Genomic DNA, 144,179 nt, shown 5'->3' with positions numbered 1-144,179 from the left:
TAGCTTCTACGTCTTTCTTTAAACCATCCATCTTAGCTTCTGTTACTTTTTGTGTGAGTGAAATTTATTGCACTTGGTCTCGCAATTTTGATATATCATGTTGCATTTCTTCTTCTTCTTCTTGAGTCATGCTAGAGCTTTCAAGTTGCTTACTAGGTGTTTCCATTTTCTTTCTTCGAGGCATTAATTACTGGTAATAATGCCTCACTATGCCCTTTGAATTTCTTCAAACTAATTTTTCAAACCAAACTTATGCAAAAATTTTAAAAGTACACACCATTTTTTCACTTTGTAGGAGCTCAATATTTAATCTGTTGTATCTGTGTAATTTTGGATCTCCAAGGTCTAAAATTGCTTCCTATGTTAACCCTCTGAGTACTCTTTCTAACCCCACAAGTATGATCAAGATTCCATTCTCCAATCAAGAGTTAGGTCAAATCTCCCATGGTGACCTTATTATAGACGGGTTTGGTAGAGTGAGCTTGTACAAAGTTCCATGTGTCACGATTTTAACCCTAGGATTTGAAATTGATACAAAGAAAACTATATTTCGTCCTCTTTCTATAACTTGTTACGCAATTTCAATTGGATGCTCAGAAGCAAAGTTATGACGATTTTCCCTAGGTCACCTATTTGAGATATAATTTAGGACCCTGTAAAAACCCTAACTTCCTTGGATCATATCTCCAAAAATATAGCAATACAAGATCTGAAATTAGGATCTGAAGTTCAGAGAGATTTAGGCTCAAATGTTTTTTTTTTGCTTTTGAAACGTTGCAAAAAAAAAGTTATAGCGAAAATTCCACGATGACCTGTTTGGAGCAGGGAAACCCTAGAATCCAAGCTCTAATACTAAATGTTATGAAACCAACTCACAAAAAGATAGAAAAGAAATATCAACGCCTTATAAATCAACCTCTTTGAGGGGGCAACCTCCTTTACATTTCACAAATTAACAATTCTTGGATGATACAAATGATAAAACGTCCTTTCTACATATAGGAGTCTAAGGGGTCACAATATAACCAAATTCGACCTAACAATAATAATATGAAGGGCAAAAAAATAAAAATAGTATGCTTTTATGGGGCACAATAATAAAAATATGGGGAAAATAGGGGCACAACAATAACAATAAGGTATAAAATGACAATAGTAATGGGGCAATCACTAGTATTTTAGGGACCTAACAAAAATTATGATATTATAATATAATATTTAATAGAGGAGAAATATCCTTACAAAAGTAGGAAGTAGGTTACTCAAGAGTGCATGGAGTCTTGGTGATTGAGTTAGTGAGTCCTAGGGATTTGACTATGAAAATAACTAGTTAGGATGCATCTGATTTTCTATGGGCCCTAGTGACATTGAGATCTTGGTATTTATGAGAGCTTGGTGGATCTGGTTATGGCTTGGTGTCCATGGAGTTATGGGAAGTTGGTTTTGAGATAGTAAGTCCTGGGCTTTGACTCTGTAACTGATTGACCAGTTGGTGAACCTTGTGCTTGGACTGTTTAACTAATTGTAGCATGGTTATTCAGTTAATCATGCCATAGAGGATACATCCTTATGTGAGAGCCTTGGTGGGTTTCTTTATGGCCCGAGAAGCCATGGATTCAAAGCCCAAACAACAGGGTGACCAGCTGTCAAAAGAAAATGAACATCATGGTCTATGGTTGGGTGGAATTTCAAACATTCACAATCAGCCGACAATGTTCACAGACAAGTATATGATAACTTGTTATTGTTCATCCTGCTAAATTTACATATGGTTTTGTAATCTTCTGGTTGGCTATGCTCAATATCGTACAGTATGGTTAAGTTAAGCATATAGTTTTAGTTATACTAGGGAAAAATATAATTGATTAGATGAATCTGGTCAATTCACACAAACATATATTTCTGGTTTAATTTCTCCTAGGGTTGTGTATTTATGGTCCGCCTGTGAGTGGAACTATTGTCATGGTTAATTATATGTATGTGTAGTCTTGGTTATGTTGGAAATTTATATGTATTTTGTGCATTAGGGTTTGGTAGTGTGCTGGAATTATATGATGTGGTTAAATTATGCTTCTGCTTTTGGTAAATTTTGCAGAAATTTTGGCATTTGTCTGAGTGGCGTCACCCAGAGGTGGCTAGGGATGGTACTGTGGTATTAGAGCACCCAAATTTCAATATTAGGAATGCATGGGATGAAGACTTATAATAGAATAAAAATTACCGAGTATGGTTGTAAGCCATTTGACATAATTTTAAAGCTTTATTATAGAAGGCTTATAAATGCCAACACATAAGAGGATCCACTTTGAAAAGTTTTGTTGAGGATACTCTTGTATGGTAGGTGCCAGAACTTAGTTTGAATACCTATGGCTTGATATAATTCTTGCGCAAAATGAATGACATCTTGGATGGTTGTATTTAGAGGTATTTATTGCGGTTTCACTATGCATTCTATATGCTTGTTGATTGGATTCAGACACTAAACCATCAAACCATTCACTACACCAACAATTACAACGATGAACATTTCCATGGTTAAGAGGATACCGTATTCTAATATAAAGGTAAAGTTTCGGGTTGTCAATGAAACATATGACATTGACTTAGGCATATATTACTTCTTGTTGTAGGAATGTGACAACAAGAAAACCCCATTAGAAGGCCATAAATTTGATGCCCAGATTCTTGTCGCGAGAGTGTTAGCCCAGAGTGTTTTCCAGGTAACTAAGCTTGTTGGCATGTATGCTTATGGAGATCCCAAGCCAAAATAAAGGTAGGTTTAACTAGACATATCTAGATATTATGGTTCTCAACTTAATATGCAAAGTAAAGATGCTTTGGACAAGAAACAACTCTTACACCGTCCAAAGAGAAATACAATGGACACTTCATTTAATAACTCCTATAATTGAAGGTATGGGTCTTCAAGAGAGGAGGATAATGGTAGGGATGAGAAGGATGATAGAACCAAAACTGTCATTGAGCCTACATTTAGATTTCCAGGTAAAGATGCACATGATTTGGCAATCCATGTAGCAGAGGAAGTGAAGTAAGAAATGGAAGAGAAACATATTTTAGAGATAGAGACAAGCGATCAAAGCATGGTCATATCAAAATATAATGCATAGTCTCAAGTTTCTACAGAAAGGAAACTTAAGCTCATATATTTCTTGAAGGATGTTGGCGAGCCTGATATGGGTATGCATAACTAGCTTGATGGAAACTTGATAAAAATGAATGCAATGAATTGTAAGATGGGATAAAGGAACATTGAAATGTGTGATTACAAAGCGGTAGAGAACCCATAGCATGTTGTCTTTGCAAAGAAATAAAATGTTCAGCTGGAAGCTCTGAAGGTTTTGATGATTGGCCACACAAGCCAAATAAGCTCAAACATATTTTTAATGAAGCCAAACATGGGATTCCATCTTCATCCACGCTATTTCAAAGCACAATATGCAATATTTTTCCTAAAGTTTTGGTAGTCCCAAATAGTACCAGCAATAGGACAAACACTCTAGATGAGATAATGAAGGTTGCATCCTCTACTGATATTGAAGCACTAGAAATGCATGACTTTGATTTGAATGAATGAATCATGTTAGATGAAGGCCCACAAGAGCCAACTGTAATTTTTTATCTTGTTTCTTCTATTATGAGATTCTCAGTTGTTTCTCATTTTGTAGTTTCTTCTTCAAGTTGAAGTGTTTCAATTGTAGTTGTAGATTCTACAAAAGGATCATTTATACCTCTAGTGAGTCCTCTTAAAAGTAAAGGTCATTTGGGCTAGAGAGGCTCTGCACCAACAAGTGAATTTCGCCCTGCTGAACATGGAAGAACTCTAGATACGAATCTTGATAAGCGCCAAAATGCAACTAAAATAGATGGAAAAATAACATATAGGTGTGAATGTACAAATCAACAAGAAGAATTTTAGATAGGTGCCAAGATGAAACTGAAATAGATATACCATTGGCTCCGAGCAAAAGAGAATCTCATCCTCTTTTTTATGTTGATCTCAATGTTGTCGATGAGGGTCTACTGGAAGAAGAGACAACAATTACTATAAAATTTCCTCTACATAATTCATTACCAGCCACCCCAAGCAATATACATAAGTGATAATTGATTTGGATCTGAAATGTGCAGTTGAGAGTGAAGAAAATGGACCAAGATTAAATTCATATCAGGCAAAGATTGAAGTAGTTGACATCTCTAACAAAAAAAATGGTTCTTCCGATGAAAAAAAACATATTAAGCATAATTTGCACTTGAATGATGGCCCCTATATGGACAACACAATAGCTGTAAATGATTCTACTGCTTCTTAGGGAAGTGCACGAGTTGTGGGAAATCAATATTCCTCCCTTGTGGACCTTAAAATGGCTGGTGAAATAATAAATCTACATCCTTCATCTCACACCGAAGGACCAGGACCAATTCTTGTAGTTGAAATTCCAACATATGCACCTCTGAGGCCAGAATCACCATTTTTTGTGGTTGTTCCCCCTACATTATTCAGTATAGGAAAAGTGCAAGGCATTCTACATTCCAAGAAGATATATAAGCCCTTTGTTGGGTTCTCATAATCTATAGCTACAACATTTTCATATCCAATGCAATCACTTGGTTTTCCATACACTGGGTACCCCTTTGGATTCAACTCTGCCTATTTTCCTACTAAGCATGCATCTTTCTTGGAATCCTCCAATTCAATCACCTGGTTTTCCATACATTGGGTACCCCTTTGGATTCAACTCTGCCTATTTTCCTACTAAGCTTGCATCTTTCTTGGAATCCTCCATTTCTCACCCATTCACTCTGGGTTCTTCTTAGATTTTCACCTCTAGTGAAATTCTTCCACCCCATTTCCAACATCCTTACTTAATGGGATTGACAAAAATTCTAGCTCTCAATAATGATAGAATCTTGTCCAAGCCAAACTTCCATCTGCATTCTGGACCAGAGACATCTGAGAAAGAGGTTAAAGAAGAAAGAGAGGGATCAAAATATGTAGCAGTTTTGGAAGGTCCTTTTATAACAGATGGGAAAACTAGAGTCATGTGCCAATCATTAGCATCAATGGACTCTTTTAAGAGAAGGGAAGAAAAACTAGGGTGGGATTTAAATAGATTTGAACTCACACAAGAGATACGAAGATAGCTAGTTCTAGAGGGGTTGGTGGCTTCTTTTTCATGGGTCTATATCACCCAAAGGGTGTTGGTTATTGGGCGCATTAAGTTATAATTGAATCCCAATGTGATGTTGATAGAGCTGTTTAAGCCCAAATGGCTTAAGCTGGAGATAAATCTGTACTAGCTTGAATCTGATATCGATTGAAGGCCAGAATTGATCATGTAGATTGAGGTGCCCATATCACTAATTTTCCTCTTTTTCAGTGATTTGGTTGAACGTCCTACATGTATGCTTATTGTGGAAGTATGAAGGGCACACGCCAGGTGTTTCAGAAACTTCCCAACCGAAATGTGTCCTCATGGAATGTTATTATTAGAGGTTGTGTGAGGGATGGACACTACCAAGAAGCCCTCAAGTTGTATTCCCAAATGCAACAGGGAGGACTAAATGGAGACATACATTTCGAATTGGCCTTAAGGCATGCACTGAGATTGAAATGTTGGAGTGGGGAAGGGAAATCCATGGTTACATGGAACACCATGAATACAGGATATTTCAAAATTAGAAATTGTGAAGAGGAAAGAAAGTTACTTGATGAAATGCAGCTGGGAAGGTTGAAACCTGATGTGATAATTTGGATCATGATGATATTCAAGTATCAGTAGAATGTTCATGGAAAACGTGTAGTGAGACATTTTCTAAAATGTATCTGGATGGAGACAAAGACAATTCAATCACTATTGCCAGTGCTCTCACTTCCTATGCAAAATTAGCAACGATGTAGCAAAAAAAAAATGGATGATGCATATGAAGTGTTTGTCAATATGCCAAAGAGCGATCTGATCTCTTGGAATCTAATAATTTCTTTTTATGCATTGAATGGATATTGTGATGAGGTGCTAGGAATATTTTTTCAACTTCAAAATGACAGTAATGAACTCAGATCTAATTACATGGAGTGAGATCATTGGAGATAAAATCATTTTGTTCATAGTGTTGAATCCTTGAAACTCTTCAGTTGAACGAAAGTTGCAAAGGTGAAGCCTAACTCTGTTATCAAGGAAATTATTTTTCATTCATGTGTTAACTTAGTGGCTCTGTAGCATGGGTATGGAATGCATGAGGATAGGCCATATAATCTTCATTGTTATTTTATCTACCCATAGCCATGAAGGGCTAGTATATGAAGGTTAGCATCACTTTGATTCAATTAATAGAAATTTTTATGGGAACCCTAGAGTGAAGCATCAGGCGTGCATGGTTGACCTCCTCGTCCACTCGAGACACTTCAATGAAGCATATGTGATATTGTTCAACGTCTATGCTACTTCTATGGGATGGTGTATTCAATGTGAGAAAGCTAATGTTAGATAAGAGAAATTGAAAAGAATAGGCCAACATATCATTTTCACACACAATTCTAGTTATTGCTAATATAGGATGTTTTGAAATATATCACAAAAAATATTCAACAGTGGTCTTTAATTTCAATGATCATAAACCCTCTTCATTTGATTTTTGCCTCTTTGAAACGATGTAAAGGAGAGACATGGAGTGGCTACAACCATGAATCCTTCCTCAACAATTGTCAAGGTGGCTGGAAATAGATAATCTTAACAATCTCCAAGCATTGGACATGTCTTGGTTGAAGCTTTATGTTGTAAAAGATGAATCGATCACGCAAGTCCTGGGCCAAGTTTATGACTTCATTAAGGAGATTTGGGGAATTTCAAAATTATCTCAAGTTTTTCTACAGTGTTTAGCGGAGCCAAAAAAAGTCATTTTCTTGGAAAGAAACCTACCTAACAAAGGTCAAAGGTTGGGTTATTGTTAAGAAAACAAGAATTTCATTGTCAACAAAATTGGATGGAGGGGCCATAAAGGGAACATGCAACGTTCTTGCCTCAAGATTGCATATTTTTGTGGGCTTATTTGTCTGTATTCAAGACTCAGCTGAGAAGACAATGAAATGGATGGATTTTATAGGGATTTGACCAGAGGCTTGAATGTTCTGTGAGACTATGGAAGTGAAAATATGATTTTTATTGATACTTTAAAAACGACCAAGCTTGAAAATCAAGATAGTTTCCGGTGCAAAAAGGAAAAAAATAAAAACAACAAAAAAAATGGAGACCTCGTGCACCTCTTGAAAGAAATTCTACGTTGCCTCACATCTATGTAGCTATTGCAAAACTCTCATATATGCATGAACATGGTAGGAACACGATCACAAATTATTTTCCCTCCCTTTATTTCCTTCCTCTACAAATTTCATGCAAATAATAATCATCACTTTCTTCTGTTATTTGAGCATTACATCAAAGGTTTCATGTAGTTGTTTCACAAGGTACCATAATTTCTTTTCAAGAGCCAATTGTTCAACAAGCATTGATTAATGATTCTTATTGGATCATGTTACAAGTAATACTTGAATATGTCATCCCAGAAATTGACCTCCTTCTAGGTTGTAAATAATCATATATTTTCCCAAGACAAGGAGTGATTTTGTAAGAAAGGCATTTGAGATGCTACTTGGAGCATCTAGAAAGCTTCAAGTATTAGAAAGGTGCTGCCACAACTGAAACAAGGTGGACAGGGATGCTTTCTATACTAAAAGACTTCTTGAACTTCTTAGAATTTGTATAATGTCAAATGGACGGTAGAAATCCAACATTAGAAAAGAAAAATTGAATAAATAACTTTAGTAGCCCATATAATGAAAATTTCATTTTCCTTATTTCAACTCAGGCAGGAGGGGGGAAGGCATGTTAAGAGTTGGAATAAATTTTCGAAGTGCAAATACAATTGATATTTATGATCTATATTTCAGTCTCTTTTGTTTTATTTATGATCTCATTCATGATCTCACAAGATAGGTGAAGACAAACAGGTGTTTGTACATCAGTGGTAATAAAGTGTTCTATTAAGAACACAATATTGCAATGGTCACAGACAAAGATGGATTTGGAGAATATGGTGATGAATATTTGTAAAACTAAAAGTTAAAGAATTATACAAATCACAACGAATCTTTGTGTTTGTGGAGATTGCCACAATACCACCAATTTCATCTCCAGAATTGTCAAGTGAAAAATTATTGTCAGTGATTATGTTCTTGTGAAATTACTAATAATGACAGACTGTGTAGAAATGTTTTTAATGTCGTGAGTATAGTTCATTCTAAAAATATCAATGGTTCAAGATTTTTGGTAATACAAGATCCCAATTAGGTTTCATTAGTGTACTCTATTGACAAAATCAATTTTCGTAAGTCTACGAAGTACAAATGACATTCTAATAGCTCACTTCGTGTGTTTGTACTATTTTTTTCTTCTAATCAAGGGAAAAGGTCTAGAAAATCTAAATCTGATAAGAGATCATAGAAGTAGGTGGTTGGCCCTCTTAGAAATGAGAAGTATTTTGTAGATAGACACTCCTTTACAATAGACAAGCTCTAGGTGTCCATTTCCAAAAATGGGAAATAATGCTCTAGCAGGTGCATTGGCCAAAATGTTTGTAAGTATTGCTAAAACATGTGTTTATACTCCTAGTGAGTGTGTTAAACAATAGATGAAAATTGGTTTACAGTGTTGGAACAACTAGTATGTCTATTGGAAGTGGAGTTTACATATCTAGAAATAGATCTCCAACAACAAGAAAGTAATGTCAAGACGACATCTACCACCTGAGTAGAGTAGATTGGACCAAAAATGAATAAAATTCAATGAAAAGTTCCAGAAGTTGTTAAGGGGTAAGCAATATAATAGGAGGCACTTGGCATTTTCGTTTCATTCCTCGATCATGTAGACATTACCAAATTGTCAACATCCACAGAAAGGAGTGGAAATCCAAAAAAATACATGGGTACCTAAGTGTTGCATCTACCAACCCACTAAGATATCCTTCAAGTACATGGGTCATTCATATTCTCAATGAAATCCACCTAAATCTATAGATACTTCAAGTTTTTAGGCCTATCATGCCCCATTGTTTACAACCAACACAATCCAGTCACAGAGGATTCAACTGACACATGGCCCATACTCTATCAGAGGTTGAGCACTATATTAAACAAGCTATGTAGATCATCAATGACACATGGATAATGGGCATGAATTCTTAGAAGACTCATACAATGATATTAGCTTTATATAATACATAGACATGCTTACATACTATTTATTTTCTCCATATAAGGGAGGCTATAAGTACAAGATTTTATAATATCACATGCTCTTACAATACTCCTCCCAAGTGCTAACTCTAGGTAAAGGTCAAGCTCAAAAATATCAATGACCAATATAAATAATCTACACACACCATGATAGACTTCCTCCAAATATAAGATGTGATTCATCTTTCCATATGGTACTAGTTTTGATTCAATATAATAAAATGTGTAGTTTGTTTGTCCATCTCCAACCAATCTCAATTTCTACCACAAGGAATATCATTTCCATACTTTTGGGTGAAATTCGAAAAACTCTCTATTATGCTAGAGCATCATTATGGCCTCCTTGCTGCAAAATCATAATTCCAACTAAGAAATATATACCATTAACATTGGGTGTCAAACACTATTTCTTCAATTAATCTTTCATTACTATAACAACCAACCACTACTAGTTATTCATTGTAGAAACATTCTAGCATTTATAATGCAAATTCTTCATATATGCTCCTCCATTATGATTTACATATAGGATTTTCATCTCAAACAACATACACATTTGAGACCAATCATACATTTTGACCAAACATTGATACCACACACAATATTCAAGAACTTATTACACTCTAGGGCCTTACATCAACCTAACTATAAACATTGAGCAATAGGGCATTTTATGAACATGCTTCAATCTATATAGACACCTATGTACCCAAATAATGTTCCCACTAATTCTCTAGGAAAATGTTATAGATACAGAATGCATCCAAATTGGCCTTGCATTCTATACCTACTAATATAAGGACTTATGACACCAATTCATTGAAAATCCTTTCATCAATGAACAACTACAGGAGATACAACCTCTTGTTATATTTCCCTTTAGGATACAACATGCCATATCAAGCAAACCAAAGATTTCCCTTTACATCAACTTTTTTTTCATTAGAATGCTACAATAATCGGAAAAAGAAAATGGTACATGTGACTAAATAATTTTCCATACATATTTCTTTAGGGTTATGAACGTACTTGGTGTCTTCATATACATATTCAAATTATGGATTGAAAATCCATCTTGGATATTCATATGTTTCATTTTATTTGTTAGAATCATGAAATTTAACAAAATGATTGCACTCCCATATTAGGTTAACACACTTTTAAGTTTTGACTGCAAGGCATTTTTATCGCCACCATCAAAGTTCTACATCAACATGTACAACTAGAATTTGATCTAAGGATCTAATGAAGTCATCAAAAAATAATAAGGATTTCCTACAATACCGTTTTACTTATCAAGCTAACCATGGCCAATTATTAGCCACACTGGAAAGTAGATTCTATTTATTCTTTAAGTCGCCCAGCTAAGGGATTTGACTTCTAGGAATCATTGAAGAAGTTGATATCTACCACATGACCCTAGCCACACAAGCGTATAATTAATTTCAATAACATATATACAAGGAATGCATGATCTGTTGTATTCCAATCTTCCTCCAAATCTAAAATATAATTGACAATAGAAGATAAAGAAATATATGAACAGAGAGTACCCAAGGGTGGCACCGTCAAAGAAAAAGGCTAAGTGGAGTTGTGGATGAAAATATTTGTGCTCCATAGAAGCCCCATCAATGATCATAGCAACAATCACATTGAGCTCTGGAGTTATAGTCATCGAGATAGCAAGGGGAATGGAGACAGTTGAAAAAAGGGTGAAAGAGTCATTGTCATTGTTGGGACAAAGTCTTTCTCGTTCATCTTGTGAGACAAGGGATGGTACTTGCCTTTGCTTCCATCGAACCCTAGTGGAAAATCCTTAGCATTGTGGTCATTCTTGTGACATCTGTGACATCTAAAGGGGATGCACTTGTAGTGTAAAGTATGAAGAGAAGTGATTCCTTGATGCTATAGTTTCATTTCACCCAATAAGCCACCTTTGATATCTATATTTTCCAATACCCTCGCCAACCTACTTCTCCAATGAGTATTCGAAGGTGAGGTCAAACTACAAGAATTCCCCCAGCTTTTTTCCAATTTCCCTAAGAGCCTGCTCCAACTAGAATTATATTTTTAGTGCTAGAAGCCAAATCGAAATAGTGGCCTTGTCTACTCTCTCCCAAGTGCGATAAAAAATAGTGGTCTAATGCTTAAACATGAAGGCGGTGGAGTCAATACACCAAAACTGATTCAAAGCCCAGTGAACCTCTTCAAACTTATTGAAAAAGAAAATGAGCCAACGTCTGACCAGTATCTTGAAAGTTGACAGTAGGTTGATGTGAGGCCCCAACTCCTTTGTCATCCATTCTAATATTGTCTTCCCTTTAAAGCAAAAACCACGCAAAAACAGCCACCAACACAAACTCAAACATCTGAATATCTTCATGAATCTCGATCCTATCACCGAAAATGAAGGAGAATCCGCCCTTATTTTCTTTCACAGAGGGGTTCTTTTGTTTCCTAGTAGCAAATTGGGGGCTAAGGTTGGGGGAGCGAGTGGGATCCAACGAAGTATTTTTCTTGGGGGGCGGGGGGTGTGCTCAAGGGAGGAGGTGTCGATGAGATAGGTGGGGGAGAAGAAAAAGGAATGAAGGCAAGACTATCGGGTGGAGGGGAAATTTCTAGAGAATTGGAAGGAATAAATCCTTCAAAATAGACATTTGAGACAGAGAGAAGCAGAGGCGAGGAGGGAGAAGGGAGCCCATGGGCATAAAGGGTAGTCAAATATGTCAAAAACAAGAATAGAATATTGTTGCAAACGTAGGGTTCCGTAATGAAAATTAGTAACCGATGAGGATCAATACACAAGGAAGGTAACCCCAAGGATAAAACCTTGGTGGGTGGCCGATAAGCAAGTTAATCAACTAAATCAGACAAGAATCAGGGGGGAACGGTGGAAATGAGAAACTCTCTGAGGAAGGAAAACTCTAGCTGACGGAAGAGTCCATAACATTAATGATGCTAGTGTGAGGACCTGAATCTCAAGTTATACCATGTTGCATCTTTGAATAGAAGCCCGGCAATGAAAAAACTTCGTAAGGAAATCTCCAGAAAGAGGTAAGGCCCCATGAGCAAGTGGACCCACAAAACCTTTTACCATGCTTCCTTCAACCCCAAATGTACCTAGTGGAGCCACAAAACCCTGTGTCATGCTTCATTCAACCCCGAATCAGTCAGGTGGAGCCACAAAACCCTATACCATGCTTCCTTCAAGCCCCAATATACCAAGTAGAGCCACAAAATGCTATGCCATGCTTCCTTCAAGACCCAATTTTCTAGGTGGAGACACAAAACCATACGCCACGCTCCATTCAAGCCCTGATCTGCCAACTAACATCACAAAAATGGTAGATTCTAGCATTGACTCCTCCGAATAATCAACCACCTAGATATCTTCCAATATAGTGACCCAATCCAAAGAAAACACATTTAAAAAACTAGAAACGAGTTACAACCAAAGGGGGTTAAGTTGAACCATGAGCTTATAGAGTGCCTGAAGGGATGTGCAACCTTGATGTGTGAGTTACGCTAGTGTGCACAAGGACAAATGTGACCTAGTTATTTATTTTTGTAGCTTGGGAGGTACTTCAATCTCTAAGGTTCAGAGTTTGGATGACAAAGTAGCACAAGAGTCATTTGTGAGCTTGGAACCCAAGCATCTGGTTTTGCACCCATTTGGATTTGGGTCGCAACCATGATGAATTTGAGCTTGAGAAAATTTTAGGCGATAGAGCTTGGCGTGCCAAATTATATGATCCAACGATCACTCAAATTGGAGCTGTAGAAACCAAGTTATGAATTTGTGAGGTTGACAAGTAATTATTCATTTTAACGCCATGTAGGCTTGATGTAAAATTTAACCAATACATGTGTCCCTTCATGAATTCATGGAGACCTCATGATGTGTATAAATATGAGGTGAATTGGATTCATTTGAAGCATCTAAAATGTGTAATACATACCTAAGGAGAACTCAGATACCTCTGATTGGAGGACACATCAAGGAAAGGCATACAACGATGAGGAAAATGATTATTCTGGGGTCCGAAATCTTCTAAAATAGGTCGAGTTTACTGTGTGGGTTGCGGATTGTTTCAAGGAAAATACAGGACCATCAAAAGGATATTTTGGAGGGCTGTAGTCTTGTTTGTGAAGGTTGCAGCCCAGGGAGGAGAAACTAGATTATTTCAGGGTACTTTGGGGGGTGGATAGTCCTCCCAAGAGGCTGTAGCAGCCCTACCTTGGGTGCTGAAGGGTGTTGCGGTACTCTTAGTCAAACAATCCCATGTCTTGGGTTATAAACTACCCTAGGCGAGAAACATAAGGGGCAACAACCACTTGGAGGACAACTACAACAAAGGAGAAAATTCTTGGCTAGTTCGTTGGGTGGTTAAGGGACTGTGGTTAGTGCCTTGACCGGTCCTAGAATTGCAACGTTGTAGCAAGTCGTAAAAACAATGTTTCGGTATATGTTGGGTCAGAGTTTGGTAACTGGATTTGGATCATTGTAACAGTCTGTTGTGTCCATGTGGATGGTCTCTGAGGAGGGGAAGGGTCTTCCTAGGAGAAGAATTGATAGTGACATTATTGGGTGCCATTGATCTAATTGGAGGGAAGTTTCTTGGCTACCCAATGTAGCCCTAGAGAAGCAAACAAGAAGGAAATTTTTGGTACATGGTTGGGGGAAGTATTGTAGCCTTAGGAGTAGCTCTTCGACGGAAAGAATAAACTACTAGAAGGCAGATTGGAGCTCGGGTATTGGCCAGCCTAGAGAGTAGTTTGATGAGCACATGTACCTGTAGCATAAGTGACTTGTAACATTGTTAGGAGGAAGCCCTCTTGGAGTCTCGATGTGTAGTGGCCTTGATAGATTAAGGCACTACTAATGAGAGGTGCGGGAGAAAAAATATCAAATCAGGGTATTTGGATGACCAATTAAAGAAAGATGCAAATTTATTTAAATATGTTTCAATCACACATCTTTGCGGAGCACAATGTGATCAGATATTATCTTTCTAGACAAGGGTTACTGGTAGTAGGGGTTGAAACTATGTGAAGATGACAAGGATGGAGTAATCCCTAGCTCTAAATTCATTGTTTAACGTCATGTGCAATAACGCTCAATTTTTTTTATTGTTGATCAGAGTACCTTGTCATTGTATCTTCTAAATTTGGTGAAAAGCCTGAGAGGCTCTAATGTGTGTTTAGAGTTTTAATGATGTGAATTTTAGAATATGGTTCCAGATGATTTATTGTCATGAAAATTTAAATGATCTATTGTCATGAAAAGTATTTCTCTAAAGGGTAAGAAGTTTGGCTTTTTCTGATTTTCAAAAAAGAGTATTCTTTCTTTTAACCTCTGGGAGTGCAAGTGCAGATGAGGAGTGTAATTTATCTTCTAGATAAAATGAAATAGAATTTTATTCATGCATGGAATGAAAGAAACATTTGTTTTTACAATAACAATTTTTCACTCAGAGAGAAGATAGAGAAGAAGGACTGCGGCTCAAACCTCCTAGAAAAAGCAGATCCAAACAACTTGTAGAAAGATGTGAAATAACAAGAGAACCATCCATGAGACAACTATAGGTTCAAGTTCACCCACTATTATTGATAATTTTTGTTGAATAAGAAATTTTTATCAAGAACCTTCTCGTGAGAGGGTCCTGAAAGTCTAACTCTTCTCTTTTTCCCTGTTGTCCTAAACAGATACGAAAGGAGACTACCCCTATATCAGTTGGATGAACTCTCTACCATGTAACCATGGTTTCACAAGTAAAACCCTCTCTTCCATGAATAAAACCTGAAATTTAATATTTTTCAATTATTTTAGAAAGTCCTTACATTGTTTTTCCATAACATGATAACAATGAATTACCTACGATTGGCAAAACACAACCAGTATAACTCAGATTTCCTTGCGAGAGCTCTACCTTGAATCCATTCACAAAAACCTTGCCTGCTTCAATGACATTGATAATAATTGAAATCCAAACCTCAAAATGTGTCAAATGTGTAGAGAAACCTAACAAGAGGGGAATATATAACAATTAAAAATCATAAATCTAACTTCCTTAAGTTTTCAAAATCAAAGCATGCTTCCTTTTATGCAAGGAGAAAATGTTAACCTAAAGTGGAGCCTTGAGTAAGGAATAAGAGATGGAGAGGAGGAATGGATTGCCTGAATGATTATGGGTAAGATCATTGAATAATTGAAACCTTTCCTGCTTTTATTCTTTTTGTATGATTGTCCCTTCTTTTTGCAGATGCAGGAAGCGAGTGAACTCTCACTCTCTTTGGCAGTAAAAGGTAAATGTTAGTGTTTTAACTTTGGAAGGTACTCACCCTCTCTAGCGATAAAAGAAAAATGTTATTGTTTGAAGTTTGGAAGATACTCGCATGATGTGTATATTATTTATTATTATATAACCATATTTCAAGGAAAATTATTTGAACATGGTCTTTTTTGGCTAATTTATTTGTATCCTCACTATATAATAATGTCGGCTAATTCGTTAATACAAATGTGGGTTAATTCATTAATTTTATTCACTATATATTAATGTGGGCTAATTCATTAATCCTATTCAAGGAAACTTATATTATTTGAAATGATTTACTGTAAGTTCATTAGGGAGTGGAATTTCACTATTGCGAGATATTTTTTTATTGCGTCGTTGACCTATTTCCTTGTGTGCAAGGAAAATAAGCTCTTCTTGTTTCTTTTCTCCTTATCTTTCTTATTTTTGATGAACTAAAAGTTCAATTCATTATTTTAGCAATGCATTTTTGTTGTTTTGGAGCATGTGATTTTGGATATGGAGAGAATTTCGTTGGGTTGGATAACGGGTTGCTCGTATTAGCACATCATGATTTTAAGATCATACAAAATGTTTATTATCATATATGTGTCCTCTGATGTTTATTTTTACATATATATATTGCACTTTACCTATAATAATAAAGCCAATCTCTTTTTCATCTAAAAATAATAAGGAAAACAAGCTCTTAGCCAATCAGAAATAATTTTAGATCTTATTTAATGACCAAATACATTTTTTTATTGTGTAAACATGTTTTCAAAGAGGTTTCAATATTTTTATTCTTAATGTCAATTCAATTTATATATTTTAAATACAGCACACGCTATGCAAATTTAAATGGAGCTTGAGGTATAGTTTTTATAAATGGAAAAAGACATCCATCTAAAATTCATATATATGAACCATTATAACGGGATCAAAAAGAAATTAGAATGTCAATTAGGTTTAGCTTGGGTGGGTAAGAGGAGTTGGTATCCTCTTTTTCTAAAGTCAATCTTACTTGTGATTTGTTTATTCCTCTAGGGTTTTGACCAGGTTTCTTAATTCTATAAAATCCCCTAACCCTAATTAACATTATTTTCAAGCATAGACTGACCTTAGCTTCCGTGTATGGGTAACCTATAAGATGCTTGGGTATGTTATGTAGCATACAAAGAATGAACTAAATGTTAATGTCTTGGACCTAATCATTGGTAGCCTAATATTATAGTTGCACAAATGGATGAATCTCAATACTATGTTAAGGACAATGCAGGCTAGCATGCCTCATAGTGCCCTAGATTCATTTGAAGACTTTTGGTTGATTTCTCTATTTCCTTTATGCTGAATGAATTTCTGAGTGCAACTCCTTTTCTCACTATTATTTAGATAGCATGTGAGGATGTTTTGTTTGTTCGCTGGAAATTCCAAGACATATGTGAGTAGTGGGAAAAATTCAATTTTTGTTCTGTTGTTACCAAATTGGGATGAAAATTGTTGCGCTATATGTTGTTCTAACGAAGCCTTATTAAATAATTTTTTTCAATGTTTGTCAAAGAGCTCATACCTAGATCCCATCCCATAGGAAGCATGATGAGTGAATTCAATTATGTGTGATGTTCGATTGTAAAAAAATGGGCTGGAAAGAAATCAATTTTTGGCACCTTCGAACTTTAGAGATTGAAATTATCTTTTAAGTAATTATGAATTCTACACGGGCTTAAGGATGATAAACATGTATGAAATAAGGGAAGACAATCACCCAAAGCCTCCAATGTAGATATCATATCTCCTTGTCCTATTGGAGGAATGTTATGTGACATTTCTGCTTGACAAACTTTCAGTGATGATTATCTTAAAAAATAAACTTCAATGGTGTTTAAATATTTGCAATGCAATTAACAAAATAAAATATTTTTGTATTGTGACCAAAGGAATAATTTTATTGGACTATAAATGGACGTTGACCAAAGAGACATTGTCTAATTGGGAAAATATTGACTTTGTCAAACTTCACTATTCCAATAAATAGATAATTGACCTAGTCAAACATTGGATATCTAATAAACATTCAATTGTTATCGCATATCTGACGAACAAAATTATCGTTGGATATATGACTAACATGTAATAAAATATCCAATGATAATTGTGTTTCTTGGATATCCGACAAATGTCGGGCCTTTTTAAAAAAAAATGCAAAAAATATTTGTTATTAAAATCTAACAATATAACCAAAGCATCGGAGTACAACGTCAGATTTTCTGTCGATATGTACCAGTGGGGGTTATAATTTAGGGGTTAAGGGTTGTAGGTTAAGAGGATAAGGGGTTAGGGCTTGTTTCCATAGCTTCCAAGGTGTCCTCTAGCATGGTCTCCTTCTTCATCTCCTTCATCATCATCCTGTCATAACACGATAGAATACCTACAACTAAAATCCACTCATCACAAGATGCCATCAGTCAGATAGTCCCCTAGTCTAACATGCTTCCTGAACACCATTATTGAGATAGAAAAATATGATAGGTTGGGATATAGGTTCAGGGATTCTGCAGTTGTGCAACTTAGGAGTTTATGCGCCAAGATTGATGCTTGAGACTATGTAGTCCACTCTTCAGCCCATCTAGGGCATACTAGAGTGTTAGGGAAGTATACCAAGATGTGCCGAGTGCCAAGGTGTGCCAATGCATTCTTAGTGTTACTGAGTGATAGGGAAACACAAAGGAGCAATATGTCAAAATGCATGGAAATTAACGAATAAGGGTGTGTGACAGGGAGTTTCAACCAGTTAGAGGTGTGGTAAGGGGGGACTCACATCACATGCTAAGAAGTGCTAATTCATACTAGTGTACTAGAACGACATGCAATAGAGATGTGATAACGGCCATGTTGTGCCAACACATGCTAAGAAGTGTTAAGGAAACACACAAGAGCATTATGTGAAAATAATGCGTGAAAATGAATGATTAAGAGTTTGTTGCAGTAAGTGTCAGTGAGTTCCAGGTGTGCTAAGGAGGGAATGAGAAGGTATGCTAGAGGTGAGGGAAGCATGCCAAGATGTGTCAGGTGGTAGTGTATACCAATCCATGCCAGGGATAGTTATGGAGTGCCAGGGAAAAATGAGGGAGCACTAGTTTCAAATGCATGGAAATGAATGAATGAGAGTGTGCGAGATGAATTGTCAACAAGTTCTAGGTTTGCTAAGGAGGGAGTGACAAGTTATGCTAGGCAGTGCTAAGGAATGCTAGATTTCTAGGGTGACATGCCAAGATGTGCCTAGTCATAGGGTGTGCCAATGTGTTCTAGGGAGTGATAGGGAGTGACATGTGAACACAAGGGAGAACTAGTTAAAAATGCATGGAAATGAACATATAAGAGTGTGTGATAGGGACTGTCAGTGAGTTTCAAATGTGCTAAGGAGGGATGTGCTAAGGAGGGAGTGAAAAGGTTATATGCTAGGTAGTGCCAAGGCATTCTTGTGTGCTAAGGAATGTGAGGGAGTGGTAGGGTGTGCTTGAGAGTGCCAAAGCATTACAATAAATGCAAGGGATTCTAATATGTGCCACGTAGTGCCAAGGGATTGTTAAACATGTCAGGTGTTATGGCATTTCAAGATGTAAACTATGTTTCTTAGCTATTTTATGGCCACGGTTGTATGTGAGGTTGGACATGGTAACATGTTAAGTGGGATGAGTCAATATTGTACATGAGATGCCCAAGATGTGTTATAGTCCATTCTTAGCTAAACAAGGCATAGTCTAGTTGTAGTAAGTGTAACTTCGTCAACTTGTTGTAGTCGAGGAAAGACTTAGTTCAATACCAAAATATAAAAAAAAAATAAGGTTAGCTATGAGGGAATTATAGCTAAGGAATGTCGGGGCATCTCAAGGAAAGAAAAGGCATGCTAACACATGCTAAACAATGTCAATGTATGTCAAGGAGTGATTGCTAGTGTTAGGGAATAACAAGGGAGAACTAGGTCAAAGTCCACGGAAATGAACGAATAAGAGATTCGAGGGAGTGTCAATGAATTCAAAGCGTCCCATGGATGAAGTGTGTTAGGAGAATTTCAAAATAGGAATTGCAAGATGAAATGCTATGATTGTGATAAGGGGATGGAAAAAGCCGCTTCAGACAAAGGGACACTTTGGGCTAGGCAAAACACTATTTTTTCAATGAATATGTTGGGTTCCCAAGTGACAAAAAAAATAAGGCTATCTATGAGGGCATCACAACTAGGGAGTGTTAAATATGCATGGAATGTCAGGAAGTTCTAACACATGTTAGAAAGTTCCAAGGAATGGTATGCATGACAAGACATGCCAAGTGCTAAGGAATGCCAAGATGTGCTAGTTTCTAGGATGTGGTGCCAACACATGTTAGGGATTGCCACAAAAACACAAGGGAGGACTAATTTGAATTGCATGGAAATGAATGAATAAGAATGTGTGATAGGGAGTGATAAAAATCTATAGGTATGCTAAGGAGGGAGTGACAAGGCATGTTAGGAAATTCCATGGACTGATAGAGTGTTAAGAAAGCATGCTAAGATGTGCCAAGTGCCAAGGTGTGCCAATGTGTGCTAAGGAGTGTTAGAGATTTATAGGGAAACACAAGGGAGAACTAGGTCATAATGTATGGAAATGAATGAATAAGAGTGTGTTATAGGGAGTGTCAGTGAGTTCCAAGTGTGGTAAGGAGGGGTGACAAGGCATTCTTGGCAATGGTAAGGAATGATAGAGTATTCGGGTGACATGCAGCTAAGATGTGCCAATGCGTGCAAGGAAGTGTTAGCTAGGAGTTTCAAGGAAACAAAAGTGAGAACTATGTCAAAATGCATGGAAATGAATAAATAAGATTTTTTGATTGGAAGTGTTAGTGAGTTGTAGCTGTGCTAAGGAGGGAGTGAAAGGGTATGCTAGGTAGTGTTAAGGCATGCTAGAGGTTAGGGAAACATGCAAATATGTTATAGGTGCTATCGTGTACCAACAAATGCCAAGGAGTGTTAAGGAGTGCTAGGGAAACACAAGGGAGCACTAGGTAAAAAAGCATGGAAATGAATGAATAAGAGTTTGTGACTAGGAGAGTCAATGAGCTCTAAGTGTGCTAAGGAGAGAGTTACAAGGTATGTTAGGTAGTGCTAAGGAATGCTAGACTACTAGGGTGACATACTAAGATGTGTCAAGTGATAGGTGTGCTAATGCATGAAAGGGAGTGTTAGGGAGTGTTAGGGAAACATAAGTAAGAACTAGGACAAAATGCGTGGAAATGAATGAATAAGAGTGTGTGACATGGAGTTTCAATGAGTTTTAGGTGTGTTAAGGAGGAAGTGCCAAGCTATGCTAAAATACCAAGGTGTGTCAGGAAGTACTACAGTGTGCTAGGCAGTGTGAAAACATGCCAAGGAGTGTAGGGGATGTTAACACATGCCACATAGTGCCAAGGGATTCTAAGACATGCCAAGTGTTATGGCATGTCAAGATGTAAACTATGTTGCTTAGTTGTTTTACGACCATGGTTGGATGTGATGAACCTTGTCTTGGTAACTTGTTAAGTGGGATGAGTTGAGATTAGGCATGAGTATTCTAACATGAGTTACACGTTGTTCTAGTGAACAAGGCATACGTTAAATTTCCATGATACGAGAGAATTTGGGTTTGGTCTTAGAATATTTGATGCGAACACACTCAAGTTCCACAACACATCTACCTTGGAGAATGAAATTTAAACACACCAAGGAATCAACTAGTGCACATGAAAAATATTCACTTTTTCAAACTCTTCTTAGTTATATTACAAACTATAATAGAATAGGCTATAGATCCCATAAAAGGGATCAAGGCCCTTTCCAATCACACTGATACAAGGAATACAACTAGGATATGGCGTTAGTCCTTGGACAACCAATCTACCTTGAATAAGAAAAAAATTGACCTACTTGTTGATGGTGCCCACACACGACCCTTTTTGTCCACATTCCCTAAACACATACTGAAAGTACTCATGCCTCCCATTATGCAACTACTCAATCTTCCTCTAAGAATAAATTCAACTCCTTTAGGTTACTGAACTCTACTCAACGCAATTTTCCCTCTAGCTACCTCCTTTGATCTTCAAGGTCTATAATAATTATGATCTTTGATAAGATTCCAAAACTCTGCTTGTGAATAACTCTTTGGTTTTCCCACTTTTTCCATAGTGCTACTCCAAGATGACAAGTGTAGGGCTATGGTGGTTTCCCTTCTTCTCACCAACACAATCCTATACAATATGGTTAAATAGGGCTAGTTTTTTAGCCCACTTGAATTTTACTTTAGTCCTTCAAATTATGCACATCCTTAGGCCCAATACACATATGCTTCTCCCAATCTTGTTGTCCTTAACAAGTACAACACATAAGGATCTTATTTCATAGACACGAAACAAACCTCCAACTGTACTTGGATTTCCATCAATTTTACCAACCACAGTGAATTCTTTTACTGATCTAGGGCTCACATTACTGCCCTCATCTAGGGCTCTTCAAATATGCCACCTAATAGTGATCTAAGTCCTCCCAAAATCACTATTATTGTGTATAGATGTATTTGTTGTCTTTTTTATGAAAAACTCTTAACTAATCCTCATATCATCCTCCTAACAATCTATAGATGACTGAACTAGGGTCACAAATCGTCAAGTAATAGTCCATTGACTAACAGTTTATAGGCTGCTTTAGATATTTGTCCAAAACTGTATGGACAATCCACTAAAATCAACTCCTCTTAATGTCAATCCATTCCTCACATGGGACATTTATTCTACTCAGTATTCTACTCAAGTTCCACGCTAATTTTGATCTTCTATATCCACACATACTTCGACAAACCATATTCCATATTTGTGGTCTATATTACAGAGATAAACCTTTCTCTAAGGATCACAAACTACCTTCTTCTATGTAGATTTGTCATCGTCTTAAGTACATACCTTATGGACTGAACATGCTAGTAAACCACCCTATCTAGGTCATTATACTTATGTCCTAATTACTTTAGAGCAAACCATATCCACCCATTTAAAAAACAGCAACTCTTGCCTCCATAAGAGACTCGGCCTAGCTCATATGGATCCATCGATTTCGGGAATTTCTTTGACTAAATATTTACCTAAACTTTAGATCTCTATGGCCCTCAATCTACGATTCCCTTAGTCAATATTACACCTACAATTACTTTTTTTTTGGCCCTAAATTCCAGTGCAAGCCCTCCTCCATTTGTGTTGGTCTTTATTAAAAAAATTGTGGCCTAATAATCGCCACAAGGTAGGGTCTCAACCCTATTTTCTATTTCATAATTTGGTATGGAATTCACACAAAAACACCATTGAAATAACATGCCCAAATTCTCATGATCCGCATCTCTTAAGCTCGATCTGTGAAAAGAGAACCAACACTATGCCATCCTACTTCCTAGCTTCAACTCATTAAGGTATGCTACATTATTTTAAGCCCTCACATGATGATATTTCTCTTGGTGGATGCTGATGGACTCCCTTTAGCAACCCTTACTCAACCCTCTAACTCAACCTACTTCAACAATGCATCTCTCCTCGCCTCCTTGATGAAATGAGGTCCTTCTCACTTGATGTTATTGCCTTCATACTAAGGCCTCCATAAACATATTCTCCTAGGTAGGCCTCTTAGGAACCCTCTAGAACTTACGGGTTTTATCCACTTAGACCTTAGGAAATATTAATTTTCCTTTTTATTTTTATTTTATATTTTACATTCCATCGTGGGTCAAAAACCCCTTCACTTTGGTTATTTTCACACAAATCTTTTTGTGATCCAAATGCTAAACCCATCTCACTAGACTTGTGGAGTACCTCCAAAGCTACACAATTCAACAACATAGTCTAGTTGTAGTAACTGTAACTTGGTCAAGCTCTTGTAGTCAAGCGAGGACCTCGTTGGGTTCCCAAGTTGCAAATTAAGGGTAGTTGTGAGGTCATGATATCTAGGGAGGGTCAAGGCATGCCAAGGAATGAAAAGGCATGCTAACACATTCCAGAGAATGTTAATGCATGATGAGGAATGTTAGGGAGTGTCGAGGCATCACAAGGGAGAGCTAGGTAAAAATGCATGGAAATGAACAAATAAGAGTGTATTCCAGGGAGTGTGAGTGAATTCAAGTGTCCAAAGGATGAAGTGAGTTAGAAGAAGTTAATAATAGGATTTGCAGGAGGCAAGCCTACAATTCTGATAAGGGGCTTGACAAAGAATTTTTAGAGAAAGGGAGACTTTTTGTTGGGCACACCATTGTTTTTTGTTAGACCAAAAAATGTGCAGCAGAAATAAAAATAAACATACATACACAACACGTACAAAATCACAAAACCATAACACAAAGATTTTAACATGGTTCACCCAACCAATCTGGGTTACATCCACCAGAACAGAGGCATCGGCAATCTTATTATTCAACAGGAGATTACAAAAATTTTAATTCTTCACACATACTCTCAGCTCACCCTATTTTCTCTACACACACTCACGATCTTCTACAGGATTACATTTCTTATAGCTGGAGTATAAAACTGAATCATAAATTCCCTCACAAAAAATATAGGATGCCTTAACTCGTCCTCAAAAATACTGGAGCTAATATAGCAACTAATCCTATTGTTGTCACATACATGAGATTTTTTCCAAAAATAATTAAAATAGAAAATCTCAACAATCTCCACCTTGACAACAATTAGCCTGATACCATGTTCATTTATTATTTTTATCTTTTCTGCAAGCCAAGAGAAGCCAGACACCAACATACCTTCTCTAACAAAACTGGTTTCGTGAACATGTCTGCACAGTTTTCCTTCATATGCACTTTTTCAAGAGAAACACCCCTTTCAGTGATAACCTGTCTTACAAAATGGTACTTGATAGGTATATGCTTAGATTTACTATGATAGGCCGGATTCTTAGCCTAATGAATTGCACTTTTACTATCACAAAATAACTTGATGTTGTCCTGTAACCTACCAAACTCACCAATCAAACCTTTCAACCAAACTGCTTCTTTGCAAGCATGCGAAGCAGCTATGTATTCTGCTTCAGTAGTGGATAAAGTAGCAATATTTTGTAGCTTTGACATCCAGCTAATAGTTCCACCTGCAAGAGTAAAGGCATACCCTGAAGTTGACCTTCTCTTATCCAAATCACCTGCAAAATCGGAATCAACATATCTGCAAACAAATTCACTACTTCTATTATAAGTGATACAATAATCACTTGTGCCACTCAAATACCGAAACACCCATTTCACAGCTGACCAGTGTTCTTTTCCTGGATTTGCCATATACCTGCTGACAACGCCAACAACATGTGAAATATCTGGTCGAGTGCAAACCATCGCATACATTAGACAACCTACTACATTGGCATATGGAATTCGAGACATATATTCCTTTTCTTCATTTGTATTAGGACATAAACTTGAAGAAAGCTTAAAATGGGAAGCTAAAGGGACTGAAACAGGCTTCACATTGTTCATACCAAAACTCAAGAGTATTTTCTCAATATACTTCTATTGTGATAGCCATAGCTTACCATTGCTCCTGTCTCTGAAAATCTCCATGCCCAAAATATGTCTTGCTGCTCCTAGATCTTTCATATCAAATGTCCTAGCCATCTGAGCCTTTAACCTGTTGATCTCTATTCTGATTTTGCTTGCTAAAAGCATATCGTCAACATATAACACTAAGATAATGAACATGCCATTAGTTAATTTCTTAAAGTAAACACAATGATCATATTCACTTCTTATATAATTTTGACTCAACATGAAAGAATCAAATTTCTTGTACCATTGTCGAGGTGATTGCTTTAGACCATACAATGATTTCTTGAGCCTGCAGACAGATTTCTTGTTGCGATCTTGAACAAACCCTTCCGGTTGTTCCATTTAAATCTCCTCATCTAAGTCTCCATGTAAAAATGCAGTTTTAACATCTAGTTGCTGTAATTCTAAATCAAGTAAGGCAACTAATGCTAATACAATTTGAATTGAAACAATTTTTACAACTGGTGAAAATATCTCATGAAAATCAATGTTGCTTTCTGAGAAAAACCTTTCGCAACCAGCCTTGCTTTGTACTTGTCCTTTGAACCAACAACACCTCTTTTCAATTGTACACCCATTTACATCCCACATTTTTTTTGTCTTTAGGAAGTTCTACCAAACCCCATGTGTCATTCTTGTCTAATGCCATCATCTCGTCCTTCATAGCTTCTTTCCACTTTTCACTTTTAGAATCTTCTACAGCTTCCTGATAGCACAAAGGTTCATCATCGTTAGCGATTAAAGCAGCTGAAGTAACATAATCATCGTACCTTCTAGGAGGACGTTTAATTCTCGTGGACCTCCTTAAATATGTTTTTGGTACTTCCACAATTTGCTGATTATTATCTGTAGGAACTTCTTCATGATCTACATCTGAAACTTATTCATGACTAGCATCTGAACCATGTTCATCTTGATCATCATCAGTATTTTAAATGGTTTCAAATTGAATGTGTTGAAGCTTAGATACATTATCCTGTTTCAATTTATCATCTACATCTGAAATTTCAAGTGAGGATTCATTAAATTTAACATCTCTATTAATGATGATCTTGTGAGTAGTAGGATCCCACAATCTATATCCCTTAGTCCCATCACCATATCCAACAAAGATATATCTTTTTGATTTAGGATCTAATTTAGAATGCTGATGTTTTAGAACTAGATAATATGCATCACAATCAAAAACTTTCAGTTTAGAATAATCACAAGCATGACCTTTCCAGACATCTTGAGGAATTTTGCATCCTATTGCAGTTGATGGTGATCGATTTGTCAAATAGCAAGATGTAGCAACCGCTTCTGTCCACAATTCCTTCTGCAAATTGGCGTTACTCAGCATACTTTTTGCTCTCTTTAAAAGAGTCTTGTTCATGCATTCAGCAACTCCATTTTGCTGAGGAGTATACACAGCGGTTTTATTTCTTTCGATTCCAGCTGCCTTGCAATAATTATCAAATTCCTTTGAAGTAAACTCACCACCATTGTCAGTTCTTAGACATTTAATAGTTCCTCCAGTGATGTTTTCAACTAATTCTCTAAACTGTTTGAAAACTGTAAACACATCAGACTTCTTCTTTAACATGTAGACCCACACTTTTCTAGAGAAATCATCAATAAAAGATACAAAATATGATGAACCTCCATATGAGGTTATAGGAGACGGACCCCAAACATCAGAATGGATATAATCAACGATTCCCTTACTAGTATGTTTTCCAGTTTTAAACTTTTGCTTGCTTTGTTTCCCAAATAGACAATGTTTGTAGAAATCTAACTTATCATATTTTAAATTAGGAAGTAACTTATGATTAGATAAAATATTTAAACCTCTTTCTCTCATATGACCCAACCTTTGATGCCATAAATGAATAGAATTACTGTCATTTTCAGACACCGTAGAAACATGATCTGACTCTGTTCTTCCTTCTAACTGAAAAAGATTTCCAACCTTCTTTGCTCTCATTAGTAGTAAAATCCATTTATAAACTATCATTACTCCACCTTGAATAAAGGTTTCATATCCATTAGTGTCTAGTACCCCTAATGAAATGAGGTTTTTCCTTAGTTCAGGTACATGTCTTACATCAGTTAAAATTTTATTTGTCCCATCAAACATTTTAAGTTGAATGCTTCCAATGCCCACAATGTTACATGTGACATCATTTCCCATGTAAACTACTCCATCATTGATTGGTTTATAAGTTTTAAACCATTCCCTATGAATACACATGTGATTTGATGCACCAGAATCTAACAGCCAATGTTGATCATGACTAGACAAATCAACTGATAACACTTCATCACTTATACCTGTCTTCGATGCCGAACCTGTATTTGTCATGTTTGCTTCTTTCTTCTATATTGAATAGTCTTCTTTGGATGCTTGCTTTCTCTTCCAACAGTCCTTCTTCAAATGTCCCGATTTGCCACAAAACCAACACTTTACCTTACTCTTCTTCCCTTTCGATTTTGAACGCGAGTTGTTGTGCTTACCAGAGCGTCTTTCTCTAGAACGACCTCTAGCCACCATTGCTTCTGATGTAGAGGTTTTGGAATTTGACCTCTTCCTTGTCTCTTCGGACAACAAAGCTCCAACAACATCATCAAATTCAAGGGTTTCTGACATAGTTAGACTTATAGAAGTAACAAAATGATCCCATGACTCACGCAACGAGCATAATAAATATATAGCTTTATCTTCTGATTCAAATTTTACTTCTATAATTTCTAATTGCACCAGGAGAGTATTAAAGACATTCAAATGATCAGTAATAGTCATACCTTCCTTCATGTGCAGACTGTACAATTTTTTCTTCAAAAGAATCTTATTGGTTAAGGATTTTGTCATGTACAGCTTCTCAAGCTTTGTCCACAAACCAGTGATAGTCGCCAAACACAGTCGAATACCGCTCAGAGCTCTTCCATCCAATTCATTCCATTCATCATCTATCATGGTGTAAGGCTGTTTGGATTTTCCAAAAAGCGCCTTCGCCATGCCTTGTTGCACAAGTAGATCATGCATCTTCACTTTCCAGATTTCAAAGTTATTTTTTCGATCGAACTTCTCGATCTCAAAATGAGCACTTTGAGTTTTTGCCCTATTGTAACAAACAAAATCTCCAATTCCAAATTAAAAATGTCTTCTATTTATACTATAAAATGCCTCTGTCGTACCGTGTAATTACAATTTGAAAAGAAAAACAAAAATTGCAGGTTTACCAGAAGGAAAAACTGCCTGGCGCTCCTCGACAGTGGGAAACCCGCGCTTGAAACAAAATAAACTGCCTGGCGCTCCTCGACGGTGGAAGACCTACGCCCGAAACAAAATCCATGTAAGGTAGGAAATTGGTGCAATTAACCCTTTCGTTTCCGCGCCAATAGCCCTTTCTAGCGTGCTGGCGCGACTATTCCTGGAACTTCCACGCCAATTGGCGCGACTGTTACTGAATAAACTGTGCCAGCCCCTTCTTTAGCTCAAAATTGGCACTGCTGCTCCAGCCAAAACCGCGCCAACCAAAAAGCTTCACTTTCTGCGTCTCTATCACACATACCAACTCCACAACTAGAGTCCTGTAGGTTATGGTCCCTCCATGCTTCCGTTGTGCCGCTCTGATACCGATTGTTAGACCAAACAATGCGCAGCGGAAATAAAAATAAACATACATACACAGCACACACAAAATCACAAAACCATAACACAAAGATTTTAACGTGGTTCACCCAACCAATCTGGGCTACATCCACCAGAATAGAGGCATCGGCAATCTTATTATTCAACAGGAGATTACAACGATTTTAATTCTTCAAAGATACTCTCAGCTCACCCTATTTTCTCTACACGCACTCAAAATCCTCTACGGGATTACATTTCTTATAGCTGGAGTATAAAACTGAATCATAAATTCCCTCACAACAAATATAGGATGCATTAACTCGTCCTCAAAAATACTGGATCTAATATAGCAACTAATCCTATTGTTGTCACATACATGAGATTTTTTCCAAAAATAATTAAAACAGAAAATCTCAACATTTTTATTATTTTATATGACACGTGGAACACTTTGGGTGAATTCTCATGTTTTAAACTATTTTAGACAATTAAATATTGTACATTGATGTGTATACGTTTTTGGGCACTCGACTTGTATCAACTTATATCTTCTGTGTCTTTCGCATCTTGTGGTTCTTGTAAACTCTCAGTTAATGCTCTATTGTTTAGATGAACTCGACATACATGTCAAATATTACGTATGTAAGCTATGTTACTTAGTTGTTTTATGGACATGGCTAGATGTGATCCTTGTCTTGGTAATTTGTTAAGTGGGACAAGTTGAGCTTGGACATCAGTGGGCTAAGATTAGTTATAGGTAGCTGTGAGGTGAACAAGGTATGATCTACCTGTAATAGGTGCAATTGGTTAAGTTTTTGTAGTTAAAGTAGGCCAATGTCACATGAACTATAGTAGCTAAGGAGTTGATTTAGTTCTCATGTCGTGAAAAAATATAAGGCTAGTTGTGAGGGTATGAGTGCGAAGGCATACTAGGGAATGCTAACATGTGCCAGATAGTTCAAAGGCATGTCAAATATTCTAAGTTGTGTCAAGTGCTAAGGAATTCCAAGATGTGAAAAAGTGTTAAAATACGTGTCAGGGATTCTTAAGGTAACAAAAGGGAGAAACAAGTTAAACTACATTGAAATGAACACATACGAGGTTTAATAGGTCATCAATTTACCTTTTCCAAGAGGGGCATGCGAGGCACACCAACACTAGGTCCCAATAGGTGTCAGGTTCCAAGTGCTAGTGCATTCTAAGTGCTAAGTATTCCTCTATTACTTCTCATCTACTTTCCAAAAATTGACCTCAAATAAATTTAATAGTAAACCATGCCAAAGCATACCAAGGAATCTCAATGAATCTTATACATGCTAAGACTTTCCATGTTCCAACACGTGGCAAGTGCTAATGTGCGTTAGGGATTGATATACATGTTATGAAGAGGAACGGAATTTTGAATACTGTTAAGGTGTGCCAAATAATGCTAATGCATGTTGAGGAGTGCAACTGAGTACTAGGGAAACAGAAAGGAGCACTAGGTCAAAATGCATGGAAGTGGATGAATATAAGGATGTGCTAGGGAGTGTTAATGAGGGAGTGTTAATGAGTGTTAGCTAAGATGACAAGGAGGGAGTGACATGTTATGTTAAGCATTAATAAGGCATCGTAGGGAATATCAAGGCATGTCATGAAGTAGCATAGTGTGCTAAGGGGTTATAGTGAGTGTTAACATGTGTCCAATAGTTCCAAGGCATGCCAACACATGACAACTGCTAAGGCATTCTTGGATGTGCAAGGTGTGAGGGTATGCCAATGTCTTTAAGGAATGTCAAGGAAAAAAAATAAGAACCAAGCTAAAATGAAAGGAAATGAACACATAATATGGTTAATAAGTGACAACTTTATCTTTTTCAAAAGGGGCATCCTAGGAACGCTAATAATAGGTTCTAATATATGTCCAACACTAATGTATGTCAAACACTAATGTATGTTAATGCATGCCAAAGTGTTCCACAACATGCTAGGGACTATAGGACATGCTAACACATGCTAGGAGAGTGTTATGCTATGCTAGGGCCTACCAACATGTGCTTGGGTGTCCTAGTCAAGGCAAGATGTTCTATCTATAATGATGTTCTAAGACATGAGAGGTGCCAAGGAATGTTAGTGTATTCCAAATCATGTTAAAGTGTGCCAAGAGTGTTGAGGAGTGTTAGGTCTCTCACATTAATAGAATTGAAAGCGCTTGATTATCTATTAAACAATATAGTCACTACACACACTAGTGGAACTTTATCTAAAGGGAATTTGTTAGATAATAAACCTAATAGAGATGAATCATGTATTGGCGAATAGGAAAAATATATTATTATTACTTAAGGGAAATGATATAGAGTAATTACTTCTTAACAAATTGACTAACTCCAACCATTATGGCATTGGGCATATAATGAAAAGAACTCCACAAAAATGGTCTTAAATTGTTCTCATTTGACAAAAAATATAGTAACATGCACACAACATCATCAAAAGATCATTAGAATGATCAATGATGACAAACATTTTTTGACTGTCACAAGAAGTAACCAAAAAGAGCATTGGTGAGGGTCAATAAAATATCATCACTAGAAGTGTCAACAAAGAGATAATTAGTGACAGGCCTTTAACAACCGTCACCAAAAGTGTCGTTGAAAATGGATTTGGTGACAAACCTTAAAGGACCATCAATATATGCACTTACAACAACGTTTTTTTAAGTACCGTCACCATATGTGACATTGGAGGCAAACCTTAAAGGTCTGTCGCAGGCATGAACCTCACCAATGACCTTTTTCGTTGTAGTGGTTGTGATATAAATTTGTTACTCCTCATTACGTAAAAGAAAAGAATCTAATTTTTTTTTCAATTAACTTTTTTACATATCTAAAAAATATATATTTATGTCCTTCATCATGAATTTTCTTCACCTAATGATTCCTCACGAATCGATAGTACCTCAAGCCGATTTAAATGGCTACACATAAATAATCTCATTCATAATTGTTACACATATCGATATGCATCATATGCAGAACAAAGCTAGTTCCCTACGAAAGATTTTTTAACCTATATTACGAATAGTGTAATAGAGTAATGATCCTCTATCATTCAAAAATGAATAGAATCACCATATTGTAGTTTAAAATGCATTACCATTCAAAGAATATAACCATAATCCTAACTGAAATTCTTGCTTGGGAAATCACTAAGGACCTAAGCACATTCCTTTGGACCACAAACTAACTCCACGAGTTCTCCAAAGTTGAGATATCCTTTACAATGGAATCAACAACCTCATTGATTCATGGATAGTGTATTTTATAAATTTTTCCTTCCCCAAGAGATTTTAGTAGTGTCTCACTTTTGGGTTTACAAACCCATTTGACTAAGGGATTTTGTTTTATTTTTTTCTTTTTTGAAAATGGTTCTTTCCTTCAACCTTAAAGCCTATCTTCTTCTCCCGTAACATTTTGTTTCACGCATAATTAGTATTTTTCTCCAAATAAGTGATTTTGTATGATATTTCTCTCCTTTCATATTAAATCTTTTATACTTCCTCCTAGGGAGTTTTAGGAGATATTTAGGGGAGGATTTATGTTGAATTTAACCACCAACAATTATTTCCAACTTGGCAAAAATCTTCTAAGTCTAGTGCTTCTTCTTTAAGTAATTTCCAATATTTTCACTTATTAATATTAACTAATTACATAACAATAATTTTATTGATCACATCAGTTCACAAGTATAACATGGCTTCCCTAGCCATCTAGTGTTATAATAGTCCATGTCTAAAACTAGTCAATCATTAGCATAAAAAACAAAGAGATGTTACAATATAATTATATATTAGAATAATTTTCCAATTTAAAGTCCTTCGAAAGCACTTGGTTAATCAAAAGATGAAAAGATAATGAGACACATATAATAATAGCCAATCTTAAACACTAGAGGAATGAGAGTCTTTTTACTTCTTATCAATGTTAGTCTCTCTTCGAGGTTTTAACTGAGTATTATATTAATAATAGTTATAATTTAATAGAAATTTTTGGAGATAAAGTATTTGTTGGACACATAATCCTTTAAGAGTTATGGTGTGGAAGTTAAATAGTCAAAGGAGTCCAAGATACATTGAAAAATGAATCCAATAGTCATGTACAGAGTATTATAAATGAACATCTTGTGGATAGTAAAGGAAATTTCATGCTTATCCTTCATATTATTCTCTTCGCAATGTATGTGTTTGACATGGTATCAGAGGGGGCGAACTTCCTCTTCTAATTGGATCCACTTGTTTTTTGAAATCTCTAAATGTTAGCTTTGCCTAACTTGTTTGTCAAGTTGCAGACTTGCACTAGACCATTTCAAAATTTGTCAGATTCTACACCTACACCACCATAAGGAATCGGTCAATTCTTCCTCTCTCGAATATGTCACTTCAGTATTGCATTCATTCAACAATTACTTCTCTGTCATGCTACTGGATATCTCTAACATTCACATTGTTTGTCGGTTTCCTGCCCGGAATAGTTGTTTGTCTCTGCAACATTCGCTAATTGTACTGTGCATAAAAATGCCCCTCGTCTGAGCTGTGATAATGTGTTATTATTTACTTATGGCCATTTCCTTAATGCACTATATTAGATTGACCATCCCTCCATTTGGAATTTGTTGGTTCGCTTGCTTTCCAAGGCTCACTATAGTAACTCTGGACTCAAATTGTTAATGTTTCTAGGCTCCAATGATTGGCAGCTAGTCCTACCTGCCTCTCTCAGCTCCCTCCTTTTGGAACAATGTTAATCTCCATTGCCAGGAAGGACAGAAGGGCTCTTGGTTTGACTGTTCAGATATTTGGGACAATAATTTTCCCAAGCGTTTCATGGAATTGTGGGAACGCAACTGGATGGCTTCAATTCAACAATCTGCAAGGATTAACCATTTAGGGTGGAGGCGTTATCGATGGGGTAGGTGAGAAATGGTGGGAAGAGTCTTCCTTTGATCACCCAATCGAGAGTTTCGTGAGAGCACCCGATTCGGTGCTCGTTACCCTTTCTGAAAGCTCTGCGTTTGCGTTCCTGAGACTGATGGGGTGAGAGAGGAACCATAGTTCGCATGCCACCGTGCATTATTTCATACATTTTATATGGAGGGCCCAACAAATTTTGAGGTACGCTTATTCTTTTGTAAGTTAGTGTGGAATTGTTGCAACGCTGATCAAAATGCCGTGAAAGGAAACCTGCAATTCGAAGGGACAACAGAAAACCCCTTAATCTAAGAAGAATTCACACTCACAATAGTGGGTCTATAAATCACACTAGATTATTGCATAGAGGAGGTGAAAAGCATCTGCAGTTTGTAGCTTCTTAAGCAAGAACTTGTGAAGCGGACATGCAAACTGTGAGAATAATGAAGAAATAGGATTAGTTAGTTATAGTTAGTTATGAGTTGAACAGGAATCGGTTGTGAGTAGTTAGGAATTAGTTAGCTTTATTCCTATATAAATGAAATGTAATTGAGTAAATTATGAATAAAGTTAGTGAGTTTTATATTTTTATATGGTATCGGAGCTCAGGGTTTGAGCTGGGGTGAGAGCGCAGGTGAGGAGGGCCGAGTTTGTGAGGAGGAGAGACTTGCCTCACTGAGGAGACGCCCTGCCGTTGCTGGTGTGCCGTTGAGAATGACCAGAGCCTGTGTATGTCTGAAGAAGACTCTGCTGTTTGTGCCACCTGCAAACCCGTGAGAACGTTCCTGGTGCTGTCCGCCGTTGTCCAGAACCGTCAGTCAAGAAGTGAAGACCAGGGTGTTGTGCGTTGGAGTTTTGTCCTGCACGCGGAGAGGAATAGAGCCGTGAAGAAAGACCCTGCCGCAGTTGTCATAATCGATTGGAGTTTTGAGTGACTGGAGCGTTTTTGTGCGGCTGTGCCATTAGTTTGGGTGGGCAGTGTGTCGTTCTTGAGCAGTCGACGCAGAGTTCAGACAGCCCGTGAAGAGGAGAGAGGCGTAGTGACCAAGGACGACGCTGTGCGTGCTGGAAGGAGAAGCCGTGAGGTATTGTAAGCTGTGAGGTAAAGTTTGGTATAGCACAGCCAATTGCCAGAAGCCGACGGCGTTCATTAAAGGTGTTTTGCAAGTTTTGTTTGAAGTTTTTTTTTGGAATAGGCCTGTAGCGAAGGCGTGAGTCCGAGTTGGTATGCGTGAGGCGACCTGCTATGTGTGAAACGTAGTGTCAAGGAGAATCACTAGGCTGCGTGTGAAGGCGAGCCACTCTGCCATTAGACTGTGCGCAGTGACACTATTTTGTGTGAATCGGCCTTGTTGGTTGATTGTTCTCCGAATCCCTCTGCAAGATTGCAGTATGGGGCGGCTACCGAAACTCGTTTAAGGAAGGCCGTGAGCCTGTTATGTTGTTGTTTTCAGTTTTCTGTTTTATAAATCATAATCTATTTGAACAAGAATGATTACCCCTGAATTTATATGATATCTCTGTAATAGATAGCGGGTTGAGTTTCCAGTGGGGTTTTCAAATATCCTTTGATGAACTGAAGTTGATTTGATTGGGGACAAATTGAATTTCTCTCCGGAGTTTGTGAGTTTTCTGTTTAAGAAAGGCTGCGTGTTACTGTCTGGCTGTTGTTGGAGACGCTGAACCATTGTGGTGTGCTGTCGAGACTGTCCAGAACCATTGACTCGGAACCGTATTGTGAGCAGTTGCTGGTGTGCTGTCGAAGACCGTCGAGCCGTTTGCTGGTGTGTTTTGCAAGCTTCCACCGTTTCTATTACCGTGGTCATATTCTTTTTCAGTCGGCCCGGTTTTCTTTGCAGAGAGAGGCTGTAGAAAAGGCATTTTGTTTGAACTGTGATAAAGCTCACTGATATGTCTATTATTTTAGACTTTTTTGACGATGATCCTTTTAATGATCATTTTCTCATGAACCCATTTGGGATTAGCAGTATTTTTGAGTCCATTGACAAAGAGTTTCAAGTTGTTGAAGATCATGTCCCTGAAGAAATCACTCATGTTGTTGAGAATCAAGCTGTTGAAGAAATCACTGAGATTAAAGCTGTTGAAGAAATCACTGAGATTAAAACTTGCCCGGTTGTTAGAAGTTTTATTGGATCTACTTTGGAGGATACTAGCCCGGTTGTTAGAAGTTTTATTGGATCTACTTTGGAGGATACTACCATGGATGTTCTTCGAAGGCCGCTCATGTTCAAAGATGACTGCATTTTGGTGACTCCTTCGTTGGTTCCTCATGGAAAGTGGGGAGAACATGAATTAAATTACCTCGTTCGAGATCTTGCATTGCCTCTCAATCCAAAAGAGGTTGTTGACGTTAAGTATGTAAGCAAGGAGCAAAGGAATTTCATCAGGAAACCCAAAAAGGTGAAGATGAAACTGCATCAGCAATGGAAAAGGAGGAAACCCAAAAAGGTGAAGATGAAACTGCATCAGCAATGGAAAAGGAGGAAACCCAAAAAGGTGAAGATGAAACTGCATGAGCAATGGAAAAGGAACAAGCATGGACCTTTTCATAAGAAGACAAAAATGAAATGTTTTGTTGTAAGCCTAGCTGAGACTTAGACCAGCAGGCAAGTTAAAGTTTAAGTCGTCATCATTAAGAATATATAGTTTGTTATATAGTTGGAATTAAGGGGGAGTGGTAGAAAGGTATTAATCCCAACTACCCTCTGTTAATGCAGTAGTTAGATCAATCTAGAGAATACAGCAGCAGATGTATCAGAGCTCGGGGTTTGAGCTGGGGCGAGAGGGCAGGTGAGGAAGGCCGAGGTTTGTGCCACCTGCGTGGAGCCCAGCAGAGGAATAGAGCCGTAAAGAAAACAGCAGAGGAGTAGAAGGCGTGAGAGGCTGGGTACGTGGTTTCAAACTTGAGTGTGTGAGTTTGCTGTTTTATTGAGCAGAGGCTGTGTGAAGCGTGCGCTGGAGAGTGAGCCGTGAAGGCTGTGTGAAGCTGTGTGAAGCCGGTTGCTGAAGGCTGTGTGAAGCCGGTTCGTTTTTTTGAACTGTTGGAATCGTTGACCCTGTCCAGAACTTGGATTTTTGGTGCTGTGGTGTTGGTACCCGTGTTGGCGTGGTAAACCCGATGTGAAGAGTGCAGTTCCGGAGGCGTTTCAAATTTCTGTTTTTAAAGTTCCGGAGGCTTTTCAAACTTCTGTTGAGACCAGCAAGACCTCCTTGCGTGGAAGGCGACCTCAGCCTGAGGCGTAAGTGCTGTAACTGTTCTCCGTGACCTGCGTATCACTAAGACCTGTGTGAGTTTTCTAGAGGCGTGGCGTAAGTGCTGTAACTGTTCTTCGTGACCTGCGTATCACTAAGACCTGTGTGAGTTTTCTAGAGGCGTGTTTTTTTGTTGCGTGAAGGAGCCACCTGCCGCTGTTTTCTGTTCGCCCAGATTCATCTGAACTGCCTTTAAAAACATCTTATTTGTTTGTTGCCGCTTTGTTTTGTGGAGTCTGTTTGTTGTATGGGCAGAGAACTACCGCTTTGTATTGCACAGTCAATTGCTAGAAGCCGTGAGGTATTGTAAGCTGTGAGGTAAAGTTTGGATGCATTTTTTTTTGCTGTGTGTTCGCTTGTGGAAGCGTGAGAGCCGCGTGAGGCGGAGTCGTGTTGCTTGCTGTGTGTTCCCTTGTGGAAGATCCTGCGTGAGGCGGAACAAAAGGTTGCTGCGTGTGGACAAAAGGCTGAGGTGGACCTCCCTGTGTGGACAGAAGGTTGATATTTTTTAGTTGTTTTACAGCGTCTGATTTTGAACATTTGTGAGCGGAAACATGAAGTAAAAAATATTAACCAAATTTTTTTTAAAGAGCTGATTTTATCATTGAGATGTGGGGTACTTACAAGCTAATCTGTAATCTTTTACACCTATAAATTCGGCTGTCATCTTTTGATAAGTAATAAGAGCAAGTTGTTCTGGGTATTTTTAACAAAGCTTGCGATTTTTTGTTTGAATTTAGTCATTGGTGGAGAAGTGGGTCTTGTTGAAGAGAGTCCTGTTAGTGAGCACCGTTTGTGACAGCGGGTCTGATTGGAGGAGCCCGGAGGGCCAAGGAGAGCAGAGAGAGGCAGTAGAAAAGGCGTTTTGTTTGAAGTGTGATAAAGCTAACTGATATGTCTATTATTTTAGACTTGTTTGACAATGATCTTTTTAATGATCATTTTTTCATGAACCCGTTTGGGATTAGCAGTGTTTTTGAGTCCATTGACAAAGAGTTTCATGTTGTTGAAGATCATGTCCCTGAAGAAATCACTCATGTTGTTTTGGATAACGCTGTTGAAGAAATCACTGAGATTAAAGCTGTTGAAGAAATCACTGAGATTAAAACTTGCCCGGTTGTTAGAAGTTTTATTGGATCTACTTTCAAAGATGACTGCATTTTGGTGACTCCTTCGTTGGTTCCTCATGGAAAGTGGGGAGAACATGAATTAAATTACCTCGTTCGAGATCTTGCATTGCCTCTCAATCCAAAAGAGGTTGTTGACCTTAAGTATGTGAGCAAGGAGCAAAGGAATTTCATAAGGAAACCCAAAAAGGTGAAGATGAAACTGCACCAGCAATGGAAAAGGAACAAGCATGGACCTTTTAATAAGAAGACAAAAATGAAATGTTTTGTTGTAAGCCTAGCTGAGACTTAGACCAGCAGGCAAGTTAAAGTTTAAGTCGTCATCATTAAGAATATATAGTTTGTTATATAGTTGGAATTAAGGGGGAGTGGTAGAAAGGTATTAATCCCAACTACCCTCTGTTAATGCAGTAGTTAGATCAATCTAGAGAATACAGCAGATGTTCAAAGTACAAGTTCTAGAAGTCAGTTAGGTATGGTAGAAAATCCATTTCTCCATTAAGGGAGGATGTTAGAATAATGCTAATGCAGAAATGGTTAGTTATGAAGCAGTTGAAATAGTAGTTATGAGCAGTTGAACAGGAATCGGTTGTGAGTAGTTAGGAATTAGTTAGGTGTTATTCCTATATAAGCATGATGTAATTGAGTAAAGGAATGAATAAAATTTGTGGTTTTCTTAAAATAAATACACAGACAAATAAATGGATAGAAAACCAGCAAAAGTGAGACAAGGCTCACACACAACTTCCTTAGATCATTTGCTCAATTACATCATACTTATATAGGAAATATCTAAAACCAATTCCTAACCACACAAACTAATTCTGATCAACTGCTCATAACTAATTTTGTTCAACTGCTTCATAACTAAATTCTATTTCTACATTATTCTCACATCCTCCCTTAATGAAGAAATGGATTCTCTACAATACCTAACTGACTTCTAAAAACTTCAAATTTGATTTTACCAAGGGGCTTAGTAAATATATCAGCCACATTATCCTTGGTGTTACAAAATATCAACCCAATTTCTTTGGACTCAATTTTCTCACGTACAAAGTGGTACTGTAACTCAACGTGTTTTGTTCTAGCATGGTAAACTGGATTATGTGCTAATTTGATAGCACTCTGATTATCACAATTGATACATGTTGCACCACTTTGCGCTTCTTCAAGATCAGCAAGAACTCTCCGCAACCAAATAGCTTCACAGGTGGCATTGGTTAAAGCTTTGTACTCTGATTCTGTTGATGATAAAGAAACAGTTGGCTGTTTCTTACTGCTCCAAGATACGACCCCTGATCCAATATGGAATGCATAGCCAGAGGTAGATCGTCTGTCATCTGGATTTCCTGCCCAATCTGAATCAGAAAAACCTGTCAGTACAACATCAGATACATCAGTATACAGAATACCAAGATTCACTGTTCCCTTTAAGTATCGGAGAACTTTCTTTGCAGCATTCCAGTGATTTCCTGAAGGCTTAGCCATGAACTGACTAAGAATACTGACTGAGTATGCAATGTCTGGTCTGGTAGTGGTGAGATAGTTCAAACTTCCCACTAACTGACGATATAATGTTCCATCTGCCTCTTTCGAACCATCTTCTTTGTACAACTTTGCATTCTGTTCTAATGGAGTTGACATAGCTTTACAATCTATCATATTGAACTTTTTAAGAATCTCCTTTGTATAGTTGCTTTGAGTGATCAATGTTTTACCAGTTTCTCTCCATACCTCAATGCCTAAACAGTAATGCATTTCACCCAAATCTTTCATTTCAAAAACCTGTGACAACTGAACTTTAATTTCTTCAATTAACCTGTGAGCACTGCCTGTTATAATGAGATCATCCACATATAAAAATATTAAAGCAACATGTCCTTTTTCATCTTTCTTAACATACAAGTTAGGATCATTTTTGCTTTTCACAAACCCATTCTGAAGAAAGAAGGTATCAATCTTTACATACCATGATCTTGGTGCCTGTTTCAAACCATACAAGGCCTTTCTTAACCTGCAAACCAGATGCTCCTGTCCCTGTTTGACAAACCCTTCAGGTTGAACCAAATAAACTTCTTCCTGTAAATCACCATTTAGAAAAGCAGATTTGACATCCATTTGATGTATATTCCAGTTATGTTTTGTGGCTAAGGCAATCAGTAATCTAATTGTATTCAACTTAGCTACTGGTGCAAAAGTGTCTTCATAATCAATGCCCTCCTGTTGAGCATATCCTTTTGCTACTAATCTAGCCTTAAATTTATCAATTGTACCATCTGCTTTAAATTTTGTTTTATACAACCATTTGCTTCCAATTGGAACTTTATTTGCAGGAAGTTCCACTAATTCCCATGTTTGATTTTTCATAATAGAAGCATACTCATCATTCATAGCATTAATCCATGGTTCATGTTGTTTAGCCTGCTCATAATCAATTGGTTCTTCAACATTCATTATATTAGACATTAAGGCATAGTCTCTATACCTTGCAGGAGGCCGAGTCTGTCGGGAAGACCTTCTTGGTGTGGGTGATTCATCCATGATACGTCGGCTTTGAGGTGTATCACCTCCTTGTGATGACTCACTGCTGCTAGATGTGCTCGTACTGCTGCTATCATCCTGATCCTGTACCTGTACCTGGACCTGTTCCTGTTCCTGTTTAATCATAGTATCAAGTTTGATATGTGCATCATCATTAGAAATATGCCATGTATCATTCTTTGTATTACTTTTATCAGTCTGCTCATGAAACAATACATCACGACTTGCAAATAGTTTATGGGAACTTGGATCAAACAATTTATAGGCTTTCTGATCCGTACAATATCCAATGAAAATACACTTGATGGACTTGGCATCAAGTTTTCTTCTGTTAGCTTCAGGAATATGAGCAAAAGCAGTACATCCAAAGACTTTGAAATGACTCACATCAGGTTTATAACCATAAAGAACCTCAAAAGGAGTTTGAAAAACTAATTGCTTAGTGGGACATCGATTCTTTAGATAAACAGCAGTGTTAATGGCTTCTGCACAGAAACCATTAGAGATGTTCTTACCTTGCAGCATACTACGAGCAGATTCCACCAAGGTTCTATTCCATCGCTCAGCAACACCATTTTGCTGAGGGGTATGTGGCACTGTGAACTGTTGTTGAATTCCATTAGATTTACAATAGGTGTTAAATGCCTTTGATTTATATTCACCCCCTTGATCAGATCTGAGTATTTTAATGCACTTTCCTGTTTGTTTTTCAACCATATTTCTAAACTCTTTAAAATACTCAAATATATCACTTTTTCTTCTAACAAAATAGACCCAGGTATATCTAGATCTATCATCAATAAAAATAACAAAGTATAAAGCACCACCAAGAGACCTAGTTTGCATAGGTCCGCATACATCAGTGTGAATTAATCCAAGAATATCATACTTCCGTTTCACAGTATGAACAGGAAACTCTTCTCTATGCTGCTTACCAAGTGCACAAGCTTCACATGGTAAATGTTCACACTTCATCTCAGGAAGACCTTCAACCATTGATTTCCTTTGTAACAACGATAAATCATTGTAATTTAGGTGCCCATACCTGTGATGCCATAATTCTGTTGTCGATGTCTCTTGAGATGTCAATGCAACATGGCGCTTAACTGTCACATCTAATCTGTACAATCCTCCAACCCTGGTACCTGTAGAAACAACCTTGTAGTGGTCCTGAACATCTTTCACTATACACCCCAATTTACCAAATTCGACTTTTAAATGATTATCAGTGATAGCAGAAACAGATAGCAGATTCTTTTTAAGAGCAGGTACATACATCACATTATGAATCTGTCTCATTTGTCCATTAGGTAAGTACACATTTACTATGCCATAGCTTTGAACTTTAAGTGACCTATCATCTCCTAAGTAAATGTGTGTACCATCAGATTTCTCAAAATATTTATTAAACCATTCTTTATTACAAGTCATGTGTGCCGATGCACCAGAATCTATAAACCAAGTATTCTCATCATCAGTTTCAGCAAACAATGCAGCATCAGAAAGAAATAACTTAAGATTTTTAAATCCATCATTCACTGAGGTGTCTCTGTTTATGTAGTTTCCATTATGCCTGTTATGTCTTTGATTTGATTCATTATTCTTTCTCCTATAGCAATCTTTTGCCAGATGTCTAGGTTTTCTACAATAATGACATACAATGTTCCTTTTAACATAAGAATCAGGAGGTGCCTTACCTTTCTGCTTTGCTTGAAAATGGCCTCTGTTTCTGTCCCATGATCTCCCTCGGAATGGTTTTTGGCCTCTGGCAGTCAAAGCCAAATCAGAACCATTTGACTCCAGTTCAAATGTTTTCATGCGCTCTTCGTCTTGAAGAAGAATTCCAGCCAATTCTTCAAATGTAGGAGGTGTCGGTCTAGCTGAGAGAGCTGAAATAAAGACTTTATAGTCGGGGACTAACCCCTTTAAAGTAACAGTTACCAAGTCTGTACTAGAAACCTTTTCACCAATATCACCAAGCTTATCACTAAAGTCTTTAATTCGGGAAACAAAGTTACTAATGCTTTCATTGGCATCCATTTTGATAGATAGCAGCTTTGTTTTTAAAAATAAAATACGATTAGCATTAGAAGTCTCATACAAACTTTTAAGAGTGTCCCATGTCGCCTTTGAAGTTTCACAGTCCCGAATGTGAGGAATAATATTGTCCTTCACTGACATACGGAGAAGCACCCTTGCTCTCACTTCACGCTTCTCCCAATCTTGAGTGTTAGTAGGAGGTTGAGGCTTGGTCTCGTCACCTTTTACAATCGGCCAGAGATTGTGTGCCTCCAGTACTGTGGTGATCTTAAATTTCCAATTTACATAGTTTTCTCCATCAAGTTTTGAAGACTCATTTAAATATGAATCTGCAAGGGAATTAGCCATCTCTCCACCAATGTCCAAATTCAAACAAAAATCGCAAGCTTCTTAAAGTTGAAAACTGGTTAATAAATAAAACTCTGCAAATTATGAGAATATCGCAGGCCTCACTGCCTGAGAAATTTAATAAATACAACTCTGCAAATATACTTCAATTGGCTGAGCAGAAAACTCTGCGTATACACGTCAATTGGCTGAGCAGAAAACTCTATAATGCCCAAAACAGGGGTAGCACAAAACAGTTACCAAATTAAAACAGTTACCACGTTTGCTGCTGACGGGGACTGCGTTCTCTCGGCTACAACAGAGTCTACGTTCGCTGCTGACAGGGACTGCGTTCTCCCGGCCACAACAGAGTTTCAATACGGGGACTGCGTTCTCTCAAGGACACGCAGATGCTATGCACGCCTCCTCCGACATATACAAAAACAATGCCACGGCGGTCTCACAAACTACAGCAGCAGCAGCGTTGGCGACCTCAAATGCCGCGTCGGCAACTTAATCCGCAGCTTCAGGGGGCACGAAGGGGTTGTTGCCACAGTTCACAACAGAGGAAATCGACTCAGTCCTCACGCGGCAATCCTTGTCCTCACGCGGCAATCGTCTTGCATTGCTTCTCAATCCAAAAGAGGTTGTTGACGTTATGTATGTAAGCAAGGAGCAAAAGAATTTCCTCAGGAAATCCAAAAAGGTGAAGATGAAACTGCATCAGCAATGGAAAAGGAACAAGCATGGACCTTTTCATAAGAAGGCAAAAATGAAATGTTTTGTTGTAAGCCTAGCTGAGACTTAGACCAGCAGGCAAGATAAAGTTTAAGTCGTCATCATTAAGAATATATATAGTTTGTTATATAGTTGGAATTAAGGGGGAGTGGTAGAAAGGTATTAATCCCAACTACCCTCTGTTAATGCAGTAGTTAGATAGAGAATACAGCAGATGTTGAGAATACAGCAAATGTTCAAAGTACAAGTTCTAGAAGTCAGTTTGGTATGGTAGAAAATCCATTTCTCCATTAAGGGAGGATGTGAGAATAATGAAGAAATAGGATTAGTTAGTTATAGTTAGTTATGAGTTGAACAGGAATCGGTTGTGAGTAGTTAGGAATTAGTTAGCTTTATTCCTATATAAATGAAATGTAATTGAGTAAATTATGAATAAAGTTAGTGAGTTTTATATTTTTATACAAACAGTCATTGAGACAGTCGTAGCATGGTGTCCATAATTTTTTATGCATCGAAACCTGGAACAACTTCAAAGCGTAGTTGTTCAAAGCTTCAATCCGTTGAATCTGTAGAAACCTACATCAAGTTTGGAAGCCTTGAACGGTGTGCTATCACTGTTTCATTATGCTGCGAGGTTTTTTTTAATCAAAATGTGTTGAATTGAATACTATGTTAATACTAGTGTTGAATGGCCTGAGTGACTTGCATATGCGTTGGTGAGTGTTTTAATGGTTTTATTGCAATTCGTGAATAATACAAATTATGTGTTGGTGAATTGGTATATGCGATGCGTGATATTCTCCATAAAATTCATTGAGCTGAATTGGTATTGGTATCTGTTTGTTTAATTAACCGTGATATTTATGAAAGGACCTGGTAGTTCTACAATTCTATGTGTGGTGTATAAACACATCTCTCCTCACTTTGCTCTGTCTACTTTAAGATCTGACCTTCTCTCTATCCATTGGAGACAACTAGAAGCGGTTGTTAAGTGATATAAACCACATAGCAAGACCACAATATAACAGATTCATAGTCCTTTGTTATACAGTTTTTGTAATAGCGTTGGTCGAATAGGCATGTGACTTCGGGCTAACAACAATACACTACAAATTGCAGATAAGATGAACCTAAATCCCAACAGCGCCGAGATAGGGCCTTGAAATCTGGAGCTGGGTATCTTAGTTTGTCTTTGAAATTCCGAAAATATCAGGATTTGGTTAGCATATATTTTGAATTTGGGTTAATTCACACAATATTATGTTGAAAAATATGGCAAGATAAGACCTGTTGGACCTCCTTTCAAGTAACTAAAAGAAAAGGAAAGGTTGAGTATCCAAAAAGAGGCAATGGTCCATATTTATAGATGGACTAGGGTCATATAAAACCTTTACGGGATTGAACTTGGTAACATGATTATGCATTGACTATCACTCAACATTTTTATATAGCAGACCTGCCACAAATTATTATTAGAAGTTTATTGCCATTGTTTGTATAATACATAAGTTGGTGTTTATGTTTTCCTCATTATTTTACCATTAGTTAAGATTTATTTACTTGAAAATGGATCAAATATCTGAAATATGAGAGTTCCTGAAAACTCTAATACATTCTAGTAATCATGTTACAACAAAAATAAGTAAGAACACTCTTTGTGATATTAAAACATGTCTGCAGAATACATACGAGAAAATAGAATTTTTGGAGCTCGAATGTCAGATTCAGCGAGCATAATTACAACAGTGGAGTCATCATTCTCAACTTGTCTCTGTTCAAAAAACTGAAACAGACTCCTATAAACAAAAATTTGATAATGTTACAGTTGATTTAGATCGAGTGCCCAATGAAACAACAAAGTTACATAGAGATGAAAAGGTTCAGTCTGCACTTTCCAAGCCCATAATTAGACCCTGGGAAGATCTTGTCCATAACAAGCACAAAACTATTCTTGAATATGACAAGGATGTGTCCTTTCATATTCTAGATTACTCAAAGCCCGTCAAATTTCAGAGTGTCAGATTTCTTCATGACAACTCACCTTCACCTGTTTCATATTCTTCTCCTCGACATTCGCAGACAAAAGTTGTCAAATGCCAACATTGTGATAGAGTTGGCCATGTGAAATGTCATTGGCTTGATCTTCACCCATGAAAGCATTGTGGTCAGCACAATCATTCTTCAAAGAAATGCTTCCAAAACAAGCCTCGTGCGAGAGAAAATATTCATCTCGGATGGATTGCTTCTGGGCAATGGGATTCCACACACAAGAAGATATTGCATTCATATGTTGGAATTTATTTTAGAATACTAAAAGGTCTTAGAGTTGATTTTTCTCCATCATCTTACATTGTATGTGAGAGGGGTAGAAGTGATGGTCATCTACAAGCTTCAAAGCCACATCAAGCAAGCCTAAGTGACAACCTGCCATGCCATACTCATAGTTGTAGCCAGAGAAAAATATTCCCGTCAGCTTGCCTTTGGTTGATGATCATCCTTAAAAAATCTATGTGGGGTTGAGACATCTATTCGAAGAATTGGGGACGCTTCCTCTAGTAGAAGACTTTAGTTTCTTTCCAGTTTTGGAAGAGTTGGACGAATTGCATTAAGCATTCCAGAGTTGGTGGTCATCCTTAAACCATCATACGTTGACTTTTTAGGTTGAGGTTCTCCCTTTTATGTGGAGTAAGACCTCCCTTTCAAGGTTGAAGGTTTCCATCATCAAAACATTAGGAGCACTTCCTGTAGGATAAGAGCTCAACTTCATGGCAGACTTGGAAGAATTTTTGGAACTGCACTAAGCGTTCTAGTGTTGGTGGTCATCCTTAAACCATTACCTTATACCAATATTTTAGAGAGAACATTCAGCACATTCAGCCTAGTGCTGCCATGCATTTTTGCACACTTTGTATTACAACTCTCTTCTTGGACTCATACATACCCCTTAACATTAAGTAGGGAAATGTTGGACACTCAATTCTCTAAGGGTTATGGTGTGGAAGTTAAATAGTCAAAGGAGTGCAAGAGAAGTTGGAAGATGAATCCAACAATCATGTACAATGTATTATAAATGAACATCTTATGAATAGTAAAAGTAATCATGTTTATCCTTCATATTCTTCTCTTAGCCATGTATGTGTTCAATAATATTAAGAATAACATGGCTACATTAAAGAAGCAATAAGATATAGAGTTCCTAGAAATTTTTCTATTACTATGATCTAGAACTTTGCACTTATCAAATTAATATCAACAAATGTAAACCATCACCTCAAGCTTGTATATAAATATTATATGAGGGTTGAGTATGGAAAGAGCATCAAATTTACACAAGGAAGGTCAATGAATACCAATAAAAGGAAAGAAACAAAAAAAAATCCAAAACAAAATTGTAAATGTTATTGTGAAATTGAAGCTAAGTAAACTAACAAGACACAATAAATTATGAGGCAACGGACAATTATCATCTTGAAAGGAAGAAACTATTTTATGTTTTATAGTTTTATGTGCCATTAAATAGTTAGTTATAAGTAATATTATACATCAAATCCTCACTCAATAGGACTATATTTAATTAACAGTATGCTATAGTCGAAAGGTCTAAATAACAACGCAGGCTCATAACTCATTATACAAATCACATTTCGGTTTAAATAGGAAAATTAAATAGAACTATTATCAATTATATCCCTAGGTTGAATTGAAGCATATCAAGATTTTCCGACCTGTAGTAGGAAGAAATAATGCATTAATTCTTTTAGCTCTCACAACCGTATCCATTCGGTAGCAAAAACACATACAATGCACGACCTTGATACATACCTACAAATAAACTATAACATGGAGTGAGAAATAAAAAAAGAAACAATGTAATGATACAATGAAGAGACAAAGAAATAAGGATTCACGCAAGGGATATACCTGTAGAAGCCATGTACTTTTTCAACCATTGTAACCTTCCAGATATCCCAATTGTAATTAAATTTAAAATGCGAGACTATGATTTTAATTAAATAACGTATAGAGTAATGACAAAAACTAAAAGACATCTTACTAGAAAGGAAAATATTTTTAGCCATAATTAAAGGCATCAAAGATACTAACCATAAGCCATAAGTGTAAAAAAACAAAAAAAGGTAAATGCTATCAAGATGTCACTCAGAATTAGCCATGGGTCATTGTGGGTTAAAAACAACACTAGAACCCTCACTATCAAATTTTTGAAATACAACAAAAGGGAAAGCCCAATTTCCAAAAGGAAAATAACTCTTCTTTTAATTAGATATGAACCACATAAAATAACAGAAATCTAGGGAAACCACAAATAAATATGTCAAGAGGAATATTAGAGAATTACGTCTTGATGAAAGTCTGGCATCTTTCCAACTGTATACAATAAAGACACAAATCATTCTCTCCCCGATAACTAATTCCACTGGACTTAAATCCCTATAGTATTACTTCAATGATAAATGGGAGTGTTAGTACTTATTATACTGGTGGATGTGAACTGAACACTAGGGTTCCAGTGAATTCTTCATTTTTTGAAAACGTTCCTATGAAATTCATAGTGTCACGCCCCTACACCTGCGGTAGTCTTTCAACAGCTTATAGTGAGGTGGAGCACTACCAATCGTTTTCTTTTCACCAATACTTATGATTGTAGAATACACCTAACATTCTACTTATCCTACTTAGTTTGTGTTTCGCAAGCAAGTATTATTAATGTGTTCCTTTATACAAGTGAAAGCCCATAACATTCACATAAACAACATTATACAAAAGAAATGCACAACAGTATAAGGGGGAGCAACTCCCTGAAATATGAGTCTTCGTGAATCAAAAATATAATCTTCTTTTACAAGTACAAGTTAAATCTTGGGAAACCCAAAATTTACACTTCGCCAATTTTCAACTTCGGCAAACTCGGTTGCCTAGCTCATCGATGCCTCTACACGGTCGACGCACGACTCATCAACCCTTTGTTCACCTCGTTGTACAATCGAGTTGTTTTCCCAACTTGGGCTTACCTCATTGTAACCAAGTCGCCACACACGGGCGACTCCGCACGAGTCACACCTCCGTTCACAATCTCAACACTTCATCATTTCCACCATGCACATCTTCCACGTTTGCCTCTGCACGACGGGCGGGCACTCACCCAAGCTACCCAAGAACCCGTGCATAACCACCCTACTGCACAACTGCACACAACCTGGTGTTCACACCTTCACCCATGTGCCTTCGCACAACTGAGCGCCCTAGCCTTCACCCATGCATGCCTTGCATGACCGGGCGCCCACGCTTTACCCGTGCATGCCTTACTTCGACCAGCCTTCATTTAGACTTGTGCATTCGAGAGACCTACCCAAGACTTGGGCGCATATCCATCTGCGCCTTCCTCTTTTTTGCGCCCTCTTCTCCACGCACTTCTCCTTGAAGACTTGCTTGTCGAATGATGATCTTTCGTTCCAAACTCATCGCATATATATAAGGTGCGTTGGGCAAGTCTTGGCTGCCCAGCCGACTTGCCAACGCCCTATACCTCCATCGCAAAATGCCCTCCAACCATGTCGGCCTTCGTTCTAACGCGTTGTAAGCATAGGTCGGCCCGTGGGTGTACTCCATCCATGCTCCCACGCCTATAAACATGTCTCGCCCTTCCTCCATGCGTTATTATCACATAACCTTCGCGCACTTCGGTTAGGACTCGCACTTCACGCACTTCGGTTAAGACTCGCACTGATAACATTTGGTATCAGAGCCGACATAACAATAATAATGTAAGGGCAAAATAATAACAATAGTGGGCTTCTATGGGGCACAATAGTAACAATATGGGCACTACATGGGTACATCAATATAATAAGTGGGTTATTCTAATAACAATAAGGGGTTACACCAGTAGTATAGGGGCCATAACATTTGGTATCAGAGCCTTGGATTCTAGGGTTTCGCTGCTCCAAACAGGTCTTCGTGGCATTTTAACTATAATGTTTTTCTGCAACGTTTCAGAAGTTGCAAAAAAAACCCATTTTAGAAGAAATTGCGCTGAACCTCAGGTCCGAATTTTAGAGATTTTCGCGCTATATTTGCGTAGATATGATCTAAGGATGTTGGTCTTTGTGCAGACTCCTGAATTACATTCCAAAAAGGTGACGTGGGGAAAATTGTCATAACTTTCTCTCTGGGGATCGGATTGAAATTTCGTCAAAAGGTAGAGAAAGAGGATGGATTGTAGTTTCTTGTATGCATTTTTCAGATCCAGAGGTCGAAACAGTGACACGTGGTACTTCATACAATTTCGCTCTTCTGGAAAGGTCTATAATCAGGTCATCTTGGGAGATTGTGCATAACTCTTTCTTAGAGAATCCAATTTGGATCAGACTAGTGGAATTGGAAAGAGGACACAGAGGGCTACTAGAAGTCACAATTTCAGAACTTAAAGATATGAAAGTACAAAGTTACAGTCGTTTCAACGTCGAGCTCCTAAAATCAAGAAAAAGCAAGATGAGGAAGTTTGATGGCAAGGATCTAGTAAATTGGAGACCTCAGATGGAGCAATAATTTGATCTACATGGTGTACAATTGTTACAAAAGGTATGTACTGCATCTTCATATTTAGAACCAGATCAATTTTTATGGTACGAAGGGCTTTGTTCTTGTAAACAACTTGTTACATGGTCAATTTTCATGGAGGAAATGATAACACATTATGAGGATACAAAGAGCAACACCTTCTTTAGAGAAACACCACAACAATTGGAAAGAGTAAAAGGGCTTTATGACATAGTGGAAAGCAAAATTATGGAAACCAGGTAGCGTACCCCTCACAACTATAAATATGGAAGTGTTGTTTCTCCTAACCTTCCACAACCTACAAGAGTTACACCACAAAAATTGGAAGAAAAAAGAGAAAAAGGGCTTTGTTACAATTGTGATAGAAAATGAACTAAAGGTCATAAGTGCGCTGAGAAGAAATTATTTTACATAGAATATGAAGAGGAGGAAGAAAAGGATCAAGAAACATCGAAAGAAGAAGATATGCGGCAAGACCCCACCCCTGAGAAAGAAGAAATGAATCAGACCATATCTTGTAATTCATTGTTCGAAATTACCACTCCTCAAACTATCAAGATAAAAGGATGTATCAAGAAGAAAAATGTTCAAGAAGTGAAAGGTCACATCGAGCATCAAGAAATTAATCCGACCATATATTGGAAAGGATTGGAAGAAATTACCACTCCTCAAACTCTAGAGGTAGAAGGACATATCAAGAAGAAAAAGGTTCAAGCAGTGAAAGATCACATCGAGCATCAATAGCAAGTTCTCCAACTTTTAAAGGATAACGCCACTTCGGTGCAAAATCAAACGAAACAACAGGTAGATCAACATCATAGTGAAAAATGTTTTGATGTAGGTGATTGGGTATACCCACATGGGATTCTTATGCCCCTAACCCTCGAGATATTGACGTGGTCATCAAGTGGGCTACAAAAAATGGTCCGAGAACATCCATTTTTTTTCCATTTTTCTTTTGGTTAGTATATTTGCACCCCATTTACTCCCATTATTGTAATTTTATAGATTTTGTTCTTTTGATTGAACAAATTTCTTAATATTAGATGAATGTAGCCTTCCATTGGCTATTTTGATTTTGAGCCTATTTTCATTTACAAAACATAATAACATTACAAAACAAGAGATTGATGGATTTGACACCAAAGGGAGATCTTAAGGACATTAAATAAATGATAAATTACAACTATGGACAGCTAAAGCTGGGTAAAATGTTATAGAAAGTGAAAGCTTTCATCTATAATGATAATGTTTCGGGGGAAAGGAGCTTGACTAGCTTTTACCAAAGGACATTAATAAAGAAATGAAGGTTAGTCTCCTTCTTACTGAACGTGATAAAAATGACTGTAACCCATCCATAGTTAAAAGGGGGGAGGTCTATTATATGAAACACCTTCCCCGTACTGAAGCCATGACTCTTTCAAAGAAATAAATGGACAAGAGGGATGATAGAAAGAGACAAAGATTCTAGTGCATTGAGTGAAAGAGAGTTGGATGAGATAGTAAACTTGTCCGATGGTATTCCATCAATTTTAAAAGTGGTGGCAGGATTAATAGTAGTGGCAGATAACTAGAAGAGATCTTTTCAAATAATGAAAGAAGAAAATATGAAATTGAAGGGAAAAAATAGTTGGAGAGTATACAATGCTAGTTTTTTTCTTATGACAACTTTCCTAAAAAATGCAAGGGTCCATTTCCTGATATTTGCTTATTTTTCAAAGGAAAAAATTGGGAAATCATGGAAGATATTGTGGGAATGTCTGAACTAGATACTCTAGAAAAATGTGCACTTGTAAAGAAAGACGAAAATGGCCTTGTAAGTGTGCACGATGTCATTTTGGGACTTGGTCACCACAAGGCGAAGGAAACTAGGCTCAAATTCACGAGTGCATATGAAATTAAGAAGTTCCTAAATCACAAAGTAGACAAGGTAGGTACCAAATGTATGAATTTAAAAAAAAATATATATACATTTTGTTTCATATAATGTCTATACCTCTATATTTACTCAATTATGTTTAACTTGGGACATTCAAAACATAAAGGGCCTTTGGTTGAGTGGAAATAAGGATCGATTGTCTATATCTTTAGAAAAAATAGACTTAATGTCTAAGTCATTGAGAATTCTTCACCTTGGAAATTTAATACAAGTGGAAGGGACATGTAAATGACCATTGGAAAAATTGATTTTTTTCCAAGGAGAAGTTCCTTGTCTTCCATTTGATGTGAAGGAGGTCACAGACTTGAAATATTTGAGCTATCAACCCAAGGATCTGAAACTGTCTAAGGCAAGTCTCCGTCTTCTATTTTCCACCCTTTGAATCATGATAAAATGTGGTGTGTTATTATTTCTAAATCACTTGAGTATGGTTCACTTATACATATAATAATTTGCAGATGTCATTTGATCGTTGACACTAGGAGTTTGATGGAAGCCTTTCCCATGCCTGTGAAATCTATTCGAGGGATTTGGAGCAGCTTAATAGGTTGTGAATATTGACATTGACAAGATTTGAAAAGTTGAAAAGGTTGTCTAAAGAACTAGGTGATGAACTGAATGGCTTGCAAGAATTAACTCTTTCATGTTGTGAATCGATAGAAGAACTACCACTCTCTATTTCAAGCCTTAAGTTAAGAATACTGAGAGTAAATCATTGTTCAAATTATAGAAATTTTATTTAGAGATTATAGATCCAAATCAGCTCATGTCTTTCTTTGTTCTGAGCTTTTAGTTGAGTGAATTTTCTATGCAACCTCCTCCTACCATAACATCATAATGCACTTGTGAGTTAGGCTTCATCCTTTTTCTTCATTGCTTCTCTATTGTGCTATATTTCTACTTGTACAATATATGAGTTGCATTAAATAATAACCTCCCTTACAGTGAACAAGGATTTTTTGGGGCTCCATTTTAAACATTAATAGAATTTATATGCTCTTAATTTTGTTGGTGAAACATGTTGTTGTTTCACTACGAGAGAGGTTTGGTGAGCCTCACTGCGTTGTCAAATACTCTGAATTTTTCATTATGAATGTCAACTTAGAGTAGTTATTTGGAAATTTTCTTTTTACATTTGAAGTTTCTATAAGCTATAACAAGGAAACTAAGTTTTCAAAGCCTACATTTATGATTTTATATATTCTCTGATATCTGGCAGAATTGCTTTATATTTTTCAAATATAGATTAAAAGCTTTGTGACTTGTTTTCTTGTATGGCCATTAATAGAAACCCTCCTATATTGACATCAGCTCTTGCAAGTACCCCTTTATTTACAATTATTGGTCTTATGAATATAGATTAAAAGAAAGCATAGGCTTGCAACACCTAAACACCAAAACCCCATGAACCTTTCTCGAGATATACTTCTATGGTAAGTCTTATAGTTTTGTTATAATAAATCATTTTACATACTCTTGTTGTCTTTTTGCGTAGTTATACTCCTACTCCTTGTCTTAAAGGTTACCCTGATATTGGGGTCATATTATCCATGGATTCTCTTCTCCATGGTTCATATCATATTGTTGATTTCTTTATCATGCACCTTTTGGTCAGAATTTTGTGTATTGTATTTTGAGAGACAAACTATTTTCCAATTTGCATACAAGGAATTAACTTTTGTAAACTCTATTTCAAAATTTCCACAGGAGGATGGTTTATCCTTAGATGGTGACAAATGGAATTGGGTGGTTGGAATTATGGTTTCAGTTACTTTTGTGAAGATGTTCCTCATAATGTATTGTCGAAGTTTTACTAATGCGATTGTGAAGGCACATGCCCTTGATCATTTACTTGATGTGATCACCAACACAATTGGTATAATTGCTACTATTCTTGCAAGTACTCTATACTCGTGGATAGAGCTTGCTGTATAAATTGTGGTAAGTAGTTCATTCACCTTTTTCTTTACGGTTCATATTTTGCAACTTTTCACATGTTATGCTTATCTATTTTTTTGACTGTGTGCCATGGTTTCTTGGCACCGGTTACTGAAGAGTAGTTTGTCTTCTATTATGTCATCCTTTCCTTTTCATAATCAACGTCCACTTGTTTAATAAGAAACTTGCTATTGTTTTTTCATTATCGTGATATATATTTGCATTTAGCAAAAACATAGATGACATTTTTAGCACATGTTCTCAGTCATCAGTACTCTTCACTGTCATAAATAATGGCTGGTGTGGAACTCCCAAGGCATAGAGGGCCCAAAATAATTGTGGAGCTAAGATGGAGCCATGAACCTATCCATCTTAAAATTCAAAGGAAAAACATATTCCAGGTGTATTAAATTTTAAGTAGCGACAATTGATATCAAAGGTCCAAGAGAACATATCCACTACATTTCATTTATTTTTCTTTGATAATGAGTCAATCATAGATTGTGTATTCACAAAGCATAGTTATGTTTGTTTTACGTTTGAAAATCAAGACATTTTGTTGTAGAATTTTATAGGGATGCAGATATAAAATAATACACATACATGCGTGGAGAAGAAGATGAAGAAAAATAAGTCTTAACATGGAATGCAATCCAAAGATAGGGATATGCCACTGTAGCAAGATAGCTTGTATACATGAACATTTAACTGTATACTAATATAAGATTTTGAATTTTTTTGTTAGAGATATAATCCGACTCTCTTTGTACCTTTTGGGTTAATTGCTAATTTTAGTAAGTTAGAAATATAGTGTGGGTGATTATAGTTTTTATAAATATTATAGATCATGTATGAGATTTTTTTTTTAAATCAATGTCTAAAATCTAGTTTTCACGATTGCCAAAGCTCTTCACATAATTCTTTAAAGTATGCTAGTTCAATGGAAGAGTGTATGCCTTACAAGCAGGAGGTTGGTGGTTCGATTCCCTATGTGCTAACATGAAACAATGATTTTGTAGCTTATTTTTAATTAATGTTTTTTATATTGGTTTATTTCAATGATGAGATATTTCTGGATTCATTGTTTTATATTGTCTCTAGAGAGACAAAAGTGATCTTTAAAGAAAAATTGCATTGTCTCTAGATAGATAATAGCTAGTATTAAAGACATATTGTCTCTAATACGAGTGTTGCCTCTAGAGAGACAAAAATGAAATTGTCTCAAGAGAGACAAAAATGAAATTGTCTCCTAAGAGACAATAATTCTTGAGTTATATATTCTCTTTATAAAGACAAATTTTTAAGACAATAATCTTTAAGACAATATTTTTTTAAGAAAATAATATTTAAGACATTAATTTTTGAGACAACTTAAACGCAATATTTAAGACAATACACAAGTTTTTTTTTTTGTCTCAAGTTAAGACAATTTACCCAAAAATTGTCTCAAATATTGTCTTAAAACCCCTCTTTATGTAGTAGTGTTTCCAGTGTTTTTGTTATATGTAACCTCTTTTAATAAGTTTTTTTGGAAACATAATCCGCTAAGGGTTGGTGTGGAATGTGAGAGTCAATGGAGTCCAAGACACCAGTTAGAATATGGAAACCAAGGGTCATTAGAACTTATTATAAATGTATATCATTTGTATAGTAAATGCAAATTGTGTTATATATTATATTTTGTCCTTTCCATGTCTTTGTTCAACATGATATTAGAGAAAGCTTACTCTAGCCTTGATTATATTGAGCCACTTATTTTGTGGCTATTTATGTCTTTATGTGGTACTTACTTCCTTGTATCTATTTTCATATGATGGTTTCTCTCTCTAGTTGATCACAATCTGACATATTAGGTATCTAAATCTGTTTTATGTCATAAATCCTATCTGATCCCTTCAAGAACTCAAATTCTGACATTTTTGTTACCCTTACCAGTCCTACACTTTGTGCATTCCCCGTGCAAGTAACACTTAAATCATATCTTTTCTTGATGTTGTCCTCTTAGTGTTTTTAGTAAACTTATTGGTGCTCTTTGGATAGAAACAATACTAAGGCAAAGTTGGGAGCAACTATAGCGATATAGTCATTATTGAGATAGTTTTATTCCAAGATATAATGCTTGCAATTGACATTATCGTTTTTAAAGCTATTGGTAGCAAATTTTGTATTTTTAAGGCTCGAAGATGATTATTTTATTGCATGGTTCAGGTGTAACAGAAATGATTCATCTTGGCGTTAACAAATAGCTTGCATGTTGTAGTGAATTTAATAATGATGCAATTATGCATATAGAGAAGCATAGTTATGTATTCCCTCCTCAGTATAGACTATAACACCCTATCCACTTTCTGATTGATTCCCTTTGAAGTGGGTAATCAAAATTGCTTCTTGTCTCCAGTTTTATTGTGCCAGATTGTTGTCTTTAGAAATACTATTTTTGGGTGTTTCTCTACGATATAATTGGCTGTGTAGAGATTCTTGGCATCAAATTCTCACATAGTACATAAGCACTTTCACATCTGCTCGTCTGGAATTTCATACTCCCAGTCTACTCGTTGTCTGATATTTTCATTCTCAAACTCATTCCTGTTGAACCTTTATCATTTCGGTATACACTCATCTAGGAATACAGATTTTTACATTGGTTGTGAATGTGTTGAACGTTATTGTGAAATTTGTTGAATCAGTGCACTAAATATCTAGTCTATGGGATCATTTCCTTTCTTTTCATTAGTGTAACTATGTTGAAGTTTGTTAATCCGTTCAAATTCTCTATGTATTAACGGTATTGAATCAAGGATAATGCACATTGTGCCTATAGAAAAAGAATCATCATAATCCCTTGATACTAACTTTATCTAGAAAAATTGATGGCCCGTGAAATCAATACTTAGTCCTTTCCTGTTATTAGTGACCTATGAGAGTAAAATTAAATGACTTTGTCTCTTTGCGCACATGTGATGAATGGAGCTATATTGGAAGGGTCATTTGGTTGTTTGTTGCATTGAAAAGAGGATTTGGTTCGTTCTTTGAAGGGTCGTCCCATTTATGGTCATTGATGCCTTATTATACGGTTATCGTTCATATACCTTGGGTTGATTATAGCTTGAAACCGTGATACTAGCTTGATTTGCGTATATTGTTTCGTTCGAGTGATTCATTTTAATTATACTGTAATGGAATGTTAAAGGTTGGTGTATGTATGGTCCTTGAACTCGAAAAAAATGAAATATCGAATTTGATATTGTATGATGCGATGACTGGTATTAAATTGCTTGGTACGTTATATTGACTACTATGGTGACTATTATGTTATATTAACTACTGCATAAATTAAATGGTATGTCTTAATGGCATATTATGCATTTTGAAAACTTCGTATCACTGGTGACGGGCATATAATATATATGGTTTGTCGAATTTTATATGTATAGGTTCAACCTTATATACGTGTAGAATTAAGTGTTGTGCTTTGAAATGGAGCCTTGCCTTGAGTTGTCCTACCACTCTTCATATGCACCGTCAAAACAGAATACAAAAGTTTTGTGCTCGTTATAAACTATATATTAAATGTTGGAACATTGAATTCATATGCGTGTCACATTGACATTAACATGGAGTTGGTTTTGTTCACTACCTTGTATTTTATGTTAGAGAGCATGAGGTATATGCTTGTTATATCTGTAGTGAGTAATGTTTGTCACTATTTAAATATATATGTTGGTTATATCATGAATTTTTGTTCATATGCCATGGACTGTGAAGAAAGTTGTTTAAAAGATGGCATATGTGTTGAGTTCGTTCTTATTATATGTTGGTGTGGCATATGAGTGTGAGCTGGTTATACATTGAATTTAAACATACACCATTGAATTGAAGAGTTATATGTGCGCTATATCAGTTTGTTCTCCCCGTATCTCCATCATAATGTGCGATATTGCATTATAGATGATATTTCTTATATTTGTAATATTCGATAAGCTGGTATTTTTCTAATCTTGCTAGGCTGTTCAGTCTTTATTTTTGTTCAGAAAATGGTCAAACTTGCTTATATATTAAATACTTTAATAAATTCCACTATAGATGAGATTGCAAACATCATCAAGGGCAATCTTTGTGATATTAGAATCTGTCCGCAGGAAAATATTGTTTTTTGCAACTAGAATCAGTAGAAGAGTTGTCATTCTCAATTGGTTTTTGTTCAGGACAACCCTCTATTTGAGTTTGAAGTAGACTCCCATCCACAGTTAGAAAGTAAACAGATCGATGAGAATGAGGTTGATTTAGATGCAGTGCCGATCTCAGGAGAATATTTGCATATAGATGTTTGTAACATATCTAATTTCTAAATTATACATATATATATTTTACCATTCTTCATAAATATCAACCTATGACTCTCTAAAGCTATTAAATGTGTCCTCTTTTAGTTGTTTCAAATGACCTAAATAGTAAATTTCAATTAAGATAATTATGAAACTTTATAAATATATTTAAATTGGTTCCCCCTCCTAAGTCATTTATTTGTTCTCATGATTTTTCTTCCAACAACTTTCATAATTTATCATAGTCACAACTCAATTTTTGGAGTTGCAATCTTCTGAACTTGGTGTCCATCTATGAAATTATTATGGCCATAATGTCTATGATTTATATTTCTACTAAGAAATAAGTATTTTCATGCGTTCAAGGATTATCCTTTCGAACATCGGGTATGGTACTGACCATTATTTATGCTTTAGTACAACTATTAAACTTCAATTTCCTAGCATTATATGACCACTACAACGCTAATTTATGATAGTCGAGGGGAATATATTAATACCGATGGGACTATTGTCCCTCTTCTGCACACCTTGCACTATGATGCGTAGGTTATTTGGTCTCGTCACTTGGAGATCCATGTGCCTACTTCTACTGCCACACTTGCCTATTTGTACTTCTTCACTTTCAATGATGGTGATATATTTATGAGATGCTCTCTATTTTCCCTAGACGCGGGCACTATATGACCACAATGACACAATAATAAAATACAAGGTGGTTTTTCATCTCTAACCTCAAGGGAACCAAACAATGCATATCAAATTCTAGCAAAAAAGGGCATGACTACCTCTCAAAAATGGTGCTATGTTTTGTTGATGAGTTTAATAATGAAAAATCCATGCACCCACTAATCACCATAACACATAGACACTTTCTTTCACATCCTTCAGCTGACACAACAAGTGTGAACACACAAAGGGACTCAGCCCAATGGTGGAGGCTTCAAAGTCCAGATTCTTAATATAACTATATGGAATAAAAGCACACTTTAAAAGGTAAGAAATTCATAGGAATCAACCCACAGTTTTTCATCACACAATATTTGAACCATTCACATACGTAAATATATTTAGCCCCAAGTTATACTTAAACAAGAAAGCAACTTCTTCTAGAAGCATGTACTGACCATAGTATTGACACATTAAAATTCATACTATAAATTGACTTTACAAGTGCATCCCTAAATAAATCAATATCACATTAGATAGAAAACTAAATACACAAGTACAAGTGAATATAACCAAACTTCTCATTAATAAAATTTAGACATACATTAAACTATCTAGGTTTACAATGTTGGTATGTTCAACCTAGGACACTCATCCTCTACCTCTTCTCCCAGCATTGGAGATTCTCCTCTCTTCTTGCACTGCAATTATCCTCTAATTCACACACTCTTCTTCTCAAACACTTATTTATTTATAAATAAAACTAATGTGGGTAACCAAGAATCACAAGTGATTGTTAATTTGTTGTTCTCACAAAAATAAAGTAATCTGAAATTACATCTACATTAGGAAATATTTCCTCCTACTTAACCTAAAAATAAATCTCACATCCTAATGCAAATATCTATAAAACATTTAAAATCCCTCCAAACATCACCATGTTACTGTCCCATCACATTGGCAAGGTATAGTCTCGTCTTCATCGATCGTTGTGCTCCATTTATGCACCTGCAACCGACTCCGAAGGTATGAAAATATATGATCTCGAGGTCATATGCATTTGGTCTTCCCATGACTACCTCAACTAGTTAGTTGAAATACCCCTCTATAGTAACAAGCCTCCACCTTGCTACATGATAGCTCACCAAACCTTCTCCTTAGTTTGGGATTTTGGCATCTTCCTCATTTTCTTCTTTGGAGCTATGTAAACACTCCTTGCCAAACAAATATCTTACCAAATATTTAATAAACTAATACTTTATTCTATGGATTCTGATATGAACACTAAACTTTTACTTGTTGTTGAACTGTTGAAACATTCCAAAGCTTTCCCCATAATCATAGGTTATCTCTTTATCCAATGAATTATACCATTCTTCTTTCCTTTTGTCAATTTCATATTCCAATCTAGTTCTTGGATGAAACCTTCTATCCTGATCCCATACATAACATCTTCTTATGCTTCCTCACATGTGTTCATCACTCTTAGGTTGTTCCTCCATGGCTACAACTCTTCTCGCTTGATATTTTCCTCCAACTAAGCATTTGACCTCTATCTCGGCTTCACCTACAACAAATTTGATTATTTGACATTCCATTGGAGACTTCATCTATAAACCTAGTCTTCCTCATCTTTTTGTAGCAGTCATGTCATCATGTCTAGCTGTAATTTGATTTTGGCTACTTCTCTATCAAGTTTGTCTCAAATTTACCTATTATGGAATCTCTCTAAACCTTTACTATGAATCTTCATAGCCATAATTTTCCTTCATCATTTAGCTTCTCCCTGCTCATTGTGAGCTTCAAGCAAGACACTACAATAGGTTGATTACATCAACATATCTCTAAATATCATACTACTGTCAGCCATATCTAGTACTCCCCTGGTATTTATGATGACTCCTTCCTTTGGATACTTCATTTGATTACTCCTTCGTATTTTTCCTTCTACATGCAACTTACTTGTATTCTTTCTATGAGAACTTTAATGTTCTTCCACACTTTATATGACAAGGTTCCTTGCCATTATCCTCACGTGAAAAAATTCATCACTGCTACTTGTAATCAACAATCAATCCATAAAAATACCATTATCTCATTTTTCAATCTTAACTTGAACACACAAGTATTGTTTCAGAAATATTCTTAATGTTTTAATCCATTTATTCTTGCATATATTACTATTGAACACCATTCTTCCTGCTCATAACTTTGGTCATCTTTAATTTCTTATAGAAACTAATCTACATGATTTAATTCTACTCTCAACCCAACCATCTCCTTCTCCAATCCTCATCATTCATTCCTTTGAGTCTAACTCTTTTGGACCTTTCTTCTTCTACTCGTGACTTTCCTTTGAACCCATGCTGTGACCAGTAATAGTCATATTCATCTCTTCATCTTCCTGAATTCTCCTTGTCTACTGGTGAGTTGCAACTAGACCATCTTGTAATGAGTCTGTAACTTGTCACCCATACCAAGTCATCCTCTTGGTATCTTCTCTTCTCTACGTTCTCTGTAATAGAGCATCTTATTAAGCACACTTTTTCCTCAACTTTTAAAGTTGTCAGTTGCTGCATCTTCAACCTGTCACTCTTTAGAGTTTTACTGTCGGGTTTTGGCACCATTTCTTCACCCAAGTTCTTTTATTTCTTGTTCTCATTTCACATAGATAAATTTCTATGTCTACCAATTCAGTATTGCAAACTCAATTCTTTTAATGATCCAAATTAGAATAAACATCATATTCAGTTTTATAAGATCGTTAAAAAAAAATCATCTTCCACTACTTTTTGAACTAATTCATCTCGAGTGAATGCACTTGTTCTTCTCAAGAGCATATCAACTCTTCACTCCCCTTAAATGAGCTCACTTAGTGTTGTAAGGTTCCTTTTCACTCCAACCTGTTTTCACTGGCATGTTATCGTCAAACATGTAAGCATTTTCACTATTAAATATTTGTTATTTTTACTGCGTCACCAAAGATTAATCCATTATATTTCAAGTTAGACACTCTCAGATATGTCTACATATCACCTCACACTTAGAAAATATGAATTCAACAAATACTTACCTCAACCTATTGTAAACTTTGCCTCTTCCAAGAGCTTCCTGTGTCTTTCTCCAAGAGTTGTAAAGAAGAAAGCTTTTTCTGGCTCTTACATTCTCCAAAAACATAGGTGAGATATGATAGCAATTGATTGGGGAAAAACATAGTTACCCTAGTGTCCCATAACCCAATATATTCCAACATAAGCACACACAACTCTATGTTTAAACACATTCTATAATTTCGGTAAATTAAGTAAAATATGCAGTGAAAATAAGAATGGAGATTTCCTTTGCCAGGTGCCATGAGAAATCTCTCTCAAGTCTTCTAACCCTTTTTTTTACCTCACCCAACTCACATGGGATTCACTTATCAAGTAATACGCTAACTCAGCCAAATAGGATTGAAAGCCCAAAACTCACAGTCCTAGAAAATAATTGTTCTAGGCGCTACAAATAGTTTGATAGCGCCGCACAACATTATATTTTTGTATTTTTGGTAGGTGAAACAACTCAGTTTGGTTCCTAATCACTTCTACATAGGTTTGAATGGGTCCTTCACATAAGGTATGAGTTCATACATGTTTCTTTATGGATATCTCTAAATCTAACTCAACAAATACAAATCTAAAATGGTCTTGACAATGTGCAAACAACATTGAGTGCTCTATTTTCCCCATATGCACACACTCTTTCACCATAATGACACAACAATAAATTACATGCATAGTTTCTCAACTCCAATAATATGGGAACCAAGAAAAGCATATCACATTCCAATAAGAAAGGGCATAACTACCTCCCATTAATGGTGTTATGTTTTGATGATGCATTTCACAACACAAAACTCATGCACCCACTAATCTCCAGAATCTGTAAACACTTTATTTCTTAGCTTTTAGCTCACAAAAAAAGAGTGAATATACAAACTCAATCAGCACAATATTTTAGGCTTCAAATCACATATTATTAATATAACTCTATTTACTAAGAACACATTTTGAAAGGTAAGAAATACACAGGAATCAACCCAAAATTACACACAATCCCTAACACAAAAATGATGGCAACAATTAGTCACCACACAATATCTAATGCATATGGATAGGTAAATATATTTAGCACCAACTTATACTTGAATAATAAATCAACTTATACCTAAATCATATAGTCACCACACTCTTGACACATTCAAATTCTTACTATAAATTGACTTTTCAAGTGAAACACCCAAAAAGTAAATCTAACATTATACAGATATAGAAATACATAAGAATAGAGGCATACAACGAGACATCTCCTTAATCAAATTTAGACATAAAATAAACTACCGAGATTTACAACGTGGGAATTTTCAACCCAAGCCTCTCATCCTCTGCCTCTTCTCCTATTGTTGGAACTTCTCCTTTGTTCTTAGACTGTACTTGTCCTCTATGGCACACACTCTTCTTCTCAAAGACTCATTTCTTTATAAATAAAGGTAACATGGGATACCAAGAGTTACAAGTGATGGTTTCTTTCTAATTCCTACAAAAACAAGGGAAAATTAAATGACGTTTACATTAGGAAATATTTCCTACAACTTATTCTAAAAACAAAACTCACATCCCAATACAAATATCTGCAAAACATTTAAAATATCTCACAACATCACCATGTATGTTAGGTCCCTATAATTCTAGTGCATTTCCCTTATTGTTATTATTAGTCTCACCCCCTATTTTTATTGTTTTGCCCATGTATCACCCATGTTTTGATTGTTGTGCGCCATAGAAGCCCACTATTGTTATTGTTGTGACCTTATATTACTATTGTGATATAGGCTCTGATCATATTCTGACCCCTTAGGCCCCTATATTTACCAAGGAGGTCTTATCATTTGTATCATCCAATAATTTTTAATTTATGTAATGTAAATGAGGTTAAACCCTTGAAGAGGCTATTTATCAAGTCAATGACCTATATTTTCTCTATTTTGTCAGTTGGTTGCATAGAATTTGGCATGCGAGCTTTGGATTCTAGGGTTTCACTTCTTCAAACAGGTCATCCTGGAATTTTCGCTCATTTTTTTTCTACATGGCTTCAAAAGCTAAAATTTATACCATTTGGAGATGAAATCTTGGTGGTATTTTTGTTCAAATTTCAGATCTTGGTTTTCTATACTTTTTTAGATATGATCGGAGAAAGTTAGGGTTTTTGAATGCCTGAAAATTCCATATCAAAGAGGTGATCAAGGGAAAATAGTCATAACTTTCATCTTAGGATTTTAATTTTGTAAAAAGTGCTTGAAATTGAAAGGAGTATAGTTTTTCTTGTAGCCATTTTAGGGTCGAATGGTCAAATAGTGACACGTGGAATCCCTTACAACTTTGCTTTGCTGAACAAGTCCATAATCAAGTCATGATGGGAGATTTGGCATAAATATATATATTGAAGGATCCAATATTTTCCTAACTTGTGGCTTTAGAAAGAAGATTCTGAGGCATACCATGGGGACAAAGTTCAAATGTTGTAAATATGATATTACAGAGATACAAAAATTGTAATATTGAGCTCCAAAAAAGTAAGAAAAATGTGTCTATTTTTTAAATTTTGCATAACCTTTGTTTCAAAAATATGTCTAAAGTTATTAAAAGGGAATATTGAAGCACAAATACAAGTATTTGGTTCTATAATACTTCCAAAACAAAAGAATTCTACACCCATTAAGACCTCAAAAAGATCTACTATGACACATGAAGAGGAAGAGTTGTAGAATGATATATAAAAATCACGTGACCAAAAGAAGACATGGAAGCCTTTAAGAATAGAATATAAGCTAATATGGATGTTTTGAAAGAAGACATGAAAAGTTTGAAGGGAGGGTTGACAAAGCAGTTGCAGGAATGGCTTCCTGGTGGTGATAAGGTAGTACATGAAAATCATGATCAGGACAAAAGGAATATGAATTATGATTTTAGACACTTCATTGTGGATTTTAAGAACCACCACATTCCAAATATAGATATGAGGAATTTTGATGGTAAGGATCCAGTAACATGGATACTACATATGGAACAATATTTTGATCTACACGATGTTCGACACACACAAAAGGTACACATTGCATCTCGATATTTAGAACCCAATCAATTTGTATGGTAACGATCTATTTATTATAAACCACTTGTAACTTAGCAAATTTTTATGGATTAAATAATAACACCTTTTGAAGATATAAAGAGGAACACCTTCTTTTTCCAGTTGACAAATCTCAAACAAAAGGGTTCAATGGCGAAGCACATTGAGGACTTCCCAAAATTGAATATTAGGGTAATTGTTGTTCCAAAGGATCATAATATTGATGTATTCATAGGGACTTTGAAGGAAAAAGTCAAACATGAGGGTAACTTTTGGGAACCTGATTCATTGGAGAAGGTATTTAGCGTGGCAAGAAAATTTGAAAGAAAAATTATGGAAACAGGAAAGTCTACCACTCACAACTATAAACATCAAAGTGTTGCTGCTCCTAGCCTTCCAATACCTTCAAGGTTGAAGCCACACAAATTGGATGAAAAACTAAATAAATCATTTTGTTATAGTTGTGATAGAAAATACACTAAACGTTATAAGTCTGCTGAGAAACAATTATTCTACATTTATTGTTAAGAGGAGGAAAAAAGGAACAAGAAACATCAAAAGAGGAGGATATACATGAGGGACCAACCGCGGATAAAGAAGAAATGAATTCGAACATATCTTGTAAGGAATTAGCAGGAATTACCACTACTCAATCTCTCAAGATTAGATGATATATGAAGAATAAAAAGGAAATAGTGTTAATTTACTTAAGTAGTACCCATAATTTAATTCATTGTAAGATAGAGAAGGAATTGAATTTCTTCATATATCCCACACGAGAGTGTCAAGTGATAGATGAAATGGAGAAACTATAAATGGCTATAGAAAGTTCCATAATATACAACTAACCATGGTGGAATATATATTCAATACTGCAATGCTTTCCATTCCAATGGGTGGTGGTAATGTTGTACTACGATTGCAATGGTTACAATCTTTGGGGATGATAGCTTTTAATTTTCAATAACTTTTCTTAAAAACATTTTGGGAAGGAAAGGAAGTTGAATTAAGTGGTAATTCAGGGAAATCATGAAATATAGTTAGCTCTAATGGAATTACAAATATTATTAAGAAATATAAATGGGGCATCAATGCACTAGTATGCTCACTAGAGGTTCAAATATTGAAATAATCTATTTCTCTAGATCCCCAAAATGTCTTAGACAATCATTCCAAGGTATTTGAGGCTCCCTAAGGCCTCCCACCTATTTTTTATCATGCTCATTCTATTCATTTCATTCCAGGAAGTGTTCTTGGAACATCAGACATTACAAATATCCATATTCGAAAAAGAGTGAAATTGAACGTATGGTTGCAGAAATGCTAGAGCCTGGTATAATTCAACCTATTCAAAGTTCATTTTCTTCTCCAATACTATTCGTGCAACAGAGGGATGGATCATGTCATATGTTTCCTTATTATAGGGACATAAAGACGCTCACTATTAAAGAAAAATTTCCCATTCTTATCATTGATGAATTGTTGGATGAAATTCATGGAGCAATTTACTTCACCAAGTTGGATCTTCATTTAGGATATCATCAAATTAGAATGAAGACTGAAGAAATTATGAAAAAACATTCAAAACTCATGGGGGTAATTATGAATTTTTCTTCATGCATTTATGCCTTACTAATGCACCTTCCACATTTTAAGGTTTGATGAATTTCATTTTCAGCCCCTTTCTTAGAAAATTGTGTTAGTCTTTTTTGATCATATACTATCTATAGCAAGTCTTGGAAGGATCATGTTCAACATGCTAATAGGGTTCTCAAATAATTGGAGGTGAAAGAATTATATGAAAAATTCTCCAAATGTTTCTTTGGGGTAGAGGAGGTTGAATATTTGGGTCAAATTGTATATCAAGAGGGTTTTAAGGTAGACCCTAACAAAATTAAAACCATTAAGGAATGGAAAATCCCCACAACCATAAAGCATATTTGAGGATTTCTCGGGTTCATAGGGTACTATATCAAGTTTGTTAAGACTTATGGGAGAATAGAAAACCCTATAAAAATATTATTTAAGAAAGATCCATTTTGTTGGACTCCAATAGAAACTAAAGCCTTTTAAGATCTTAAAGAGCCAATGTGTCAAGAACTCATATTAGGTACACCAGACTTCACAAAAACCTTTATTATGGAATGTGATGTCTCATAAAATGGAATTTGTGTTGTTTTAATGCAATAAGGAAGACCCATTGCTTTTTAAGGTTGTCCAATCAAAGTAATGTATTTACACAAACCTATCTATGAAATGGAAATGTTGGAAATACTACATGCACTAAAGACATGTATACCTTACCTAATGGGAAGACACTTCAAGGTACAAAAATATCATGATAGTCTTGAATACCTTTTGGAACAAACATTATCTTCAGAAGAGTAGAAAAAAATAGGTCACGAAGATGTTGGGTTGTGACTTTAAAATCATCTACAAGGAAGGGAAGCAATATTTTTTAGATGCACTCTCAATAAAGGATGAGGATGTCGAAGCATTTCCTTGTTCCATTTCTATTATTCAACTTGATTTGGTAACTAAGGTAAGGGATGAATGGAATAATGATGAAAATGTGTGGACACTCATTCAAAAGTTGTAGCAAGATCCTAGTACATATGATACATTTCGTTGGAAAAATGATTAATTATGGTACAAATATCGCTTATATATTTGTAATATTTCCCAACTCAAGAAAACTATTCTTTTAGAATTGCACACCTCCAAATTTGTAGGGAACTCAAAATGTTTACAAATTTACCAGGGATCAAGAAGGAATTTTTCTAAGATGACCTTAAATCTGATATTCAAAACTTTGTGGAAAATTGTTAGGCTTTCCAACAAAATAAAGGTGAGACAATTAAGACCTCGGGTCTGTTACAACCTTTAGCCATTCCAAGTAAACTTTTAGAGGAGGTCTCAATGAATTTTATGATAGGATTATCGAAGTCTGAAGGAAACAATGTCATCATGGACTGAGATTACATAATTACCAAGTATGCACACTTTTGTGCATTAACTAATCCTTTTAAGTCCAATACAGTTTCTACTACATTTATGGAGACAATTCAAAAGATACATAGAAACCCAAATATTAATGTAAGTGACAGAGATCCATTTTTAGTGTAAATTTTTGGACGAAATTATTTTCCAATCTTGGTACTCAATCAACTTATATATCATCTCATCATCCTCAAAATTACAGGTAGGCTAAGACAGTGAACAACTTTTTTGAAGGATATATGTTTTGCTCTGTATCTGATTAAAAAAATGGGTCAAGTGGTTCCCTCTAACTGAATGGTGGTATAATACTTCCTTCCATACTACAGAAAAAATTACCCCATTTATTGCACTATATGGATATCATCCGCCATCCATCATATCATATTTAAGAGAAAATTCTATGCTTCAAGGAATGGAATATCACATCGAGCGTCAACAACAATCTCTCCAACTCTCAAAGGATAACCTCACTCTGGCACATAATTGAATGAAACAACAAGCATATCAATATCGTAGTGAAATAAGTTTTGATGTAAGCGACTGGGTATTTTTTCGACCACAAACATAAAAACAAATGTCCCTCAAGCAAGATAAGAACTATAATAAATGATCACCCAAGTACTATGGTCCTTATAAGGTTTTGAAAAATATTGGTACTATGGCATACAAATTGGAGTTTCTTGCAGCTTCCCTAGTACATAAATTTTTCCATGTTTCATGCTTAAATAAGGCTATCATTAAAAATCTCCTAGTTCAAACAATGTTTTGTGAACTTCACAAAGAAGGAAAAATCATGTTTGAGCCTTAAGTAATCACAGAAACAGGAGCCTAGTAGCTACAAAGTTGATTAATTTTAGAGTATCTCATTAAGTGGAAGAACTTACCCACTCAATATTCCACATGGCAGGATGAGAATTTTATGCAGAAGCATCCAGAACTACTCAAGTGTTGAGGACAACACCTTTTTGAAGGAGACATGTGTGTTAAGTCCCTATAATACTAATGTATTCCCCTTATTGTTATTATTAATTTATCTCCCTATTATTAATTTTTTCCGATGTATCCCCCACGTTATTATTGTTGTGAACCATGGAACCCAATATTATTATTGTTGTGCCCTTACATTATTATTATTATGTTGGTTTTTATCATATTGTGACCCCTTATACACCTATATATACCAAGGACATCTTATCATTTGTATCATCCAAGAATCGTTCATTTATATAACTTAAATGGTTCTTCCCCCTCGAAGAGGCTACTTCTCAAGTTGTTGATCTATATTTTATTTATTTTGTTATCTGGTTGCATAACAATGTGACCATCCATTCAGATTGGCAAACCCCAGTCCAGTATTCATCAAAATTTGTGTTTCATCTATGGACTTGCATTATAGTTCAAATCCATCCTTTTTTGGAGTTGCAAATCCTAATTTTTATTCAATGTTGGTGCAATCTATTTTCTCCAAATATTTTTCTTCATCTCTTTGTAATATCTCTATTCCAAAAGTAGTCAAAACCAAAATTGAAACCAATAAAAATTATATATCAAAATTGAAAATACGAATTAAGAAAATAGATCTTCAAAATAAAATCTAATTCAATAAATAAAATAAAATAAAATTATGCTTCCCATCAATTTACATCAAATATTCTCTAACATCAAAAGTAAATCTTCAAATCAATTCACAACAAAAAGACTTTTAGCCAATGAAGTTCCAAAAACAAAATTCAGAGAATGATTTCTTGTTGCAAATTTGGAGATCTAAATTCTACTCATTTTTAGGCATTTTTCAGTAGTGTTCTCCATGATTTGATCTTTCCAGCGAGCCATCATGGGCCTCATTTGGCTAAGTAAAAATCAAGATTGAGTGAGTTAAAATAGGGTTACCAAAGCATGCTACTAGATGGAGAAAACAGAATTTTGGGCAAAAATCTAGCACTTTATTAAAGTTTTGGTTTAGTATAATTTTTATTATTTATTAAAAATAAAAATAAAATTTTATTTTTTTGTATAATCATTGAAGGAATACATCTTCACCATGTCCAATATATCACCCCGATCGAGAAAGGGAATTGATCTGATGACTTCACATCAACGAGTGCTTTAGCGCAACACTTGATCATTGTCTATCTAAAGCCCCATGGGAAAAAGAATATCTTTTAAATTAAATTATATATAAACAAAAATAAATAAATAAAACAATATATATAAAATATTAAATAAGGAAAACAAAAACAATATAAAAGAAAGAAATTTCATAAAATGGATGACAGGATTTATGTGTATATGAAAATCGAATCTATGGAGGAGAGTGGGAGGAGCCCAATTCGACCCTACCTCCATCCAATATATTCATAAAAACCCATTAAATTCTACCTCTATTTAAGCTCCTCTCACTTCGTATTGTTACAAAACTCTTTGGACACCTCCCACTGCTTGGCTTAAGCTCTTCCCACTTACCTCGTCTTGGGAATGGGCTTTCACGACACTTCAATATGTGATTAAACTAAACATTTGGGATAAAATCATTACGAAGGAATATTATATATATAATAATAATAATAATAATGATGTAGGATATTTAAATAATTAATTTAATTAAAAAAAAAATTAATAAAATAAAATTATTTATAAATTAATATATAATTAATTTAAAATAATGAATAAAACAAGTTAATAACTATATTTATGTAACTAAATTTAATTTACAAAATAGGAAAATACAATTTTTATAGATTGAAGCCTAGGGAGTGAAAATGAATCAAACATTGAACAAGCCCCATTTTCGAACCATAAGTGCAAAATCAAGGAAATTTGAGTTGTTGATAAGCTAAGGAGAAACTACACACAATGGAGTAATTAAAGTTCAAAACTAACAAAAGTGAAAATACCGTAAAATTTACAAAATGAAAGCAAGAATAAAGTGATATGACCAAAATTTACATAGAGGGTGCCCATATATTTTGTAAAAAAAAAAGATACCGGGAGGTTGTGACCATAACAATGGAAACACATGGAGAAAAACTAGTTATCTCTGATTAAAAATATAATGAGTTTGTTATGGCCTAAATCTACCTCAGGCTAAGAAAGGCAGGATCTAGGGATCCAGGTTGGGAGAGGGCTCTCTCCTTGTCAATCTCAGAAAAGGTGGTCAAAAAATCTTGAGATGACTGATGTAATGACTAATTTTAGGCTAGGTATGTATACAGAGGTGTTTGATTGAATTTAAGATGGGTTTGCTGGCTCAATTGTGAAAAGCAAATTTGGGTCCGGGGAATGGACACAGTCTTGCAAAGATCTCTATGGGGCGAGGTAGGCAAATGGTTTAATACTTGAAATTTAATGAGATGGAGAGATTATAGACTGGTGAGGAGTTTGGAGAGGGCATGAAAGTCTCAGGGATCCTCTTCAAACAGCTGAAAACATAAATAACTAAACAAACCCTAGGTAGAGCACTACAATTTCAATGAATTCTACCTTTATCCTTGTTTGATTTAGTTAAGATGAAGCAAAGAGAGATGATGGCATACATAAATCACATGTAAAACTTACAATTACAGAAGAAAACATAATACCAAATCAAGATGCCACAAGAATCCCATAAAGTGCTGCAAACCCTGGTCAATTCCTTTGCCAAACTGCTGAATATGAATGTACAATAATGCTCAAAGCATTCACAAGAGTCCAACCTTTCTCAATGACTAAAAAACTACTAGATAAAGGCATCAAACAACTCATGCTAGGGTTTAGGGGTCGATTTCATGAGTTTAGGAGATATTTCAACAAGATCTAAACTAAGAACTGAAAAGTAGGCAGTGGAACATCATGCCTTTAAAAACTAGGAAACTGATTCATTTGGTTGCAAACTACTTTTTCATGATGAATCTACCTCTATGAGTGAAAATTTAGAATAATTACATCAAAATCCTTCAAGTCACATTAAATTACATCATGAGTTTGAATATTAAAAAGAGAAAAGTCAAAATGTGAAGAAACTAGATGAAAAACAGAGTTTTTTTGGCCAAAATGACCAAATTTCATCCTATGCACCGTGCTGATTTCGCTATGAGCTGCGCTACTTTGGATCTACTTTTGGAGGTCTTTCCCTGTACCAAATTTTCTCCAAATGGGCTTGTTGGAAAGATATGTCTGTCTACTTCCCCAAACAAGTGGAATTTTGGAATTTGGCCTCCATTGGCCCCTCCAAAAGTCAGTTCTCCCAACAATGCTTCCTGTGTGTCCAAAAAGGGGTAGAAAGGTCATTTTTGAGGTGTTTTTGAGCATTTTGGAAGCTCAAAACCTGTCAAAATTTCTTGGCCATGTGAGGGAATTCATATTTTTCCATGAAAATTCCAAAAATGCTAATTTTTTCTCAAAAGTAAGTCTCTAGCAAAAGCGCGCACCAAGTGGTGTGACGCATCAGACAAAAAAACCTGTTTTTTAGGCCAAAAAACTCAAAATTGCAAAAATTTTCCCAAATTTCTTGAAATTTGGGCTGAGTTTTCCTCATTAGGTACTGTGTTGGGCTGAGGAAGCCTTAGCCAAGATCTGGAGTCTATCTTTCTCTTTTCTCTTCCTCATGGCTTTCTTCAACTTGGCCTTCAAATTCCTGATTCTTGCTTTGCACACCATATTTCTGGACAAGTAGTTGTATGCCATGTTCCTCAACATGTTTTTCTTGTTGCTGGCCTTCTCTATCATCCTTTCTAGGTGCATGTTTTTCGTCTCAAGCCAAGATTTACGATCAACTTGAATTTATTGCTCAAGTGTGGTTCATTTGATTTTCCTCCTCCTAGCAGCTTGTCGGTTTGCCTTTATGTTTTGGAGCACCATGATGGTTTGCTGATCTCGTAGTTGTTTGCTCCTCTGCTCCAAATAATTAATGATCCACTTGGCTCTTTCCAGGTTGAGAGACAAATGATGAATGTCATCTTGCTGCTCCCGAATGATTTCTTTAAGTTTTGATCTTTGTCAACCCAAATCGGTGTCCTCATCATGAATGAGGATGAAATCTGCCTTTTGACCTTCAGAAGGTCCCTCATCATTTAAGGGCTGCTTAACCTTGTTGTGTACCTGCTCTGCTGATAGAGGAAACGAGACCCCTTCCACCCTGGGTGGAGATAGTACTTGTTTTGCTGCTGCAAACAACCTTCTAGTGCCCTTTTAGTATGTGACAAACATTGGCATACTAGTGGTTCGTGTCTCATGAATTTCCTGCTGATGTGAAGGCTCTCCTGCCTCATCAAAAACTATTGGGGGTACTTTAGGACCTGTAAAGACCTCATGTGCAATGAAATCCTCAAATGAGATGTTTAGTAAACCAAGCTGATGTAAGACCACAATTTTGATTAGTGCAAAGTGATATATGTTGTTATACTGCTACTGACGAGGCTTCCTTTGTACTAAAGTGGTCATCTTCTCAATGTTCCAGCAAATGAAATAAGGGAGGTTCATCATCCTCACCCTAGTAAAGTGCATAAAAAATCTGATATGATAGGCATACAGACGAGAAAATCTGTCCTCATAGCTGAAATATCTAATTATGAGTTTCATCAAGGGAGCATATGTGTCATTTAGATACTTGAAAGGAAAAACTCTATTGACATGTCTTTGAAAGCCAGGCTTGATGTAAGGCTCATAATGATCTTTGTCTATCAGCTGCCTCTTATTCCACTGCTCACCTACATTTGGAATGTCGGTTGCTTGAGAAATAGTCTAAGGTGTCAAGGTGGATGTCACACCTGCCAAAGTGACTTGGCCATTATGAAAATGGAGCACAAACAATCTGGCCAACTCATGGTGGTACTTGACTCTCCTCACCATCTCACAGAACAGATAACAAGATTGGTTTATTTAACAAGATTGGTGTCAAAAGCATGTGACAGCAAGAGGACAGGCCAACAGCTCAGCAAGTGAAGTAGGCTCCTCCCATTTATGTTTTCCACTCTTGTGAGGTCTTCTTGGTGCATGCATTTCTCTAGACGAATCACTGACTGTCTCCTCATCTTTGTCATAGGAAGAATCTGACTCCATGTTTGCCAATGTTTGAGTTTTCTTAAATGAGTATGAAGAGATTTTATGGTGTCTTTAGGTTTTTGCTGCCAAAGATATGAATGTATGAGGGACTATGGAGGGAGTGCGTATGAGGTATTTAGGAATGTTGCTAACAGGTTTTTTGGGAATAGAAGGGTTTAGTGGATGATATTTAGAGTTTGGGAATAGCAATTAGGGTTTTGGGGATATTTGATTTGGGTTTGTGATAGTGGGATTAGGGATTTAGGGTTATTTCATTAGGGATATGGGAAATGTGGAATGGGTAGATGAGAATGTAAAGAGAGGGAGAAAATGAAGTGAGGGAATGAAGGAGTGAAGGAGTGAGAAATGGAATTTAGCAACAAAAATACAAGTTTGTAAACCCTATGCAATGTTTTTAACAAGCAATGCTAGAAGGTAGGGTTTCAATTTTTTCCAATCAAATCACCATAAGCACCAAGATAAACTCATTCATTGGCCATGGATGAATGTTAACTTACTTGGACAATTGAGGATTAAGCAATTTTGTGAGTTTGGAAGAGGCTGTGAGGGAAATCGGGCCTTGCAGTCCTGTGTGCAGCGCCACCTCACAGGTGCACCACACTCTCCCAATGTGTCACGCAAATTATAAACTTACACTGTAGAACATTGGAGTGAACCACGCTTCAACCCCAGTGCGTCGTGCCAGTGAGAATGCCAAACTTGCTGCGATTATTGCCTCCTTTGCTTCAACACGACTTTTTAATTGCTCACTCTTTCTCCCTTGGACACAAATTAACTTTTTAAACATGAAAAATGGTTTATATACATATAGTTTTGATTTTCATTTACAAAAACCCATTCTTCTAATGTTTTGTTTTGACTTGCTTTTAAAACTCTGCTTTTGGGCAGTTTGCTTTATTTTTGCCTTTGATGGACTGAATGCTTTGACTTTTTGTTTGCTTTGCAGGTGGTGGAGTTGCAAAGGCTTGGCAAGGTGACTAGGGCTACCTCTGAAATTATTACATATGGAAAAAATGAAAGTACATCAAATTTCTACATGGAAACATAAAAAATATGTTTTTCCTCAAAACAACGTTTTGAGGAAAAATCAATCACTCAGCATGTGATTACAGAAATTATTGTTGCTGAGACTTTATTTGACCTCCTCATGCACCTGCTGACCGTTATTGAGAATTTTGAAGACCTTATTGACAAAACCCTATACCTAATGAGACCTAAAACCCTAAAAATGACTTTTGCAGATTTAAATACAAAAAATGACTACAGATGATCTAAATGTATGAAAATGGGCAACAGGTAAATAACATGAAGGAAAATGTATAATATGCCACTACCATCAGATGATCCATGACCCTAATGGAATGCAGCTGATCAGGTGAGAGACCTAACATGCAATGCAACAAGAGAATTTGATCACTGATGGAGGGACGGAGATACCGGCACTAACAGAGTTAAAATTTACCCAAATGTTGAAAGGATGAATTCTATCAAGTCTTCATGGAATAAAATATTTTCCATGGTTCCCATATTAATAGCTTACGTAATATAAGTTATAAAAAACTAATTACTTGAAAACAAATAAGTCTAAAACCATGGATGCATGTTTCTATGGGAATAGTTAATTTTATGTTTACCTGATACGAGTGATAGAAGAGATGATGATAGGATTTTTAAAGAACCTATATATCCATTAAGACAAATAATTTTCATTACCTGAAAACACTTCACTGCTATTGAGCCTTTTCAGTACCCCAACAAATTTTTATTAGTACCACACAAGAATAAATCCTCTGCTAGTGAGTATGTTTAGTACCCCTATGGGATTACTTGGGCTTCCCACACATATGTGCTTTCAAACTTCTTTTACCACCATGTTCATAACTTTTATTTAGATAATTGTTTTTTGTAATTGGGTGAAGAGGGCAGATTGATACAACAGATTTTAAATACAATGGATATAATACTTATAAATTTTTTACTCCATAAAATTTCCCTACCAATATCACAATATAGGATTTTATGTGAAGCGGACGGATGGGTGAGATTCATTGAGTTAGGCTCATGTCAGTTCTTTCCTTGGAAGGATCAACATTATCACCTAGAAAAGATGAATGTTCCTCTAGGGGAAAAGAAATAAGGTAAGAGGATTTAGAATTTAATAAATATCTTCCTTTTAGGTAAATGAAAACACACAAAGATGACAGAGTAAAAAATATCCATGCATTCCAGGCAATGCCGGGTAAGAAAAATTCTTCTATATAAATATTTGGTAATATCACCAAATATAATCTGAAAGAAAAGTGAGGTGGAAACGACACACCCCAAAAATTGCAAATAAAAGTAAAATAAAAACCAAACAAGAAAATTAAGAGAAAATTAATATTTAAAAGAAAACCCCAAAACGACTATTTATAAAAAAAATGACTCAACAAAAGAAGGAGTATGAGGGAAAATATATATGTTTTTGTTAAGTTGATATTCTAATTATTTATATTTCAAGGGGTTATGGGTAATTAGGATTTTAAAACAAAGACTATATAGTACCTATGAGAGAATATGAAGTCAAATAAGGTATCCCTTCCCTTGCTAATTTTCTTGTTTCAAACTAAATCGTACATGTTAACCATTATCTAATAAAAACAAGGTGTATGAATAATAAAATAGAAGTTGAGATATTATGTGATTTAGGTTGTTTGCAATTTGATAAGCTTCTATGTACTTTTCTTAACAGAACAAAACAAGAAAAACAAGAAGAAATTTTTCCAAATCTGAGTAAGGAGGAGTGTTATATTTTCAAGTAAATTCGTGAAGGCCTGTAAAAATAGAACTTTAGATCAGCTAAAAATAAAATAAAAACTAAGACTACAATAAAAAAGACTAAGAAAATATGATGTTAAGCATATGAATTTTTACCTTTGAAAAATATGCTTATGATTTAACTTAAAGGTCTTGGTTTTCTCCAAATTCCAATTTAAGATATGCTATCTCTTCTTATGATCAAAATTAAAAAGTGAGGAAATTGAAAATCTACTAAAATTCGCATATTCCCAAAACCATCATTTTTATGGAATTCAGGCTAAGGAAAGCATTAAGCTAGAAAAAATAAATCATGTTCAAGAAATCAATAGTAAATAAAAATAATAAAAAATGAAAATGAAAAAGTGCATCACTTAGTATGATAGCTACAACTAGTCTCATTTCTTCAGTTCTAATTTCAATAATCTCCTTTGTATATTTAGGTTAGGAGAAAGCATTTTGATTTTATCATCCACAAAGTTTGATCAAAATTTGATGGAATTATGCCAATGTCCCCAAATTCGATATAAATTTTCACCAACCCAAATTACGTACGCATGTTCAGATTGTGAGTTCTAATTTGACAGGATTAATATGGGCATTCATCGAGTATGACAAGTGTTGAAATTTTATTAGCATGATTGGTGTTAGCATGCATTGTGGTTGCCTGCCTTACTATGACAATTAAAACCTGAAAATAATAAAGGACACATATTGAAGCAATAATTGGGATGGATATCGGAGGTAGAAGTTGAATTGAAAACTCCAAGCATCAAATGGGAAAATGAATAGCTAGAGGTGTGGACTGAAAATGATGAGTTTTCCCAGTAGTCCATCCCCATCTAATTTCAATTCAAAAATGCAAGTAACCCGCGGGATGAGTTAGAGAAGGATGATGTGTAAAGGGAAGATGCAAGGGACTAGTAGATAAAGTAGAGTGAGTACCCACATACACAACATTATGTATTACAACATCACGAAAGGTGACTCCCTGGAGAATGAAAGAAAGCGTAATGTGAAGGATTGGGGGAGAAATAATCCAGGATACATTTCCAAATAAGAAAAATATATACAAATGGAAAAGGTGGCCCTTGAATAATGCATTATCCAGACGCTATTGAAGTTGCAAATAATATAAGTTTTGTGCTAAATTAGTGGGCTGACATGTAAAGTTTAATTCATGGAGATCTAGTCAAATAATACAAATTCACATGAATCAAGTTGATCAAGCTTGCTAGGGAAATTATCGAAGTATGCAAGAAATTTAAACAAGGAACATCCTTGGCTAAGACCTCTAGAAAACATGTCAGAATGAAGTAGGACACATTAAAAGAGAATGAAGTAGAGAAAGGGGCCACCATCTATTTGCATCATCCCAAAAGGATAATATCCTTGAAGAAACAAAGAGTGGGTCTAAATCATAAACAAGGTGACATGGATTAGAAAGCATGTGGAAAGAAAGAAATGGATGTCCAATTTAAAGACAGGAAGAGGGACCCATGTGCATTGGAGGTGAATAATAGATATTTATGTAGGCATTAAGTCATCTGAGCTCCTTCAATTGAGTGAGAAAATGTAATATCAAAGGTAAGAGGATTGGGAGTACATAGAAAGGAAGCAACAAAAATAGTGCATGAGGTGAGTTTGAATGCATGCCATTTAAACAATGAGGGGCCCATAAGTAGTGAGTTATCTCGGAGCTACTCTCCAAGTGTTCACATAAATAAATTAATGTGGACCTTCTAGGGTGAGGCTGACAGGGATTACATGTAAATGAATAATATGTGGGGACAAGTCAAGGATTTATCCACTTCAATATGTGGAGGGTTATGACACGTCATCCCACGGGAGTGATCCCTAAAGGAAAATAAAAATTCATGTTTGGAAAGGATCAAAATAAGTTCGTTAGGAAACATAGTAGAATAAGGAAAAATCAAATGAAAGAAGGTAAAGTGAAGGAAAGGGCACATCTATCCACATCATCTCGAAAGGATGAAATGAAGGGTAACACGTTGAGAGTAATGGGATAATGTGTTATGGGGTGATGTCGAAAAAAATACAAGAAAGTATGAGATATGTAGTATAAGGAATAACCGGGATGACATAGCTCAAGACTCACATGGAAGGTAGTAAACAAATGTCCAACAAAAACATAGAGTGTGTGAGAAAAGAGAGGCCCATATGCATATGGCATGTGAATTGGAAGTGTGTTTAAGTTATGAATCATTTCAAGGAAAATAAACAAAATTCAATCAAAATAGGAGACAGAAGATAAGGATTTTGGTAAAAATATTTGACTCAACACAAATTTAGCAAGAATTTTAAAAGTACGTGGACATGCCAATGGACTGGAGTTATTACTTTGACTATTATAAACTACTGTATGCTTTTATTTTTCCTTCAAGAACCCTTTTTTTAATTAGCCATACAAGAACAAGAAATACCCATTCAATTTGTTACATCCGTATTAGTAAAAGAGGAAAAAAATGATCATGGATCATATTGAAAATTTTCTAAGAACTTCTAGTAGAGAGCATACAAATTAAAAACTCTAATGAGTAAATGAACACTTCGTAGAACATGATTATGAGAAATATTTCTTAAGAAATGTTATTTTCTCACATTGTTAGATCCCTATACTAATAGTGTAATCCCTTATTGTTATTATTGCAACCCCCTTATTATATTTTTGTGCCCATCTAATCCCCATATTGTTATTATTGTGCCCCATAGAAGCCCACTATTGTTATTATTGTGCACTTACATTATTATTGTTATGTTGGATTTCATTATATTATGACCCCTTAGACTCCTATATATAGAAAGGAGGTCTTATCATTTGTATCATCCAAGAATTATTCATCTGTGTAATGTAAAGGAGGTTGCCCCCAATAAGAGGCTTATTTTAAAGGTGTTGATCTCTCTTTTCTATCTTTTTGTGAGTCGTTTTCATAACATTTGGTATCAAAGCTTTGGATTCTAGGGTTTCACTGCTCCAAACAAGCCATCGTGGCATTTTCGCTATAATGTTTTTGCTGTGACGTTTCAGAAGCTAAAAAAAAACCCATTTGAGCCAAAATCACGTTGAACCTTAGGTCCTAATTTCACATATCTTCTTGCTACATATTCAAAGATATGATATGAGGAAATTAGGGATTGTGCAAGCTCCACAATTCGATCTCAAATAGTTTTGGGTGAACTTTTCGCTCTAATTTTGTTTCTGCGAAGGTTCAGACTTTGAAATTAAAACTCATTTGAGCTACAACCTTGGTGCAGCTTGGGCCTGAATTTCATATCTTGTTTCGCTATATTTAAGAGATACTATCCAAGACATTTAGGGTTTCTGTAGGCTCCCAAATTACATCCCAAATAGGTGACTTTGGAAAAATCGTCATAGCTTTCCTTCTTAGCATCAAATTGAAGTTTCCTACGAAGTTACAAAAAGAGGGTGACCTATATATTTTTGCGTAACAGGTTCAAGTGTGAAGGTTGAAACAGTGACATGTGGCACTTTGTACAAGTGCATTCTTCTAAAAAGGTATATAATCTTATTATCTTGGGAGATTGTGCATAAAGCTTTCTTGGAGAATCCAATTTCAATCAGACTGGTGGCATTGGGAAGAGGACGTAGAGGGATACCCCAGGTTGTAATCTCAGAACTGGGAGACTCCAAATTACAGAGTTATAGTCATTTCAAGATCGAGCTCCTAAAATCAAGAAAAGGCGATATGATGAAGTTTTATGGCAAGGATCCAGTAAATTGGATACTACAGATGGAGCAATATTTTTATCTACATGGGCTGCAACTGTTACAAAAGGTACGTATTGCATCTTTACATTTAGAACCGAATCAATTTGTATGGTTTGAAGGGCACTTTTCTCATAAACCCCTTGTCACGTGGTCAATTTTCACATAGGAAATGTTAACACATTATGGGGATACAAAGAGAAACACCTTCGTTAGACAATTGATAAATCTCAAACAAAAGGGTTCAATGGCAAAGCACATTGAGGACTTTCAAAAACTAAATATAAGGGTAAATGATATTCTAGAGAAGTAAAGGATTTATGCCTTCATAGGGAATTTGAAGGATGACATTCAGCATGAGGTTTGTCTTTGGGAACCTGATTCGTTGGAGAAGGAATACGGGTTGGAAAGAAAAATTGAAAGCAGAATTATGGAAACAAGGAATCTCACCACTCACAACTATAAGTATGGAAGTGTCTTTTCTCCTAGCCTTCCACAACCTACAAGGTTTGCATGACAACAATTCGAAGAAAAAATAGAAAAAACGCTTTGTTAAATTTGTGATAGAAAATACACTAAAGGTCATAAGTGTGCTGAGAAGAAATTATTTTACATAGATTGTGAAGAGAATGAGGAAAAGGAAAAACAAATATTAAAAGAAGAGGATATACACTAGGAACCAACCCTAGAGAAAGAATAAATGAATCCAAACATATCTTGTAAAGCATTGGCAAGAATTACCACCCCTCAATCTCTCAAGATAGAAGGACATATCAAGAAGAGAAAGGTTCAAGAAGTGAAAGCTCGCATTGAGAAAGAATAAATGAATCAGACCATATCTTGTAATGCATTGACTGGTATTACCCCTCCTTAAACTATCAAGATAGAAGGACACATCAATAAGAAAAAGATAATAATGTTGATTGATTCAGGCAGTACCCATAACATTATTAATTGTAAGATAGCCAAGGAATTGAATTCCTTCCTATATTAAGCACGATAGTGTCAAGTGATAGTTGCAGGTGGAGGAACCATAAATTTCTCTGGAATGTTCCATAATATCAAGTTATCCATGGGAAAATATGTATTGAATATCCCAATTCTTTCCATTCCAATGGGTGGTGCAGATGTTGTACTAGGAGTCCAATGGCTACAATCCTTGGGTACAATAGATTTTAATTTTGAAGAAATTTCCATGAAATATTCTTTGGAAGGAAAGGAGGTTGAATTAAGGGGCACGAAGGGGAAACGAGGAAAGATACTCAACTCTAACGGAATGACAAATCTTCAAAAGAAATAAAAACAAGGCATAATTGCACAATTATGTTCGCTATAGGTTCCCACATCAAAATCTTCTATTTCTCGAGATCTCTGAAACCTATCGGTCAATCATTCCAAGGTATTTGAGACTCCCAAAGGCCTCCTACCTATTCGTCATCATGATCATTCTATTCATTTTATTCTAGGAAGTGTTCCTCCAAACATCGGGCTTTACAGATATCCCTATGCCTAGAAGCTGAAATTGAACGTATGGTTGCAGAAATGCTAGAGGCTGGTATAATTCAACTAGTGAAATTTCTTTGTTTGCTCCAGTAGTATTGATGCAGAAGAAGGATAGGTGATGGTGCATGTATCCAGATTATAGAGAGCTCAACAAACTCACTATTAAAGATAACTTCCCCATTCATGTCATTGATGAATTATTGGATGAATTGCATGGATTAATTTACTTCACCAAGTTGGATCTTTGTTCAAGATATCCTCAAATAAGAATGAGGACTGAATACATTAAAAAAAAACATTATTGAAGAAAGATGCATTTTCATGGACTTCAGAAGCAATGAAGGCCTTTGAACATCTTAAAGAGGAAATGTACCAAGAACCGGTCTTAGCTACGCCAGACTTCACCAAAACCTTTATTGTGGAATATGATGCATCAAGAAATGGAATTGGTGATGTTTTAATGCAATAAGAAATAACCATTTCTTTTGGAAGTCATTAAATCAAAGGAAAATATTTACACAAAGCTATTTATGAGAAGGAACTGTTGGCAACACTACATGTACTTAAGAAATGGTGACCTTACATAATGAGAGGATCCGAGTTCAAACAATATTGCTAGAACTTGACAAAGAAGCGAAAATCATATTGGAACTTAGAGGAGTAAAAGAAAAAAGAACCCAAAAACTACAAAATCAATCAATTTCAGAGTATCTCATCAACTGGAAGAACTTACCCACTGAAGATTCCACATGGGAGGACAAGAATTTTATACATAAGCATCTAGAACTACTCAAGCGTTGAGGACAACACTTTTCGAAGGAGAGGGGCATGTTAGAGCCCTATTCCACTAGTGTAATTGCTTATTTTTATTAGTGCAACCCCCTTATTATATTTTTGTGCCCATGTAGTCCCCATATTGTTATTATTGTGCCCCATAGAAGCCCAATATTTTTATTATTATGCCCTTACATTATTATTGTTATGTCAACTCTGATTATATTATGAACCCTTAGACTTCTATATATAGAAACGAGGTCTTGTCATTTGTATCATCCAAGAATTATTCATTTTGTAATACAAACGAGGTTTACCCGTGGAAGAGGCTTATTTTGAAGGCATTGTTCTATCTTTTCTATCTTTTTGTGAGCTGGTTTCATAACACACTTATTCTTCTTCCTGCAATATTAAAAGAAAAAGTAAGGAAAATTAAATTTAACTATACTACTTCTACTCTTAATCTAATATGATAGAGTAGATTAAAACTAAGCAAAATCATACTCCTAGTGAAGCCATTCGCTTAACTTTTTCCCCGCACATATGTACATATAAAAAATAAGTAAAAAAGAAAAAATATGATTAAACTAACAAAAATAAACCTGAAATCAATATGTACATCTACTACACAGGTATCTACAAAAATACATTTATTTACAATGAGACTCTTTTGAAAAGTTTCCTCAAACGAAAAATCTATGGGATCATAAAATATGGATGAAACTCAATAAATGGTTAAACTGAATTTGAAAGAGGATTGGAGAAAAGTTCAAGCTCTAATGATGTGTATTTAGAAGTTGGAAGCTATATAAAACAAGTAGTATTATGTACATGCACTGAAATATTAACAATCTTCTACATATGAGAACCTTCCAAATAATTTCCAGATAAATAAATGAAGTGTGGATGGAAGTTTAATGAAACTGTCAGAAGATCTTTAGCAGGGTCGAATGGTTAGTCATATTGTATTCAAGCATACTCACGTGATGAGTCATGTTGAAAATCCATTCTGTAAGAAAGAGTAAGATGAAAAAAATATGAAAATAAAATTCAATTTAAAGATAAGAATCTCACGATGATGATGACTATGGCCTTGAATTTTATTTTCACATTGAGTTAATGCGCTTAGCTAGTGTTCAATGGTGAATTGTTCAATATGACAACATAGGATATCAAAAAATCAATATATGAAAGAAGAAAAAAGATATGAAAATGACCATAATAAATTAAGAAAAAACAATAAAATAATATCATTATTTACACTATTATTACAACTATTGTTATAGGAAGTTGGGACATGTTTAAAATAATTTCCTTCTCACAAGTAATATCTTGAATACGATAATCAAGATCAATGAAAGCTTGTACTTGTAGAAATAATGGATGCACAAGATCAAGATATAAAATAGGAATTCAATAAATGTCAAAGTCATAAATAGGAATGGAAAAAGTTATCCTTTGATTGGGTTGCAAATTGAAACTCTTTAATAGAAATATTAGTAAAAGGAGAGTCCTCATTTTGAAACATACAAGAACTATCAAGAGTGTGAGGAATTGAAAATGACTGAGTTGAATCTTTATCCTCCAACTCTTAATAATAATCATAAATGACTTGAAAATTTTCATCAATATTCCCTTCCTTTCCATAAGAGGTATTAGATCAAGGAGAAAGATTAAATGAATTTTTGGCATTATTGAAAGAATGATCATTAAATTACTCTTTATCAAAGTCAAAACTAATTGGCAATTCATTATTTATAGAATTTTTAACAACTCCTCCAATTTCAAAATTATCATTGGTGAAAATACGAATGGTTGGACTATTAGAAAATGAATTATATTTATAAAAATATTGGGATAAAGAAAAAAGTGATTATTGGAAGAATTAAACTTGACCATTTGACAAATTGGTGGATATTTCTCACTTTTCATGTTGCAAATTTCAAATTCTTCATCATCTATATTGTTGACCACACATTCCCTAAGATTGAAGTTTGGCTTCCCAAATCTTTGTAATTGATCACAAATTTTAGCATGAAAATCATTTACTACAAAAATGTCATTGTTGGAACTTTCAATTTGTAATTTTTCTTTCTGCACAATATTTGTTAAATTTGTTGCTTCTTGATTTTTTAGATTTATTAGTAGTTGATTCTTGAAGTATGTTGTCCATGTTTTCTTGAATATTATTGTGAAGTTCTTCCAATATTTGTGATTGTAGACTAATAACAAGACAGAGAACATCACGATCTTCATTAACATTGTAGGAAGTATGTACGAGCTGTAGGAATTTATCATTCATGATCGGTGCAATTTCATTATGATTGACATGTACATCTTAAATAGGTGAATTTTCATACATGTTAATAGAAACCAAAGGTGACTCATCTAAGCCTGAAATTGTTTCATTGTATGGATTTGAAATTTAAGGAAGAGAAACAAAATTTCAAAACAGTCCTATTAACTAAAACTCAAGAGGTAAATCCTCTGACTGAAACTAGAAACACATTAATTTTAATCTAATAAGAAAATAATATAAAGAATCACCTTCAAATATTTGAAGTTCTTCAAGTTAATCACAAATCTATTCATAATCTTATTCCTAAAATGCATGAAACATTTTTTTTGTAAGATTTTCCCGAATGTGTATAGAAGCAAATGGAAATGATCTACACCACTATTTGGCTAATGCTATCTAGGTGAGAGTAAACGTATTGCAAATGAAACCTTCTACAATATCCTAGTTATTACAACTTGAAATAAATTGACAAGCGTGATAAAAAACACTAAATCTTGTTTTTAACATAAGATTTCATACCTTTAATGGAGCGTTGGAGATGGAAGTTGAGTGACGCAATGCCAAATATGGAATTTAGAAGGAGCCATTGTAAAATATAAATTATTTTAAAACATAAAATAATTAGAAATACAACTAAATATTGGCCCTCCTATTGCAAAAAATGTTGATGGAAATAAAATTTGCTCATCAACATTTAAGGATACCACCTCATCATAGCCCCAAACTAAGCTATTTTACATTTGGTTTGCTAGTTCTAACTAGTTATATTGTGTCCGGTTACCCCCTTCTCACCCTACTAAATTATGGTTTCTCTAACTTACAATGAACAAGAAGAGGAAATTGAACCTACCCTCTTGTTGCATGCCTGCAAGAAATAAATCCTTAAGCTAAATTGAGCGCTCAACCATAGCACACCTAATCTTTGTCCTGCAGAAGGATAATTCTAAATATGTTTTTTAAATGAAAATATAAATTAATATTAATGAAATGAGAAAAAAAAATTAATTGGTCTTATATAGGTCAAGGCAAGATGGAGATCCTACCCTAATCAAGAGGAAAGTTAGTAAGGCACTAAGGATTTAACATCTTGATATTGTTGAATATCACATTTTTGACATAGTTCTAACAACTAGTATTTTGGATGCAACACATGCTGTGTTTTAGAGATAAAACTAATGAAATGTGATCCATCAAGATGCAGAAATAGTTCATCCAATCTAATGACAATTAACTTTATTTGAAATGACAATTTTTTGAGTAAATAGTTACTGAAAAATTTGATTGAAGTAGAAGCGCAGATTGGCAAATTTAATTAAAAAATAATGCAACCACAAGATTAGATAGCTGATCAAATGGATATCAATAATATCTGATCAAATATTATTAAATTAATTACAAAATTAGCTAAAAGTTAATAAAATAATATTATTACACATTAATATAAAAATTAACTTAATTAACCTAAGTTAATTAATAATTATATTTACATAATTAAGTTTAATTTACGAAATAAAAACATACAATTTTTACATATTTAAGACTAGGCAGTGAAAACCATTCAAACTTTGAACACGCATTATTTTCAAGCTATAAGTGCAAATTCAAGGAAATTTGAGTTTTTGGGAAGCTAGTGAGGAATTGTACATAATGAAGTAATGAAAATTGAAAATCAAGGAAAGTGAAAATACCACAAAAGTAAAAAAATCAAAGCATGAACAAAGTGATATGACCAAGATTTACATAAAGTGTCCCCATATATTTTCTAAAAAAAGTTATGGGGAGGGTGTGGCCACAACAATAACATAACTCATATTCTTGTTTCTTGCCCCCTCGGATTTTGGATTAGTGGTCCCACTATTCACGACATTCAAATAAATCTATAATAATTTATAATCAAATCACAATTACATTACAAAACTAAAGGGGATTATACCAATGGTGTTATAGTGTACTCCTATGGCCCATTGTGTGCAATGAAAAAAACACGTGGTAGAATGTTTTGTGCGCTATTTTGTGCATGGTTTTATGCATGCCGATTTTTTCAATAGTTTTCCAGATTCAATAAAAGGAACTATGGTTATGTCCTAATACATTATTAATGGATTAGGGGTTTATGATTACTACTACATAAAATATTGCAGCATTCAGAGAAATATAATAAAAAATAAATCTAATTTTCCCCATTTCTTATTGGAGGAGAAAAATATCTATGCATATTTTCTATTTATTTGCTAAGAATTGTTTTATAAGTATTATGTGTATAGGGTTAAAACCTACATATCCCCTTTTTCATAAACATATAACAAAAATATTTTTTCCATTCACATAAATATCTCATTATAAACTCGAAATTTTATGTTTGAAATAGATTCAAGTTCTAGCCCTACTATATGCAGAGAACCTTTAATTAGGACAATTTCCAAATCAAAAGGCATGAATCCTTACTATACTGGTGTTGAGACTCAGATCACCCCAAGGTAGAAATATCAATCTCCTACAACAAATACAATATCGTAATATCCCTAGGGACAATAGAGTAGGTGACAAGGAATTTTCCTTTCATTGGGTGTCTTTCTTGATGAGATTGGTTATCGCTTTCTAGTAATAGTTGGCCTAGGAGATTTTAGGATAGGGTGGTAGAATTAAACTGATGGTGACAATAGAAAAATTTTGTCCTATGTACCAGGTATATCAACGCATGGGACTGCCAACATTTATCTTATTAGCTAGAAGAAATTTTGTCAACTAACGTAGTGTTGTATTCAATTGTTGATGGCCAATGGGTAGTAAATGAGCGAAAATGATGGTAAAATATTCCGTCGCCGTAGAATTATGAAGATATTAGAGGGCCAACCTAGAAAAACACACATTCGAACCTTATCTTGGTTAACTCTACTATAGGTTTGTTCTTCTTTTCATGAACACTTTGCTTAGACGCCCACTCACATGAACTAAGCATGCACAAAATTCGTTAATATAGACCTCGATAATTACATAATAAAGACTCCTTTATATTATACTCCTAATCAGTGTAATCATACATTATTCTGCATTCCCTCAATGCCCATAGGTTTAAATTTAAATCAAAACGATAAAACATACTCTATCTTCTACAAATAACATGAGTAAATCATTTCCTTTCACGATGATGTGCCTTTTAGAGGCTTCCAAATATTGGTTATGGCTTGTGGGTTTTACACATAATTTAAAGAAAAATTTTCCTCTATTGAAAATGAACCTTCTAGAGGCTTCCAAATATCAATTAATATTTTGGGGGTAGTTATGGTCTAACATCAGACTTCGAGGGTGAAAATATTCATGATCCCCTAATAATGGGTTGTCACTGTTTCACTTGTTCATCTTCATCATCCGATCTTATGATCTTATTGTTGTCATGTATGACTTAGCTCATCCTCAGACTCAATGTTGAGCTTCAAATAACATTTGTAGTAATAATTATAGTTAACATTGCTACACAATACTTCACCAAGATTCTCCTCAATCTATTATTTTAGTATTCCTTCTCCTTCCACTATAACCTTTGTAGCACTCCTTTCTCTAGGATTATATGGTCTACTCACTTCCCCTGACAATTCTACCCACAATCGCAATTGTGGAATTGTCTCGACAACTTCTACCTGACCACAACAGGAAATTGTTCTTCACTCTCCAACAAGTAGGAAATATCTTTCTTGCATAACACAACATGATGAAGATAATTTCTAGGAGCACTTCCAATATATTCTTATATTTTTTCGATCCTCATGCATGTGTGTTTGGGCCCATGTAGTAAAATTATCTCACCTCTATTGGTATAGAAGACAACAATATCCTTCCCATTCTCCTTGAGATCTCATTATAAACATTGTAATTTATTTTAGCACTAACTCTAAGTGCTAGCCCTGCACCTTGCATAGAACCCTCAACTAGGACTATTTCCAAACCAAAGGATGCAAATAATTTTTTATAAGTAATGAGGTTCTTAGATCACCCATTGTTAGAAATATGTAAGGCTTGTGACCATCAAGATCTTCCGTGATCTACGGACATGGAACATCATCTGAAGAGAATTTTTCCATTTATCGTGTACATTAGCTTATGACACCACCCATTTCTAGTTGATAATATTTAGCCTAAGAACTTTTATGGTAGGGTAGAAATGGTAGAATAGTTATGAAAATATATGTAGATGTTAGAGATTCTATAGTTTCAACAACGATTCTGCATGCGGAATAAACTCAAAGAATCATTAAATCTTAATACCCAGGGATACGAGTTACCTCCAGCCATTGGTGATGTTTTGATGAAGGCCACAGTCCACTTGCTTGCTTCCTCTTCAGCACTCCAGCTTCAATCCAAGCAAAATAAAAAGAACACAATAATTCTGAAGGCACTTCCAAGCTTTTCTATCTCAGCTAGATGGTGTAAAACAGAAGGGGATTGAGATATGAGCTTGGGGACCAAACAGATGAACATATAGCTAAGCTTCCATCAAGCTTCTCATAACTATGTGTTAGATGTCCACAAATCAAGGCAGAGAACTCGAATCAAAGTGATGGACCACTTTAGTAGCTCCTAATTACAAAATTAGTAATTGTAGTTGCCTTTTCTTAACTTAAGGAAACTACTGCAGTTGGTTTCCATAAGTTAAGGAAAGACTGCAACTCCATAATTGTAGGCAGAAATTTGTGCAAAATTAATGGAGCTAACATTCTCCCACTTGGTCCATACTTCCAAACTTAATGTCTCAACTTAAAAACCATTGATAATCTGTATTAAGTAATAGATACATGAATCATGGCGATAAGTCCTCTAATGACGAGTATTATCTTCCATGTATTACTATGTATTTATTCTTATTATAATTTATGTGGCAACAATTTCTTAATGAATAAACCTTATGTTTATTCTTGGTCCTTCTTAAATGAATTTTCTCAAATCAACTTAAGGTGCACATAAATATGAGAAAAAAACATCACAATAATTAAGAATTTCATTAAAATAACATTGTCCATAGAATGAAAAACTACATAATGGAACCAAGTCCCATATTCAATCCACGATCCTTGAATTTAAATGGTGGCATGCCCTTAGTCAAAGGATCAGCGATCATTAACTCAGTGCTGACATGCTTAATGACCACTTTCTTTTCTTTAACACGTTCCCTTATAGCTAAATACTTAATTTCGATGTGTTTATTTCGACTCCCACTTTTATTGTTTTTAGCCATAAAAACAGCAACTGAATTATCACAATATATTCTCAATGGCTTAGATATAGAATCCATAATTCTAAGCCCAGAAATGAAATTCCTAAGCCATACACCATGTAAAGTAGCCTCAAAACAGGAGACGAACTCGGATTCCATAGTGGAAGTGGCAATCAAGGTCTCCTTGGCACTCCTCCATGATAGAGCTCCACCGGCCAACATAAAAATGTAACCTGATGTTGATTTACATGAATCAACACATCCAGCAAAGTTAGAATCTGAGTAGCCAATTACTTCCAAGTTGTTCGTCTGTCTATACATAAGCATGTAGTCTTTAGTGCCTTGAACGTACCTCATTACTTTCTTTGCAGCTCTCCAGTGGTCTAAACCTGGATCACTCTGACATCGTCCCAACATTCCCACAACAAATGCAATGTCAGGTATTGTGCAGACTTGAGCATACATTAGGCTTCTGACAGCAGAAGCATATGGAATGTTCTTCATTTGTTCCCTTTCAAAGTCATTCTTCTGGCATTGGTTCAAATTGAACCTATCACCCTTCACAACGGGAGCTACACTTGGTGAACAATCCTTCATCCGAAATCTCTCTAAAATTTTATTAATATAGGTTTCCTGTGACAGACCCAAGATGCCTCGAAATCTGTCTCTATGGATCTTAATGCCAATGACATAAGATGCCTCACCCATATCCTTCATATCAAAATTTTTAGAGAGGAATTGTTTCACCTCATGTAGCAAACCCTTATCATTGGTTGCTAGCAAAAGGTCATCCATATATAAAACAAGAAAACAAATTTTACTCCCACTAACCATCAGGTATATACATTGATCCATAATGTTTTCTACAAAACCAAAAGAAGAAATTACATTATGGAATTTCAAATACCATTGGCGGGATTCTTGTTTTAAACCATATAATGACTTCTTGAGTTTGCAAACCAATTGCTCACCATCACTAGAGGGGAATCCTTTAGGTTGTTTCATGTAAACCTCTTCCTCTAGATCTCCATTAATTCTATCTATGGAGATATGACCTAGTCTCCGGTGCCATAATTTAGAGGAATCTTCATTAATAACACATCATTTAGTGCCAGTGTGAACATGCATTGAATCATATGTGACATTGTTTTGTAAATTAATGTAGTAAAGACCATTAGACAAAATACCATTCCCAACATAATTAGATTTATAGAATAGACTAAAAGATTTTTATGAAAAGTTTAAGGAATATCCAAAAGGTACAACCCTTGAAACTGAGATCAAGTTTCTAGAAAAACTTGGAACATAAAAGGTCTTTTCTAATTCCAAAACAAAACCACTACTTAAAGTTAAATAACATGTTCCTATAGCTTCCACATGCGAGCCCATCTTGTTTCCTGATAAGATGCTTTGCTCACTTCCCACTGGCTTCCTTAGGTTTTGCAAACCTTGCAAGGAATTCGAAATGTGAATTGTTGATCCAGAATCAATCCACCATGTGTTAATATTAACGTTAACCATATTAGATTCATAACAAACAAATGAGATTATTTCCTTAAGTTCGGGAATGTCACAAAGAATTTCAGAGAAATTTGCAGGTTGTACTGCTGCATCAAAATAAAGAATCACATGCTTATGTTAAAATTGAGGCTTAATAACTTTCATGTTTTACCAATGTAAATCATGCTAAAAAGAATTGAATCAAATGACATAAAAATTGCCTGTGGGCTAAATTTTTAATTCAAACAGATTCAATAAAACTTTATGATAAAACTTATTAATTCATAACTCCTGTGGGTAGGTTATGAAATTTTATCCTAATTAATTACATAAATATAATAAAAATTCCTGTGGGATAAAATTTATTATATTCAATGTAAATCATGCTAAAAGGAATTGAATCAAATGACATAAAAATTGCCTGTGGGCTAAATTTTTAATTCAAACATATTCAATAAAACTTTATGATAAAACTTATTAATTCATATCTCCTGTGGGTAGGTTATGAAATTTTATCCTAATTAATTACATAAATATAATAAAAATTCCTGTGGGATAAAAATTTATTATATTCAATATAATTAATTACAATTCAATGTCTAAATAATCTTTATGTGATCTAACCAAACAAAAGATATAATTTTATTTAATTAAAGATGCTGTGGCTATTCTCTAATTAATTAAAATTATATGGATCACTAGACATTATTTTGCTGCATAAACAAAACTTAACCAGAGAGAAAAATAACGTTTACTGAAAGGAGTAAGTCAAAATGACATTTTAATAAACTCCATATAACTGTAATATTTTTCCAGCAAAATCAAAATTAAGGTTAAAGCAGTCAGCATTACCGAAAATGACTACAAATTGATTGTTCAATTTATAAACTTAACCTGGAGATTGACTGAAGCAGTGTTGATCTACTTTGCACTTGCATAGCAAATGCAGTTCGAAGGCTAGCTGGCTTGACTTCAGGCTCCGTCCTTAAGTTTATAAAACAACAAAAATTGACCAGCAAACAAGCTATTTTGGTCACAAGATAAATAAAATTAAAATTAAATTTACATTAAATTTCAACAACGCTAATTTGAACTTCATGCAAAATAAACACCCTTTGAACAACAATCATATGCTATCAGAACTCTGACTTCTTTACATATATGTCGGTTGAAGCATATAAATTAAAATGATTGTGGACACTATTATAGGGCATGAAAACAGATAAATGATTTGACAGACATATTATTAGTCAGTCTCACAGTGACAATCATTATGCCGAGTTTTGGGATGATCTACAATATTTGCCATGTTTATAGTTAACGTTACAAACCCTTCCACCTGTACATCATCAGGACAAGCATTCATTATCGGGATGATGAACCTCAGATGGGAAGGTTCGAAACGTTGACCATAAGACATTGTATATGGGCACATATCACATATCATCCCACAATCCAGACCAAATAATGTGTTAATTAATTAACTACAGTTCAGCCATATACTAGAGCGCTCCAATACCATACAAATTAGTATCTAATGCTCGCTGATCAAGATATGCGATGTGCCAACCGAGTCAATTTTAATCATAATCATTACCACATCATACTAGCAACTACCTTGCAATCTGAAAACTTTACATATCCTGAAGAAACAAAAGTATATTTTCAGGCTTTAAATCCCAAGCTTCTCAAAAACCTGCTTTTACATCCATCCACAACCTTAAAAACACACACTAACAACCGAATACATATGCAGAGCTCTAAATTGTTTGCAAACTAGAAAGGGCGAAAATATAAATTGCCACAAAATACTGAAAATGCAAGTGTGGTTCCGATAGTCAAAACATTTGTGCATCTGCACGCAGCTCTATTGCGAAAGGGCATACATCTCAAGCAATCATTTTAAAAAAAAATTGCGAAATATATCCTTTAACTCAATTAAATCATCTTAGCACGTAACCCAGCATGCCCATCTTTTAAATCTTGGATGAAAAAATAACACACATCAAGTAATACGTCAAAACAGATGGTGTCTCATACAATTGGGGGCTCTACACGACTTCAAAATAAAATCCAGAAGAAATTCTACGAAATATATCAAATCTTATAGGTAACACAAAGATAGAGTCCTACAACTCTCGGATCTAGAAAAATTTGAGGAAAGACTGTAAATCATAGAAAATTCCCAAACAAACAGATAATAGCAGGAGAATAAGAGGCCGCTGGAAAACTTTAAAGGTTTTGCATGAAAGATTTTAAAGGAATGCTGAGAGAAAATGCGCACAAGGAAGCCTAAATTTGCAGAAAAAAACGTTTCTGGAACCAATAGACTAACCACACTCCATGTACTTCTAACAAACTCTCCAGTCAAAACAAAAGGGCATATGACATTAAAAAGTTATATAGGCATGCTTTGATATAGATCCTCTCCCCCACACCCCTTTCTTTTCATAGTGAAAAAATTGTGTGTTCTGCAGTAAAAAACTTTCAAGAACTAGATATGGGCTTTTTCTATACTGTCAACTAAAATTAATAATCTTTAAATTTCGGATCGTGTGGCTTTACAGAAATTTAATTCCAAATGCATTACTGAAACATATTGGCAAAAATTAAAGCAAATAGCAAAGACCTGGTTTGGTCTTTCGTGTGGAATTGCATTTTCAATTACAAAGTTTAAGACTCGTATTAAAGTTTCGTAACCTTGCCATGCTATATATCGGTTCAAATGAAAAAGTGTGGTTTCAGAACCATAGAGTAATTAGAACTCCTAGCGAAATTAAATAAACGACAGTTTGACATTTGTTGTGGACTTACATTTACAGGCACAAAAATCAAGCTTCCCAACCGAAACGAATATCTATAATCACTCTCTCTTTCAAGCTCAAACTTAAGAGCTCGCAGAGTAGTCCCAATATACTGTTTCTTTTTCTTGGGAGTTGATAAATTAAAGTTAAAAAAGCCCAAAATATTTGAAGAGGCGTAACAAACACTAGACACTTCAAAGTTGTGCTATTACTTAGCGAATTTCGTTAAATCTGGCAGAAACAGTGAATTATGTGCTTCAGCAGGAAAACCCAGAAAATTGTCGAGTTTTGTTTTTCCAGTTTGGAAGTGGAAAACTGAAGAAATAACGCCTAGTAAGCTTGCACTTCCAATTTGGCAGCAAGTTAAAGTTTAGCATTAGTCGACTCAAAGGAGCGAGGAGTCGAAACGAAATTACGAATCGAAAAGTGTGAAGCAAAAACAGGGTACTCTTTGAAGCCATTATTTATAAGTAAATCTCACACCAAGAGAGAGGTAAAATTTCGCTCTGATACCAAATGTTAGAGATTCTACAGTTTCAACAATGATTCTGCATGCGGAATAAACTCAAAGAATCATTAAATCTTAATACCCAGGGATACGAGTTACCTCCAGCCATTGGTGATGTTTTGATGAAGGCCACAGTCCACTTGCTTGCTTCTTCTTCAGCACTCCAGCTTCAATCCAAGCAAAAGAAACAGAACACAATAATTCCGAAGGCACTTCCAAGCTCTGCTATCTCAGCTAGATGGTGTAAAACTGAAGGGGATTGAGATATGAGCTTGGGGACCAAACAGATGAACATATAGCTAAGCTTCCATCAAGCTTCTCATAGCTATGTGTTAGATGTCCACAAATCAAGGCAGAGAACTCGAATCAAAGTGATGGACCACTTTAGTAGCTCCTAATTACAAAATTAGTAATTGCAGTTGCCTTTTCTTAACTTAAGGAAACTACTGCAGTTGGTTTCCATAAGTTAAGGAAAGACTGCAACTCCATAATTGTAGGCAGCAATTTGTGCAAAATCAATGGAGCTAACAGTAGAATGTCCTATCTTCCAGTTCGATCAACTGATAGGACAATCGAATACTTGTCGAACTAGTCATAAAAAGTGTTTTCGGTCAACTCATTGTAGTCTCCCATTGCCATTGGCAAGTGGCAAGTAGATAAGAAAACTTGACAATAATATATTTTGTCACTATAAATTTATGATGATTCCAAAGCGTAAAGAAGGAAAACAAACATTCCTATCCAGTCTCACTTCACTATGTTAGAGGTCTATTCATGCGCCTTGGGATTCCATTTCTCTTTTCATGAACACTCCCGTTACACTCACAGTCACATTAACTCGGTCTACATAATAATACACTACTTCCATTAATATCAAGCTCAATAATTACATAATATGGTCTCCCTAGAGTTGACCACCCATTGACTTGATCTTACATTGTGTTCCCTTTCCTCACTTCGTGAAGGCTCACATTTGAATAATAATGGAGAAACGAGCCCTATCATCTACACATAAATTGCGGACATCATGTGCTTTCAACACCATGTGGATTCCAAAATTTTCCAAATATTGGTTATGATTTGGGGGTTTTACAAATAATTTGTGGAGATTGCTTCCTCTTTCCGCGATACGCCTTATAGAGGCTTCCAAATATAAATTATAATTTTAGAGGTTCTATGGTCTTGCATCACTACCACACGAAATACAAAATTTTAGACCCCAAAGTAGTGGTATCCTTCTCCCAAATGCCTTGACATATTTGTTTAGCTATTTATCCAATGTTTTCCATTCTATAGTATAACCGATACAAATGGTTCATGAAACATGGTTAGGAAGATTGACCTTTGATATGAATCTTATCCTTATTTCCATCAAACATTTAAACACCTCTGGAGAATGCAGACTTTCCATTTATATTCATGTGATTTAGTGAAAACGGGAATATGAGGTCCATTATAGTTTGGGTTGTGGGATTTTGAGCATATTTCCTGATCTTAATGGACAACCTTAGGTCACTTGCAATATCATGGCAGTGATGATAGGTGGACCCTCCAAGTTACACTTGGTCATTTCTTTATTTAAGGAGTTTTAATGTGCTATTAATTGGAAAGTAGAGCATTTATGTGAAATTCAAATTTTCTTGTCCTCAACATTCATAGGATTCAATTTGAAAGTGCTACCATTAAAACAATATTCAATAAATGATTTCTTATATCTCAGAAGGGTCTAAGAGTTGGGTTACCTAGATAGGTGAGTATTTCTCATGACTCCACCTTTTATACTTATTTTCTATATTAATTTTTCATTTTGTTTTCAAATTAGAGAAGTTGTTGACACTATAAACGAGGGTTGAAATTAAGGGATTTGGGATAGTTTCAATTATATTCATGATGCTTGATTTTAGACTTTTCTGATCAATAGTGATTTTTATAAATCCTTTCGGATTAATCACATCATGAGTTGTTGGTTGATGTTTCGAACTATCTAATGTTATTACAAACCATAATGTTATTATATTCACGATGTCATTTAATTTTATCATATTCATGATATTATTACAAGCCATAATCATATACGATGATTCGCTCTCTACAAAATCATTGATATTGGGTGTGTTTTTCGAAGAGAATAGGGTGTACACAGTGGGACAAAATGACCTCTATTTTCACCACAATAAGGAAATTTCATCTACAAAACGAGAAATATAGTACTACAATAGTATTTACTCTCGAGAGATTGTTCTAGATAAACAGAAATTATGAAAATTTAGGGGGTATATGCCAAGATTTATTTAGAGAAAGAGATATGTTTAAATTTTAAACAACAAGTGTTGTGTTCTACCCAATAGGCTACTAATTTGACTATGATCACATAATTAGCCTTTGCCAATTTTAAAATAATTTAATGGTAAATTATAACATTGAGGAAGAATTATTTATATATAAACCTAAAAGATGTACATTGGATGGATTAGAATCCTCAACCTTCTCCTACTAAATAAGAGGATAAAATACATCAAAACTGTTTGTAATCTACTCAACTTAGTATTATTATTATTTCTTTTGAAGAGCATATTCTATTTAGGTGTCAATTTTTTTTTTGGAATTTACACTCTTTTTATAGAAGGATAATACAATACAATTTATGGCACTTTTGTAACGTTTCTACAAATTTTGAATTATACATATTTACATTATTATATTTTTTATTTTTCGAATAATTGTTCAATATTTTTGATTAAATCTTGAGTATAAAAATTAGTTGTTTTGATTATACATATTTACATTATTATATTTTTTATTTTTCGAATAATTGTTCAATATTTTTTATTAAATCTTCAGTATAAAAATTAGTTGTTTTGATTAGGAAAGCATTTATATAGTTAAACTAAATTAATATTTTTTATTAAATCTTGAGTATAAAAATTAGTTGTTTTGATTATACATATTTACATTATTATATTTTTTATTTTTCGAATAATTGTTCAATATTTTTTATTAAATCTTCAGTATAAAAATTAGTTGTTTTGATTAGGAAAGCATTTATATAGTTAAACTAAATTGATATTATTACTACTATAAATTTTTAAACGAAGTATAGAGATCCCAATGAAATCTTTCATTCAAAGACGCACAAATACTATAAATAATAATTTAAATTATCGAAAACATTTTGTGAAAATTATTAGAATAGCGAGAAAAAGTATATTTCCATAATTGAGGTAGTAAGGTTTATTAGAATACTAATTCAGATACATATTAAAATTAAGAAATTATTAAATTGATGACAAAAGAGACCAAATAATAATTTAAATTATTAAAAACACGTCGTGAAAATGTTTAGAACAGGGAGAAAAGGTATATTCCGATAATTGAGGTAGTAAGGTTTATTAGAATACTAATTAAAAATACATCTTAACATTAAGAAATTATTAAATTTATGACTAAAGAGACTAGAGATATATCCCATTTCTTTTGAATCTACTATAATTTTCATATTTTAAACATAAGTGTCCTTTTTATATCATTTAAATATTTGTTAAAGTTTTGTTTTTAAATATCATAAATGGATGAATTTAGTTTTTTTTGAAACTTTAAGTACAAGAATAAAAATTTATCATCATGCATTTAAATTAATTATGATTTCTAATATTTTTAATAAATACAACTCGACATTTGTAAGGAATATCTATTGCAAAAAAGTGAAATTAGAGAGTTTTGATTTAGATTATCTAGAGTATCCATTTTTCCCTCTATGTGCAGAGTCTGTAAAAAGACTTACCTTTAGGACAATATGCACAAAAGAGAAGGCGAGAGGATATAAATGAGAGAGATGCAAGAAAAGAGGAGGACACCATCCAACTACTATAAAAATACTTACCTTTAGGATAATATGCACAAAAGAGAAGGTGAGAGGATATAAATGAGAGAGATGCAAGAAAAGAGGAGGAGACCATCCAACTACTATAAAAAGACTTACCTTTACGATAACATGCACAAAAGAGAAGGTGAGAGGATATAAATGAGAGAGATGCAAAAAAAGAGGAGGAGACCATCCAACTACCCTAGAAAAGATAAAATCAAAATTTAGTATGAATGTAATAATTTTTATTTTTTTTAACCTTAATTTACTTTAATTTTAATTTTAATTTATATATATTAGTAAATTTTATGAATAAGATATATTGTTAATGTATTTAATAATAAATATTATTCTATTTAAATTTTTATTGGGAATATTTATTAATTGATAAAGTTAATATTAATTTTAATTTATATATATTAGTAAATTTTATGAATAAGATATATTGTTAATGTATTTAATAATAAATATTATTCTATTTAAATTTTTATTGGGAATATTTATTAATTGATAAAGTTAATAATAATGTTTTATTATTAGTATTAATTACACATTATTAATAATATATTTTTATTTATTATTAATAAAGTTTTAACTGAAAATAATTTTTTTGTAAGCTTGGTAGTTCCATTTTCTATTAATATTTGTCGAAAAGAAGTATATCTTTAACAAAAATTGCAAGCACCCTCAACCTGCCCATAGGAAACGAGGTTTGTTGGCCACATGTCTGCATCAAATGCTGCCAAAAATTTAAAAAGACTTTTCAATACCATGCAAGCTACATTGGAAACTTTATCTACTACAAAATTCATATTAAAATAGTAAATGCGAACCAACCTATAAACAAAATTCTACTTGAAGACGTGCTTCATTCATTTGATGAGTCCAGCAGGGTTGGGGCTTTCACGTTGGAGCCTAGGATTTCGCTTCTCTACATATCCTGAATGCAATATTCAATCTTGTTTACCGTGAGGTTTTTTCAGTACAGTTACATTTGGAAAAATTGGATCTCCCTTTGCAGACCCTTCATGCTTGGCTCAGCTGGACTGGCATCCTCTGATTCCTATCTTTCCTTATAGGTTGTCATTACTCGGGCCAGGATATTCTTTATGACCTAATACGATTGTATTTCTTGATAGACCAATGTTTGAAATCCTTTGGAAATCCCAAGGTCTTTAACCATGGTTTCCCATTCATCTCCCTCGATCTCTTGATTTGCTATGTTGTCGTTTAGGTCTGTCTCCCATTAGGAAATTATTACTTTCACCTTCGGAGGTGTTCCAACCACATATGCATTGATTATGTTCTCAATACTCTCTTTCCTGGTCTTCCTTCCTCTTTTACGTGGTCCTCTGTTCGAAGGCACTTGCAACCATTTCATCTTCTTTCTAGCCTTGCCCATTCCTATGTTTCCTCTCTTTCCCGCTTTGTTACCTTCCTTTGCCATCCCGCTCTCCTTCCGAATTACTTCATATTTTTCTGGATGACACACCTATTGTTGGGTTGGAGCACATGATGACTTCTGGGACTCCAGAATTCTGTACTCTCTACTTATATTACTTAAAACAGAAACTAGGGAAATATTCTTATAAGTCAATATCAATTTAAACAGAGTAAACACAAGCTTCTCCCTTGCCAACTGGGGCTTCTCTGACAAGAGATTTTTCCTCGCTCCCATCCTAGATGATTGTAATAGCTCCCATTGATGCTCAGGTTCCCCCTGCCACCTTGGATAAACTGAGGCTTCTCACCTCCTCTTCATTCTAGTGGTTCTCCATTGAAATTTGAAGAACCCAATTTCCAATTTCCCACAGGGTCTATGTGCTTCTCCTTTCGACTGTAATTGGTTCCCTCCCATGTGTATCACCACCCCAATGGATGAGGGGATGATTCTTAGAATGGGTAATTGTAATTGTAGACCTACCCTAGGTTCCGACAGTGGGGCAGGACAGGGATTTTCTCAGTGTTTTATCCCTACCCGAGGTGCTACCCCACTTAATAACTTTGATCTCGTGGCCTTCAACCAAGTCTATGCTTGGCTTAAGTTGGAGAATAAGCAACCTTTCCACTAGATCAAAGAAGGCATCTAACTCCCCGCACTTAACCATGACTCCTTGCTTCCCTGATGTTAGGTCCCTATAATACTAGTGATTCCCCCATTAGTATTGTCATTGTATCCCTTATTGTTATTGTTGTCCCCTATTGTCCCCATATTGTTATTATTTTGCCTTTATTTTGTTATTGTTAGGTTGGGTTTGGTTATATTGTGACCCCTTAGACTCTTATATATATTAAAGAGGTTATGTCATTTGAATCATATAAGAATTCTTCATTTGTGTAATGTAAATTAGGCTTCCCCCTCGAAGAGGCTTATTTATAAGGTGTTTATCTATCTTTTCTACATTTTTGTGGGATGGTTTCATAACATTTGGTATCATAGGTTCGGATTCTAGGGTTTCACTGCTCCAAACAGGTCATTGTGGAATTTTTGCTATAAACTTTTTTCTATGACATTTCAAAAGCTAAAAAAACATTGATTTGAGATGAAATCTCCCTGAACCTCAGGCCCAAATTTCAGATGTTGACTCACTATATTTTCGGAGATATAATCTAATGAAGTTAGGGTTTTTGCAGACCCCCAGATTACATTCAAAACAGGTGACCTTGGTAAAATTGTCAGAACGTCCACTATGGGCATCATATTGAAATTTTGTAATAAGTTATAGAAAGAGGATGGACTGTAGCTTTGTGGGTTTCATTTTCAGAACCTAAGGTTGAAAGAGTGACCTATGCCACGTCGTACAAGTTCGTTCTTCTAAACCAATATATACTCATGTCATCGTGGGAGATTTGGCATAACGCTTCATTGGATAATCCAACCTTGATAATACTTGCGGGGTTAGAAAGATTGCTCAGAGGGTTACCACAAGAAGAAATTTCTGACCTTGGAGATTGAAAATTACAGAGATACATCAGATTCAATATTGAGCTCCTATAAAGTGAAAAAAGGTGTGTAGTTTTTTTTCTAATTTTTGCATAACCTTAGTTAGAAAAAATAGTTTGAAGGAATTAAAAGGGAATAGTGAAGCATTATTATCAGTAATTGATGCCCAGAGGAAAGAAAATGGAAATGCCTAGTAAGCAACATGAAAGATCTAACATGACTCATGAAGAAGAGGAAGATATACAACATGATATATAAAAATAACGAGACCAAGTGCAACAAATTTCACTCGAAAAAAAGGTAACAGAAGCTAAGATGTGTGGTGTGGAAGCTAAGATGGATGGTTTAAATAAAGGCGTAGAGGCTAAGATGAATGACATGGAAGCTAATATGGATGGCATGGAAGCTAATATGGATGGTGTGGAAGCTAAGATGGATGATTTTAAGAAAGGCATGGCAGATTTGAAGACAGATTTGACAAAGTTTCTACAAGAAATGCTTACTAATGGTGAAAGGGTAGTAAAGGAAACTCTACCATTAGATCGAAGAACCACCATGTTCCAAAGATCAATATGAGGAAGTTTGATGGCAAGGATCCCGGAATATGGATACTACATATGGAGCAATTTTTCGATCTCCATAATGTGCAAAACACAGAAAAGGTACTTATTGCAACTTTATATTTCGAACCAAATCAGTTTGTATGGTATCGATGGCTTTACACTCATAAAAAAATTGTCACTTGGACTATTTTTATGGATGAAACTATAGCACATTATGAGGATACAAAAAGAAACACCTTTTTTAGCCAATTGATAAATCTCAAACAAAAGGGTTCAATGATGGAGCAGATTGAGGACTTCCAAAAATTGAATATAAGGATAAAACATATTACAGAGGAGCATAGGATTGATGTGTTCATAGGGAATTTAAAATATAACATCCAACATGAGGTTCGCCTTTGGGAACTAGATTCATTGGAGAAGGCATTCAGGTTGGCAAGAAAAAGGGAAAGAAAAATTATGGCAACAAGGAAGCCTACCACTCACAATCATAAAGATGGAAGTGTTGTTACCCCTAGCCATCCACAACCTACAAGGTTTACACCACAAAAATTGGAAGAAAAAGAGCAAAAGGGCTTTGTTGTAGTTGTGATAGCAAATATGCTAAAGGTCAAAAGTGTGCCGAGAAGAAATTATTTTACATAAATTGCGAAGAGGAGGAAGAAAAGGAACAAGAAACCTCAAAAGAAGAGGATATACACCAGGAACAAACCCTAGAAAAATAAGAAATTAATCCAACTATATCTTGTAATGTGTTGGATGGAATTACCACTCCTCAAATTATCAAGATAGAAGGTCATATCAAGAAGAAAAAGGTACTAGTGTTGATTGATTCGGGAAGTACCCATAATTTTATTCATTGTAAGAGTGTCAAGTGATGGTTGCAAGTGGAGGAACCATAAATTGCTCAGGAAAGTGCCATAATACCAATATATCCATGGGAGAATATGTATTGAATAGCCGAATGCTTTCCATTCCAGTGGCTGGTGATGATGTTGTACTAGGAGTCCAGTGGCTACAATCCTTGGGTACAATATCTTTTATTTTTCAAGAACTTTTCACGAAATTATCTTTAGATGGAAAGGAAGTTGACTTAAGGGGTATCACAAGGAAATCAGGAAATATAATCATCTCTAATGGAATGACAAATCTTCTCAATAAATAACAATGAGGCATAATCGAACAATTATGTTCATAGAGGTTCCCACATCGAAATCATCCATTTCTCCATATCTCCAAAAAGTCTTGGACAATCATTCCAAGGTATTTGAGACTCCTTAAGGCCTCCCACCTATTCTTGATCATGATCATGCTATTAATTTGATTCCAGGAAGTGTTGCTGCAAACATCAGGCCTTACATATATCCCTATGTCCAAAAGAGTGAAATAGAACGTATGGTTGCAAAAATGCTAGAGGCTGGTATAATTCAACGTAGTCAAATTTCTTTCTCTGCTCTAGTAGTATTGGTTCACAAGAACGATGGATCATGGCGCATGTGTCCATATTATAGGGAGCTCAAAAAGCTCACTATTAAAGATAAATTTCCCATTCCTGTCATTGATGAATTATTAGATGAATTGCATGGATCAATTTACTTCACCAAATTGGATCCTCATTCAGGATATCATCAAATCAGAATGAAGACTGAAGACATTCCAAAAAAACATTTAGAACTCATGAGGGCATTATGAATTTTTGGTCATGCCTTTTGGCCTTACTAATCCACCTTCTACATTTCAAGGTTTGATGAATTACATTTTCAAACCCATCCTTAGAAAATTTGTGTCAGTATTTTTTATGATATAGTAATCTACAGCAAGTCTTTGAAGGATCATGTCCAACATGTTGACATGGTGCTCAAACTATTGGAGGAGAAACAATTATATGAAAAAATCTCCAAATGTTTCTTTGGTGTATAGGAGGTGGAATATCTGGGTCATATTGTATCTCATGAAGGTGTTAAGGTAGACCCCAGCAAAATTAAAAGCATTAAGGAATGGAAAATTCCCACATCCATAAATCATCTGTGAGGATTTCTCGAGTTGACAGGGTATTATCGCAAGTTTGTTAAGAATTATGGGAGAGTAGCAGTACCTCTAACAACATTATTCAAGAAAGATGCATTTTCATGGACTCCAGAAGCAATGAAGGCCTTTCACCATCTTAAATAGGAAATGTGCCAAGCACCAGTCTTAGCTACACCAGACTTCACAAAAACCTTTATTTTGGAAAGTGATTCCTCGAGAGATGAAATTTGTGTTGTTTTAATGCAAGAAGAAAGACCCATTGCTTTCGAAAGTCATCCAATCAAAGGAAAGTAACTACACAAAGCTATTTATGAGAAGGAAATGTTGGAAATACTACATGCAGATAAGAAATGGTGACCCTACCTAATGGTAGGATGCTTCAATGTAAAAACAGATCATGATAGCGTTAAATAGTTTTTAGAACAAATATTATCTTCAGAAGAGCAACAAAAATGGGTCACAAATATGTTGGGTTATGACTTTGAAATCATCTAAAAAAATGGAAGAAAAATGTTGTGGTAGATGCACTCTCAAGAAAGGATGAGGATGCGGAAGCATTTCTTTGCGCCATTTCTATTATCCAGCCAGAATGGATAAACAAAGCAAGGGAGGAATGGAAGAATGAAGAGGAAGTGTGGGCACTCATTCTAAGAACCTACCACAGCCTTAAAGAAGGATTTTTTTTGGGATGGCCTTAAATCGGATATTCAAAAGTTTGTGGTGGAATGTTTGGTTTTCCAACAAAATAAATTTGAAACAATTAAGACCGCATGACTATTACAACCTTTATCCATTCAAAGCCAATGTTGGAAGGAGGTTTCAATGGATTTTATAATAGGTTTACCCAAGTCCGAAGGAAAGAGTATTATCATGGTGGTAGCTGATCGACTTACCAAGTATGCACACTTTTGTGCATTATCTCATCCATTTAAAGTGAGGACAATTTCTACTGCATTTATGGAAACAATTCAAAAGCTACATGGAAACCCAAAGATTATTGTAAGCGACAGAGATCCCATTTTCACTGGAAATTAGGACATAATTATTTTCTTGTCTCGGTACTCAGTTAGCTCATAGCTCATCTTATCATCCTCCATCTGATGGGAAAACTAAAATAGTAAACAAATGTTTGGAAGGATATCTTCGTTGCTTTGTATCTAATAAACAAACACAATGGGTCAAATGGTTGTCTCTAGCTGAATGGTGGTATAACACTTCCTTCAATACTGCAACAAAAAAGACCCAATTTATGGCACTTTATGGATATCATCCACCATCCATCACATCACATTTAAGAGAAAATTCTAAGGTTCAATTAGTGGAAGATCACATTGAGCATCAACAACGAGTTCTCCAACTCTTCAAGGATAACCTCACCTTGGTGCAGAATAGAATGAAACAACAGGCAGATCAACATCGTAGCAAAAGAAGTTTTGATGTAGGTGATTGGCTATTCCTACAACTACAACCATGTAAACAAATGTCCCGCAAGCAAGCTAAGAAGGATAATAAATTATCACCAAATAAGGCGTTGCAAAAGATAGGTACTATGGCATACATATTGGAGCTTCTTGGAGCTTCTCGAGTGCACCCAGTTTTCGATGATTCATGCTTAAAGAATTTTATAGGTGACAAGCCTCCAGTTCAAACAATATTCCCATAACTTGATGAGGAAGGAAAAATCTTATTGGAAACTGAAGTAGTCAAAGAAACAAGAACTTGATAGATATGAAACCAATCAATTTCAAAGTATTTCATCAAGTGGAAGAACTTACCTATTGAAGATTCCACATGGGAGGATGAGAATTTTATACAGAAGCATCCTGAACTACTCAAGCATTGAGGACAACACTTTTTTGAAGTAGAGGGGCACGTTAGGTCCCTATAATACTAGTGATTCCCCCATTACTATTGTCGGTGTATCCCTTATTGTTATTGTTGTGCCCATATTGTCGCCATATCGTTATTATTGTGCCTTAATATTATTATTGTTAGGTCGGTTTTGGTTATATTGTGACCCCTTAGACTCCTATATATAGAAAGGATATTTTGTCATTTGAATCATCTAGGAATTGTTGATTTGTGTAATGTAAAGGAGGTTACCCCCTCGACGAGGCTTATTTCAAAGGCATTGATCTATCTTTTCTATCTTATTGTGTGCTAGTTTCATAACAACTAGCCACAAACTCCACCATAATAGTTTGATAGGTTTTATTCTACCACCATTGTGGAAACTCCAAAGCACATCCCAATGGGCCACAACACCTCAGAACCTATCTACCCTAAGACCAATAATAGTGTTCCTGAACCGCCTTCCCCCCATGGCATTCTAGACGAATTCGCTCCAGATTAATAGGCTAGAACCCCAAGAGAAAAACAACATCTCTACTACAACCACTTCCAAGCGTATAATTTGTTTTAAAATCATATTTTCTAGCCAGTTGAGAATGGGAGCCAAGAGAACATACCAGTTCTGGAAAACGAAAACTAGATGCAGGTCGACGTCCACGAGCCCACCTCTTCCACCACCTTCCGCAACATGTCCTCACTTCTCACTCTGCATTCAAATGCCGCCTCTCCTAACTTTCTTATCTTCTAGTTTCCCTGGCTAGCTACCGCCTACCATTCAAAGGACTCTCCATGTGCCTTCTTCCTCCTTCCATCGCCCATTCCCTCATTTGATTTTCTCAGGATGGGGTTTCCCTTACATCACCGTAATTTCCCTTCATAAATCCTCTCTTACATTTGGCTTCTCCTACCGTGAGCTTGCTCCATCCACATTGCCACTTGCCAACTACCATTTCCTGCCCTCTACCACACTTGACACCTGGTCTCCTTCTCTCCCCTCGGCCCTCATCCACATCTACCTCTGCCCTATACTTGTTGCTGCCCCACTGCCCTTCACCTGCTCTCATGGCCTCATGTCATCCACTTCTTCCTCTACCCTTCGAGTGAATTGGGTGATTGATCCCCCCTTGGCCCCCCATGTGATATGGCCCACCTTACCTACCTTTACTTTCTCATACCTTTTGCACACTGATCAGGGGTTTTCTCCCTTATCCTTGTCAGTTCTTAGGATTTCCTCTAAACTTCCCATGCCTTCCATTTGGCTTAAATCCTCTCCCCTTATATCAAGGTTGTTTCCTGCCTACCCACACCCCTAGTTGGCTAGGTTGCCTATCACCACATAAATCGATCTGCAGACATGCATAAGAAAAATGTAGTCTATCCTTCACATTAGATCTCCAATTTCTTTGACTAGTCATGTCATCCTCTAACTTTGGTTTGTCTTCTCCCATGTAGTTCCTTACTGAAGTTGTTTCACCATTTCTATTGCCAGCTTCGAGTCTTCATCCACCTCAAGTCTCTGAAAGCTTTCCCTCTTTGTGATTTCCAACCCTCACTTCATCGCATAGAGATCCACTTCATTATTGCTCGTAGTGCCACAATATGTAGAAAGAAGATGGATACTATTTCCTTTTTCATCCCTGACCACTCCTCCAGATCCTGTTGCCCCCGGGTTCCCTTTCGCAGCTCCGTCAAAGTTGAGTTTAATGAAGTCTTTCTGAGGCCGCATGAAAATGATTGAAGACTCACAGTGAGGGAATTTATGTTTCCACGAGTTAGGATTTAGCATACCGGTTTTTCGTCTTAGTCCTGTCATTATTCATGTTTCCTAGGGATTAGTTTCCCACTCCTATGTGTACCGGTTCTTGGCTAAGATCGTTTCTCTTATATTCTGGACTATCATTCCCCATAATTCTACTATTGTTCTCTTTTCCCTTTCGAATATTCTTTTGTCTCTTTCCTTCCAGACCACCCAAAGTAAGAATCCTAATGATATTCACTAAGCGTGATTCAGAATGGGGTCCTAGTAAGGCTTTCTTTGCCATTTGTCCATTGTTTCTTTCATGCTTGTTTGATAACTATCACTAACACCAAAGAGTTGTCCATGGTTTTTCCAAAGGATTTGACTGTAGTTGTAGGCGTGTATTCGATGTTCCATTCATTCTGACTGTCCTCCATAGGTACTATACGTCGATGGTCCCTATAGACCTTTTATCTGGAGTTGATCCCAAGTGAGTGATCTACCATGTCGAGTTGTCCACAGGAAGAAATCAATTTTCGGCCATGATTTATCTTTTCCAAATTCTATCCCATATAGGTGGCCCTTTTTGCAGGTGGTGCGATGCTTGCAGGTGGTAGCCTTCTTGAATGGTGAACATCCCATTGATTTTGTACCCCTACCTTATTACATCTAGACCTTCCAAGACTGTAACTTTTCACTATTTTTTTTGCAAGGTTATTGGTGAATTGACATATTGCCTCCACAACTAGTCTATTGTGTAGTTTTTCTCTCTACTACCATGCCTCATTCTAGAAATTTACTTTGTCCCCTTCCCTTATTTTCCAGAAGTTGTGAGTTGTTATCAGTTCTATATTTTTTGATGCTAAGTTCCATATGGACAATCCCATGATGTTGTCCTAGACTCTTAGCCTTCCTTCAATCGATCTTGGCATTTCATATTTCCTCCCCGATATTTCATTGCATAGGTCTGTTCCTCTCTAAACCCATCGCCACCATAGCTTGGCCCCATGACCTGGTTGAGAATAAATGGGTCTCTAAGACCCAACCCTCCTTCTTTTAATGGCTTGCTGAGCAAGTTCCATGATAGCAGGGCCCAATTTTATTTTTTTTTGGCTCTTGCCACATAATTTTTTTAAAGATGTCAATCATCTCTTGACACACTGTTTTGGGGACAACTTGACTAGGTAGTTGGTAGATCGGAATTGACTGAAGCACAACTTTCAGTAGCATATTGTGACTTGACATACTCATTGATTTGAAGGTCCAGTTCTATATTCTCCCTTGGAGTTTCACCAGCAGATTCTTCCAGTTCACCACACTGCTTTGGTGGACACTTAGTGTAGTTCCTAAATATTTTGAAGGGAGATTTCCAATGTGGAATCCCATAATCCTTGCTAGGAAGGATTGAGATGGGGCTATTGTATTGAAGAAAAAGATATCTGACTTATCCATATTGATCTCTATCCGAAAGGCGCTCATGAAGTCATTAAGTATTTCCATGAAGCCTCTGGCTTCCTTGAGGGTTTCTTACCCAAACATCATTATATCTTCAACAAATTATTGATGTGTTAATGGAAAATCATTGCCCCAGATTCTGAGACATGTAAATTGATCACCTTGCATTTTTTCTTTTACATACCTTCCTAATCCTTCAGCAACTAATATAAATAGGAATAGGGACATTGGATTTCCTTTTCTAAGCCCCTTGGTTGCATTTAACACCTCAGTAGGTGACCCGTCAAGGAGGATTGAGAATACTGGGGTCGATATCATCGACGTTATCCAGCTTATCCATCTTAAATCAAAGCGAAATTCCTTTAGGATACCCTATAAGTACTTCCAGCTCAGATGGTGATAGAATTTTGATAAGTTTAGTTTTACCAACATCCCTTTATTTTTTCGACTCCTCAAGGAGTGTATTGCCTCTTAAGCCATAATAATTTTGTCTATTTCTTTCCCTTTGACAAAGTCTGTCTATTCTTGAGAGATTAAGCGAGGTAGGATAGGTTTGAGGTGATTCACCATGATTGTGTCCATGATTTTATATATTACATTGCAGCGATCTATTGCTATGAAATCTTGGTGTTCTTCCGAGTGGTTGGTTTTAGGGATGAGGGAAAGGAAGGTGGAGTACAGGGTCAGATGCATTCTTTTATTATGTCGGTACTCCTCCACGATTTCCACAATATCTTCTCCCATGAACGACCATGTTGCCTGAAGGAACTCGGCTCTAAAACCATCTGGGCCTCGTGCTTTGTCTTTCGCAAGGTCTTTTATTACTTCTTCCACCTCGGACTTGATGATTTCCCTTATGAGGGCCAACTTCTAATCCCCAGTCACTAATTTTGGAATATTTCGTGTTAGTCTAGATATATTCTCCGTCCTATCTATGTTGGCTTCTGCCAGCAAGTTTCGAAAATGGTGAACTAGCAAGTTCTCCATATCTTCCTTTTGGATAAGGTAGTTTCCTTCCTGGTCCACTGAGGAGAAGACCCTGTTATGTTCCCTGTATTGAATCATTGCTTTGTGAAAAAAATGTAGAGTTCCTTTCACCTTCCTTCAACCACTGGATTCTTCATTTATGTTTCCATAGAATCTCTTCTTGTTGCATCCTATCCTCTAATTTATTTAGTATTTGACCTTTTTCCTCTACTAGGGTTTCAAATCCTCCCTCATTAATTATCTGTTGTTTCACTTTCCTCATATTAGCTCGAATCAATTCTTATTCCTGTTGTGTGTTACCAAACTCTTCCTTGTTAAATTTTTTTATTTTACTTGTAAGATATTTGAGCCGAAGTTGGAAATTATGCATTAGGTTTCTACCTTCTTTCTCACTTTCTTTCCACCATTCCTTCAGTTTTCCAATGAAGGTTGGGTCTCTTGACCAAAAGGCTTCAAACCTGAAGGGCCTCTTTGTTTGACCTTGTTTCATATCCACTTCAAATCTAATCAGCTAGTGATCCAATCCCAAGCATGGTAGGATGGATGCCTCATAGTAAACATATTTCCTGATGAGATTTTTTGTTGCCAAAAATCTATCGAGGCGAGACAGAATTTTCCTATTTCCTCCTCATCTATTGTTCCATGTGTATCTTCCATTAATTGTTGGGATGTCCACCAGGTGAAGCTCTTCTTGGATATCCCTAAATTGTTCCATTTCTGGCTCCTCCCTTCTAATTCCTCCTTTTTTCTCCTCTAACGATGTTATCAGGTTGAAGTCACCTACTATCAGCCATAGCTTTTTGTCATGCATTTGGTTTAGGGTCTTTATACTTTGTAGGAAGTTTTCCTTTTCAATTGGGATGTGCGGGCCATAAACTACTAAGAGCATGAACCAATCTTTAGTTCCTATGAGGCAGAACTGACCTGTGAGGATGTGTTTCATGCCTATCCAATAGCTTGCTTTTACTTCTACTAGGTTCCACAAAATTGCTATACCTCCTGCACTTCCTTTTGCATCTATTGCCACTGCCTCATACCTTGGTTTCATCTTTCTCAAGATCTCTTCTAGCTTTTCTCCTGTGATATTTGTTTCTTGGAGAAGCATGGTTTGTGGTTTTTCTTTTTTCAATCGCTCCATTAAGTATCTTTGCTTTCCTTGGCTATTTAGGCCTCTTATGTTCTAGGATATTACTATCATTAGGAGACCTTATTAAACTGTTGGTATACCATTAATAGCGATACCACCCTACTTGTGTTCCCCAACATTTCTCCCATTATGTGTATTAATCCCTGTAGGTTTCTTCAACCGATTTTCCTCCCACACGTTTCTTTGTTTTGGTACTCCTGGGGGTTTTCTTTGTGCATTCCTAGTTGTTCTGTGATCTGGACCTATCCTTGTCCTTGCTTAGCTTGATATTGTTGAAAATTCTCTTTGTACAATTTCTTTTGGTCTTCCAAAATGAATCTTTCATCCAAGTGTCTCCTTTAATTTAGCTCCTCCCTCTTGCTTGGGTCGATTTCCATTATAGTGGTTTCCATCCCTAACTATTCATCTTTGTTTGTGAGGTCTCTTTGAGATTTCCCCTTAGGTGTTTTTTTGCTTGAATGGATCTGCTCTATTTTCCTTTTTCCTGTTATTCCATGGGTTGGATCTCATTTTCTACTTATTCTTCCACCTGTAGTACTTCATATTTGTTTTTACTACTCAACTGAGATTCATTTTCTTTTTCTGGGTTATGGAGTTCCTTTGGTGGCCTCCTCTTGTTTTTAACTTCTTAGAACCCTTGATTTCTGTCCTATAGGGTCTTTGGCTACTTTTCCTTATTCTCCATCTCTTCCTAGTTCAGTGGGAATTCCTTGAATAAATGGCCATATTCATGGCACCTTCGGTATTTCAACGGAATACACTCATAGTCTAGTGTGTGCTTCCATACATCCTCATGGTATTCTAGCTCTACTAATTTAGGTATGAATTCTGTTATGTTCATGTACACACAAATTCTTGCATAGGATGTATAACTGTCTCTTTTGGTGGTTTCTTCTATTTTGAAAATTTTTTCTATTGTGTTCCCCATTCCCTCTAATTTTTCTAGATCACAGAAGTCCATTGGAGGCCAAATAGTCTTACCCATACCATGGCTACTAGCAATTTCTCTTTTTCGGGGTCATAACATTCCTCCCAATATCTCATGAACAGGCCAACATTAAAATGGAAATAGGGGCCATTTTCAAATACTCTTTCTTTATCTTGCAGGTTTGAGAAGATTACCATAAAGAAGCCTCTGGCTCCCAGCTTGAGTTCGATATGGCCTTTAGGTTTCCATTTTTGTTTTATCCACTTGATGAGGTATTTCTCCATCGACCACACTCCTACGAACTTGTAGATCATCATGTGGTCATTCATGAAGCTTCTATATATTTCCAATTTGTTCATCGAGATAACAAATCTCGGTTTGTCTATTTCACATGGCAGGCATTTTCCCCTACTATGAGCCTACCAATGCACCCCAAGGATAGGGCCATTTGTCTGGTTCATTTCTTGGGCTTGCGGCTGGGTGTTTGATTTGTGGTGTGAGTCACCCGCCATAGCATCCCAGTAGGAGAGGATCTCCCCCCTGACTTCTTCTATCATCCTGACCTCTCTAACGGCCTGCAAGCTAGCAGAGCTTCTGGAGTAGTCAAGAAATCAGGCTCTTAGCTTAGGTTTATGGCATGGAAAAGGCCCGGGTCTACTACAGTTGCAGAGCTAGCAAAAAACTGAATCCAGTATAATCAAGTTCTAACTAATAATATTAATAATAAAGTTGATTATTATTAATTTTCATAGTTTACTGTTAATTATAATTAATAAAATTATAGGGATAATAATTATTACACAAAGATTTACTTCTTATTAAGGAGGAAAAAGGGGTGGATGGGGCATATGAAAAGGAAATTATTTAAGGGGGAACTATATGGAGGAAACTAATAGTAATATTAGATCAGAATGGGGAAAATTAGAATGTTTTATAGATGGGAGGGAATAATAAGATCTAGATACAAGATAAAGGCTTGATAGGAGTGGGAGGATAAAAAAAAAATGAAGAGGGAACATAATGCGAGAGAGAGGGAAGGGAAGTGTATTAATGTCGAGAAAAAGGGTTGCAAGGAAAGAGAGAGGGCATAAAAATATTATGTGTTGGTTGTGGGGGGCAGTAATGGGATCCGATATTTTCTTATTTCCAAACCCCTATTCCTATTGGGAGGATGTGAAATGTGTTTATTTATTAGTGTATTACTACTTATTTTTATCATATTCGAAAATAAACTAGTATAAATCTTTCTTAACCACAAATCTAGCAAGAGTTGAGAGGGATCAACTAGCTTGATGTGCAATCCCTCTTTATACTGAAAAACTTAAAAATATGCACCTCTAAAAATTGCATCCCTCTATGGACTTAATGATGATGGTTAAGATGAATCTCTCTCTCTCTCTCTCTCTCTCTCTCTCTCTCTCTCTCTCTCTCGCTATATATATATATATATATTCATTTTTTAAATTTCTATTTTTTAATGACTAAATTGATTCAACCGACAGAAAATACTTTGAATACATCAAATAAAATCGCTTAATCATGCAATTCGACCAAATAGTTGATGCATTCAAAATTGGCCCTTAATAAATCTTTTAAAGTATAAAATAATGGTACCGAAAATGCTATAAAATTGAGAATTTAATTTTTGCAGTTACTTTATATAATATGTAGATATTATTATTATTATTATTATTATTATTATTATTATTATTATTATTATTTTAAACAATACATAATGTGTAAATTGTTGAATTGTAATAATTTAGTTAACACTGGCATTGAGAAATTTTATTTAGCGATTATATTGTCCACATTACAAGTTTTCCTTTTTTTTATTAAATATACTTTTAAATACATTTCAATATTACTTAATTTTATACGTTGAAATAATTTATTTATGATGCACATTGAATTCTTTAATTACTATTATTAAGAATTGAATTAATTACACATCACCCTCTTATAATTGTTATAAGGAATGGAATGAAGCCTTTTTCTTCTTTTCGCACATTAAAATATTTTATTATGGTTCATATATACATAAACGTTTATGTTTCTTCCAAATTTGACATTAAAATAAATTAGTTAACGTAAATATTAAAATTGTTTTCTTACGTATCCAAATGAAATATGAAAATATCAATGCGAGAGAATTGTTTCCCCATATAACCTTTGTATTGGGTTGTAATATCGAAAACCAATAAAGGAAACATAATTAGAGTGGGACTAAGTTTTATAATATTTTTAGGTAAGGCTAATCAAATATATATATATATATATATATATATATATATATATATATATATATATATATATATATATATATATATATATATATATATATATATATATATATATAGATAGATAGATATATAGATATATATACTTTCATTATAGACAACATTATTTTTTAATTTAAAGAATATTATATTTTTATTTTAAACAAAATATGTCAACTTCACATTGAGCATTGAAATTTTAGGGGCTAATATTCGCAAGTGGGCTAATTTTCCATGACTTTTCCAAACACAAGATTCACCAATTACCATTGTTTCTAAAAATGATTTGGCCAAATTTTACAATACAAAATTATTTTACCTTAAAAATCGCCAACATTATATAAATACTATGTATATTTTTATTTGTATTGCTTGGTAGGGCCATCTATTTTCTGTTATGTATATGAAGAAAATTTACACCACATAGTTTTACACTGTGGCCTCAACTCACCCAGAGGGGAAATCGGGTTTGTTGGCCATCGAATAGCATTATACGCCATCCAAAAACATAACTTCTTCAGCCTTTCTAGCAGAGACAGGTATGTTCCAGTCTCATGATAAAAAACTTCATGAATATAACATCTAACATAGGCAACAAGAAATTTAAATGCTATCCGCATAAATAAAAAATAAGCATAGGTAGACTAATCTTGCTTGTCATTCTACTCCTTAGTGTCAGGGGCTACTGGGGCATGATCTTCTGCAGTTGCTTCTAGCATTCCAAAGATCTCCCCAATGCATGGGATGCGTCTATCAATACAGTCCATCCTAACATCCTGTTTATGCAGTTGGAATAGGATCTTCTCCATATATCTCTTGAAGTTGGGAAGGCTGTGCATGGTAAATGCCATCCCCACAAAAATTTTCTCAAGCTCTTTTCCTAGCAGAATTTTCATAAAAAAATATAGGTATAGGGTGTGCTTGAACTGTGTAATTTTCCCTCTTGTGGTGCCCGAGTCAAGCACCATTGTTCTCTGGATCTTAATTTGATCATCTAGTTTTAGCTCATTCTTCACCCGGTCCTCCAACCCATCTATTAGTTTTCGGATTCCCTCATCCACTTCCTATTTGTAAGTCTCATCTGCCTCAACTATGATGCGGTCGATGGTCTTGCGACCCCTCCGACCATCTATCCTGCTTGGGCATTTGGTTACACAGGGTTCCGGGCCTTTTTTTCCCCGGCCACGGCCATGTCGTGTTGGATCCATACCCTACCAACTTATAACCTGTATACAGTTCGACATCATTAGATTCACTACCTCCTTCATCGTAACGCAATGCAAATGTGATATCTTGACTTCACTACCATGCCTTTCTTGCACCGGGTAGAGGCACTCCCATGCCCACAGGTGGCAAGTGGTTATTGAAATCAGGTAGGAGTCCCCAGGCTTATCTCCCTACCTCATGCCGTACACTGGTTCTAGTATTGGTCACCATCTTGTGGCCATATCCTCGCTCGCAAACCCATCTGTCGCCAGGTGCTTCTAGTGCTCCCATACCCACAGACCCTTGCCTCTGCCTGCCAGTTCTAGTCCACTTTCAGCTCACCTCTTTGCCTCTCATGCCCCTCGAGGTCCTAAACAATTCCCCTATGGTCCTACCTTGCCATTTGCTTGGGTTGGCTCAGCCCATTGCCCATCCTGCTAGAATACCAACCCGAAGGCTGGTCACTCGAGATAGGCCTTGTATCGGGGCTCGTCGGAGTGCCCACTATCCCATAGCCCTAGCTTTTTTTCAAGAGAAGAGTCAAAACAACGCAGAGCCAAGATAAATTTCCCCCTTGTCTACCCTGGTTTCTGCCTGGCTGAGCTAAGCCTCTTTGGGGTGTCCTCGCGCCTCTCCCTCCTTCCTAGCATCTCTCCCTCCAACTCATGGGATTTCTCGTAGAACCCAACCAGAGCATACGAGTTAAACAATGCTAGTGCCAAACTACATATCGCTACTTCTCCTCCCTTATGATTTGCTGCTTCTTCCTTCCCTGTTATACCTTTTGCCTTCCTTACACATCCAAGACACCTTCCCCCTTCACCACCTTCCATTATGTCACCCTCCACCACCTTGCTTTCCCACCTCCCATGCAATCAAGGCAGAGGACACTGCACTCCCTTCCTTGAGCATGTGGGGTGTGGCTGCATTGAATTTCACTGTCGAGCCCATGTCCACTCAAGCCTGGAACATCTGACACCGCACTCATCCCAATCGGTGACTTGGGTTGTCTGGTTTTTTCTTCCCTCATATTGCCTACAATCTTGTTTCAAGATTTTCTCCAAGGTTTCAAAGGTTGTGTCCCTTGGTTGGACTGGCCATTGTTTTTCCAACCACTCCTGTTGATGGGTGCATCCCTAGTTTGCCAGGAAATATGCTCCCTTGTTTCCTTCTCTCCTTACATGTTTTGCATGAATATATTCATGGTTCAGGAGAATATCTCATATTTCCTGGATTAATCTTGTTGTTCTCCAACTCTGACTAAGTTTGTCCCACCTTATGCCATTGTTGAGTTTTGTCACTGCATTGATTATTAGGTGATAATTCCCCTCCACTTCCAGGTTTCTATACCCTAGTCTGATGGCTATTAGTAGGCCCTATCTAACTGCAGTGAACTCCACCTCATTGTTGCTAGCAATCCCACAGCTTTCAGCATAGATGAAGTGGGTGTGGGCTTGGGAGTCTCGGAAGAGGCCCTCCAGGCTTGCTTCTCCCGGGTTACCCTTGGACGCCCCATCGAAGTTAAGCTTGATGACTCCTTCGGCTAGAGGGGAAAAGTGGGACCTGGAGCTCGTGACAGCTTTGCTTGTCTTCCATGCATTACTATTGATCATTTCGTTGCTAAATTTAGTTTTTGCAGTATTCGTCCTTCTTGGGGTGGCACCTGCCAATCTTCTTCTTTCCATGCTTCTACCAGGATTGTTTCTCTGATGTTCTGAACAATACCTTCCCACACTTTTTCCTACGAGGTCATTTTATGCTTGAACAGTCTGCGGTTTCTCTCTTTCCATATGGCCCATAGGGTGAAGCCCAGGCTTAGGGACCAAGCCCTATTTACCATAGGGCTAGAATAGATGTGGTTTTGCCATATTGATATTGTTCCTCTGATATTGGTTGGATCTCTATCCAGCCTTTCAAAAATTTCTCTCATTTGTCTCCATTTCTGTTCCGCAAATGGACAATTGTTAAGGATATGTTCCATATCTTCCCCATTTTGGTTGCATAGCCCACAAAGGGAGGGTCCCTGGAATCCTCTTTTCTGTAACTGATCCCAGGTCAGGATGCATCCTTTGTAGACCATCCATAGGAAGTGGGTTACTTTTGGCCACCACCCCCCCTTCCAAATTTTGCCCCATATTTTATCCTTTCCTTCTTTCTCCTACCCACAAAGTATTAGAGAAGAATATACAAGAATTTTCATTATTGATCATGTTTCTTGAGGCTTCCATAAATGTTTTAAGGATATTTCTTATACTACTGGCTTCCCTCTGGCTGGCTTAACAAAAGAGCATGATGTCGTCCACAAATTGATGGTGTAGTTTGTTCCCCCAAATTTTGAGCCCTTGGAGCTGTGAGGAGCGTACTTGATGCTTTATGTACCTACCCAACCCATCTGCTGCTAAGATGAACAAGAAGGGGGAAATCGGGTCCCCTTGTCTCAGACCTCTGGATGGGTTGAAGGTCTTGGTGGGGTTTCCATTAAGCAGGATGGAGAAGATTGGTGAGGATATCAGAGTGAGGATCCAATTGATCCATTTTTGAGCAAATGCATATGCTTTGAGGATGCTCTTGAGGTATCCCCAACTCAATCTGTCATAGGCTTTAGAGAGATCGAGTTTAATCATCATACCTGGGAGCTTCTGGGCTTTGAGGGAGTGGATTACCTCCTATGAAGAAATAAAGCCATCAAGGATTTGGCGGCCTTCCACAAAGCCTGTTTGTTTCGGGGAAATGAGATTGGGGAGGAGTGGTTTTAGGCATCTGACAATCAGGGTGGAAATAATCTTGTAAATGACATTACACAGGGAAATTGGGAGAAATCCTTGAGGATCCTCTGATTTAGTAGACTTAGGAATTAACGTAATAAAGGTAGAGTTGAGGCTAGGACATACCTTTTGTTTACATCTTGATTCCTCGATGACCTCCATGATATCCTGCCCCATGAATGGCCAGGTAGCTTGGTAGAATTCAACAGTAAAACTGTCGGGGCCTGGGGCTTTGTTCTTCAGCATGCCTTTCACGATTTCCTCAACTTCCTCTTTGGTGACCGCTCTCATCAGTGCCTTGTTCTGATCTGCCGTTATCTTCTTGGGGATTTGTTGAGTGATTCTTTGAGTGGCTTCCTCCTTGTTTTCCATGTTCTTCGTGAGCAAGTCCTTGAAGTGATTTACCAGCAAGCCTTCCATCTCTTCATGCTCTGTTATATGTTGACCCTCTGCATTTTTAAGAGAGTAAATGTTTATCAAAGAACCTCATGTTGCGTTCTCCTTCCTTCAGCCATTGCACCCTCGATTTTTGCCTCCACATAATTTCTTCCTGCTGTCTTCGTTCCTCTATTTGGTTGATCAGTTGACCTTCCTCTCGCACCATTTCTTTCGTTCTTCCCTTGTTTATCATCTTTTGTTGGATGTCTGCCATATGTTGGTTGAGTTCTGTCTGGTTTCTAAGGATATGCCCAAACTCCTCCTTATTCCACTTTTTGAGTCTCTTCTTTAATTCCTTCAACTTCAGTTGGAAGGTATGCATCCTGTTGCAGCCTTGTTGGGTACTTTGTGTCCACCATTCCTCCATCTTTTTTAGGATATCTGGGTCTCTGAGCCAAAATGCTTCAAATCTAAATGGCCTATTCTTGGGTCTAGATTTTAAATCCACTTCCAGTCGAACCGGCCAATGATCCGACCCCATACATGGGAGGATTGCTACCTCTATGAAGATATCCTTGCTCATCAGTTGTTTAGAGATTAGGAACCTGTCCAGGTGGCTGGCTATTTGGTGTATACCCCCTCTTCTATTGTTCCAAGTATGGATACCATTGATTGTTTCCTTATCCACTAGCTGGAGGTTATTGATGGCTTCGCTAAAGGCTTCCATGTCCAGGTCAGCCCTCCTTATTCCTCCCTTTTTTTCCCCTAGGGATGTGATCATATTGAAGTCCCCCCCTACTATCCATAGCTCATCTAGGTATATATGCGTCAGAGGAGGAAGGCTCCTCGCTCGCCTGAGAGGTGTGGGCCATACACCCTAGATAGCAATGCCCATTCACTTGATCCTAGAATTTGGAATTTTCCTATGAGGATTCGGGGTAGACTTACCCATTCTTCAAACTTCACTTCTGTCGGGTTCCATAAGATCGCCAGTCCGCCTGCGCTCCCATTTGCATCCTAGGCAATGACTTGGTATTCAGGCCTGAAGTTTTCCATAATGTCTTTTAACTTTTTTTCCTTAATTTTAGTCCCCTACCATTTGTATGGATTCATTCATCGTTTTCCTGCCTCTTTTCCCCCCCCCCCCCTTTTCCTTGTGTTCCTATCTCCTGGCCTTGATTTGCTTGAGCCCCCAATTGTTTAGGTTGGCTTATGATTGCAGAGTTCTGCTTATCTCTATATCATTGGAAGGTTTCCTTGTAGAGTTGTTTCTGGTCTTCCAGGATGAATCTCTCATCCAAGTGTCTCCATTCCTGCAATAACCTCTTCATAACTTGTTCCTCTATGCTGAGATCTTCTTTCTGGTTGTCTATTTCCATTAGGGTTTCCACCATTTGCATGTTTTCTTTCATTCGTTTCTCTTCCTCTATCATCACTTCCTTCTTCCCCCCCCCCCCCCCCCACCCCGATCCTTTTCCTTCCTAGTTTCCTTTTTCCTACAAGGATTCCTCCTTCTCTGCCTCTAAACCTTCTTCTTGCAGGACCGAAAATCTGTTTTGTGGCCTTTTCTCCTTTTCTGTTTGATGAGCCTTGTGGTTCCCAGTTTGTTAAGGGGTTCTTTTTTTTCTTTGCACTTCCTTGTACCCATCTCCTTCTACTTGTACCCTATGATCGCCTTCCTTTTCCTTTGCTGAATGGTATCCTCATTGGTTAAGGGGGCAACATTGGAAGAGGTGGCCATATTCATGCCATCAACAACAGTGGAACGGTATGTCCTCATAGTCTATCGATTGTGGCCATACCTCATCATGGTACTCTAGCTCGATGTAGTCTGGAAGCGGTTCTGTTATATTCATGTAGACATAGATTCGAGCATAGGAGGTGTATCACCCTTTTCTTGTTTTGTCCGCAACCTTTACAAAAGTGCCGATAGAGTTTCCAATGCCTTCTAATATCTCTGGGTCCCAAAATTCCATTGGGAGGCCGAAGAGCCGAACCCATATTGGGGCTGCCAAGAGTTTCTCCTGGTCTAGGTTGTAGCATTCTTCCTAGTGTCTAATGAAGAGGCCAACATTGTTGAAGAAATATGGACCATCTTCAAATATCCTTTCTTTATCTTCCAGGTTTGAGAAGATCACTGTGAAAAACCCTTTTGCTCCCAGCTTGAGATCTGTGTGCCCTTTTGGTTACCATCGGTGTTGAATCCACTTTATCAATTCTTTCTTTGTCGGCCATGCCCCTATGAATTTGCAGATGAGTGCATGGTCCTTCATGTAACTTCTATAATCTTCTATTTTGTTGTTAAGGATAATGAATCAGGGTTTTTTTATAGCCCATATAAATACTATATATAAAACCATTGTAAATTTGAATAATTTTACAAATATATGAAGAACATTTTACAATTTGCATATTAGGGCTTAGTGATATTCCCCAATTTTTTAAAACTTCAAGATAACTTTCCATGACATTAAGCATGGACAAACTAACACATCACCCTCATGTTGGGTTGTAGAATGAGTTCATCAGCTCAAAAGCAACATGTATTCATCTTAAATCTTGGCCTATAAAGAATTAAAAGGGATCAAATCTCTAAAAACAAACTCTTCTTGAGTGAAAAACTTAAGGAAAAGTTTGCAGCTCCACATATTTGATCCCTCATGTTGTCGATACAGATAACATCCTCCAAAATTATTTCCTCCACTTGAATTTTGGAGCCTCCTTGTGATGTTATGATATGTATTCCTAGTTGATAATAGTCGCTTGATGATCAGTTGATGTTTTAGGCCATTCTCCAATATATTAATTGTTGAAACTACTTTCATACACATACTTTCCTTTCGATGCATCCGCAAGTCCAGATCTTGCATTTCGCCTATGAATTCAATGTTTACCTTTATAAGCAAGCATTGTTCAGTCCTTGAGGGTTGTGCCTATGCAGGCTCTGAAAATACTAATTAAGCAATCCTTAATGGAATGCTTTACACAACTCCTAAAGCATTGTCAAACACTTTATGAAAATGATTACACAGATGAAAAGGGAAATCCACTGCATGATCCACATTAACAATTAGTGAAAAACATTGTTTGAAATTCTCTATTTCTCTTACTGGCAATTGTATCATTGTTCAAGTCAGTTTTCTCACCTGTCACTTGTGCACGCCTTTTTCTTTCACAACTGTAAGTTTCACTTGTGTGATTGTCATTTTTCTCACTTTAAATTTAACAAGTGCCTTTTTATTTATGTTTTCTCTAGCATGTGTCACTTTCACTTTGCTTTACTATCGCAAGTGTGACTTTTACCTGTTTGTACTCCCACATGTGTTTCACCTTAGCACATTCATAGAGGCAACTCTAGTGCACTCCTAAGTATTAGATGATCATATATATAGATATCTATATATATATATATGTGTGTGTGCGTGTGTGTATGTGTGTGTGTGCGTGTGCATGTGTGTGTGTGTGTGTGTTGTGTGTGTGTGTGCTAGACGCTCTCTCAAAGGTTAGCGAACTTTGTAGTTGTAGCCGACACTTGTTTCATAACTTGTATTCTAAGTGTCGCAGAGCTACATTTCAATTGTCACAGTTAGGAATAAATGCCACTTTGTTGTCATTATTAGGAAAAATACTAAGAGCGGGGGTGAACCAATATTTTCAAATCAATAAGATTTTCATTTTATTTCCTAATTTATTTACGCGACTTTACAGAAGGGAACTTGCCCATGTACATGATTGTTCTTAAAGCAACTAGCGTACACTGAGTAAACTTACTTTGCAGTTAATTCATCTTCTTTTTATTTTGATCCAGTGCATTAGTACTTCATTAAACATTAAAAAGATAGTAACCATGTACATTAAGAATCAAGTAAGGCATAACTATAAGAAACACACATGAACACCAGGATTTAAGGTCGAAACCCAATAAAGGAAAAAAACACCTGTTATTTCCATCTTTGTCTTCTTTTTAATATAAGGAGAATATTTTACAATCTTGTTCTAGCACAAACTCATGCTAGTACATAGGCACCCACCTGGAGAAGGCTACAACCTTTGTTATGTACCTAGGGGGATAATATGGGGTACCTAGGGAGGTACCCAAGGTAATAATGTAGTAATGGGATGGGCCATAGTAATAAATAAGGTGGTTAACCCATGTCATGTAAGGGACCACAAGTAGTTAATAATAATGTAATGGGCCCATGGTATAAGTTGATGGTATGAGAGAACCATGGTAATGACCCATGGTATTGTATGTATGAGGCCTATATAGAGGCTAGAGACTCCACATGGAGGAAGATGAAGAGAAGTATTCTTGTATGAACAAGCATATGGCTAGTGGAGTGTTCTCCTTCCTTAAGGAGTTAATGTATGGTGTTGCCCTACCTTAAGGGTTTTGATAATAAAGAAGAATTTCTATCTATCTTGATCTTGTTATTCTTGGGTTATTTCTATTTTCATATATCTTTTGGATCAGATCTACAAAAAGTGGTATCAGAGCTAGTTCATATCAGATCTATAATATTTCTAGCTTAAATCTACAACAAGTGGTATGAGAGCACTTTCTTCGGCAAACCGTGGAGAAATTTTTTTCATTTTTGCAGGGTTTCGGGGGCTGCGAATTTGCAAATCAGATCTGTATGTTTTGGTGCCAGATCTGTAGAATCTAATTGCATATCTGTATTCCTTGTGAAAAAATACCCAAATTCAAAAAAAAAAATCAAGTGAATCGGAGTCCGGAAGAAGGAGATATCGCTGATTTAAAAATCAGTAGGGTTGCAGACAATTTTCAGGGCAGCGAGTTTGCGGTGCAGATCTAGACGTCCTGATGCAATATCTACAAAATCTAATTGTAGATCTGAATTTTTTGGGAAAAATTACCCAATTTCAAAAAAAAAATTAGTCGAATCGGAGTCCGGATGAGGGAGATATCGCTGATTTAAAATCAGCTCTTTTTGCAGAAATTTTGGTGACGGCGGGAGAGTTGCAGCGCAGATCTGGAATTCTAGTGCCTGGATCAGGATTTCTATCACATGGGCAGATGCAGAATGATCACTCCATTTCCGAAAACAGGTCATAATAAAGATTCTGAGCAATATTGACTAAACTGTGGCCAGTTTAAATTTTCGTCAAGTGAGGAATTCTTCTCAAACCCTCTTCATGGAGATACTATATTTTACAGGGAAAGATGATGGTCCTACTATTGAAGAATTTATACAAAGATCCAAGTCTACACATGGGAAATATTGGAGGATTCCAGTAATATGTAATGTGAGAGATGAGGCTAAAAATTGATGGTTATCACTTGACCACCAACAGATGGCCAAACTTTCAGATGCAGAATATGAAAAAGTCTTTCTGGACAAATGGTCTCAGGCTATAAAAAAGGAGAATAAGACACATAAAGGGTTAATTTCTACAGGTGTCTCCTTATTGCAGGTTCATGGATTGATTCAGAAAGAGAAAATCATTGTTTCTATCAATCTTAGTTGTAAACATAATTTTATCAGTGTTAATTTGGCAAAAAAATTGCAAGTCCCAGCAAAACAAATTGAACATACACAGGTTGATACTGAGGATGTTCAAGTGTACAAGGATTTGAAGATTTCTATGGATAAATATGTGTTGCACGATGATTTTTATGCTTCAGAGATGGATAATATGGATGTTGTTTTGGGATATCCTTGGATGGAATCCGTGGGTACTATCAATATTAATGTGCAGAAGAAATTCCTGAAGCTATGGTATAAAAAGAAGAAAATTACATTACAGGATATTTCCATCCATAAACAGGTAGAGCACATGGAGGCTGAAGCAGAAGATGTTCAAGGGACTGACATATCAGATGATGAGCCTTTGATGATCGACAGTCAAACACAAACAGAGGCTGCAGAAGAAAAGGTTACAGGTGATGATACATCAGAGGAGGGCTCAATGGTTGAAGTCATATTGAAAAAGAAGACACCACAACAGGCACCACAGCAGGGTGAAGTCAAGCAAAAGCCATCGTGGGTTAAAACTTCAACATATCATCACCCCGCAAGACAACCATCAAGATGGAAACCAAGTAGTCACATGATGGAGAGAAGATCCACCTACTACACATCAACACAGAAGAATTGCCACGATCACCTTCCATCTCAAGCAAGCGAGGCACCAGCGAGATCGAGGGTTCACCTTTCTCTTGGATGGCTAGATGCACGTGCATGGTATCATTAGACTACTCTTTTGAGTAGATCTTATTATTTGTGTTCTTCCCATGTTTCGAGGACGAAACATGCTTAGGGGGGTGGAATGTTATATACCTAGGGGGGATAATATGGGGTACCTAGGGAGGTACCCAAGGTAATAATGTAATAATGGGATGGGCCATAGTAATAAATAAGGTGGTTAACCCATGTCATGTAAGGGACCACAAGTAGTTAATAATAATGTAATGGGGCCATGGTATTAGTTGATGGTATGAGGGAACCATGGTAATGACCCATGGTATTGTATGTATGAGGCCTATATAGAGGCTAGAGACTCCACATGGAGGAAGATGAAGAGAAGTATTCTTGTATGAACAAGCATATGGCTTGTGGAGTGTTCTCCTTCCTTAAGGAGTGAATGTATGGTGTTTCCCTACCTTAAGGGTTTTGATAATAAAGGGATAATAACCTTTGTTCCCTCTCCAACCCTGTAATGGAAGGGAGCTCCAACCCCTTGATCTAATTTACCAGCTAGCACTATAAGAAACCAACAACTCCCTCAACATCGCGGACCATGTTTCATAAATTTTTCATACTAGATCCACTTGCTACAACACATCATAAGTTGTAGACTATGTTTCATCAATTTTTTAGAATGGATACATTACCAACATTTAAGCTCAATATCAATCATTAAACTGTAATTGAATCAACCAATCATTGAAACCCAATAAACTCAAACTCAACCAAAAACTCAGCCAATCAGAATAGTCAGATCACTATAACCAAATACAAAAACATAATGTGCATCGCAGAAAATAGATTATGTTACTGCAAACCCTGATCAATCATCTGTTAAAATATGTATGCTAATTTTCAGTAGAAAACCCACGTGTGTACATGCCTTTCATGAATCATACCACCATAAAAATCTTAAACCTTAGAAAATTTAAAACTGAACAACTACCATTTTGAAACAAACATTGAATCATACTCATATCTACTACATCATTCTGAACCAATAAAAAAAATTTCCCTGATCTCCAGTCACAATCAACAAGTAACTTCAACATTCTTTAATCAATCATTCCATAATCAAAACAACATTGCTTAAGCATAGAGCATCAATTAGACTTCAATGACCAACAACATAAACACATTAAGATTGATTAAACTAACCAGATGTCCTATTCATCAAAACCCTACTTTCTGTATATGCTTTATTCAAAGAATATCCACATGTGTATGCTCTTTTCAAAAACCAAACCTGGATGTACACAACTTACCATAAACACATTTGCGTGTGTATGCACCTTACAGGGTATAAAACTCGCATACATATCTGCAAATTCAGAGTCAAATCTTCATTATAACACAAAACTTGAGACATACCGAGATCTCGACATACACAAACAAATCATGCATTAAGTTGCCATCAAAACAAATCAAATCATCCCATAATCATGATTCTCATTTGAGATATATTTCATCTGATCCATCATTAAACTCCTAGGTGGATACTTAGTTTAGACCAAGCAAAGCATCAATAACCCATAACATGAATATTTGCTTCATATCTAACTATTCATAAGATTTCCATCACTTGCACACATCGAACACTTCACACACTTTGATATTCATCAACTTATATAGCTTATCCTCTTCAATGCCACATGTCAAAACCATACTCCAGCCAATGGTTCTCTTAGATGGGATCAAAAAATTTGTTGCTAGGCTCAATACCACAGGGTAATACCATGGTAAATCCCCTTCATATTTAGAATACCATGGTGAAAAAATTGTCTGCACCTTTTATTTTTCATACTTATGTGTGTACTCGGATTTTCTTAACAGAACCTACGTATACTTATTGAACTTTCAACATTATCATACTTATGTCTCTAAAGTGATATGCCTTTTCCAAAACACTTTGTAACATCTATAAAAACACTCAGTCACATCCTGTTTACATCGTCAACAAGTAGGTTTCAATTAAGAGAGAACTGATCAAGTAGGTTCCCATTCATCGGGTAAGTTTCCATCAAGGAAAACACATAATTCATAATGCTATCAGTTGTTTCAACATATGCAATTTTATTTTTTTTATTGTTCACTCCCTTCGCTTGTGTTGATGTTATCTGAGTGTGAGAACACTATTTTAGGACTTGTTTGCTTGAATTTCTCCCTCTTGTCTCATAGATCCCACAACTAGTCATTTTCAGAGCTTTAACTATTTTTGCAACTTGATAACCTTTCTACCTCCTAGAACCATTCATTGGATACTCCTAAGTCATAGTGAATCTTCCTCTACCCCTTGGAACTATGTACTTTGCAACCCTAGAGGTCAGTCTCCCTCAATTGTACAGTGAGAAATCTTGATGTTTGGACCATCACATTCACTACTTAGACCTATCAATTGCGTGGTACCTTATCATATTTTACAATGGATTTGAAACTGTACAGTTGTAGTGGATAGTGAAGCCTCCCTATGTCACTATCTTTCCCAACTGTGTAGTCTCGTAAGTCTCCTCCTTTTCAATTGTGCATGGCCACTTATAATGTGTAACCTTTCTTGCTTTTGTCTCTGATTTTCTCAACTACATAATCTCTTCATCCAATGCGCCTCCTACTATGAATTGCATAGGTATGATTACCATGATTTTTATAAAATGATTAATATACTCAGAATGAAGGTTGATGAATCGATAGAGGAATTTTTAGATATATTTCTTCACCTATGCTATGAGAATCCTCTAGAAGATGTGAACTAAGATTTATTTAAAGAAAAGTTGTATCATTAGGTTCAAATCTCTTTGAAACATTTCAAATCTAAATACTTAGTTTATTGTTCTCTCCCAACTTTTATTAATCATGAGACACCTCTAATATTAGAGGAGTAACTTATTGTCCCTTTTGTCCCTAGTCTTCCTCTCTTTTCATTTCCTAACAACGTAGTCTCAAGTGTTATTATTGAAGTGAGGAAACCTTAAAATGAGATTTCAGATCCTCTCCTTCCAAGTTCTTTTACATTCCATGGTCAAGATCTTATTTGAGAAAACTTTCAATACTCTCATTAATTAATAGAGCCTAAGCTGGAGGTTGATCCCATGATTGTTGAATATCACAATGGACGTTATCCTAGTCCTAAATCTATTTCAACTGAAAGTATTTTTTCTTCACAGGTACTTGTCATCATCAATCATCTACATCTAATAGATTTTTGCACCTTGATTTACTTGGTAAATCTACTTTACCCACATGTTTTTAAGATAATCTTGATCCACAATTTTCTTCTCCAATTTGTGATCAGGTACAAGGTTGTCACATTCAATAGGAAAAGGAGTAGAGAGGTCAAGATACTTGTGATATATATTCCTTATTTAAAAGTAACCCATGTCAAAATGTTTTCCCTTAATCCTTCGGTGACCCAGAATCTTGTGATCTGTAAATCAGTCAAATGAAATCAAAGCACTTAATAAGGAGAAACCCTTTTAAAATCATAATTATAATGACCACATTCCCTTTTATGAGTGCCCAAGTATATCAGTCAATATTTTCATTTCTCAAGAAGATATTCTTATAATAATTTATTCTTCAACTTACTATCCCTTGTGTTCGACTACTTGTAATTAATTAACTCATGAATAAGACATGCCCTACTCTTCATGTTCAGAATCTATTGAGTAGAATACTGAAATGACACAAGATGGTAAGGTTTTAGATGATGAAGAAGAAATTAATCAAATCATCAAGCATACATCCTGTGCTTTGCAGATTCTAGTCTTGCATGAGGATAATTCCTTAGTTCAGGTTGCTCATGAGATTTCTCTAATATATACATTCTTAGATATGCAATTAGAAGAATATTTTGAATTAAATAATTTTTTTGCTTATATTGAAAAGTATAATAAAACCAATGATATAGATGGATACCATCTAAATCATATTGATATTTTTCAAATAATGCTAGTAGTTATTTGCATGCAATTTACGATACGAAGATCCCAATTTTTAATTATTTAACATTTTAAAGTTACAGGACTTGTTAGGGAGTCGAGGAACTTCAACTCTTGTTGATGGTTATTTCATATTGTCAAATCCTGATGGGATAACTAAACTTGGTCATATCTAGATTTTCTCACATAATTCATTTCTCCATATTATTTCACTGGATGAAAACTAGTTCTGGGAAGATTTTGGACTTTTCAAGACAATCTTTCTAATTTTCAACATTGAGTTTCTGATCATATAGTATTTTTTTTAATTAATTCATATTTTTGTAAACCTCTTTCATTAAAATCATGATTTGAATGTATACCTTTTATGGATGCACAAAGCTATGAATCCTATCATTTTTATTATCGAGATAAACATCATCGTCAATCAAATAATTCATATCTTTAAAGTGTTTTTGTGAAAAATAAAATCCTAAGCTTAATCATTAATGTTATGAAGCTAATAATTTTAATTCTAGCCCATTCAATCCTTTTGATTAGAATTCAATGCTTGCATCATTCAATAAATAAGAACCCTCATGATGATACAAATACTAGATTTTCTTTGACATATCCTTCTAACGTTTTGTCACCATGTTATTCTAATTGGTTTCCGAGATTCACAAGGACAACAATTGTTTTTAATTCCCCAATATTGCACATTACTCACCTGGTATGGAATCATATACAAAGGGAACTAGTTGAGAAACTAGATTCTTGTATGTCCAACCCGCAATCTGATAAAAACACATGGTTTAACAACTCTCATTCAAATTATAATTTTTCTACTATTATATCAAATGGTAGTTGTTTCACATCAGTTGATATTGTTGAACATATTGATCTCCATGATTTATCGTTTCACGGTTCATTTACTTGTCAAGTAGTTGAGGAACTTCAACATTTTTTTACGGTTATGTAAGGTCCTCAAAATCTTGACAATGCTTCAAGATCAAATCAAATTTGTAAGACCCATATCACTCTTCTTTTTAAATATTTACTATTTTTAGTCATTGAGCTATTATTGTATTTAATGGTGATGGAAGCCATGATTAGACTTATGTGATGATGTAATCATTTTATTATTATTTGAGTTAACAAATAGATTGCTTAGAAATATTTAGGAAAGAGCACTAGAGATTAAAAGATTTCTTGCCAACTTAGAGAAGAGGTTGTTGGTGGTCAAGGACACATGATGGACCTTCCCTAAAAATATCCTAAAAATCCGTAGGAGAAAATAAATAAATAAATTAACATAATGGGAGAGAAATATTATGTTAATAAATTAGTTGGAGAAAAATACTAAGTGGGGTGGAATAAAGTACTATGATAGACAGAAGCGTGATTTAAAGGAAAATAAAAGAATCTTTTTCGAAAAAAAACTAAAACAAAATAAACTAGGTAAAAGCTTGGGAGACCTTAAAGTAGGATTCTAATAAAGTCTACTTGAAAGAAAAATCAATAAAATAAAACCACCTAGGAATTAAAGGGGTATGGATTATGTGGTCAAGAAATATTATCTTGAGGGAAAGTGGTATCAACAGTTCATGGTTGGGAGGAACATTCTAAGTTTCTAATTATTTTGCTAGCAAAACTTGTGGAAAAAATTTTCTTATATTTTATGTTTATGGTTAAATGGTAACCAGATCAACAAGCAATTGACATTTTACATTATTGAATGGTAATTGATAGAAATAATAGTCTAGTCAAAGAAATATTATGTACATGCAAGTTGAGTATACTTCAACTTTATATGTCTAATTGATAGTGTTATGCCAAAATATCTTTGTGAATGTAGGAAAGACAGATCGTTTAAGTGTTGAACTGTAGATGATTTTCTTTATCTGTAGATAGAAATATGAAGTTGGAAATGAGTTATTTCTATAAAATTTGAAAGGAATCAACAAGTTTTGTGAAAGCTATAAGTATGAATTATACATATCTATACCATACCATTATGCACGAATATAAAAGGCCATGGGGAAATGATATCATGTACTTTAAGATGGAATGCACACGACCCCTATGGTAAATAAAGAATTATTGTTGTTTAATGAACATAACTGTGTAGTGAGAAGAAAATTTACTATGTAAATTGATAGTAAACCAGTTATACAAACAATATAACTATCATGGAAGAAGGCGATAAGAAATATTAGAAACTACGATAGCTAAATAAAAGTGATTAATTGTTCACTTGTGTTGTTCAACGCAAGTTGGGACATATTCTTCCAATTTTGGAGGAATTATTTTTAATTGAAGAAAATGAACACATGAGGTCTGGTAGAAATAGCTAAGACTACATATATTATAAATAAAAATAAGAAATAATTGTAATAAGAAGATAAAAATTACACTGCAACATCTAGTTAAGACTATCCAATAACAGGCACTTGACAATGATAACTTGAATGTATCAGAGTGTTGGACTATGCATCCAAAATTCAAATAAAGAGAAACATAGAGGCAAGAGGTCATTAGCATATCCAGAAATGTTGTTACATATTTATAGCACATCGGTAGAAAAGGATTGAGCGTGGGAATCATACTATATAAAGGAATACCCCAAGGATTGGAGAACAAAAACAAGGAGAATATTAATTTCAAATTTTATTATTCAACAAGTCTCCAAGAGAGTTAAATTCCCAAAATACAAATTATTAATACTGACATGAAAATTAATTGCGAGAATGGTGTAAGAGAAATACAACTAGTTATACCGTAGTTAGTACAGGTCTTTATGGTTGCATGTGAAGCAAGGAAGCAATATTAAATAAATGAAAGGAAATTGGTTGTATATTACATAAACCTACATAGGAAAACAAATTTTTTAAAGAACTATTACCCATGGTTAGGTATTACGTCTAACTTTGCTTATGCATATTTCTTGCAATTAACAAATCAACATTACATATGAAAATAAGCGATTCTCCAACAAGAAATTATCTATTGAAATTCCAATATTATAAATAGTCCACTAAACATAGAAAAACACAGTAGGTCATATTTACACAAAGGGTAACAATAATGTCATGAAATGTATAAATATTCTATTGAAAGGAAATTAAACATCCATAAGAGAAAAATTGAATCCTTTCAAACATAAGGACCCTGAAACAGTTTAGAACCAGAGAATCTTATAAATATATGGTACCCATTACAATATGAAGCTTAATTCAAGTCAATGTGCCACTTATGAACTTCACACCTAAGTATTTACTCATAAATTAGAATTTATAACTCTAGCTATAATAAGTCCATACAAACACCTTCGACTATTACATCATATCTACCAGCATGCATTCATAAAGCAGTAGTAGGGAAGCAAATATTACACCTCAGAAGGGATATTAAATTAGCCCATATGGGAATAAATAAGAAACCAACTCATTATGAAGTGCAAAAAGGAAAATATATGTGCCTTGAATAATGAGTACCTACAGGGAATGAAAAATGATAGGATGAGGTACCTAGTTAAATAAATGGAAAAATGATTATAACCACAATGAAACTAAGGAACAATATTTTACCTTATAAATTAGTGTTGGGATGGCAGTTAACCTCTAAAAATAGTCCTACCTCAAGATTTAGTAGAAGGAAGAAACGAAAACAAAATATTACACCTAGCAGTGAACAAAGAATGTCTTACCTCTCATATATATTATGGAAGGGTGTCGTGCGGAACATTGACGATGGGTAGCCCTATAGAAAGAATTCAAATTTAATGAAAATAAACCTCACTATAAACTATGAAATAAATCATTAAAATAAAAACACAAAATTAAAAGTACCTATAAAAGACAGAACAACACTATTAGGGTTGAAACACCTCTGCAAGCAAATGGAAAGGATAATGTACAAAGAACCAACACCAAACCACAACACACATTCTTATCAAAATATAGTGTGTGACTATATGATGAAACTGTCACGGGATCTTGTTATGTAACCAGATCAAAAAAGAGATAGATCAATGACTTCAAAATTAGCCAGTTTAAGGGGGAAATCTCCTTTACATCAGGTAAATGAATAGTTATTGAATGATAAAAATGAAAATACCTCCTTTCTATATATAGGATTCCAAGGCATCATAATATAATCACAGCCTACATAAAAACAATGATGTAAGAGAACCATAATAATAATAATGGGCTTCTCTCGGGCACAACAATAAAAATAAGGCAGATACACTGGTATTATAGAGACCTAACATGCCACTCTCCTTCAAAAAAGTGTTTTCCTCAACACTTGAGTACTTATGGATGCTTATGTACACAATTCTCATCCTCCCATGTGGAACCTTTCACAATTAAGATCTTCCACTTAATGAGATAATCTGAAATTGATTGATTCTATAGGTTTCAAGTTCTTGTTTCCATGACTTCTTCAACCTAAAATATGATTTTTATTTCTTGGTCAAATTCTTGCAACATTGTTTGAACTGGAAGCTTGTCACTGATAACCTTCTTTAAGGAAGAAACATGGAAAACTCGGTGTACTCGGGAACATGTAGGCAGTTCCCATTTGTATGCCATATTACTAATCTTTTGTAACACCTTGCAAGGCCCGTAGTATTTGGGTGATAATTTGTTATCCTTCTTAGCTTGCTTGACAGACATTCGCTTGTATGGTTGTAGCTGTACAAATATAGAGTTGCCTACCTCGAAACTTCTTTCACTATGATGTTGATATGCCTATTGTTTCACTCGATTCACTGCTAGAGTCAGGTTATCCTTTAAGATCTAGATAGAATTTCTTTTTATGCTCGATATCATATTCCACTTCTTGAACCTTATACTTTTCTCTTAATGATGATGTGATGGATGGTGGATAATATCCATAAAAACAATTGGGTCATTTTTGCTGCAATATGGAAGGAACTGTTATACAACCTTTCAACTAGAGGTAAGCACTTGACCCATTATGTTTCTTTATCAGATACAAAGCAACGTAGATATCCTTCTAAACATTTTTTTCACTCTCTAAGTTTTCCCATTAGGTTGAGGATGATAAGATGATCTATTAGCTACTTGAGTACCAAGGCAAGAAAATAATTCCGTCCAATAATTTCTACTGAAAATGGGATCTCTGTCACTTACAATAATATTTTGGGTTCCTTGAAGCTTTTGAATTATTTCCATAAATGCAGTAGCAAATGTATTGGATTTAGAAAGATGAGATAATGCACAAAAGTGTGCATACTTCATAAGTCTATCAACTACCACCATGATGACACTATTTCCTTCAGACTTGGGTAAACCTATGATAAAATTAATTACGACCTCCTCCCAATGCTGACTTGGAATGGCTAAAGGTTGTAATAGACACGATATATTAATTATCTCAACTTTACTTTTTTGGAAACCAAACATTCTGCCACAATCATCTTAATATCATATTTAAGGCCATCCCCAAAAAATCCTTTTTGACCCTGTAGTAAGTTTTTAAAAATATTGAGTGCCCTTTTAAGGGAGACGTGTTCAATTCCAAAAGAAAATTTTGTTTGAATTTGGAATTCTTACAAATATATAACTAATATTTGTACCATGATGAATCATTTTTCTAGCTAAATGTATGAGATGTAATAGGATCTTGCTACAACTTTTAAATGAGTGTACACAACCTCTTCATTATTCTTCCATTCATCCCTCACTTATGTTGTCCACTAAGGTTCAATAATGGAAATGGCACAAAGAAATTCTTCCACATCCATATCCTTTCTCGAGAGTGCATTCACAACAACACTTTTCTTCCCTTTTATGTAGATGATTTCAAAGACATAACCCAACATCTTTGTGACCCATTTTTTCTCCTCTTCTGAATATAATCTTTATTCCAAAAAGAAATTAAGATTATCATGATCCACTTTTACATTGAAGTGTCTTTCCATTAGGTAAGTTCGGCATTGTGATAATGCATGCCATATTTCCAAAATTTCCTCCTCATAAATAGGTTTGTGAAAATACTTACCTTTGATTGGATGAATTTCGAAATCAATTGTTCTTTCTTCTTGCATTAAAACAACATCAATTCCATTTCTTGAGGCATCACATTCCACAATAAAGGTTTTTGTGAAGTCTGGCAGAACTAAGACACGTGCTTGGAACATTTCCTCTTTAATATGTTCAAAGGCATTAGTTTCTTCTCGAGTCTATGAAAATTCATCTTTATTCAATAATGATGTTAGATGTGCATCTATTCGCTAATAATTCTTAATAAAATTGTGATAATACTCTATCAACCTGAGAAATCTTCAATATGCTTTATGGTTGTGGAGATTTTCCATTCCTTAATTCCTTTAATTTTGTTAGGGTCTACCTTAACACCCTCCTGAGATACAATATGACCCAAATATTCCACCTCTTGTACTCCAAAGAAATAATATGGATATTTTTGCATATAATTCTTTCTCCTCCAACAGTTTATTCACCGTGTTAACATGTTGAACATGATACTTTCGAGACTTGTTTTATATTAGAATATCATTGAAAAATACTAACACAAATTTTCTAAGGGAGGGTTTGAAATTGGAATTCATCAAACCTTAAAATGTTAAAGGTGAATAAGTAAGGTGAAAGGGCATAACCAAAAATTCATAATATGACCCTCATGGGTTTTAAATGTTTTTTTAAAAATGGCTTCATTCTTTATTATAATTTGATGATATCCTGAATGAATATCTAAGTTTCCAACTTGGTGAAGTAAATTACTCCATATAATTCATCCAAGAATTCATCAATAACAAGAATGGGAAATTCATCCTTATTAGTGAGTTTGTTAGGCTGCCTATAATTTGGACACAATTGCAATTATCCAACATTCTTGTGCACCAATAGTACTGGAGGAGAGAAAGAACTCTGACCAAGTTGAATCATACCAGCCTATAAAATTTCTACAACCATATGTTCAATTTCACTCTTTTGGGAATAAGGATATCTATAAGGCCTCCAAGCCTTTTTGGAGATGTGTAGAAATAGATGATTTCGATGTTTGAACATCTACTGAGCATAATTGTGCAATTACACCTCATTGTTGTTTATTTAGAAGTTTTTTCATGCCATTATACATGATTATATTTCATGGTTTCCCTACAATACCCCTTAATTCAGCCTTCTTTCCTTCCAAAAAAAAATTCTAGAAAAGTTCTTGAAAATTAAAAGTTATCATTCCCAAAGATTGTAACCATTGGACTCTAATTAATACAACATCAGAACCAACCATTGGAATTGAAAGCATTGGATTATTGAATAAATATTCCTCCATGGATAGCTTGATATTATGAAACTCTATCCTCTTTACTTCTCTTTTTACCAAATTCAAATCCGATGGTCATAGAGAAAGTTATGACGATTTTCCCTAGGTCACCTATTTGAGATGGAATTTTGGAGCCTGCAATAACCCTAACTTTCCCTAACTTTCTGAGATCATATCTATGGAAATATAGCATGATAATATTTGAAATTTGGACACTAATTTTATGATGATTTTGGCTCCACATGGGTGCACTTTCAGCTTCTAAAGCTTTGTAGAAAAAATGTTATATCAAAAATGCCACGATGATTAGTTTGAAGCAGTGAAACCCTAAAATCCAAATATTTGATACTAAATCTTATGAAACCAGATAGACAAAGAGATAGATCCATGACTTAAAAATTAGCCTCTTCGAGCAGAAAACATCCTTTACATCACATAAATGAACAATTCTTGAATGATACAAGTGAAAATACGTCCTTTATATGTATAAGAGTCTAACGGGTCACAATATCAAGAGAGCCTACATAAAAATAATAATGTAAGCTCACAAAAATAACAATAATGGGCTTCTATGGGGAAAAATAATAACAATATGGGGGATACATGGGCACAAAAATAACAATAACGTGGCTGCACTAGTATTATAGGTACTTAACAGATCCTTGAATAGATTAGAGTGAATTGCACATTATTATTGAAATGAAAAATGGAAATGGTTGAAAGAATAAAATGCATAAATCATAAGTGTCTTGCCAGAAGGGCTTGTAAAATTATGAAATTTATGGAGCCAATGTTCAAACCATCATAGTAAAGAGTAAGTATTTCATCCTACCATAATGATAACAAAAATTCAATGAACAAAACAAAAATATTTGATAGACATTGCTTAACGTTAACGAATAAATTGAAAGCACAAAAACTGAAACTATAGTAAATGCTTGACAAGATATTACTTATCTTAAGAATGTGACCCCTTTATTAGGAATCTAATCATGTAGAGACAAGCCAAATCAATTGTAATTAGAAAAGAGGAAATTTTAAATATTGGCAAGCAAACAAACTGAAATGATTTTCCATTATGAATGTCACATAGATGGAATAAAATCTTACGAAGTATACAAAAACGAAATCTTTGTTGAGCAGTCCACTATCTGGCTAAGAATCCTAGTCAAATTCCAATTATGCATAGAGAAAGGATGCAAGATAATTTCAAGTGGCTTTCCATAGAGTGGTGCCATAATTATCCAAAAGAACAAATTAAAAAAAAAACTCAATAGGGAAAACAAAAAAATCCATATGGTTTTCCCAAACAATCGTGGTTGTGCACATATCCCAAGTTAATCACCACCATCCATTGTATGTATTCTTAGCACATGTGTAGAGCACATGGGCCTGATTAAAAGGAGGTTATTCATTTTTCCAAGTATATAAGTAGAGGGGCATGTGTCATAACCATAAATTTCCATAGTTATATTCTCACCAATGTACCCATTTATAATATAAGTTTAAACTAATCATTGTAATAACAACACATTACTAATTACATTATGTGAACCAGTCTAAAGGTATAACCATGTGATATATAAGTAATGAGAAAGAACAAAAAACCCATGATCAAAAACCCAATAAAATCCCACACATAGATCTCCTTTAATAAAAGAAGAATATATAGGCCCTCACAATGGACAATAGGAATCAAAATAGAACATAAGGTTGTAATGTTAATTTAGGAAAATTACTTTGTGCACTCAAATACAATCCTTTGAGCATAGTTTAATACTAGCAATATGGGTTTATCATAAGGCATGAAAATAATTGTTGGATATCATGAATGGGGATCCAACTCAATCTGAATCATAGGTATAATAAACCTAATGATCAAGCTATCTGCATCCAAGAATAATGGAAAAACGTTATAATTGACATTAATGATAGGAATATGTGAATACGCATATATGTGAAAAAGTCTATGTTTGATACAAATAGAAAACAAAATTGTAAGGGAAATGGGGTCTATGAAATATGGTATGAAAGTTGTAGGTTCAATATTCAGGCTTATGGGAAAACCATATCTAGAAGCTATAAATGAGCACCAACTAGATCAAACTGAGGTGTGAATAGAAGATGAAGTGTCAGCTTGAACAACATAATTGTTGGAAGGAGTATAAGACTAGAAAACTTGAACAAACCAATAGTAAACCAGTTCATCAAAACGTTGAGAAAGAGGGACATCAATAATCTGATATTTTCTAACACTATAACTCAGAGGTTAGGATTGTATTAAGGTCTGTTGTTTTAAAAGCAAAAGTATATTAAGAGTTGAAGTGTATATTCAAAACTCCCTTAGAAGTGTGAGAGGTAGTAATAAAATTAAATAGACAAAAGATTTAGTAATGAACACACTACTGAATTAAATAGGTCTAAAGAAATGCATTGAGACTAGTGGAAACAACATGTGTTGGTAATAGATATGAAAAAAAAACAATAGAAAAGAGAACTTATACCAAGGAAATAGGAAAACAAGTACCACTATACATTTAATGAGAGATGTAATGAGTGTACTGATATTTTCCAAAGGTTTTTCAAAAACAATTGTCATTAGTGTCAAGTACTACAAATTCAATAATTTTAATTCATACAACAACTTGGTATAGAGGAGAGAGAACCTCTTTTTTGCCATTTTGAACATGCAGCTGAGGTGAATAACGTATAATAACAATAGAAATGATTTCATTCTTAGCTATAAATGTAAAATAATAAAAATAACAATCAAATAATCTTTGTTATAGGAAGTCCAAGGAAATGTAAGCTGGTGATAATATATTACTGAATGAGCTAAAACGAGCACTCCAAATAAGCTGGATACATAGGGGTAGAAGAAACTATTATAAAGACAATATCAGAAAGGTATAAAAAATAATTGTCACAAACTAAAATATCTATTAGAGTGTATGTTCGAAATGCTTTAAGGACTACTATTATATACAAATTGCTATTGTTGTAGGTTGTTCCTCACGAAAAGGGGGATATGTCTACAATGAGAATTTATTTTTCTATTTCTTTGTCATAGAAAATAGTTTATGGTATTTGATAAGTTATAAACATATACAAAGAACTCATCGAAGAAAAGTGATCTCATATATGTTAAATCTGAACATATACAAAAAAATGATGTTAATGACATTTTGGTTGAGATAGAGAGAAATATGGGAAGAAACACAAGAATTGTCGATAGTAATTATTACTATCGAAAATGATGGGAGGTATAAATTACCCTAAATAAAATTAACGTAGATGTATATATTTTTGTATCATCGAATTTCTAACTAATAGTGTTGTTCAAGACGCATCAACTATGTAGAAAAGGTAACTACTAAATAAAATAACACAAGCATAAAGATTGGATTTTTCATTATTTAGTAAAGATAGTAAAATCTAATATTACAAGAGTAAGAATAGAACAAATATTGAAGAACTAGTTGTTCCAAAATACATGGATAAATTAATATTAAAGCATATCCAGGGAGGAATATAGTTCTCAAATAATAAAATCAATATCTCTTTAATTGCGTAAGGATAGAATTAATCATATAACAAAGAAGGAATGCCAAAAATTAGTTGAAGAACTCACTATTTATTTAAAATTGTATGAAAAGTAAGATGCATAACTACATGTAATCATGTTGTGTACTACTATTATATTCTATAATGAGATGCAATGGAAGGGAAATTTATATGATCTCATTGTAAAAGGATTGGAAAAGTCTTATAGGCTAATAAGTGAGAGCAATTTGTACAATAAACTTACAATAAAATATTCCATACAAACAAATTATTCAAAAGAAATCATGTATATAATAGGAAGAATCTTCCACTAGAATTTGGGATATTGGGAAAAGAACATACCCATGACTAAATATATATAAATATATATAGGTGTGCATGTGGGAATAATATAAGTAAGGATTTGATCATAAGGGCGAGGGGCATGCAGTGAATACAAAAAAATAGAAGACATTGTAAGGTATATAAATACCAATAAAAAATGGCTTAAAGGACATATTAAGAACCAATATCCTACGAATATGATGTAGCACAATACAATAGGTACTAAATAAAGAGCCTTAGTGAGCCTATTTAATATAAAAATGGGCACAAATGAAACATTTCTATCAAGAAAATAGATGCTAACAACATAACTAAATCTCAAGGACACTAAATGTTATACATCTTTATGGGCAAGAACCAAACTATCATGGATGTACTAGAGATGCTTGTTTAGTAGACTAATAATATTTACGAAGTAATTGATAATATCTACCAACGAAATACATAAATATTTTATTATCTACTCAACCGAGATATCTTGGGAATTGATTCACTTCTAGACTAGAAATTTTAAGATCAGATATTGGAATACCCCCAATAACTACAACACAACGTGTGAGCAATGAAAAAAAAACTTCCAAACAAGAAAACATGTATGTGTGTGTGTGTGTGTCTATATAGGAAAATACCTAAGTGGAATCTATGATGGTCTTGGAAAAGGGAAAATAAATTCTTATTTCGTAAACTAGAAGGATGAAATAGTCATTGGACATATATGGGAAATAATAAAGTATGTATAAGAATTGGATACTATCAAGTTGAAAATAATAGTAATAATGTCATTTTAATTTCCCCAAGAAACTAGAAAAAGATAATGGCATTCAAAGATATTGCAGAAAAACTGCAGAAAATAGAGAAAACATGTGATATCTTAAGCATGAAATGGTCTCAAATTGTATCGTCTTAGAGATCAGTCTTGGTGTTTCTTTAGAAAATTTGAAAACTGGATTTTTTATTGAACCAAAATGATCATAAAAGCGGTTGGTTGAACAATGTATCTAGATATATTGAAATTTCTAGAGTAGCTTCATATAGTGGAATAGAAAATATTATTTGTGGATTAATGATGCAACCATAACTATGAATGAAAACCCCTAAACTTATCTTATGCTGGTTGCTATATTTTTCTACTATATATATATATATATATATATATATACATATATATATATCTATGTGTGTGTGTGTGTGTTTCATACATGATCATAGCCACAAACACTAAATATAAAATGTATAGAATTCATAATATACAAATGTAGTTCGAGTGTCATAGTTAAAGCAATTAAATGTAGCTTTACAAATCAAAAACATGGCTTCTTGTAGTTCATCCCCTTTTTTCCTTTACCATACTTGTTTTTTATATCTTCCTGTTTGCCTCACATTAGGCTCATTATTAAGATTATGTGCATCTCACTTGGTATAAATATGGAGTCCTTTTCCTTTACATTTTATGTGCATAAACTATATTCACACACATCAAGTTAATATAGTTATTTTCATTGATTCTAGGCATCTTCACACACATTGATTATAGTGTTTATGATGTCTAGAATCAATTAAAACAACTATATTATCATGATATATGTGAAGACAGTTGATGCACATAGAAATGCAGAGGAAAAAGAATCCATTTTTAGGAGTAAGATGCACATAATCTTCATAATGAACTTCCAATGTGGGCCAAACCAAAAGATATAGAAAAAAATTATGTTAAAAGAAAATAGGGGATGAAGTGGAAGAAGCCATGTTGTAGATATGTGTAGCTACATTTAGATTTTTTTAACTACAATGCTCAGGTTACCTGTGTTTTCTTATGAATTCTACACATTTGTTGTTAAGTGTCTGTGGCTATGATAATTTATCAAACAAGTGGTAAAATAGTGAAGACGGACTTGAGTCTGTCCACTTTGGGGGTGGGATTGACAATAATATAACAACCATGAAAATTGCTAAAAACAAGAAGTTGTCCTACACTGAATATATTCATGACGAAAGTGTATTTGAAATTATGATAGAACATCATGGAACGTTACCTGATATGATAAGTCATTATTTATGACAAATAAAGAGTAGCAAGGTAAGTAATGTATTTTAAAGGTTCGTTGTTGTAGCATAAATATCCTTAAAGGAAATTGGCAATTTCACATCTCTAAATTTCGCAAAAGAACATTAGATGCGATCCATATTACATGGCACCCCCAGTGCTTAAGGGTGTAAAAAGGAGACTTATTGTTATTATTGTCATGTTATACAAATGTTATTGACCTTTTTGAGTGCATGTGGATAACTTTGTTTTCGTGCAGGCGGATGATCCTTTCGTCGAATGCATGAATGAAAACAGTAAACATGTGTTTAACATGTTCGAAAACAAGAAATATTATTCTTATGAAATCAAGATAAGAGTAACTTTTACTCCAGAATTTAGCCATCACTCAAAATAAACTAAAGTGCAAACACTTCAGTACTGAAGAGATTGTTGTACAAAATAAAGAAGAAATGTGGGAGGCATTTTCTTGCCATCTTGAAAAAATATGCAATTGAGGAAACATGGAGGACAATTTTTACTAAATGGTGGGGAAGATGTAACACCCATATCACTCTGATTTTTAAATATTTACTAGTTTTAGGCATTAAACTATTATTGGATTTAATGGTGATGGAAGACATGATGAGACTTATGTGATGATGTAATTATTTTATTATTATTTCAATTAGTAAGTAAGTTTCTTAGAAATATTCAGGAAAGAGCACAAGAGTTTAGAATATTTCATGCTATCTTAGAGAAAAAGTTGTTGGTGGTCAAGTCCACATGATGGACCTTCCCAAAAAATCTCCTAAAAATCCCTAGGAGGAAAAAAATAATTTAAATTAATATAATGGGAGAGATATTATGTTAATCATTTAGTTGGAGAAAAATAGTAAGTGTGGTGGAACAAGGAATTGTGGGAGAGAATGACGTGATTTAAAGGAAAAAAATAATATTTTTTGAAGAAAAACTAAAACTAAAATGCCTAGGCAAAAGTTTGGTAGCCGTTAAAGTAGGTTTCTGTTAAAATTTTCCTGGAAGACAAATATATAAAATAAAACCACCTAGGAATCAAGGG

The sequence above is a fragment of the Pinus tabuliformis genome, chromosome 5_2 (assembly GCF_031772625.1).
Source record: "Pinus tabuliformis cultivar Carrire ecotype Pingquan chromosome 5_2, CPIR1, whole genome shotgun sequence".
In the NCBI taxonomy this organism is placed as follows: Eukaryota; Viridiplantae; Streptophyta; class Pinopsida; order Pinales; family Pinaceae; genus Pinus; species Pinus tabuliformis.
The sequence above is the reverse complement of the archived record's forward strand: the minus strand, read 5'-3'. Positions refer to the sequence as shown.